The 144179-nt window shown below is 39.9% G+C and overlaps 3 protein-coding genes, 1 long non-coding RNA gene and 2 pseudogenes across 8 annotated transcripts in view; 4 read left to right on the top strand and 2 right to left on the bottom strand.

Annotated features, from left to right (window-relative positions):
* Positions 1–1848: 1848 nt before the first annotated feature.
* LOC117705927 (zinc finger protein 431-like) lies at positions 1849–16597 on the top strand. Of its 2 annotated transcripts, XM_076931976.1 has the most exons (5): positions 1852–1983; positions 2117–2386; positions 12783–12909; positions 13103–13163; positions 14849–16597. In XM_076931976.1, exons 3-5 carry the CDS (start codon positions 12876–12878, stop codon positions 16293–16295), a joined length of 1542 nt encoding a protein of 513 aa, XP_076788091.1. In that variant the 5' UTR covers positions 1852–1983; positions 2117–2386; positions 12783–12875; the 3' UTR covers positions 16296–16597. The 2 variants fall into 2 exon arrangements, with proteins under 2 accessions (XP_076788092.1, XP_076788091.1); XM_076931977.1 differs by lacking the exon at positions 2117–2386 and having other exon boundaries at positions 1849–1983; positions 13103–13181; positions 14849–14978.
* A 20602-nt stretch (positions 16598–37199) lies between these two features.
* LOC117705723 (heterogeneous nuclear ribonucleoproteins C1/C2 pseudogene) lies at positions 37200–50306 on the top strand (annotated as a pseudogene).
* Positions 46572–46695, top strand: LOC117706428 (small nucleolar RNA SNORA17; annotated as a pseudogene).
* Positions 50307–56971: 6665 nt separating the features above from the next.
* On the bottom strand, positions 56972–64585 carry LOC143441843 (uncharacterized). The gene is made up of 2 exons (XR_013109578.1): positions 63961–64585; positions 56972–63857 (listed from the first exon to the last, which is right to left on the bottom strand). It is a non-coding gene; the product is annotated as an uncharacterized LOC143441843 (long non-coding RNA).
* A 56-nt stretch (positions 64586–64641) lies between these two features.
* Tpp2 (tripeptidyl peptidase 2) lies at positions 64642–134700 on the top strand. 3 transcript variants are annotated; one of them, XM_034497907.2, is made up of 30 exons: positions 64645–64910; positions 71441–71569; positions 79141–79236; positions 80871–80975; positions 83276–83400; positions 84569–84732; positions 86424–86578; positions 87388–87464; positions 89888–90015; positions 90665–90764; positions 97544–97692; positions 99127–99242; positions 99991–100159; positions 101419–101576; positions 102275–102351; positions 104254–104360; positions 106160–106314; positions 107581–107697; positions 107902–108002; positions 108910–109006; positions 110331–110468; positions 111801–112045; positions 112268–112346; positions 114190–114228; positions 119350–119501; positions 121776–121872; positions 123026–123156; positions 130401–130608; positions 132902–133021; positions 133805–134700. In XM_034497907.2, the coding sequence occupies exons 1-30, from the start codon at positions 64746–64748 to the stop codon at positions 133892–133894; spliced, it is 3789 nt and encodes a 1262-aa protein (XP_034353798.1). In that variant the 5' UTR covers positions 64645–64745; the 3' UTR covers positions 133895–134700. The 3 variants fall into 3 exon arrangements, with proteins under 3 accessions (XP_034353800.1, XP_034353798.1, XP_034353799.1); XM_034497908.2 differs by lacking the exon at positions 114190–114228; XM_034497909.2 differs by lacking the exons at positions 132902–133021; positions 133805–134700 and having other exon boundaries at positions 64642–64910; positions 123026–123167; positions 130401–130577.
* Positions 134701–139517: 4817 nt separating this feature from the next.
* The window catches only part of Mettl21c (methyltransferase 21C, AARS1 lysine), a 10838-nt gene continuing 6176 nt past the window's right edge, over positions 139518–144179 (bottom strand). For both annotated transcript variants that reach the window (XM_034499121.2, XM_076931968.1), the window contains 2 exons: positions 141539–141656; positions 139518–141074 (listed from right to left, as the gene is read on the bottom strand). In XM_034499121.2, the coding sequence (XP_034355012.1) occupies positions 140680–141074; positions 141539–141656 (513 nt within the window). In that variant the 3' untranslated portion in view covers positions 139518–140679. The remainder of the gene's footprint in view (positions 141075–141538; positions 141657–144179) is intronic.

Here is a 144179-nt window from a genome sequence, read left to right as displayed (position 1 = left end):
GCATTTTTCATTTTGACAACTGTGTCACTGTTTTCCATGGTATCTTCTGCACATGAGATTCTCTCTTCTATTTCTTGTGTCTTGTTGTTGATGCTTGCATCTAGGACTCCTAATCTCTTTCCTAGGTTTTCTATCTCCTGGGTAGTATCCCTTTCTGATTTTTAAAGTTGTTTCTAGTTCCATTTTTAGATCCTGGGTGGTTTTGTTCAATTCCTTCATCTGTTTGTGTTTTTCTGTAATTCTTTAAGGGATTTTTGTGTTTTCTTTTCAAGGGAGTTATGTCTTTCTTAAAGTCCTCTATCGTCATCATGAGATGTGATTTTCAATCAGAATCTTGCTTTTCTGGCGTGTTGGGGTATCCAGGGCTCCTTGTGGTGGGAGAACTGGGTTCTGATGATGTTAAGTAGCCTTTGATTTCTGTTGCTTATGTTTTTGCCCTTGTCTCTTGCCATCAGGATATTTTTGGGGCTAGCTTGTCTTGTTGTCTCTCACTGTGGCTTGTCCCTCCTGCATGTCTTGGTGTCAATACTACAGGGATACCAGTTTTCTCTAGGAGGAATTTGGGTATGGAGGTCTGTGGTATAGGGTCAGCTGCGGGCCTGTGGCCGCTGTATAACATCCTAATAAACTTGCTCAACAGGATCCAACATGTTATGAAGACACGCTGGTGCCAAACTTTCTATTTTTGTCTTCTCATCCCCGGTTCTCACCCTGGCCACCTCCCATTTGGGGGCCAGAATAGTTGGTGTTTGGGTTCGTAGACCAAACTTGTTTAAACTAACTTTCTTTCTTTCTTTCTTTCTTTCTTTCTTTCTTTCTTTCTTTCTTTCTTTCTTTCTTCTTCCTCTTCCTCTTCCTCTTCCTCTTCCTCTTCTTTTTTGAGATAGGATGATTTCTTTGTGTATCCCTCCCTGGCTGTCCTGGAACTCCCTCTTTATACCAGGCTTCAACTGTTGATGTCCTGACTTCACCTCCCAAGTGCTGGCAGGATGAGCCAGTGGGACACTAAAGGCTGGGAATGGGTTAGTGTCTGGGCTACCAATGTTTAGCTGAGAGAAGTGTGAGCAATGCAGATGAGTCTTTTTAAAAATGGATGATGTCTGGTGAACGTCAATCAGGTGGTTTAACTTTGACCTGGATGGCCTGGGCGCCCTGTCAGCTGTGAGGCAGGTGGATCACTCCACTTGAGGTTGTCTAGTGATCTGCGTATGCTACAGACCTTGTGCGTGCCTAGATTAAGGAGCAGTGCCTACTGAGCGCAGTAGAGCAGGGACGACTTTGCAGTCTGGCTGTCAGGAAACATAATGTAGTGAGGGGAAGTAGCTTTGGCAGGGCGAGCCGAAGTGTGTCCCTGAGAAATTACGCCTTGCATCTGGTGTAAAAAAAATCATTACTGGAGCAGGGAGGGGAGGAGTGAGGTGCTGGGGAAGGGATAGAGGCAGACAGACGTGGAGCAGAGCACTGACGGCAGAGAGAGAAAGGGAGCGCACACCGGGAACAGAGGGAAGGCCTGCCGAGTGGGAGTAGGGAGAGAGCTCGGGCTGCTGGCGGTGGATACATTCATCCTCCAAACAGGCCAGGCGCACCTGGTGGCATCAGCAGGCGATGGCAGCCGATGATGACACTGACACAAGCCTCTGCTAGGTCCCTGAGAGTAGGCTTGTGGAACCGCCTGTAGGCTAACAGGCGCAAGTTCTATGGCAATGCCAGTCTCTCCAGGTCTGGGACACTTCTGTGCCTGAGCGGAGGCCAGGGCTGGGAACCACTGTGATGTGACACTTCTCTAGGGAGTTGTCACTCAGGCTTCACTAGCCAATCACAGCCTCCCAACATAGCTGTTAACCAGAATCGGGAGGGTACATCCGGTCCGCAATAGTGAAGTAGGCTGTGTGCCTCAAAGAGGCTTTGCGTGTCCAGAGTGCTGGTCTGTGACCTGCTGCCTGTAGCTGAGGAGATCGGGGCGAGCTCGGGATCCACGCCATGGTGAGCGGGGCCGCCGTCCCCACGCTGGGAGGAGCCGCGGGAGACTGTGTGGGGTTCGTCCCGGGGTGCGGGAACCGGGGGCCAGACCCGCGGCTTGACGTGATTCCGTTTGTTCTCCGTTTGTTCTCCTGAGGTCACTGCACCTCCCAAGCGGAAGCTGATCGACTGACTGATTTAGATCCCTGGCTGCGCCTGCGCAGAGTACGGGGCGCGGGCCCCGGAGTGAAAACATCCTTGTTGCTGACGTCACCATGCTGCGAGCGCCTCAAGCTGCTTTTACTGTCACCAGGGAAGGCAGATGTGCTGACTGGCAGAACCCTAGTTTCTCTAGTGTCTTCTAGACGGTCTGCACTTGGCACTTGACGTTCAGGTGTAGGATCCGTCTGCAGTTACTTCTGTGCAGGTGCAAAGTCTGTGTTATTAACACACTGGCTTGTAGATGCCTTGGTGGTCCAGTCACGTGTGTCCGTGAGGCCAGACTCACTGGGTTTCCTGGCCTCATCCATCAACATTTACTCCATTTTAATTCGTATTTTTTTCTTTCTAAGTTTGCTCTCATGTTCTGTTGATCTGTGTTCTTTCCCAGAAAGTAGTATGCAGGCAGGTTTTTCTGGTTCCCTGAGAGAGCTGGGTGGGGAGGGAAACAAGGGATAATACCATGTATTCAGAGAAAACATACATACTTAAACCTGAGTTTGGAGGCCTCCAATTGTTTAATCTCTTTTTTTTGACAGTGTAGGGAAGGTTACATTAAGGAGTCCTGTTTCCCAGTCAGAGGAGTTAGTATAGAGGAGTACAGCCAAGTATGTAAGAAGAAAGCTCTGTTCTTTTTAATAAAGGCAAACCTACCTTGTTATTAAGAAAAGCCCTGTCTGTCCCGCAGCGAGAATCCTGCAGCTCCCTTTCCCTCTGCGTTCTGCACAAGGCTCACATAGTTTTTTATGTTACCTATAGATTTCAAGTTATTCCACTCTGGATTCTTCTTTTAATCTTGCTTTCTTCTCCTGCTATGATGTCACAATAATGTTCTTACTCTCAATGACTTTCCTCCAAATGCAATGTCTATACTTCTAAGTTCTTCTTGAGTTCAGTTCTGACTAAAAAGTGTTGTGTCTAAAAACTTCTCCTCAGCTCAGTTCCCCAGACCGTTCCCTTTGTCCTCAGCACTTACAGCATCTTTCAGAGTACATGATCGCATGGTAAAAAGCTCATCACAAGCTCACACATAAAATCTAATCATAAATTGAAACAAAAGTTTACAACAGGAAGTGTTTCCATGCATATCCATTAAGTGTAATTATCTGGCTAATCATCCATCACCTGTCACAGCTCCACGGGCTCATGGCCTTGTTTTCTTGCTACTGCTATGAAGTCAGAATGTGCTCTCTTTATTTTCTAGACACATCCAGAACAAGTAATTATAGAAACACAGGATATATATATATATATATTTCAGATTATGCTTAATAGACCTTGTCTCAATCTTGTCAGAAATCTGCTAAATGTTTACTTATGATACACAGAGACTCCCAAAACCTAACAGTCATCCCCACCTCAAAGTCTCAGAGAAGATAATGGGCACAGTGAAAAGAATCTACCTGGATTGTGGTATGAGAACCACTGAGAAACACTGCTCCGTTGCCTTGCCCACTGCCAGGGCTTGGCCTACACTTTGATCAAACTGGATACACAGAGAGCTAAATGTCTCATATTGCCTAAGTCAATGTGGGTCATTTCTCATTTCACATGTGTCTACCCTGCAGCAAAGAGCTTTTTGTCTTCTGGGCCTGAAGGCCACACTGACTCTGCCCAAGTTACTATAGAGACCACAGGGCCCTCAGAACTGTTTAGGTTCCTGGTGGATTATAGACCAACCTCTGTCATTTTAATTAATACATGACTCCCAGATTATAATTTATTCTTCCCAGATTTCTGACTGCATTGACAGCTAAGGTAACTGTAGCTTGACAGCTCGAAAACAGATCTAGATACTTACCCTCAAGTAATCTACCACCTTATTAGCTCATTAGTCAAGTTGTTAACTAGTTAAGACTGCCAGATTTCTTATCAAAGACAGACAGGTTTGCCTTGTTCACAGGCTTCGCAATAAAGGGTACAAAAATTCAGATGTAAGCTTTCACAGATGTATCCTTCTGTTACTTCCTTATCTAAACTCAATTTCCTCCCCTTGCTATGCCACTGTTCTAACATTAATCGGTGTAGTTTATTATAAATTACCATAACTCTCATAAGGCTTTCCACTATACAATCCAACTGTATAATCACAAGTTTAAATTTAAGTTTCCTTTGATTGTCTTCTAACTATAAAGTGCTGCTATAAAGTGTTCTGCTGAGTCTGCACTGTAAGCTAATATGCTCAAATATAAATTTTCTTTTGTTGTGTTTTAACTATAGACTTAAGGTATTTCTTTTGCTAATACTGTATGATCAACTATAATATTCACAAGACCATGGTTTTGAATTTCCTTTGTCTCTCAAATATAACCTTAAAATTATTTCTCATTATGCTAAATTTATTTTCCTGGACAGAAACAACAACAACAACAACAAAAACCCTTTTTGTTCCTTCTGTGTTGCGGATAATAATTAAAATCTGGCACCCAATCTGGCTTGTTCTCATGGGGCTGCCATGTTCCCAACTAGACAAGGCCTGAGGCCAAGAGTGGCAGTCGCTGCTGGGCTCCGACCGAAGCTCAGGCCGGCCAGAAGCACTGTCCCTGGCACCTAAAAGATGCCAGCATGGGAGATGGCTCTGCCAATCTACCATGCTCTCTGCACAATACTTGACTGATTCCAGACCATCAAGCCATCCATATGGTACCTGGTAGCAATGAGATTTTAAAGCTTAATTATCCAAAGGCTTCATATATTTTAGAATGCTCAATTAACAGTTTGCCCACACAATTAGAGTTGTTTCCCAATATCTAACCTTAAGATATAAATCGTTACCAGGACTGTTCTAGATCCATGCGTGGTTCTCCATGGCTGCCACATCTCTCCTGTCCTCCTAGCTCCTCCTCTTCCTTCTCCCTCTTCCTCTTATCTCTCTTTGCTCCTCCCACACTAGCTCCTCCCAAATTACCAAGCTTTATTGTAAAATGTAGCAGGGGAAATATCCTGCTGCACTTCTGCTCCACAAAAGCTTTTGTCTTCAGTAAGCTCATCTTAAAGACTATTTGTCAGGAGCCATCATAGGACAAGCTAATAACTGACAGATGATCCTCCTGAGGTGACCTCATATCCTTTGGATCATATCTATGACAAAGCTCCCACAGGCAAGGCCCAGGAGAAATTAATTTTAGGAAAGATTCCTGCTATTAATGCTTTTCTTGTTATTATTAAACATATATGACAGTCACTAGGCATCAGACCTGAAGATATCCCAGGAAGTAGGGGCGTGGCAGCAAAGACCAGCTCTTTGGGTGTGGATGTTATTAAAATATTCCTACTGGCTTCTGGAGAACAAAATAATTACAGGCAGTCAGGTCTAGACTTGCCAGCTTGTCATGTGGAAGCTAGTGGCTCTGTGGGTCCTGGACCCACAGGAGAATGGTTACCTAAACTTAGGATTTTTCTACAACAGCAAGAGAAAACTGCTTCAGAGAGGGAGGGGGTCATCCAAGAGTCTTAGAATGAGGGTCAGTGAAAAGACCAGTCATAACAACTGAATGTCTCCATCCTCAAGGACAGCACAGGGGGTGGCTTGAAACTCAGTAACCCTCCCTTGGGACCAGGGAATGTTTTTTGCTGACCAGTTTGGGGAGAGAGCTTAACCAGTTCTTCGAAGTTTGGGTGTATAGGTCTATCGAGCAGTGTAGTGGCTGTCCATGTGGCAGCAGGAGATGTGAACCCTTGAGTTTCCAAATCCCGAGTCATTTCTCACCAATGTTGTGTTTTATAAAAAAGAAAAAGAAGCCAGGGATATGTGTGGTAGAGGCACAGTATGGTGTGTGGGGAGGATGTGTCTCTGTGGGCCCATGCTGAGGCATCTCTTCCCCCAGGTACCAGTTTATTTAGGGCATGGGGAGTTGAGGGAATAGAGATAGAGAAAGGTGGGGGTGGGGGGAGGAAAGAGAGAGAGAAAGGAAGGAGTAGAGGCTGGCCATGAGCATGTGGAGAGAGAGGGGGAGGAGGGGTATGGGGAGAGAAAGGACAGAGGGAGAAGAGGGTAAGAGAAGAGAGAAGAGAGTGAGGAGGGGACAAGCAGCCCCTTTTATAGTGAGTCAGGCACACCTGGCTGTTGCCAGGTAACTGCGAGTGAAGCCTAGAAGAAATGCGAACAGTTAGCTCCCCCATATTTGGAGGAAATATTTTTCCTTTTTTTCTTTCTCTCTGTCTCTTTCCCCTTCCTCTCTCTGTTTCCATTAGTGTCTTTCACACTTCTCCTTTAGAGCTGTTTTCTATGTGAGTTTTATTTGTGTCACAGTTTATATCGGCTCAACAGCCTCATGCTCCTGGTTTTTTTTTTTTAATGATTTGTCCCAATAAGAACTAAATTTAAGAGGTATGCTCTTGTCTAATTTGTTAATTTGTTTAAGAGGTTTGTTTAATTTGTTTAGATGTGTCACCATAGGTGGGCTTTGAGGTTTCAAAAAACCAATGCAATGCAAGTGTTTCTGTTTGCCTGCCTGTGTATCAGGATGTAACACTCAGCTCCATGCCTGCCCACCTGAAGATTCCTTTCGAGATGACAGTGAAGTAACCGTCTGTATAATTAATCCCAAAAGTTTTCCATTATTAGAGGTGCCTTGCTCATAGTGATTCTTCATAGCAATAGAACATAGAACTAAGACAGATTGTGTAATATTTTGGCATATTTTCTCTTTATTCTGTTTATGTCCTGTGAAATCAAGTAAGGCTAAATGAATGACTAATGAACTGATCTCTAGAGAAAACATTCAGTCTGTGGAACAGTTATTACTCACGTCTCATGCAGGTCCATAGAGAAGAAGAGAGAAAACAGGGACAGAAATCAGTGAAACCTGTGGGTTTGGAAAGAAAAGGAGGAGTAGGTAAATGCAGATGGCAGTCATGTGCTGAAACACAAGCAGCAATTCTCATGGAGGTTACACATTAAAGAGAACGTACATGCATTACTTTTACATATAGAAAATGTGTTGTGAGGGTACTGCCCCACACATCAAAGTATTAACCTATGGAGGGACCATGATAACCCCTAGTCCTAGAAAGTATACAGAACCTGCTGCCAACTTTGTTCCATCGGGACTGGGTTCACCCAAAGCTAGAACTTCTAATGGTTTTTATCATCTATGTCCTAGTTTTGCTTGAAAGAAGAAAGATGTGGATTTTTTTTATTTTTAATTAGAATTTTGTTGTATAATTATTTTAACTTATTCACATCCTGCTCACTGTCCCCCTCAGTCACTCCCTCCAAGAGTCCTTCTCCCTTTCCCTTCCCCTTCTCTGAGTGGGTAGGAAGCCTCCTGGGTATCCCCTGACCCTGGCACATCAGGTCTCTGTGAGGCTAGGTATATACTCTCCCACTGAAGCCAAACAAAGCAACCCAGCTAGAAGAACATATCCTATGGACAGGTAACAGCTTTGGGACATCCCCTGCTCCAGTTGTTAGGGACTCACATGGAGACCAAGCTGCACATCTGCTACATATGTGTGTAGGGGTCCTAGGTCCAGCCCATGTATGTTCTTTGGTTGGTGGTTCAGTCTCTGACAGCTCCAAGAGTCCTAGTTAGTTGCCTCTGTTGGTCTTTGTGTGGCGTTCCTAACTCCTTTGGGGCCTCAACTCTTCCTCCTATTCTTCCATAAGAGTACTCAAGCTCCATCCACTGTTTGGTTGTGGGTGTCTACAGAAAGATGCAAATTTTAAGGGTCATGCTTTCTTCCTCTGTGCGTTCAGTTCTGGTCCAGCTGTGTGTCTGGCATTCTGATCCTCTGGGAGGAGACTGGGAGAGTTTACTGCATGAATTTATGATGATGAAGCTTAGGTTGCATTTTGAGATCACAAGATGTTGAGATACCCAAGCTTTGAGACACCTGCCATGATTATTTACATGTAGAGAGTGGAAATAGCTAAAGAGAGATGTATGAGAAGTTGCAGAGATAAGTAGCCATAACCCTTTGAAACTGAATTCCCAGATGTCTCACACAGATTTGATTTTTGCTCCACAGTGTTTCAGGGTTGCCTTAGTCCAATCTTTCCTTCTTTGCAAAGGAAATGTGTATTCTGAGCTCTTGCATGTTGAGAAGTTATAATTTGTATTTATTTTTATTTTTTATAACCATATTCACACTTTACATTTAATGTCCATACCTTATTTGATTATCCAAAGTGAAAAACGGGCAGAGTCCTTCCTCGGTTTTATGGATGCCCTCAGGAAAACTCCTTACACTTCAAAAACCTAGTGAAAAGGAAGATGAAGACATAGTAACAAAGCCCAGTGTGACTTCTGTTAAAAGCATTGGCTTCACTACTTCTCCAGTGTAGACAGATGCTGGTCTAGGCCCCTGGCTCAATCCTGCATTTGTAAATTACTCAAGAGTAAGCATTACCTTTTCCCTTAGCCATGTAGTGATTCCTGTCATGAACAAGAGACAGTCAGCAAAAGGTAGAATACACATCGCTACATGGTGATCCTTCTCCTGAAGAACTTTGTCTTGTGTTCAGAGGATCACCCAGAGGATTTATGTAAGTTTTGCTCTTTGTTAGCAGACAGTTACCCACTCAGTACATCCTACACTTTAATTTATTTACGATTAGCTGCCACAATGTGGTCTGTTCACAAAGGAGGGGTTCATTTCTCCATCTCCATTAAGTTCCCAGCATACTTATTTTGGATAATTTCATTTCTTCTTCCAAGAAGAAAGTTGAGTAATTTTCCTTTAAAAGCCATACAGGGTTTTGACATTTCTTTTAGTCACCAATGAGAATGAGAATTTATTACAAGGGTTTTGTTTTGTGCAGAGCCACGTGGGTGGGAGACAGCTCTACCTCAAACCAATATTTCTTTCCCTTTCCTGTTTTTGATTTTAGAAACCCGGGGTTCCCTCCCAAGTCTAGAAGTCATGTGATTTTCATCTGTCTCTGTTGTTCCTATCAGAAGGCTGCACACACAGATATTTCTGCCTAGACTATCCAGCCTGAGGGAGGACTAACATTTTCATCTTCATGTTTAAAACCAACACCTCCAGCTTTCAAATTGTTCCTAGAATCAGGTTCTTTGCTGGCTGAAGGGGGAAAAAAAATCAGAACTTGTTTTTTTTTTAATTATTATTATTATTTTTAGAAAATTGAATTTTTATTCACTTTTCAAGGAAAAAAATGTTATAAATTACCAAGTCTCCAGTAATCATTCATAGCACCAGAAACCAAACGCTACACACATTCCTCTGAAATCATTATGTTTACTTAATACATATATATATCAAGCAGTGTTCTAGGACAATGCATGCAGCTTTAATTCCTTTAAAATGACTGTGTAGTTTTCCACATTATGAATATGCCATAGTGGATTAGTTCCCATAAGGTTACAAGTCTTTGGATGATATATTAAATATCCATGTATATCTTTTTAAAATTATTATAATTGGATTCAATCTATTTATTGTTTTTTATGTCATATCACCAGTGTGCAGATTCATGGTGTTCACATCTTACAACATTGTCATTGTGCATATTATATAGAAAATTGCTAACTCAATGGTCTCCAAAATGTCTTCAAGAAATTACAAGATATTTTAGAATAAAAGAATATGTGGACATTTTAAATCATAAAGTATTTCAATATTTACATTCAGCTATCCAAACAGGTATATAGCCATTGATCTACAAAAAAAAAAAAAAAAAAAAAAAAAAAAAAAAAAAAGCCAATACAGGCTGCTCATGATTTGTGATGGTTCAAGAATCCTTTGCACATTTTATGATGGGAGAATGTAACTAACATTCAGTAGAAGCCTTTCCAAACATTTCACATTTTAACTTAGTCTGGGCAGCAATGCCTGGTTGTCACTGTCTTGGTGTGGGAAGCAGGCACTGTGAAGCACAGGTGAAGCATCTGGTTCACTGCAGTGGACCTGAGGTTAAGATCTGCTCATCGGCTTCCATGGGTGCGTGGCCTTTCTACTGTTTTTGTTGTTATTAAAGACCAGCCTTAGTCTGTGGTTATCTGATAGGATGCATGGGATTATTTCAATCTTCTTGTATCTGTTAAGGCCTATTTTGTGACCAATTATATGGTCTGTTTTGGAGAAGGTACCGTGAGGTGCCAAGAAGAAGGTATATTCTTTTGTTTTAGGATGAAATGTTCTATAGATATCTGTTAAATCAATTTGGTTCATAACTTCTCTTAGTTTCACTGTGTCTTTGTTGGGTTTGTGTTTCCATGATCTGTCAATTGCTGAGAGTGGGGTGTTGAAATCTCCCACTATTATTGTGTGAGGTGCAATGTGTGCTTTGGGTTTTTTTTTTTCTTTTGAATGAGGGTGCACTTGTATTTGGAGCATAGGTGTTCAGAATTGAGAGTTCTTCTTGGTAGGTTTTTTTCCTTTGGTGAGTATGAAGTGACCTTCCTTATCTTTTTTTTGACAACTTTTGGCTCAAAGTTGATTTTATTTGATAGAATGGCTACTCCAGCTTGTTTCTTATGACCATTTGCTTGGAAAATTGTTTTCCAGGCCTTTACTCTGAGGTAGTGTCTAGCTTTGACACTGAAGAGCATTTCCTGTGTGCAGCAAAATGCTGGGTCCTGTTACGTATCCAGTCTGTTAGTCTGTGTCTTTTTATTGGGGAATTGAGTCTATTGATGTTAAGAGATATTAAGTAATAGTGATTGTTGCTTCCTCTTATTTTTTGTTGTTAGAGGTGGAATTATGTCTGTGTGGCTGTCTTCTTTTGGATTTGTTGGAAGAAGATGACTTTCTGCTTTTTCTAGGGTAGTTTTCCTCCTTGAGTCAGCAGTTTCTATCTATCATCCTTTGTAGGGTTGGATTTGTGGAGAGATATTGTGTACATTTGTTTTTGTTCTGGAATACCTTGGTCTCTCCATCTATGATAATTGAGAGTTTTGCTGGGTATAGTAGCCTGGGCTGGCATTTGTGTTCTCTTAGGTTCTATATGACATCTGCCCAGGATCTTCTAGCTTTCATAGTCTCTGGTGAGAAGTCTGGTGTAATTCTGCCTTTATATGTTACTTGACCTTTTCCCCTTACTGCTTTTAATATTTTTTCTTTGTTTTGTGCATTTGATGTTTTGATTATTATGTGGCGGGAGGAATTTCTTTTCTGATCTAGTCTATTTGGAGTTCTGTAGGCTTCTTGTATGTTCATGGGCATCTCTTTCTTTAGGTTAGGAAAGTTTTTTATAATTTTGTTGAAGATATTTACTGGCCCTTTAAGTTGGGAAGCTTTGCTCTCTTGTATACCTGTTATCCTTAGGTTTGGTCTCCTGGATGTTTTGGGTTAGGGGCTTTTTGCATTTTCTTTGACTGTTGTGTCAATGTTTTCCATGGTATCTTCTGCACCTGAGATTCTCTCTTCTAGCTCTTGTATTCTGTTGATGATGCTTGCATCTAGGACTCCTAATCTCTTTCCTAGGTTTTCTATCTCCAGGGTGGTCTCTCTTTGTGATTTTCTTATTGATTGCATTTCCATGTTTAGATCCTGGATGGTTTTGTTCAATTTCTTCACCTGTTTGGTTTTGTTTTCCTGTAATTCTTTAAGGAATTTTTGTGTTTCCTCTTTAAGGCCTTCTAGGTGTTTACATGTATTCTTCTGTATTTCTTTAAGGGAGTTATTTATGTCCTTCTTAAAGTCCTCTATCATCATCATGAGATGTGATTTTAAATCAGAGTCTTGCTTTTCTGGTATGTTGGGTTATCCAGGGCTCACTGTGGTGGGAGAACTGGGTTCTGATGATACCAGGTAGCCTCGGTTTCTGTTGCTTATGTTCTCGCCCTTGCCTCTCACTGTCTGAATATCTCTGGTGTTAGCTGGTCTTGCTGTCTCTGATTGTGGCTTGTCCCTCCTGAAAGCCTGTGTGTCCGCCCTCCTGGGAGACCAGTTCTCTCTGGGAGGAATTTTGGTATTGAGAGCTGTGACACAGGGTCAGCTCCGGGGTGCAGATAGAAACCTCTTCAGGATCCTGTCCCTGGCTGTTGATTGGTTCCTGTGTCCTGATGACTCTGGGCCGGTTTCTCTTGGGCCATGAATTTGAGCAGAAGTGGTGGTGTTACCTGTGCTCACAGGTGTGCCAGCTCTCCTGTATTTGGGAATAGAGAAATGTGGCACAGGATCAGCTCCAGGCGCAGACAAAAACTGGAATCTTCTGTAAAATGATTTTCTCCTGGGTCTTGCCTATCGGAGTTTCATAGTAGAAGTTAATCTAAGGTTTTCTCATGAAGATCACCTGCTAGTTATCAGCTTGTCCTATGATGGCTCCTGACAAGTAATTTTAATATAGTTTTGCTGATATATCCTTAATCATGCTGTTCTGTTTACATGTTTCTTTTTATATGTTAGTAGGCATCTCTTCCTCAGTGCCATATCTTATTCAGTTTGCACAAAAATCAGAGGTGTGATTCCCCTTTTCTGTGTCCTTCTAAAATGAGTTGGTGATTGCATTTGAAATTCTCTGACATGGAATTAATACGCCAAACACACAGAATTATGTAAATATATTTTTAGTGAAGTGTATATTTACAATACCTTCAGTTTCACCACTTCTATTACACATGTATGTATAGTTTATATATATATATATATATATATATATATATATATATATATATATATATATTGTACTTTAGGATGCAGTGACCTATGAGGATGTGCATGTGAACTTCTCCCGAGAAGAGTGGGTTTTGCTGGATCCTTCTCAGAAGAGTCTCTACAAAGATGTGATGCTGGAAACCTACTGGAACCTTACTTGTATAGGTAATTATGAGCATTTTCCTTTACTTTTTAACTTAAGGGGAGACTTTTTTAGACATGGACTCTTCTCTGTGATATTAATTGTGAAAGAGGTAGAATGTGTATAAATCAGCCATTTTTCTAAGGCTCAATGAATATAATAATTTAAATTTTACATAATTTCCAGTAATATATATTTTCTTGTACTGTATTTTAGGCTACAGATGGGAAGACCACAATATTGAAGAATATTGTCAAAGTTCTAGAAGACATGGAAGGTAATTTTCATGTGCAAGGTGATACATTTGCACTTCTGAAGAAATTTTAATGTATCCTGAATTTTTAATGAAAAAAATGTAAACAAGCATAGCTTTGTGAGGAGTATTAAATTGTCACATCACCATATACTTCAATGGCAGGTAGTTAATCAGTATTTGCAAATTCCTTCAAGAAACAAGAAAAGAAAACAAGGCCTTAATAGATGTCTCAAATTTAATCATAGCCATGTGAGAACCATGTTATCAAAGTGTCCATTCACTCAGTTTTACACAGAAGAAGCATACACATTGATTTGGGATTAATGTATGTTTGTCTGTAAATGAATTATTCTTAATGTAAATGTTAGCAGTGAATTAATCTGGCAGCTATATTTCTTTACTTTTTGTTAGTTCCCTGTAATCACACAGATAAACCAGTATTTAAAAATGCACATCAAGGGCCAGAACAAATGGGACTGGAGCAAGTGGGGCTGGAGCAAGAGGGAGAAGGGAAGGGGAAAAAGCAAAACAAATCAAAAATGTTCATCAGTAGCTGACCGATTACTTTTTATGCTAATCTAGTTACCTCTGGACCTATCCCATGATTCTTGTATATTATCTGACACTTTAGACTTCTCTTTCATGGTTCCAAATCCTACTTCTTCCTCCATGATCTGAATCTCCCTCTTTGCCTTTCTCCTTCTGGTTGATGGATGTACCACCCTATTCTCTATTCTGCCCAGCCACTGGGTGATCAGCATTTATTGACAAGATAGAAAATAAATCTAAGAAGTGTTTACAGAAACTTGACACAAGAGATTCTTGGTGTAAGCATTACAATGCTGTGTCTGGATTGTCCAGATTGAAACAAGATATAGGGTAGAAAAGTCAGCATTTGAATAATACAAGGGTAAATTTAACACAGTGTATAAAAACATTTATGCCTACATATGTCTAAGACCTGCTATAAGCAAATTGCCCATAGTGAAGCTAGTATTGCTCATACACGCGCAGTGAGGGGCAGTTTGTGAGCGTCAAGAAGGCGCTACACAGAAGGTGCTGTGTAGCATTACTTGGTTAATCCGTCTTAGTCTCCCTGGTGGTGGTGTGCTTGTTCCTTGTTACCCACCCAATGGTCTGGATTCTTGAATTAAAGACACACACACACACACACACAGTCTTTTATTTTAATTATGTCTTAAACGGCTCATTGGGTGGGCCACTCCCAGACGTCCATGTTTGCTATTGTATCCCTTCCAATACTCCTGAGTCATTACTTATTAAAATCAATATTCCATCTTTGCTACCCTCGACCCAGGTCTACAGTCCTACTGGGTCCCAATCACCAACTCTTACATGTTGGCAGTCTCTCTGTCTCTCTGTCCTACACTTCTCAGGCCTAGATCTTCTTCCCCAGCATGGCATCTGTATCCTAAAGCCTCTGTTTCCCTGCCCAGCCATTAGCCACAGGCAACTTTATACCAACCAAAGCCAACTGGGGGCCAGGGACCCTCAGTGTCCTATATGTAGATGTGCAAATTCCTGTGTAATTTTGGGAACCCAACTAACATAATACAAGCAATAAACCAAATCCCAACAGTGTTGTGGTTGAGAAAGTTGAACCCCTAAACCACATGTCTATGACGAATAAAAGGTTAAAGTGTATGAATATAAACATCTTTTACTTTCTATTCTTCCTTTAATAGGTGTATCAACTGTCCCTCTGGATATGGAAAGAAGCAGTGTACCTACGATGTCTTTCCTAGAACAATTAGAAGAAGATATGTAGTCATTCCCTTTGTGAGACGAGGAGGTGACTGTGATACAAGTTTCCAAGTACTTGGCTTTCCAGCTTCAGTGGGAATACATCAAAATACTGACATTGGAGAAAAGCCCTATGAGCACAAGGAAGGTGAAAAGCCTTCTGTCTGTCCTGGTTCACTTTGCACATGTAGTGTGACTCACACTATAGGAAAACGTTATGAATGCAATCAGTGTGGTAAATCTCTGAGTTCTTCCAGTCCTCTTCAGAGACATGAGCAAACTCGTATGGGAAAAGGAAGTGATAAATGTGAGCCAAGCAGTAAAAGCTTCACCCATCACAGGCATCTTCAGATACAGAAGACTCCCTATAATGAAGAGGACCTCTATGAGTGCAATCAATGTGGTAAATCCTCTTTACAGTTACACCGAAGAACTCATTTGGAAATGAAATGCTGTGAATGTAATCAAGGAGATAAACTGATTACACACCAGAATTGTAATCAAGTAGGTAGAGCTAATACTACAGAAAAAAATTATGAATGTAACCAATGGGGTAAAGCTTTTGCATATCCCAGTTATCTTCAAGTACATGAAAAAATTCATACTAGAAAGAATCCCTATGAATGTAATCAATGTGGGAAAGCCTTTGCATATAAAAGTCATTTTCACAAGCACGAAAGAACTCACACTGGAGAGAAACCTTATGAATGTAATCAATGTGGTAAAGCCTTTTCATCCAACAGTAATCTTCAAAGGCATGAAAGAATTCATACTGGAGAGAAACCCTATGAGTGTAATCAGTGTGGTAAAGCCTTTGCATATCCCAATAGTCTTCACATTCATAAAAGAAATCATACTGGAGAGAAACCTTATAAATGTTACCAGTGTGGTAAAGACTTTGCAAGTAACAGTAATCTTCAAATACACAGAAGAATTCATAGTGGGGAGAAACCCTATGAATGTTATGAATGTGGTAAACATTTTGCATGTAACAGTCATCTTCAAATGCATGAAAGAATTCATACTGGAGAGAAACCCTATAAATGTAATCAGTGTGGGAAAACCTTTGCTTATAGCAGTAGTTTTCACATGCATGAAAGAACTCATACTGGAGAGAAACCTTATGAATGTAGTCAATGTGGTAAAGCCTTTGCATATTACTGTCATCTTCAAAGGCATGAAAGGTGTCATACTGGAGAGAAACCCTATGAATGTAATCAATGTGGTAATGCCTTTGCATATCTCAGTAGTCTTCACAAGCATGAAAGAAATCATACTGGACAGAAACTCTTTGAATGTAATCAATGTGGTAAAGCCTTTGCATGTCTCAGTACTCTTCAAAAGCATGAAAGAATTCATACCGACAAAAAAAATCCCCAAGGAAACTAATAAGTGAGGAATAGTCTTGGATACCACATTCATTTTCCCCATTGAGCTCTGTGACTACAGCCATTCTATCATTAACATATTGTCTCTTTTACATATTGTAGACATATTGTCATATAAAAATACATGAACACAGGTCAATTTGAATAATCTACTTTCAAATCAAAATGATATTTATGCTATCATCCATGATCTTTTGGATTTTATTAGTTTATTCTGAAGCCTAAAACTTGTTCTTAACATTTTCTCAGAAACACAAATGAAAGCCAGAGAATTGTATCAGGGAATAAAGATGGTTGCTGCTATGCTTGGTGTCCTGAGTTCATTCTCTTGGATAACTGCATTACTCATGCAAGTTTTTCTCAGAATACTACAGTTGGCTTGTATGCATACTTACATACCAGTATATAATTGTTGAAACTGAAATAAGAGCCAGTGAGTTCCTCACTAGTTCAGTGCACTTGCTGCCCAGCTTTACTACCTCAGTTTGATATCTAGTAGTTACATAGGGGAACTAGACAATAGATACCTGCCAGTTATCCTCTTACTGGCACATGTACAGCATGACACAGGTACATGCACACAGTTAAATGTTTTAAAGAGATGAAATTAACAAAAAATATCAAGAATACATGATTTACTTGTAATTAATACATTATAAAATTCCTAGTATTATTGTTCAGGACAACAAGGATTCTTGTTTATTATGTTATCCTTTCATTCTGTGATTCAAAGATAGGCCATTTTAAAAAACATCTCAGCTGGGTGGAGTGGTGTACACATGCAATCCCAGTATTGGGAGACAGGCAGGTGGACCTATTTGAGTTGAGGCCAGCCTAGTCTACATAATGAGTTCCAGGGTATCTCTAGCTATGTAGATAGATCCTGTTTCTTACCTCTACCCCAAAAGGGTCTGGTAAGATGTCTCAGAGGTTAAAATCACTGACTTCTCCCAGAGGATTCAGGTTCACTTCCATGCCCCCACATGGAAACTTAGAACTCTCTGCAATTCACTGAGATCTGTAAACACCCATGTGTTTTCTTCCACCAGTACAGATTTACTAACATAGAAACAGCTTTCCTCCTCCAGTATGACACATGTCCCTATCTGTTCAACTGTCAGTAAGTCCAGAGTTCTCACCAACTGTAATACACATTTTCAACTTTCCATCAGCAATGGGAGTTGTGGGTAAGCTCTACCCTATTGGCTATACCACATACCCCATGGCTGACCTACATATCTCCCACCAGCTTGTCTCTGCCTCTACCCATGTCTCTGTTTTTACCCATGTTAACACTCTTAAACAGGAGGATCAAACATCAAGAGGTCCAAACTACCCTCTCCTGACTATAATACATCCAAATACAGCAGACCTCCTTCCCCTAACCACCTGCTCCAACTCCTCTTGATGCTTCTTCTGTGCTTCCCCCTCCCAGCCACTATTGACTGCTGAAACCCTGATAAGTCTGTGCAGTTCCTGTGGAAAGGCTCAAACAAAACCCCTTCCACTTTTAAGGAGGGGGTCTGGTTTCTTCCAAATCATGTTCAAGAGATTGTATTAGTATTGTATTAGTGTTGTAGTAATTATTTAAAAAAGCAGCCACCGGTCAATTGAACTATCTAGGCTGTAGTGGCTCTGGCTAGATCAGATGCTGCTGGGAGCTGACACATAGCAGAAAGCGGCTATCAGCTTTGCAGCCATCTCAAGAGCCATATACCCTGACAAGAATCTTGTTTTTCAACAGCCTACAACAGCTGAGCACACTCTGATAAGTATCTTGTTTATCCCACATATCTTGTTTTTCTGTTTAGTGCCCCCAGCCTCAAGGCGCACGTGGTATCCACGCCTGTAAGGTATGCGGTGCATGTGCTATTCACGTGCTATCCACACCATACATGCCAGTAAGGTGCACGTGGTATCCATGCCTACAAGGCACACAATGCACGTGCTATCCACGTTATTCATGCCTGTAAGGCTTACGTCATATCCACACCTGCAAGGCACGTGGTATCCACATACCTACAAGGCACGTGACAAAGTATATAAATACCCCAGACTTCCCTTCAATGTAGGAGAGACGAGAGACAATAAGAGAATAAGAGAGACAATAAGGGAGACAATAAGAGAGACAATAAATGAGACTTGATCAGAACCTCTGTCTTGTCTCCATTCTTCTCGTCTCTTGCTAGGCCGTGACTCTCGGACTGGAGCAGCAGAGAGCGGGCCACAACATTTTGGCCCCCAAGTATGAGGCAGAACGGTCTGCAACACAGTAGCTCCAAAGTGTGGGTCAGAGCGGGCCACAACATTTTGGCACCCAACGTGGGGCAGCTTGGGCTGGGACAAGACTCCATGTTCAGTGGCTGGAGGCCACGTGGGCACCGCAGCTAGAAATAACCCACCATAAACACCAGGCCTGCCACCTACGAGATGCCAGCATGGGAGATAGCTCTGCCAATCTTCCACACTGTCTCTGCAAGGCTGGGCATTGCCCACACCATCCCGCCACCCACGCAGGTCTGGTAGAAAAATGAGACTCTAATGCTTAAAGATTAATTAAAGGCTTATATATTTGGTAACGATCAATAACAAGATGCCCTTACAATCAGAGGTGTAACCTTTGACTGGCAGAGACACGTGAACATCCACCTCCATGTTTGCCTCTCTCTTTCCTTTCCTCCCTTAACTCCTCTCGCTTGAGGCAGCTCTTAGGCTATGGGCAAATGCCTATTAAAATTCTCCTATCACAAAATTCGTTGTCACCTCCTAGGTGAGGTTCGTGTAGGGTCAATACTCACTCAACCTAGACTGTATCCCCTTAAACACACTTCCTGCAAACACAGCCTTCAAAAAATAACCATAACTAGCACTAGTATCAATCCTGTTTGCTGCTTACCAAGTGCACGGGATACTCTTCTTCATCCATTTTCCGTAGAGTGCTACACAAGACAGCATTTCTCAGTTGATCTTCTGTTCTCAGGTCCCTGTTCAGGCACCATTCTGTAACCACCTACAGCTACAGATAACTGAGTTCACCTGAAAGGAAGGCTGGGAATGAAAAGGGAATGGAAGGCGAGAGAAAACATGGGGCCAAGATAACGTATTCTGATCAAAGTCCGAAGTTTAATATTCCGCTTTCAAATATAAAGGGGATGCCCCCCCACCAGAACTCCTTCTTGCTTCAGGCATGTGGGTGAGCAGATTGCAGCCCAGAGGTATCTCAAGGCAAGCTCAACAGGCAGCCTATTTTTCTTAGCTCCTGTAGCAGACAGCAGGCCTCCTGGGTCCTATTGATTGGTCTACTGGTAAACAACTCCTTCAAGCCTGCTCAAGGCTGGGGGAAGGGCACATCTTAGGATGGGAGGAGTTACCCCTGGTGAGTGTCAATGGAGGGAGATAAGAGGATGTCTGGAGCTTTTGTAACTACTAAATATTTTTAGAATGGCTAGGGTCATTGCTAATTTTATGTTGGGGGTAGGTAGTTTATTGTGTTTTAAGTTGAGTTTTTAGGGTCTGATGTTTTCTTTTTATAATTCCTTGGCTCTGAGGGTTTTAAGGAATGTGTTGGGAGATTTTACATTGTTAACAGAAGGTTTTGAATTAGGAGCTGGTAAAGAAGGACCATTATCAGTTTTTGTCTGTTGAGGAACGCACATAATGGCAAAGGTGGAGAGCATATGGTGAATTAACCTTTTTGACTTTTTTCCCAATTTGGGATCTAGCCCATATAAAATGTGAGTATGTGTCAACAGTGACAAAGACATTTGTGGTGGAGAATTGAGGAATGTGACATCAATTTGCCAGAAGGTGTGTTGGATTTGAGACCTTGGGGGTAAATGCCCATGGTTTGAAAAGCTGAGGGAGCTAGTTATAAGGAATGTATAAGAGGAGCATGTTTTTATTATTCTCTGAAGTTCAGCAAAAGGAATGTGGGTAAGTGGGTGTGAAGCCCCGTGATATTGGTGTATATGTGTGAGTGGAACCAATCTGCTTGCTCAGTGAGGATGCGAATGCTTCTGTAGAGGTGATCCAGTCATTGAGGGCATTTCCCTCACATATTGGACCTGGCATGGGACCGTGAGATCTGGCATTGTGGACACAGAGGAGAATGGCCCTTCCATAAAGTGATATGGAGATGCAGAGAAGCCTGGGAGAGAAATGATTTTCATCTAATTGGATAAAAGATCTAGCTAGTGAATGGAGTAGGTTGACAGTGTAAATGCTATGTGAGAAGAGACTAAAAAGTTTTAAAAGTGCTTTTAAGGCTAAATAAATGACATACATTTCTTTGGGGGGGGGGAGTGATGGGTCAGTTCTTTGAACTGAATAATGAGGGGGCTCATTTCTGAGGGAGTAGTATATTATTGCTTCAATGCCCATCTTCCCTCCATCAGTAAATATTGAGAGGGCTCTGGTGATGGGCTTCTTTGCAAAGAGCCCAGAGGATAGCCATTGCAACAGAGGTAGGACAGAAACCTATCTTTCATTAGGGTAATGATTATCAATTTGTCCTTGGAATCTGGAACAAATGCTATTAGACTAATAGCAAAGTCAGAGTGATTTCTGAATAGCCATTAAATATTAGAGGTAGAAAATGGGATGACAAGGGTATTAGGTTCTTTTCCTAAGGTTTGAAGGGCTCCATCCCTGTCATTTCTGATCTTAAAAGAGAGTGCATTTACTCCATTTAGAATTCTAGGTGCACCAACCACTGGGGCATGTAGCAATTCCAGCACTCCCTGGAGCTGGTAAAGTATTCCCATGAGAGTAGGGGAAGAGTTAAAAATAAGAAGCTATATGGATACTGTTGGACCATACCTAGTGAGTGCCAAGTCATTTAGGGCTGCATTAATAGCAGCTAAAACCTCAACTGCCTCAGAAGACAGAGCTCTCGGGGAGAAGGGGATTTTAGTCCTTTTTTTTAGAAGATTAAAGAGAGGTTGCAGAGTACTGGTGCGGAAGGAAAGCCATGGTGGAAGACACTAAGGTTTCCCAAAAAGCTTCCTGGGGAGGCAAGAGTTATGGTTTATGGAAAGGCAAGGGTAGGTTTAAGGGGGCATATGGAGGGGTGGGAAAATTCAGTTTCCAAAAATCTGGTGGATGGAATAAGCTGTATTTTGTGAGGGGCTATTTTGAATCCTAAGGAAGATAGGGAAGGTATCTATTCATCCTTAAGTTGGGAAGGGGAAGAGGAAGAATCTTCCTACACCAAGATATCATCCATATAATGATAAATATAGATACTTTTGTTTAAGTAAAGTTTTAATGCAGTGGCAACAGCCTTTTGGCAGTTAGTGGGGCTGTTTGCCATTTCCTGAGGAAGAACTCTTCATTCATATGAGGCTGGCCCAGACTTGTTAATAGGGGGCTCTGAAAATGCAAAACATTTAGTCTTGAGGGTGGAGGGGGATAGAAAAAAAAGCAGTCTTTAATGTATATTGCTAATATGGGGCATTGGTGGGAATGGTGGAGATGAAGGGTAGCCCTTTGAGAATGATCCCCAAGTCTGCATAGGTTTATTAATTGTTTTTAAATCTTGTAGCAGTCTCCATATCTGCTGGAGACAGCATAGCATGACATGTCTGGGACACTGAGAAGAAGGTCCCTCCAGGGGACCTGCCATCAAAAATAAGGAACCACCTGCAGCAGGCCTGGATGGAGACATCTCAGAAGCCTGCAGCAGCCAGTTTCTGATTGGGCCAGGAGCTGACTCTGTGCCATAGCTCTTCATACCCAAATTCCTCTGGAGAGCACTGGACTCCCAGGAGTGCTGACACACAGGCTTGCAGGAGGGACAAGCCACCGTCAGAGACAGCAAGACTAGCTAACACCAGAGATAACCAAGTGGCAAGAGGCAAGGGCAAGAACATAAGCAACAGAAACCACCCTGGAGATAGAAAACCTAGGAAAGAGTTCAGGAGTCAGTAGCAGAGTCTAGCAATACAATAGATGCAAATAGTCAAGGAACAACAATACAATAAACCCAGATAGTCGAAGAAAAAGCAAGGCATTAAACCCAATTATGTGAACACTCCTGTGATCACTGTTTCTAAGGGCTTATCAGGATGACCAAAGTATCTGAGCCTACTTCCCTGTCCTAGCCCAAGGTCATTTTCATGTCTGAAGCCTACTTCCTGTTCTAGTCCAAAATTTAGATTCCTGTTTAAAATTACTTCTTTTTTCTAGCCTAATATTTAGGTTTCTGCCTGAGATTACGTCTTTGTTCTAGTCTAAGATTTAGATTCCTACCGGAAATTACTTCTTTGTTTTAGCCTAATGTCAGATTCCTACCTGAAGCCCACTTCCTTGTCCTTGGCCAATGTCATACTCCTGCCAAGCAGCCCAATTCGCCCATGTCAGATTCTTGCCAAGCAGCCCCAAAGGCTCTTCGCCTCTCTCCCTTTTTTATTTCATTAACAAGACTAAGCCTGTCTTAGGTCAATCTGACAAGAATGGCTTCCTTATCTGTCATGGAATATGCATTATCAAAAGCAATGCACTTCTGTCTTAGGTTGGTAAGGCTCTGTGTAGAATCTTACCTGTCCTTGCAATGGATGTGTGGTTTTTTTTTTTTTTGTTTGTTTGTTTGTTTTTTGTTTTTTTTTTTTTTTTTTTTTTTTTTTTTTTTTTATGGAATAGAGTTCATCATTATCTTCCTTTATTTTTTCCAATTGGTGCAGGAATTTATTTTACTCTTTTTTATTTTTAATTGTTCATTAATCTTTTTTTTTAAGACCAGCTGTTATCCCCCTCCTGGTCCACCCTCTGGTTGTTCCTCCTGCCATACAACCTCCCCCATCTCTAAGAGGATGTCCCCAGCACCCAAACAACCCCACCAGACCTCCCCACTCCCTGGGGCCTCAAGTCTCTCAATGGTTAGGTGCTTCTTCTTTCACTGAGGCAAAACGAAGCAGTCCTCTGCTGTATATGTGTCAGGAGCCTCATATCAGCTCATGTATGCTGCCTGGTTAGTGGCTCAGTGTCTAAGATATCCTGGGGTTCAGGTTAGCTAAGACTGCTGGTCTTCCTATGGGGTCGCCCTTCTCCTCAGCTTCTTCTAGCTTTTCCCTAATTCAACCACAGGTGTCCCTGGCTTATGTCCATTGGTTGGGTGTAAGTATCTTCATCTGACTCTTTTAGCTACTTGTTGGGCCTCTCTAAAGGCAGCCATGCTAGGCTCCTAACTGTAAGCACACCATAACATCAGTAATCCTGTTAGACCTTGTAGCTTCCCCTTGAACTGGATCCCAATTTTGGCCTGTCACTGGACCTCCTTTCCCTCAGGCTCTCCTCCATTTTTGTCCCTGTAGTTCTTTTAGGCAGGAACAATTATGGGTTAGAGCTTTTGATTGTGGGAAAGCAACCCCATCCCTCCACTTGGTGTCCTATCTTTCTACTGGAGGTGGACTCTAAATGTTCCTTCTCCGCACTTTAGGGCATTTCATCTAAGGTCCTTTGAGTCCTGAGATTCTCTCACCTCCCATTCTAGAGGGTCTCCCACCTCCTATCTCCCAAGGTTGCCTGTTTCCATTCTTTCTGCTAGTCCTCAGCACTTCAATCCTGTTCCCCCCAGAATACCTGATCATGTTCTCCTTTTACCCTTCCTGTAATCCCTGTCCCACTCAGGTTCCTCCTACCCTCTGCTCCCCATGATTGCTTTCTTCTCACTCTCAAGTGGGATTGAGCATCCTCATTTGGACCCTTTGGCTTGTTAACCTTTTTGAGTTCTGAGGATTGTATCCTGGCAATTCTGTATTTTTGGCTAATATCCACTTACTAGTGAGTACATATTATGCATGTTCCTTTGGGTCTGAGTTACCTCATTTAGGATGATATTTTCTGGTTCCATCCATTTGCCTACAAAACTCATGGTGTCCTCGTTCTTAATAGCTGAGTAGTATTCCATTGTGTAAGTGAACCGCATTTTCTGTATTGATTCTTCCATTGTGGGACATCTGGGTTATTCAACCTTCTGGCTATCATGCTCTGCACATAGTGGAATATGTGCTCCTGTGGCATAGTGGGGCATCTTTAGGGTATATGCCCAAGAGTGGTATAGCTGGGTCCTCAGGTAGATCTATTTCCAATTTCTGAAGAACCTCCAGATTGATTTCCAGAGTGGTTGTACCAGTTTGCAATCCCACCATCAGTGGAAGAGTTGGTGATGTGCCCTGGCAGAAGGATCAGGGCAGAAGGAGAGTAGAATTAGGAGGGCAGAGGGCGTTTGGGGATTATGGGTCCCGAGTCCACTAGGATCCTCAGGTTTCCAGTTGCTGCAGTTGTTTGGGAGGGCCTCTTACCAGTTGTCCTGCTTGCAGCAGAACTCCTGGGAGGCCTTCAGACTGTGGTGTCTTCAGAGGAGCAGCCAAGTTGGTAATCTGTACCAGCACAAAGTACAGGCAAGAAGGGGTCTTGATGTTTTCTTAAAAACACTAGTTTAGCAGATAAAATTACCCATGGCCTGAAGTCAGTATTTCTATTTTGGTCAAGCTTCAAAAATGGCATATACAGCTTGATCATGCTAGCCCTTTTTGTCTGGGAATACTCTTATTCCTGCCCATTGTGTTAAAGCTTTTCTTTAACAACATCAACATGTTGGCAGCCAAGTACATGGCTTGAACCTGAAAATGGACCCCCAGACAGAGTTATTAAATTGATAATGATGATAAAATAATTTATTAATTGATAAAATAATGATGAACACTGTTCCATACATAAAAAGCCACATCCATTGCAGAGAGTACAACATACAGTTTGAAGATATAACAACATAGGGTGTGTTTGAAGAAATGTCCCTGTTTTTTTAAAAACACATGTTTAGAACTGGAGATACTTAAAGCTAACTGTACATGAAAATACTAATCGTGATAATATTGCAGTTTGAAGATGTAACAACACAGGTCATGTTTTGAGAACTCTTATTAAAAACATATGTTAGTAGCAGAGTAGCGCAGCGGAAGCATGCTGGGCCCATAAAAACATATGTTAACTTCTGAAGATACTTAAAGCTAACTGCAATGGGAACACTCAGTGTGACACTATCTTGTGATTGGCACAGAGAGAAACACATAGAGGTTCAAACTGCAGTTTGAAGATACAACACCACAGGTCATGTTTTGACAATAGTTCTTGCATTCTTCTTAAAAACACATGTGAAAAACTGAAGTCACTTAAAGCTAAATGTAAACGGGAACACGCAATGAGACATTACTTTGTCATTAAAAACAGGAAATCACCATAATAATGGTCTCCCTTTATTGCTTCCTCCCTTTCAGCAGCTTCCAAAGGAAGTCTACTGGGTTTTTTTTTTTTTTTTTAATTTAGTCTTTTATTTAACTGCTTCCTCAAAGGCATCCTGATCAGAATCAAAATCAGTTTCCTACTCAAAATCCTCCAGTATTAATTGATCCATAAGAGGAGCAGAGGGCTTCTTGGATTTTATTTTTAATAGAGGAGTTGTTTTTCAGTTATGTTTCTAGAGCTATCCTTTAAAGACTTGAGTCAGAAGAACTAAAATCTGGCAAACCCTCTATAGTTTCAGCTTTAAAGTTTGTTTAATTGTAGTCCATAATGTTGGTATTCTGCCTAAACTCCACCTCCACAGTTACCTGGCAACAGCCAGGCATGCTCCTCCCCAGAGTTACCTGGCAACAGCCAGGTAGGCCTGGCCCACTATAAAAGGGGCTGCTTGCCCCCTCCTCCTCCTCTTGACCTTTTGATCTCTTGCCTCTAGGTTCTCTCTGTCCCCTCACTCCTCCCCCTTCCCTTTCCCCTCTCTCCACGTGGTCATGGCTGGCCTCTACTTTTCTACTCTCCCTCTCTACTCTCTCTCTCCCTCCCCCTGCCTCTACTACCCTCCTGGCTCCCCTCCCCATGCCCTGAATAAACTCTATTCTATGCTATACCAGTGTGTGACTGGCCCCTCACGGGAAGAGATGCCTCTGCATGGGCCTGCTGAGACATCCCCTTCCCCCATACCTCTCCACACACCCACAGAACATACTCTCTTTATCTCTTTATCTTTTTATAAACACATCATTGGTGCCGAGACTCGGATATAGAAATCTGCAGGTTTGCATCAGACCAGCTACCAAAGGATATCCACGCTCACTAGCCTAGAACTGCCTTGCGGGGATGTCTAACACTGGTGCGTTGGGCCGAGACCAAAAACTTCAGGAACTGCGACCCTGGCTGCTGTGACTGTGCAGGACTGATGCCACGTGGCCTGCTGCTACCACTGCCAACCCCGCCGCTGCTACTGCTATATCATGTGGACTCCATCCATGGCTACCTGCCATCACTGACCAAATAAATTTCCACTGCTGCTTCAGACCAACTCCATCTGCTGCTGTGAGGCTCACTGAACTTCTACCATGTGAACTGTGCCACTGCAGCACCCACGTGGTGCTTTGGGCTAGGCGGCCAGACAGGCCTACACAGACCTCATGGTTCCACCTTTCTTGATACCAGACTGCAAAATTCTGCAAACACACACAGGCATATTGATTGGTAAGTAGCTTTCAATTGGTGGGAGGAACCCTAGATGCCCAGATAGCACCCGGCCAGCCTTTCCTAGGCTAAAGGATTGGTGTTTCAATGCCCCAGTCCATATGACTGGCCTCCTGGCTGACCTACAACTTAGGACTTTGGCCTTTGGGTGACTTCCCTCCTTGAAAGCAGTCATAACCCCCCACCCCCAAGCTCTTGTAGCAGCTGGAAAATCGCTGGTACCAGGTTGTGAAGACCCCCAAACTCGGAAGACCCTTCCTCAAGTCTCAGAAAATCACGACCACCCAAAAATCACAAGAAACCATACCTGGATGTAATCAGCAGAGGTTTATTGGGGAAAGTTGGCTAGCCAACGGTCAAAACTGCTTGTCCACACAGGAACAGAATTTTGACAAAAGGCCAACAAGCTGAGGGTTTTTTTTAATAGCACGGGGTGGGGAAAGGAAGGAATTTTCACACGGTTACACATGATTGGTTGTTTTACAAATTTTGAACATAACACTGGGAAGACCAAGGGAGGGAGGGGTAACCAAGAACAGTGGAACATTCCAGAGGAATCCAGCCCAAATGATCCAGAGTCATGTGAAAATCACTCTGCACACTCATTCCTCTCAAGAATGTAGCTTTACCACGTCACTGTGCCCCATCCTGACATTTACCAACTATTTCAGATTAACTATTTTTCTTCCCTGAGGCTTGAGGAATGTTAATCTAGCAAGTGTCCTCTGATTCGGGGATAATGTCCTCCACCCGGAATGTGTCCCGGGGCAGTGAAGGCCTGAAATCTTATTTTCAGTTCCGAGTTCTAGAACCTGCACTTTTTCTGCTCAGGTCTAAGGGCAAAGAAAATGTCTACATATTTTTCACAAAATGATCTTTATAATTTTTCACTCTACAGTTGAACTGCTTTCTGGCGATCTCTGGGAGTTCGCCATAGCCGAGGCCCCTAGATATTCTCATAATGACCTGATATCTAGGCTACCTGCCTGATTTGTTACTGACTTTTCTCTTGGGATGACGATATGAATAGTTTGGTAACATCCCCCTGGCCACCCAATGGGCGCTACATTGTCTTCGACTGTACCTCCAGACACCCCACTGGGTTGTCTCTTGAAAAACCTCAAATCTCTAAAATTAACACCTGATTTGAGGCCTTCCAAACTGATACATCTCTGCAATAAGGTCTGGATTTGGTACCATCTAGATAATCGTTCAAAATGGCCACCTAATGGCATGCGAGACCCAATCATTTTAAAGGGTCTTCATACATACTGCCAGCTGTCTGGTAAATGGAAAGAGGTTTCCTATATCCAAGCATTCATCTACCTTTACTCTAATCCCTCTATGTGTTCTGCCTGTTCCCCACCCCAGGTCCTTTTAGCCATTCCCCACTGCTCAGAGTAACCATCCACATGGTCCCAGGAAAGATTTCTTGAGCTCGGAGCTGACCCTGTCCTGCCCTGACCCTCTCTCTAGGACTCCTCCCCTTGGGTGAGACATTTCCCCTCTCCTTTTGAGACAGCTTCTTTCTTGTGGCTGAGTACTCGAGGCCAGGCCTGGACAGACTGTTCTCTCTGTCTCAGGAGCACCGGCTCCAAGCCCTAGTCCTCAGTGTGTCTCCCCCAGGGGTCAGTCTTTCGAGTGTCACTGGCTAGCATAGGCTTCTCCCCCTCCTCTATCATTTAAGGCCAGCTGTACCCACTTAGTTCAGCCAGTTTTCCTGAAGCAGTGGGTCCGGGACCCTGCTTGTTCCCTTCCCCTCTGTGGTTCTTAGCTCTGCTCTGGGTCTACTCCTTGTACCCTGCCAGGGACCCTCTCTGAGACTTGTTTCCCCACATGCGCAACCATCTGTGCAAAGGGCTTAGCTGCCTGGGTACTCGAGGGAGGCTCTCTCTCTCTCGCTCTCTGCCCAGGACCTGTAAAGTGAGTGCTAGCAGTGCCCTCTGCCACAAGAACAGCTAACATGAACGTTGCTGTGACACACTTTTCCTTGCCCACTGCAGACTCTAGCCACCAGAGGCACTGGGCAGTGACTGCAGGCTGCTAGTAGGAAGTCCTGCCCTGTCACTGCCACCATGGACCTGACCACCAGCACCTGTGGCCCACAGCCCCAACCCACCAGCCATACTATCGTATGCCACTGTTGCCAGCTTTCTTATTCTGGTCCTAGCCAAATGTTTCTTTGCTAATACAAAAATGTGCTTTTCTCTACCTATGTAACTTGCCAAAGTTACTTAAGACTCTTTCCTATCCTGTCTTAATATATTTTTACTACTGCTATTAAATTCTATTCAGTTACAATTAATCCTTATGGTTTTCAATCTTGTCAGAAGTCCGCTAATACTATATTTAAGTTTATGGCCGACAGAATTCCCAAAGCCTCTTAACAGTTGACCCAAAATGATTTCAGAAGACTTGGACACCTAGAAGATACAGCCTGGATTGTATGCGATGATACAGTCACTAACAAACGCAGTGGACTAAACTGGATGCTCTGAGTCGAATGACTTGGCTAAACCAAGGTAAGTCATTTCTCATGTCAAGCATATCCATTCCACAGAGAAAAAGCTCTGCATCTTCTGGGCTTGGAGGCCAAACTGACTTTGTCCAAGAGACTGTGGAGACCACAGGAACTGTTGGCTAGTGGATTCTGTCATCTTTTGAAGTAATATATAACTAGTAGATTATTGTTTACTCTTTCAGACTTCTGACTACATTGACAGCTAAGCTTTCACAGATATTATATTACCTCATTACCTGAACTCAGTTGCCATCAATTAAATGTTTTATATTTCCTCTTCGTATTATTCCATTGTCCTAATATTATCTGAGTTCCTATAAACTTGCCTAACTCTAATAAAACATTCCAATATACGATCCAGCAAAGGCTCATCTTAAAGACTGCTCGTGTTAACTCATGCTGTTATCTCTTTTGTAAACTTACAAGCTACAGAAAACCCACTCAGATCTACCTCTCACAGACCAAATAGACGCCATCCAGATAAATATATCTGCCTAAAGTTCTCACTATTCCAAATGGTGGGGTGGGATCCCTCTGGGTTTCAAATGTGCATCTTAGAAAAAATTTTCTTTCTCCCAAATGTACTTAATCTTATTCCCTACATCTTGTCAAGTCCAGGTGCATCCAAAACAGCTCCAGAGAAGCAAACTCCAGATGCTTCATCTCCTGTCTCACACACAGCTGCTTCTACTGGACCTGTTCCTTCTGACCTATCCTCAGATGGCCCCATAGACCCTGGATAGCAGGAAACAGCCAACTCTCCTAAGACCGGACAAACATCCCCCATACCCATTCTTCCAGGTTCCCCCTAGAGACACGTCGCCCCCAATGCCAGCAGGAAGTAGCCAGATATCACAACAATGACCCTATTCCTGCTTCACCTTCACCTCTTTCTAACACACACACACACACACACACACACACACACATATATATAATTTTAAATAATTTATATAATATACACATATATCCCTCCTTTCCCTTCCCCCTTAGAATTTATGATGGAAGTCATGGAGAAAGGAGAGGAAGGGGGGTACTTGGAGGCTCCTGCCCAGGTGCATCGCTAATAGCCCAAATGGTATACACTGCTACATAGTGCAAAGACCCATCCTTAGTAACTCTAGGCCTGTCCTTTCTCTTGTTCACTTTCCTGGGCCTGGGCATCCCCATAGATCTTCACCTACCTCACCCCTTCTATCCTAAACTCTAGGGGGCTTCTGGGCATTCACTTTCCCAAAGTCAGTGTGTCTGAGTGCTGGCTTGTCCATTTGGCATCTCCTCGAGTGGCCTGGCTAATTTTTTCTTTTTTCTTTTTTCTGTTTTTTTTTTTTTTTTTTTTGTAATTAAACCAAAATGGGGGAATATTAGTATTCTGTCTAAACTCCACCTCCACAGTTAGCTGACAACATCCAGGTAGGCCTGGCCCACTATAAAAGGGGCTGCTAACCCCCTCCTCCTCTTGATCTCTTGATCTTTTGCCTCTAGCTTCTTTCTGTCCCCTCCCCCTCCCCCCTTCCCTTCCCCCTTTCTCCATGTGGTCATGGCTGGCCCCTACTTTTCTACTCTCTCTCCCTCTCTACTCTCTCTTCCTCCCATCTCTCTCCACCCCCCTGCCTCTATTATCCTCCTGGTTCCCCTTCCCATGCCCTGAATAAACTGTATTCTATGCTATATCAGTGTGTGACTGGTCCCTCGGGGGGAAGAGATTCCTCTGCATGGGCTTGCTGAGACATCCCCTTCCTTTATACCTCTCCACACACCCACAGAACATACTCTCTTTATCTCTCTATCTTTTTATAAACACATCACATAAAACAAAGCATATGCAGCTATCCCTTTAGCTTCAAGGGTCTGAACCCACTTCTTCCAGTCTTTCCCCACTCTTTCCCAAATTTCTACACTTAGTGTTCTTTTCTCAGAAAACCAAGGGCTAACTTCTTACATAAAATTCATAAACTCTTGCGGGAATTCAACATGCAAAGAAATTCCCTTCTTTGTCATAGTTTGCTGCAATATTTTATTATACAGAACTCTCTGCTTGTCCCATGATTATTCACTTTTCTTACATGGCTTTATCTCTTACCAGGGAATATGCAACACTCTGAATGCAAGCCTTCCCAAACCTTATCCGTGATATATATATATATATATATATATATACACACACACACACATATATATATACATATATACATATATACATATATACATATATATGTGTATGTATATATACATATATACATATATACATATATACATATATACATATATACATATATACATATATACATATATACATATATACATATATACATATATACATATATACATAATACATATATACATATATACATATATACATATATACATATATACATATATATGTGTATGTATATATACATATATACATATATACATATATACATATATACATATATACATATATACATATATACATATATACATATATATGTGTATGTATATATACATATATACATATATACATATATACATATATATGTGTATGTATATATACATATATACATATATACATATATACATATATACATATATACATATATACATATATACATATATACATACATACATACATACATACATACATATATACATATATACATATATACATATATACATATATACATATATACATATATACATATATACATATATACATATATACATCTTCCCTTACTTCAGGCCTGTCTCTGGGTACCACTTGCAGAGGTCTAGCCTAATGGAGCAATTCAATAATGACTTGGAGTCAGTAGTAGATGCAAGCTGCTAGTTCAGGCACTCTCTTTGTTCTGACATTTCTCAGTATTTGTTTCAACTTCAGCTTAATTGTTCTTCAGCTTAATGACCAGAGAAAGCCTGAATACAATCTTTTATTTACTAAAGGTGCATCATCAAGGCTTTGATCATTGTTAATAATTATCAAGAATTCTTAAATTCCCATAAACTCTATAAGAACTAGATCAATGGTCCCAGCCCTCATTTCCTTAGAACAGAACCAAGCATAGAGCAAAAGCACACTTCCTTATAGGTTTACACAGCCTGTTCTTTACAGGTAGCTCTTCCTACAGCTCTTCCAGTTTCCTGGTTCAGCAGACAGCAGCCTTTAGTCATATAAAAATGAGTCATATGAACTCATGTAAGTAAAATGGTTAGCTTTCTCCAATATCTTTCTAGGCATTGTTATCTCCAATTTTTCAATCAGCTAAAAAAACAGAGTACTAACTTTTTATATGCTTCTACATCATCTTTTAATTCTCTAATCTTCATTTTCTCATCCTAGCAATTTCATAACCTCATGTACTCTCTTTATAATACTATTTATTCCTAAAATATATATAACTTCCTATTTTTCTATTCATACCTTTTCTTTCTAAAAACACTTTAACTCTCTATTCTTTTAAAAAAATTTTATTTTTAATGCATATTAGTTAAATGTATTCACACAGAAAAAAATATATGATATACTTTTCACTGGATTATACATTCTTCCTCCCGCCCCCAAATCTGCTTTTAAACCATTTTTTTTTTTACCTTTTCTCAATCTGCTTTTTTACCATTTTAATTATGTGCAAATATTAAGGTCAGTTCAAGGTTGAGGAACTAGCAATATAATAGATGCAAATAGTCAAGGAACAAGCAAGACAATAAACCCAGATAGTCAGAGAACAAGCAAGGCAATAAACAAAAGTTCCGTGATCACTCCTGTGATTACTATTTCTAAGGGCTTATCAGGATGACCAATATATCTGAGCCCATTTCCCTGTCCTAGCACAAAGCCATTTTCATGCCTAAAGCCTACTTCTTTGTTCTAGCCTAAAATTTAGATTCCTGCATGAAATTACTTCTTTGTTCCAGCTTTATATTTAGATTCCTGTTTTACACAGGAACAATTAGCCAAACAATCTCATTCTTTACATCATCAAAATAGTAATAGCTTGAGACAACAATTTGGTATTTTTAGAGAATGTGCACATAAAATTGTAAAGACTTGTCCTGAATGTCCTTGGTTTCTACCTGCACCTCAAGGACTCACACCTAATCAATTATAGCAAGTGGATGTTACTCATATTTCTGATTTTGGACAAGTACATGTGACTATTGATACCCTCTTAGGCTTTCTAGTTGCAATTGCTTTAACATGAGAAGCAACTGAAAATGTGATTAGTTATTGCCTACATTGTTTTTCTATGCTGGCTGTTCCAAATCAGATTAAAACAGATAATGGAACTGGCTATTGCAGTTGAGCATTTGAGACTTTTTGTTAACAACTTAATATTACCCATATTTCTGGGATTCCTTATAATACTCAAGGACAAGGTATTGTGGAATGGGCCCATGGAACTTTAAAACAATATCTTCATAAAATAAAAAAGGGGGAGGTATATCCCCGTACACCACAAATTTATTTAAATCATATTTTTTCTTTCTATCTATCTATCTATCTATCTATCTATCTATCTATTTTAAGATTTATTCATTTTATGTATGTGAGTGCACTGTTGGTATCCTCAGACATACCAGAAGAGAGCATTAGATCTCATTACAGATGGCTGTGAGTCACCATGTGGTTGCTGGGAATTGAACTCAGGACCTCTGGAAAAGCAGACAGGACTCTTAACCACTGAGCCATCTCTCCAGTCCTTGTTCTTTATATTTTAAACTTTTAAAAATGTGGATGCCAAGGAACTGCCTGCTGAGTTTCTATGACCCCCTACAACTAGGCATACTTATGCCCAGGTGAAAAGGAAGGATCCATTTACTGGTATATGGCATGATCCTGACCAGGTATTTAATATGGAGAAGAGGACATGTTTCTGTTTTTTTTGTGCAGGATGCTGAAAGAGCATGGTGGCTGCCAGAGTGATTGGTGAGATACGCTAATGCTGGGACAAAGAATGATGCTGACCTGTGAGCTTGCTGAGTGCCCTGACAGTGGTGACTGGGAAACTGTATTAGACATATGTTCCTGACCCACCTTTGCTTGCCTATATGCCAGATGGGACAAGCTGCCTTGCCTCAAGATTTTAGACCTTGTGTGACAGAGAATCAAAAAGAGAAGTTATAATGACTCTTGTATTTCTCTTAAATGTAACCAGTTATTCAGACTCAATCATGGACTGGTCTAGAAATCAATCCAATATTGGAAATAACAGTCTTCATTTAGAAGGCTGGTTCTGGACATTTTCAGAGACATATTTGGAAGTTAGCTGCAGTTCTCTATGATGTTAGGATAGTAAGAGATAAAGTTGGGATAGAATCTGGATTTCAAACAAGTGTTAGTGCATGTATTAAGGCTTTTTAAATTCTCAAGTTAAAATTACTTTTGTTTCTTCTACAGTATTTATTGTAAGTTTCATTGATTATACACTTTCTAGTTGTGTTAGTGTGTTGAAACCTGGCATGTCTGTTATGGGTGTCTATCAACCAGCTTTTGTTTTATTGCCCAGAGTATTACAGAACCTTGGTAGTCTGAAAAAAGCTTGCAAGTACTGGAAGAAGTGAGTCAGGCTTTAAGCAGAAGCAAGAGGGTAGTGGGCTTGAGCATTGCTGGCATAACAGCCTTTATTACATTAATTGCTAGCACTGTAGGAACCAAATGTAGGAATTTCAGGTATTAGTTCAAACTTAAAATTCACTGTCCCAGGACACATTCCAGGAGGAGCACATTCCTTAGTCAGAGGACACCTGCCAGATTAACATTCAGAAGAGGAAGTGAGAGGCTGATTAACATTCCTCAGACCACAAGGAAGGGAACCCACCTGCGTGTGGGGAAGGCCCAGAGGACATAGGAAGGGCCTAAGATGAGAGGTAATCAGGAAGCTGGGTCCTTAATGTAATAAACCTGGGCAAACAGAAGCCACTTATAATAATGTGCAAATCTGAGTCATCTAGATACCGGGCCTGGGAATGACTGTTTAGTTCAGCCTTTGTGGTTATTGATTAAGAGATGAAACTGCCCTTGTATAAATACTGCTCTCAGCCTTGGTTTGGGGTTCCTCTTGCCTGTGTGTGAGGGAACCCCAGTGCACCAATTATCAATAAACCTCATGTTATTGCATTGAGTCTGCAGTCCGTGAGTGCTTCTGGGGCAGCGCATCCCCTGGTTTGGATCTTAGAGTCCAACATTTGGAGGTCCCACCGAGATTGCTCTCTCAGACCTCATGGCTCAGGGATCGGAGGTTTGCTCAAGCAGGTCTGTCTGTGTGTTTTCTGTTTTGTGTTTGTGTCTGTGAAGTGTCTGAGACCACGGCAGGGATGATCATCTGTGTACTGGGCAAGCCACGGAGAGCAGTCTGTTTTGGACCCTGGGATAGTATCAGGTTTTGAGGGCCCTGGGATAGGGTCAGGTTTCAAGTTCCAGGAGGGAATTAGTGGGTAGTGGAAGCAGCAGGATAGATGGTTCTGGAGAATGCTCTGGAGTTCAGTTGTCTGGGAGGTAGAGTCAGGAATGACCCTCCTCAGGCTGAAGGTGGTCTTCGGCCACCACCACCTGGGTCAGCGTTTGTTGCACTCTTGTGGCAGTGCATCCGTGTCTAATTTTGTTTGTGTTGTCCTTTGCTTGTGGTGTTGGAGGGGGTTGGGAGTACCCTGCTCCTTTTGGAACCTGGTTTATGTGTCCGTGGCAGGGGTGAGCTGTTTGTGTTGTCTTTTTCTGTTTTCCTGGCAAACTGTCTGTGTGTTGGTTGTCATGCTTTGTGTTCTTGGACTTTGACTGACGTTATTTTGGACTGAATCTATGTTGAGAACCGCACTAGCCCCACGTTGGGCGCCAAAAAACTGTTGGGGTCCACACTAGCCCCACGTTGGGGCAGCCAAAAAATGTCATGGCCCAAGCAAAATGTTGAGGCCCGGGCTGACCCACGTTTGGGTGGCCACTGTATCCCGGCCCAAGCTGCCGCTCTGGTCCGCGGGTCGGGGTTCAGCAAGATCGAGAGTGAGGACAGACTCAAAGAATGCAGACCAGACAGAGTGTAATTCAATCTCGTTTATTCTTCAGTCTAAGTCCTAAGTCTTGAGTTCCTAGTGCCTAGTCCCTAGCTCCTAGTCCCTCCAAGTTCCAAGTTACTTCTTCCAAGTTCTCTTCCAAGTGCCTGCTACCTGTCTTCTTTCTGCTGTGTCTGGTTCTCTCTAGAGCCAAGTGTCTTCTACCTAATGTCAAGTAATCTGTTGCTTTCTCTGTCTGCCTCTAGCCTTTTATATGTCTCACTTCTAAGCCATGCCTCTAAGTTACACCTTTAATCATGCCCTTAGGTCTTGTCTTTAAATCTTATCTCTAAATTACACTCTTAAGTCACACACCTTTAATCTCACGCACCTTTAATCTCAAGGTATCTAAACCAAGATTATCGGAGTGTGCTCAGCTGTTGTAGGCTATTGTAATCCAAGTCTCATGTCAGGGTATATGGCTCAAGATGGCTGCAAAGCTGATAGCCGCTTTCTGCTAAAAGTTGGCCCCCCCAAAAATCTACTGTGCTAAACATCCTAATGAACTATTAGGAGAAAGTTAGAAAAAGGCCCACCCACTGCATTTAGGGTGTTCTTTAGGTGGCACTGCACGGAGAATACTCTTGCCTGGCCCGTGCTTGGTGGGCGACAGCTTATGGCTCCCCTAGCACTGTGCCTTTGAGCCACCTGGTTGGGCAGGTTGGCCACCAAGAGAAGGAAGCTCTGTCCCTTCCTCAGTGCCCAAGCAGAGGTGGCAATAGCGGGTGGCAAAGGCACAGCCCAGGATGATAATTGCGTAGAGCAGCCCGGAGCTGTGGCTGGCCAGATGATGTGTCTGGGCTGGGGACCCCGGGGTCACTGCTGTAGCAGCCTGGCGGCTGGTGCAAGAACATGGCGGTCCAGGTAGCGCTGCGGTTTTTCAAATTATCACTCGTTTCAGGTGGCACACCAATTTTGGGCAAAAATTCACTAAAAATTTAAGATTATTCACCTGAGAGTTATAGTTATTAAAAACGCGAGTGAGTAGTGCTGAGACAAGTCACGTGACATCAGCTTGGGAACTCTGAAACAATGAAAGTGCTTGCAGGCAGGTTACCTGCTGTGAAAAGTTACAGGCTGCCCTGAGTCAGACAGCCAAAAGAATAGGCCTCCGTTTTGGTACAAATACTAATTTATAGTAAAAAAGGGTAAGTTAGTCACTCTCTGCTTAAGATAGCCACCTGTAGAGATCTTCGTACAGGTGATCAAAGCAGTAGAGGAGTCTTTAGGCCAAGATCCCTCGGGCACCCAGACCAAGTGCCTTAGATAGTTACCTGGATGAATCTAGTATAGGAACACCCTCTCCCCCATAAAAAGCCTTTCTTCCCCAAGACCCTTGTAGGTTCTGGCCATCAAGAGTGCACTTCAGGACCAAAGAACAAGAGAGGATACCAGAAAAAAAAATGTTTTCTCAGACATGGGGGCACCAAAAGGTGAGGGGCACCTAAAAGCCTACCGCCAGATACCATTGGCAGGTCTCAAGGGGGTCACATGAGGCCCCATCAATTTTGACCAAGACACATGAGGTTAAGCAGGGATCAGATGATTTGTCCACAGGCTTTCTAGAGTGGCTCGCAGAGGCATTCTGTCAGTACACACTGTGTCCGTTATAGACCAGGCTAGTAGAGATCAGGAAAAATCTTCAAAGGCTAAAGCTGCAGGATAAGTCATAAAAGATTTAGTGTAGGTTGGGAAGGAAGTCTACCATAACAGGGAGACAGAAAGAAAGAGCAGAGAAAGAGAAAGAAGATGAGAAAGAGAGATGAGAAAAAGAAAGGTGACAGGAAAGGAATTTACAGAGAACCTTTGGCTATAGTAGTTAAGGGAAAGCAGAGAAGGGAGACTGCAATCAAAGGGAGATAGAAAACTCCTTGAAAAGGATCAGTGTGCACATTGCAAGTAAAGGAACCAGCTGTTGAGCTGTTGAGTGCCCTAACAAATGGAAGCTTCAGTCAGGAAGTCCCAGGCCTTGGGAAAGACACCCTGAAATAGTGAAAGCATTAGCTCTGAGTGAAGACAGTGATTGAGGTAGATGGGGTTTGCACCCACTCAACTCCTGGTGGACACAGGGGCTCAACACTCGGTCCTCCTCCAAGCCGATGGCCCCATTTCCAAGAAAAGATCTTGGTTTCAATGTATTTATAGACTACCTGAAAAAATGGTGGACCTAGAGATGGGCTGGGTATCCCATTCATTTATGGTCATCCCAGACTGTCCCTACCCTCTGTTGGGGCGAGATTCTCCAGGATGGGAGCCCAGATACACTTCCTCCCCAATGGCCTGCAACTAACTGGCCTAAAAGGAGAACCCATGGGTGGAGGAAAGACTTCTCCTACTGACCCCTGCCAAGAGCCGAGGCAACCTGCTTTACACGATGGGAGCAGTTTTCTCCATGCTGGTCAGAGACAAGCCGGTGCTGCTGTGGTGGACAGCACAAATGTCATCTGGGCAGAACTTCTACTTCCCACTCCTGGGCTTGTTGGCACAGAAAACAGCCTTGGAAGTTGGGGTTGACAAGAAAATTAACATCTACACAGACATGTCACAGCCTTTGCCACAGCCCATGTCCACAGGACTACATACCAAGGGAGAGGACTGCTCACAACAAAAGAAATCTTAGATCTCTTGGATGCCCTGATGAAACCGACAATTGTGAGTACTATTTGTTGCCCAGGACACCAGAAGGGAGGAGACTCAGTGGCCCAAGGCAATAACCAGACAGATCAAGTGGCCCGAGAAGTGGCTATGCAGGAGCCTATCTTAGTTATGGGCCTGCAAGAGACACCCGCTAGGGCATGGGACTAGATTAACAGATGGCCTCACTTGAAGCACACAGAAGAAGAAAGGACTAAGATTGCTAGCCACCCTACCAATTATTACCTAGAGAAAAAAGGCAATGGTGCACACAAGAAGGGAGACCTATGCTCCCCAGAAAGTAAACAAAAGACTTAATAGGCCAAATGCACAGATGGACTCATTCGAGAGCTAAGTGCATCCAAGCAGTCAAGGGATCTAAGATGTATAATGGACCTCAGGTTTTGGGCCAGAGAGATAGTAGGACAGTGTAAGGTATGCCAGCAAGCAAAGGCTTATAAGGCCAAGAGTAAACAGGAAAAAATACCTAGGGGAGAACAGCATAAAATATATTGGGAGGCTAATTTTGCAGAAGTTAAGCCAGGAAAATATAGATACCTTCTAGTATTTGTAGATACTATCTCTAGATGGGTTGGGGCTTTCCCCACCAAGCAGGAAACAGTTACTGTGGTAACCAAGAAGATATTAGAAGAAATATTCCTGAGGCTTTGAATAACCAAGGTAATTGAATCAGATAGCAATCTTGCTTTCATTTCTAAGGTAAGTCAGGGATTGTCAGAGATATTGGGGACTAATTGGAAACTTCATTGTTCGTACTGTCCCCAGAGCTCAGGGCAGGTAAAGAAAATGAACAGAACCCTAAAAAGAGAACTTAACTAAATTGCCCTTGGAAATTGGAAAGGTCCTCAACCTGTCAATCATTTATAGTAAACAATCCATAGCATGTCAATCATCTATAGGAAATACCCACAGCCTCAAATAATCTACAGCAGAAGGCCACAGCTTGTCAATTATCCACAGGAAAAGGATAATGTCTATCAGTCATTCATAATAAACACACTTAGCCTGTCAGTTATCCATAGGATACACCCACAGCCTGTCAATCATTCACAGTAAAAACACAGCTTGTTAGTCATCCAAAAGATATGCACAGAGCATGTCAGTCAAATATAGCGTATGTCCACAGCCTGCTAGTCACCCACAGGAAAGTCGACAGCCTGTCATTCACTCATAGGAAACAACCACAGCAGTCAATCTTCCATAGTAAAGGAACACAGCTGTCAGTCATCCACAGAAAATGCCCACAACCTGTCAATCATGCATAGTACTCGCCCAACTCCTGTCAATAATCAAGAAGACAAGGCCACACCCTGTCAGTCATCCACAGAAGGCCGTATCCTTTTAGTCATCCACAGGACAAGTCCAATGCTTGTCAACTATCCACAGGAAATGCCCACAACCTGTCAATCATCCATAGGAAACATCCCCAGAGTGGCAATCATCCAAAAAACACAACCACAGTCTGTCAATCAACCATAGAAAATGTTCACAGCCTGTTAGTCATCCACAGGAAATAGCCACAGCCTGTCAGTCATTTGAAAGTCATGCACACAATCGATCAATCATTCACACAAATGTTACAATGTATCAATCATGCATAGGAAACCCTCACAGGCTGTCAGTTATTTATTATGCAAGTTCACAGTGTGTCAATCTTCTATAGAAAACACCTACATCTTGTAAATCATCCATAAGAAATGCCAACAATCTGACAATCATGCATGCAATATGCCCACATCATGTCAATAATCTGTATGAAATACTCAGTCTGTCAGTCGTACATATGACATGTCTACTGCCTGTCAATCATCCAAAGGAAATGTCCACAACAACTAAGTAATCCATAAGATAATTCCAGTCTGTTAATCATTCTTAGGACATACACACAGCCTATAATCATACACAGGACATGTCCATAGCCTGTCAATAACCCATAGAAATGCCCACACCCCATCAGCCATCCACTGTACAAGGTCAAATCCTTTCTCATTCATAGTAAATGCCCACAGCCTGTCAAACATCTCTCATAAATTCCCACAGCCTGTCAGTCATCCACAGGAAATGAACACTGTTAGGAGCCGCGGTGAGCTTGACAACATTCGCCATTACAAGATGGTGCGGGCATCCTGTGCTCCCACAAGTAAACAACTAACTGTGCAGGTGCAAAAGGCAAAAGCGCGCCAAAGTCACTGCCCATCCCGGGGCATAATATGGGGTAATGAGTGAACAGCCAATCAGAAGTGAACACACCACTCTAGGGTACATACAGCAGTGCCTTTCCCGGGCTTGGGGTCTTTCCGCTTCTGCTGATACAAGAATAAAGCCTCGCTGTAGTAACCACCTGAACACTGCCTCACGTGTCTCTTTCGCGGGCGAAGGGGACACGGAAGAGGCTCGGAATAGAACACAACCTGTCAATCATCCATACGAAATGTTCACAACCTGTCATTGATCTATAGTAAAGGAACACCGCCTGTCGATCATCCACAGAAACCACCTCAGCTTTTCAATCTGAGTAGGAAATGCCCAGAGCCTGTCAGTCATCCAAAGGAAATGCCCACAGATTGTCAATCATCCATAGGAACCACCTATAGCCTGTCAATGATCCAATGAACATATCCACAGACTGGCAATCATTCATAGGACATGGCCACAATCTGTCAATTATCCACAGGAAGTACCCACAATCTGTCAATCATTCATAGGAAATGCCCACAGCCTGTCAGTTATCTAGAGGAAGCACACAAAACCTGTCAATTATCCATACTAAATGTTTGTAGCTTGTCAATCATCCACTTGAAACAAACACAAGCTCTCAGTCATGCATAGGACTCACAGACTGTCAGTCTTCTCTAACATGCCCACAGCCTACCAATAAATCACAGGACATGACTATAGCCTGCCAATCATGCATATGACACACCCACGGCCTGTCAATCATCCATAGGAAACACACACATACCCTGTCAATTCACTGGACACACCCACTGCTTGTTAATCATTCATTGGACATGCCTACACCCTGTCAGTCATGCATGCAAAATACCCACAGCTTATCAGTCATCAATAGGACACAGCCACAATCTGTTAAGCCTGTCAATCATCCATAGTGAATGCCTATGACCTGCCAATCATTCATAGAAAACCCGCACAGCCTCTCAGCCATCCATAGGACATGCTCACAGTTTGTCAATCATGCACAGAAAACAACCACAGCCTGTCAGTCATCCACAGGACTTGACTACAGCCTGCCAGTCTTTAGTAGTAATGCCCATCACATGTCAATCAGAGGAAATGCACACAGACTGTCAATCATACATAGGAAACATATGCAGCCTGTCAATCATCCTTAGGATACTTCACAGCCTGTCAATAATCCATAGAGTAAAGTGACTCAAAGCTATAAAAATTTTAAAAATTCTTTTTTTTTCAAATGAACTTGCCAAATATTTCATTTAAGAAGTATGCAAATACAAAATAAAATATTTTAAAAGTGTTTAAGGCCTGTTTATTTAATAAAAAGGGTTTTCTTCACTATTCTGGGTGAAAGGCAGGTTAATCCCAATAGTTGAGAAAATAAAATTTTAAGTTACTGTTATTTTTATATATTCATTCATTTAATATGCATATGTGTGTGTGTGTGACCATCAGAGAACAACTTATGGAAATTGTTTTATCCTTCCTCTATATAAGTTATAGGAATTGAACTTAGGTCACCAAGGTTTGTGGCTGGTTCTTCACCAATTTTAGGCCAATTCACAAGTGTCTTTAAAAGAAAAAAATTTTAAAATGTTAATTCCAATACTTCTTTCCCCCATAACATTGGATGTTTAACTCAATTACACCCAGTATAGTACTGTCTTCTCAAGATAATCCCCACATTTTCTTTTTATTTATTCTTCCCTCATACACTTCCTGACCAGTATTCCCCTCCTTCCACTTCCCCTACATGCACCTTTGCTGCGTCTCCCAGAGATATGAACTGAATGTGGCACAACAAGATGCAATAGCACTAGGCCTAAATCCTCCTCTCAAGGCTGGATAAGGCAACCCAGTAGGAAAAAAGTGGTCCCAAGAGAATGCAAGAGACTCAGGGGTACTCTACTCCCACTGTTAGGAGTCTTGTAGAACTTTTAATTCCCAATGTGAAATATCTAATCTGCTTTTGATCATTTAGTTCCAGGATAGAAGACACAAAGCTTTATTATTTACAGTAAGCCTTTAACCTTTAACAGTGGGGCAGAGATCCACCCTCTATGCTGTTGGAATCTACGTTCTCATTTACCATTTACTATGTTTTGTCCGGGTTGCTCTTAACTCCAACTGGAACTCAGGGACGTTTTCATATCTCACCTAACCCAGTGCAGCTTTTCTCCTTCCTACTCATCTTCTCTCCTTCATGGGTCTCCTCTGCCCCCCAGGCCACCACCGCCTATCTCTCTTCTGCCCCCCAGGCCACCACCGCCCATCTCTCTTCTGCCCCCCAGGCCACTACCGCCCATCTCTCTTCTGCCCCCCAGGCCACCACCGCCCATCTCTCTTCTGCCCCCCAGGCCACCACCGCCCATCTTTCTTCTGCCCAGCTATTGGCTGTTGTCATCTTTAATCATCAATCAGAAACAACTCAGGGGCAAGGTTGAATACTGTCACTTGGGTCTATATGTGGACTCTCTTGTTTCTGGGGCAACCAGATCTTGAGGAACCAATATTAGCATTAGAATACAAGCAGCATCAGGCAAATCCACTACAAAGTCCTACAAAAATCAAAGTTAACCAACTAGAACATATACCAACCAGGACCTAGTAGAGACCCGTGGAAGCTCTGTGGTGCTACTTCAGTGTCTGTGAACCCCATGTGCCCTATTTAGTTGAGTCCGTGAGCCTGATGTCATTGTAGCCTCAACACCTCTAGCCCCAGCATTCATTTCTCCCCCTCTTCTGGGGGGCTCTCTGAGCTCTGCCTAATGTTTGGCTGTGGGTCTTTGCATCTGTTCCCATCAGCTGCTAAAAGAATCTTCTCTGATGACAACTGGGCTAGGCACCAATCTATGAGTATAACAGAATATCATTAGGAATCTTTTCATTGGCTTTTTCTTTTAGCCAGTCATGTTTGGTTCTACCCTCAGTCTCTGGGCTATCCAGCTTCTGGTTCCAGTTTCTGGAAATCTAGGTGGTTTTAGCCATGGTTCCAGTTTCTGGAAATCTAGGTGGTTTTAGCCATGGTCTCTCTCTCATGAAGTAGACTCAAGTTAGACCAGTTATTGGTTGGCTATTCCCACAAGTTCTGAGCCACAATTACCTCAGCACATTTTGCAAGCAGGATTGGTTGTGAGTCTTCATGGCTGGGTTGACATCTCAGTCCCACCAATGGAAGTCCTGCCTGGTTACAGAAGATTGCCAGTTCAGGTTCTGTATTTTCCATTACCAGGAGTCCTCACTAGGGTCACCCTCATAATCCCCACATTTTCATGGCTGTCCTCAACAGTCTATGTTAGAGAAGGTTTTTATTTTAAGAAGGTTTTTCAAACTACAATTTCCCTGAGTCTTTCCTCTCAGGGCACTGTTGAAGACTTGAGCGTCTACCTGAAGAGACAAAGGGATTCCTAAGTCCCTTCTCTGGGTATCTGAAAAATAGCATCGTCTCTGCTCCCTCTTTGACTTGGCACACTGTTCTACTTCGTGTAACATTCTGCTCATTTCAATTGCTCCATACATACCCCCATTTCAGTTCCAATTAATATTTGACATGTCTTGATATTTAGGGAACACAGCTGCCCCATGGGGTGTGGGGAATCATGACATCCTATAACCTGTCCAAAATGCAAAAGTGGTATGCAAACCCACATCTCAAATCAAGAAATGTGAATTCAGTTTGCTGTCAAACTCTTAAAATGTATCATGATAGCAAGTGAAGTTGGAAGGCTGCTTGGAGAGCCCTTCCATAGACTCCTATAGGCTGCTTGGGGAGCCCTTCCATAGACTACTACAGGCTGCTTGGGGAGCCCTTCCATAGACTCCTATAGGCTGCTTGGGGAGCCCTTCCATAGACTCCTATAGGCTGCTTGGGGAGCCCTTCCATAGACTACTACAGGCTGCTTGGGGAGCCCTTCCATAGACTCCTATAGGCTGCTTGGGGAGCCCTTCCATAGACTCCTATAGGCTGCTTGGGGAGCCCTTCCATAGACTCCTATAGGCTGCTTGGGGAGCCCTTCCATAGACTCCTATAGGCTGCTTGGGGAGCCCTTCCATAGACTCCTATAGGCTGCTTGGGGAGCCCTTCCATAGACTCCTATAGGCTGCTTGGGGAGCCCTTCCATAGACTCCTATAGGCTGCTTGGGGAGCCCTTCCATAGACTCCTATAGGCTGCTTGGGGAGCCCTTCCATAGACTACTACAGGCTGCTTGGGGAGCCCTTCCATAGACTACTACAGGATGCTTGGGGAGCCCTTCCATGTTGTATCTATTATTCCAACACAGGCATTGCTTTGGAGACGTCCTTTTCTACATTGTATTAAGTTGTGTCTCTGTATTTTAAATTGTTAGGTCTCTACTGTCAGAGAGCTAAGCAGGTGTTGCTGTCATAATTTCTATGATCCATCACCTAGTCTTCTATTTTGTAAATGTTTGTCCTTCCCCAGTTGCCTCAAGGCAATCTAAGATATTTATCAAGTGTTCTCTCACTGCTGATTGGTTCTAACAAAGAGTTGATGGCCAATATCTAGGACAGTGTTGAGGCCTTTACTCTGCCTCAACACTTTGCCTCAACACTTTTGGGGCTAAGTGCTCTGGTCAAGAGAGAGTGTGGCTCTTGGGGCAAGAGACGCGAAGAATGGAGACAAGACAGGGTGTGATCAAGTCTCTTCTATTTTCTCAAGTCTCCCCTATTGAAGGGAATGCTGAGGTATTTATATACACAAGCAGGAGAACACAGGTGAAAACACTTTACCACGTGCACCATACAGCTGAGGTCACTAAACAGCAAAACAAGCTATGTGGGATAAACAAGATATTTATCAGAGTGTGCTTCAGCTGTTATAGGCTTTTGACAACCAAGTCTTTCATCAGGGTATATGGTTCCAGATGGCTGCAAAGTTGATCTAGCCGCTTTCTACTAAAGTCGGCTCCCAACAGGACAGGAAATATGAGGGTAGAACTTCTGGGCAGAGAGCATTCCACAGGAGAGGCAAGCTGAAGGAAGAAATTTGAAAGCAGGGAAGAAAGGTACCCGACACCGAATACAGAGGAGCCAGGAGGTATAGAGCTAGCCATGGGTTGCTGGCTAGAATAGTCAGGATAAGTTTAAACAGTAGCTGGGAGACTGCTTCAGCAAAAGGTCTAAGCTTTAAACTATATTAAAAGTATCCATGTCATGATTTAAACCACTAGTGGGTCCAAGAAAGTCCAGTAGTACATTATTTTAGCCTAGGATAACATTTTTCATATCCACTCTTCTTATCCCATAGTATAAACTCTTATCTAGCATGAACTCCAGCATGGCTAGTGCAAATCCTGATTAGGAGTCATTTCTCACGAAATTATCAAAGTATCACTAGAATGAACATACATACATTTGTTCCATTACAGGTGTGGCTGCCGTGTCACTTGTGTGTCAGTAGGTGGCAGAGAGGAGACATGCTATGTGTACTCTCAGTGTTCTGACTATGGACATCTGCATGATTAGTAGCCTAACATTCCCGGGGGGGGGGGGGGGGGAAGCAAGCCTGAGCTCAAACACCCGTCTAGCACCAGGGTTCTCAGACAGACAGCTAGCCTGAGATCACCACCAGGCTGGCACCATGCAGACCTGGTTGTACAGACCATGCCAGAGATGACTCCTACACAGTAGCACTCCTGAGATGACTCCAAGTGTCATGCAGAACTGGTCCCATCCCTCACCTGAGTATCCTGGAAGAGCTGATCCTGGGGCATGAGAGCAGGAGAGCTGACCTCACCTCTAGCCAGCTGCAGTACTCAGGAGAGTGGGCCCTGAACCTCACCCTGGGCAGTACAGTAGATCTGAACTTGGTAGTGGGAGCACTGGTGAGCCAGCCCCGAGGTCATGATCATGTGAGAGCTGGCCCCATTACTCGTTTGCTATGAGGTGACATGGGCAAGGGAGAGATGCTCCCACCTCTTGCTCCTTGCCACCTATTCCAGGCAGGAGAACTAGCCCTGGTCAACAGAGTGAGAGAGCTGCCCTGCCCCTCACCTGCTGCAGCACTTGGGAGAGCAGGCCTCACATTTCACCTGGTCAGCATGATAGAGATGACCCTGGTCATGGTAGGTTGCTGGTGGGCTGACCCCAAGGGAGTGAGAGCAGGAGAGCTGGCAGTCTGACCAGGTCAAATACTTCTCAAGCTCAGGTCTAGGAATTTGAATTGGTCCACCCTGACATCTACTCCATCCATGTACTGCTAAAGTGCCTGAAGGGACCTGTCCTACAAACCCAAACTACAGGAGCTCCATGACACAGGGCAACAGCAGAATGTCTGAGAGGAGTCCTAGTGAGGATCCAGTACTGATAGAGTAGCAGAAGCCAGAGGTGTCACATCAGACCAACAGCTCATTACAATAAACATTTACAACCCAATAAATGTGGACAAAACAGTATACTGTAGGACACACTATAACACAGTACAGCTTCCAAAAGATTTCTTTTCCTCTGTTGCAGGCTAAGTCTCAAGGGTGGAGAGCAGATGTGAGGGGAAGGAGAGATGAGTAGGATACAAGTGTATGATGCAAAAATCACAAAGAACCAATAAGAAGTTTTAAAAAATGGACTGCTCACATTCCCTTATCACAGGAGTCATACATAGCCTAACTACATAATAATATAAAGAATAAAGATGTTAAGTCATTGCTTGGGTTTTTGTTTTACTTTATTTATTTATTTTTAATTTTGTAATTATATTTATGTACAGAAAACTTAGTGTACATTTAACCCACTTTAGTGGCGAGTTCTTTAGCCTTTGCCTTTGTCATGTTTCCTTCTATCCTATGTCTCTGGACTACCCAACCTCTGGTTGTTGGCTCTCCAGGAAGTTTCAGGGGTGGACACCCACTCATGGCATGGATCTCAAGCTGATCCAGTCATTGGCTGGCCATTGCCACAATTTTTGTGCCACCTTTCCCCCAGCAAATTATAGGTAAAAGGTTTTGGGATTGGGTTGGTGTGTCAGTACCCCCACTGGTAGTCTTGCCTGACTATAGGAGACGGTCATTCCAGGCTCTATGTACCCCATTGCTGGGAGTCTTAGCTAGGAGGATTACCCTCATCAATACCTGGGAGTTTCTATTACCTTGGGTTTCTAGCTCATGTCAGAGATGCTGCCTATTCCAGTTGTCTCTGCCATTAGTCTCTTCCTCCACCCTCCCCACACTTAATCCCTCCTCTTCCCACCCTAGCCCCATACCTTATTCAGTTCCCTTTCCCTATTCACCCACTGTATCTATTTCCCTTTTCCCTTTTCTGTGAAATTCACACGCCACCCCCATCCCTGAGCTTTCCTTAGTACTTAACTTCCTTGGGTCTGTGGACTGTAGCATGGTTATCCTTTATTTTACGGCCAATAATCCATTTATAAGTGAGTACATACCATATTTGTGTTTTGGGGTCTGGGTTCAAGTCCCACCAATTTGCCGGCAAATTTCATGATGTAATTATTTTTAATAGTTGAACAATTCTCTGTTGTGTAAATGTGCCACAATTTATTAGTTTTGAATTGTCATCTTATTGTTATAAACATGAAATTCAACTTTTTGTATAAATGCATTAATATTTGTTGGCTGATGATGAAAAAAGAGTTTTCTCCTAAATCAACATATCCTTCTTTCTATTCCAAGAGTGATGCTTTACACATTTCCACTTATGAATCTTTTCTTGGGCCTGTGAAATGGCTTAGTGGTAAAGACACATGATGACAAACCTAACAACATGACAATCAAACCTAAGTTTGATTGCCTGGCCCCGTATGGTAGAAAGAACTGACCCAACAAGTTGCCTTCTGACCTCTACACAATACCAAGGAACATAACATACACAAAAAGAGAGGGAGGGAGGGAGAGACAGAGACAGTGACAGACAGAAAGAGAGACAGAGATAAATAAACATTTCTAAAAACTTCTTTTGAGAGGAGCTCGGGGGCCATTTTGTAAAGAGACAGAGAGCAAACTGTCTTGTGGTTCCTTGCTGTTGTGGCTCTGGTATCTCAGCGTAGACAGCAGTAGGAGAGGCAGTCTCCTCTCTCTCCTTCCTCTTGTGAAAATTTTTTGGTCTTCAGCTACATTTTCAGCTTTGTGAGAAACGTCATCATTAAAGGAGACGTCTAGCAATGTTACAAACAAGACAGATCCTCGATCCAGGAATTCCCGTATACTCATTGGGAATCTTGACACTCTGGTGGTCAAGAAGTCTGATGTGGTGGAGGCCATCTTTTCAAAGTATGGCAAAATTGTGGGTTGCTCTGTGCATAAGGGCTTTGCCTTTGTCCAGTATGTTAATGAAAGAAACGCCCGAGCTGCAGCTGCAGCTGGAGGAGATGGCAGGATAATCACTGGCCAGGTTTTAGATATTAACTTGGCTGCAGAGCCAAAAGTGAACCGAGGAAAAGCAGGTGTCAAACGATCTGCAGTGGAGATGTTCGGGTCAGTACCAGAACACCGTTCTCCGTCCCCTCTACTCAGTTCCTCATTTGACTTGGACTATGACTTTCAACAGGATTATTATGACAGGATTTACAGTTACCCAGCATGTATTCCTCCTCCTCCTATTGCTCGAGCTGTAGTGCCTTCCAAACGCCAGCGTGTGTCGGGGAACACCTCGTGAAGGGGCCAAAGTGGATTCAATTCAGAGTGGACAACGGGGATCTTCTTCCAAGTCTGGGAGGCTGAAAGGTGATGACCTTCAGGCCATTAAAAAGGAGCTGACTAAAAACAAAAAGTGGACTCTTGGCTGGAAAGCCTGAAAAAAAATTGAAAAAGAACAAAGCAAACAAACAGACTTGTCCTTCTCATCCCCAGTAGAGATGAAGAATGAAAAGTCTGGAGAAGAGCAGAGCAGCACCTCTGTGAAGAAGGATGAGGCTGATGTGAAGATGGAGTCTGAGGCAGGTGCAGATGACTCTGCTGAGGAGGGTGACCTTCTGGATGGTGACGACAATGAAGATGGAGGGGAATGACCAGCTGGAGTTGAAGGATGATGAAAAAGAGCCCGAGGAAGGAGAAGATGACAGAGACCTCACTGTACCCTTCCCCCCACCACGAGCAGGCCTGAGAGACCTTGTTTACCACAACAAGGTCAAGTGATAGGATCTAGGTGGAGTTACCCACCTTGGCTGCCCAGAACACAGAAGCAGAACTGCCCCTGGGCTTGCCTTGAGACATCTCCGGCCGTGACCTGGAACGGACTATGGATTATCCCACCCATCTGAAACCAGGAGGGGTTGTGGGTTGGGTCTTCCCCTTTAAATTGAGAGCTGAACATTAAAGCTTTGAGCCTTGATCAGAGAACTTTGTCTTGGCTTCATCTCTTCTCGCCCTCCGTCCCCTTTCATTCCCAGCCCCCCTTTCAGGTGAACTCAATTGACTTGTGGCCACGGCGGCTACACCTCACCAATGGGGAGGATGACTCTTAATTAAGCACATAGTGGAGCTTAGAAATCTTATCCCATTATTCATTTACCTAGGCGCTTGAGAGATCAAAGTCCCACCAGACCATCTCCCCTAGAATCTTCTGCACGTTCTCGATGTTTTCCCTCCCCATCCTTCCTGTGTTCATTGGTTCATAATTGTCCCGCGCCTAGTTCCATTTTCACTTCCTTTGATGCTCCTTAGTAGTTTTATTAAATCTTACTGTGTAAGTTTTGCTTTAAATTTGATTAAAATAATTTTGATTAACAACAAAAAGTCGTATGGTTTTAAGTAAAAAAAAAAACCTTCTTTCTGGTTATTTTAAGATGAAGATAGTATTTTTAGTTAATGGAGTGCGCTTCACTTTTGCTTTTATGTTGAAAGCAAAGTCCCTTGATTTCAGAAATAGCAATGTAAATGTGAGATACTTTCCCAAGAAACAAAGGTAAGAAACGTTGACTCTGTGTGCGTGCTCATTCAGTGAGTCGGTGCCAGAACGAAGACATTTCAGTTTCAGGGGAGCACAGGGGTCATCTCAGCAGTCATCACATATTTATGCGCAACAGAATTGAGCATAAACAATTTGATAATTACAATCTGGTAGGAGGTGGACAAAGATGTTGTTTTATTGGGTAAATTCATGGCTTGTTTGTTTTCTCTTCATTTCTGTTTTTGTCAGAATGACGGGATCTAAAGATAATTAATATCCATAAAGCAAGCCCAAAGACAAACTTCAGAACTATTAATAGAGTACCCCTTCTATTCAAAACCCTTTACCCTTTGCTATATACAAAGGCATCTTTGTAACACATAGCAGCTAATGGTACAGTCCACAGCTACACCTAAGAGTAAATAACAACCAAAAAATGACATCTGCCGTAGAAGCAGGTGTGTGTCCCAGCAGCATGACTTCATGCCTTAGCCCATAGCTAAGGATATGTCATTCCTAATTCAGTGCAAAGGTCAAAGGTGAGGAAGACAGAGGTTATCATTCAGCAATGAAGTGCCATAAAAGGTGGAGAGGATTCAGAAACTAAACAAGAAATAAGATCATATACAAACGTTACACATGAGAGTTCCATTTCGTGGGCATCAACAATTAAAAGACACCATATGCCAGCTGTGTCTAGTGCTGTTGGATTAAGTGAGGGTCCCACGTTTGCCCCACCCCGGGGCTAGGGCGACTCGGGGAGGCAGGATTCGGGAAGTTTGACTGAGCTTACCCCTGGGTGGGAGTCGTGTTATGTGAAGCTGTGGGGACACCACTCCAGGGTGTGGGGGGTGCAGTCTGAGGTCCCAGGGACAGCTGGAGCTGGCTCAGGGGTCCCTAGGCCTGCAGGATGGCCGGGACCATCTGGTTCTCAGGCTCTTGGGCACCCAGGCACTGCTGGAAGCCGGGAAAGAGCTGAGAATGAAGTGGGGGGGCCTGTGGGGCTGTGAAAGGACAGCTTGATTCCTGGCTGGGCACAGGCCTGGAACCCTGGACCCTAGTGGGACAATGGCAGGTGTTCGGCCATGCCCTCAGACCTCAGGCTCCTGACATGCCATTGACCCACGATTTTCAGTCATGTAGTGCAATACAGCCCCTCCCTAAGAGAGGTTTGTGTCACCCAGCACAGGTAGAGGGTGTGACTACAAGCCCTAGAGAGATTTCCATATTAATGAGTTACCTAAAGGCCAGAGGGCATAGTTAATTAAGTATTGTTTCTCAGACCCTCCTCTTTCCCCCCTCCCTATTTAAGTCAGGTTCACCCTGATGTAAGTGGAGGTGCATCCAGACCATCTATCATCTGCCATGTCAATAAAGCTCTTGGAACCCTGGACTTCCTTGTGTCATTGGGGCCCTGTGTAGTGGAAAGCTTTTCCTCCATGGCCCTCCATTTTCAAACAAGCAATCTTTCAGCCAAGTGAGTATAACAAGGGAGCATTTCCTGCGGGGCCATGGTCAGGGCTTCCATTTCTCTCTCTCTCCCCTCTCCCCTGTCCCCTGTCCCCTGTCCCCTGTCCCCTGTCCCGTCCCCTCTCCCCCTCTCCCCTCTCCCCTCTCTCCCCTCTCCCCCTCTCCTCTCTCCCCTCTCTCCCCTCTCCCCCTCTCCCCCTCTCTCCCCTCTCCCCTCTTCTCCCCTCTCCCCTCTTCTCCCCTCTCCCCTCCTCTCCCCCCTCCCCCCTCCCCCTCCCCTCCCCCTCCTCTCTCTCTCTGTCTCTCTGTCTCTGTCTGTCTGTCTGTCTCTCTCTCTCTCTCTCTCTCTCTCTCTCTCTCTCTCTCTCTCTCTCTCTCTCTCCCCCCCTCTCGTTTCTCTCAGCTACTGTGCCAGTCACAGTTGCAAGATTGTACACTCCTCATCTCCGTTCTGCCGGGCCTCCCAACGGTGTCTGAGAGCCCCTGAATGGATGTCAGTCGGTGCCCGGCCGCCTCCTGGCTCAGGGATCCCCACTCGAGAGCCCTGCACCCTGTGAAACCTCAGACTGAGTGAGAATCCGCGCCCCCCCCCCCCCCCCCCCCCCCCCCGCCAGTGGGTCCTGGCCACTTCTCACAGTGCAGCAGCGTGTGCATAACCTACTCAGTCAAACTTCCCACACCCTTGCTTCTGCTTCTCCCCGTGGGCAGCTCCTCCCTGAGCCGCCCAGAGCAAAAGGACCCACAACACAACAGAGATCCTGCATACCCGCGTATGGGCCCTCATTTTCCCCACAGGGCCCCATGGGCTGAAGTGTCCCAAAGCAGCCAAAAGGGAGAGGGGGAAAGTGCTCTGTCTGGGTCCTGTGGGGATGAGAGTTCATGGCTAAGGCATGGCAGTTTTGCTTGGGTTGGTGGTCGCTGTGGCTGGGAACACAGAGAGGTCTTCTGTGGGAGATTACACATGGCTCTTTAGTTGAAGGCCTGTTCCATTGTCCCCCACTGCAGATCCTGATGAAAAGAAACAGTCCATGGTTTTGAGACTTTTATTGTCATGGTGGAAAGTAAATGAGAAACCATACCCGCTTTTCTTAGGGTGGGCCTGAGGTTAGATACCTTTTGCATGGAGGAGTGTCTGGAAGGGGAAGCTTGATTGGCTAAGCCCCTCTGGTCTTTAGGTACCTCATTAATATGGAGATCTGTCTTGAGGCTATGTAGCCTCTGGTCACCTCCTCTACCTGTGGAGGGTCTAGGGCATTGCTCTTATGTGACTGAAGGACAAAAATCTATGGAGGGTTGCAGCCTCGTGTCGGTAGCCTAGTGTCTGCGGGCATGCTGAAATGCCTGCTGTCCCTTAGGGTCACCTGGGGTCACCAGCTTGTGCTTGACCAGAAACCAGGCTGCCTTTCACAGTCCTACATAGTGGTTGTACTCTGCCCTCTGCTGAGTAACCAGCACATATAGAAGCAGCATTTGGACGGTGGCCATACCAATTGTAGCACTACTCTTACTTTAAAATGAAAATAGTGTTCTAACTTTTGCATTCATTCTCATGCCCAAGAGACAAATGACTCTGCCGCATACAAAGCAGTGAGTCCACCAGAGGTAGAGATGGAAATCCACCAACAAAAGCTGCAGTGTTCTAGAACCCCATGGAGATGCAGCAATGGCTATAGGTGGGATTATTCTGTTTATAATGACAATTTTTAGATGATACAGTTTACACCATCAAATGATGGGAAGTAAAGGTGTCAACACTGGCCCCAATACCCATCTACATACTACAGCCGGCGTATCTCCCAGCAGGTCTGCAGTAACCAAAGACACAGCTCCACTTTCCTTCCAGTATGCTTCCTCACCAGGGCCAGATCAGGGCCTGATACCCGCTCACATGCTACAGCTTGTGTGCCACCCAGGAGGTCCCCAGTAACCAAAGACACAGAGCCCAGCTGACACAGGACCTACCCACCCTGCTGAGGTCCACCTTCCTTCTGATCCACTTCTCCACCAAGGCCAGATCAGCAGACCCAATATCCTCCCATACCCTACTGTCTGTCTGTCTCTCAGGAGGTCTGGAGTAACCAGGGACATAGTCTGACTGACTCCCAGGTGGACTGCAGTAACCAGGGACACAGGGGTCCTGCTCTAACCAGAGACACAAGAGGCCCAACATAACCCCAAACTGCCTGTCTCCAGGGAGGCAGGCTCTAACCCAGGTCACAGAGCTATATTTGCCTTCAAGGAAGCCAGCTCTAGTCAGAGACACTCAGGCCAGTTAACACCAGAGATAACCAGATGGCCAGAGATAAATGAAAGAATGTAATCAAAAGAAGCCAATGCAATTTGGCACCACCAAAATCCAGTTCTCCCACCATAGCAAGCCCAGGATACCCTAACATGCCTGAAAAGCAAGATAATGACCTAAAATCCCATTTCATGAAAATGATAAAGGCCCTTAAGGAGGACATAAATAATACTCTAAAAGACATACAGAAAAACACAGGCAAACAGGTAGAAGCCCTTAAAGAGGAAACAAATAAATCCCTTAAAGAAATACAGGAAGATACAATCAAGCAGGTGAAGGAATTGAATAAAATTGTCCAAGAACTAAAAATGGAAATAGAAACAATAAAGAAAACACAGAGGGAGGCAACCCTGGAGATGGACAGCTCAGGAAGAAGACCAGGAGCTACAGATGCCAGCATCATCAACAGAATACAAGAGAGAATAGAGAGTCTCAGGCATAGAAGATAACATAGAAAATACTGTCACACTGGTCAAAGAAAATACAAAGTGTAAAAAGATCATAACCCAAAATATCCATGAAATGTATGCCCCAATGAAAAGATCAAACCTAAGAATAAAAGGATTAGAAGAAGGTGAAAAATCCCAGCTCAAAGAGCCAGAAAACATCTTCAACAAAATTATAGAAGAAAACTTCCCCAACCTAAAGAAAAAGATGGCCATAAATGTACAAGAAGCCTACAGAACACCAAATAGATTGGGCCAGAAAAGAAAATCCTCTTGTCACATAATAAAAGACTAAATGCACAGAACAAAGGAAGAATATTAAAAGGGAAAAAGGCCAAGTAACATATAAAGGCAGACCTATCAGAATTACAGCAGACTTCTTAACAGAAACTTTAAAAGCCAGAAAATCCTGGACAGATGTCTTGCAGACTCTAAGAGAACACAAATGCTATCCCAGGCTACTATTCCCAGCAAAACTCTCAATCACCATAGATGGAGAAACCAAGAAATTCCATGACAAATAAAAGCCAGAAAATCCTGGACAGATGTCTTGCAGACTCTAAGAGAACACAAATGCCATCCCAGGCTACTATTCCCAGCAAAACTCTCAATCACCATAGATGGAGAAACCAAGAAATTCCATGACAAAACAAAATTTAAACAATATTTTTCTATTAATCCAGCCCTACAGAGGATACTGTAACAAAATCTCCCAACAAAAGGAGGGTAACTACACCCAAGAAAACACAAGTTAAATTAAACATTTCACAACAAACCCAAAAGAAGAGAATTATACACACACAATACCACCTCCAGTAACAAAATAACAGAAACTAACAACCATCTGTCTTTAATATCTCTCAAGATCAATGGACTCGATTCCCCAATATGAAGGCACAGGCTAACAGACTGGATATGTAAACGAGAGCTAAGGTTTAGCTGCATACAAGACCCACACCTCAGTAACGAAGAGAGACTCTACCTCAGAGTAAAAGGCTATAAAATTTTCCAAGCAAATGGTCCCAAGAAACAAGATAGAGTTACCATTCTAATATCCAATAAAATAGACTTTCAACCAAAAGTTATCAAACAAGATGGGAAGGACACTTCATATTCATCAAATGAAAAATCCACCAACAGGAAGTCTCAATTCTGAACATTTATGTCCCAAATGTAAGGGAATCCAAATTTGTAAAAGAAACTTTAATAAAGCTCAAAACATACATTGAACCCACACAATAATAGTGGGAGACTTCAACACCCCACTCTCACCAGTGGGCAGGTCATTGAAACTAAACAGAGACACAGTGAAACTAACAAAAGTTAAGAACCCCATGATTCCACCAGCCTGGGAGCACATAGGGAGGCGCCCATGGCTCCAGCTGTATATGTAGGGGAGGATAGTCTTGTCAGACATAGGGGAGAGAGAAAGTCCTTGGTTCCATGAAGGCTAGACACCCAGTGTGGGGGGAATTTGAGGGTAGGGAGGTGGGAGTTGGGGGGTAGGTGGGGGCACATCCCCATAGAAGCAGGAGGAGGGGAGATGGGATAGGGGGTTCCTGGGTAGGGGGGAAATGGGGTAAAGGGATAACATGTGAAATGTAAATAAAATATCCAATAAAAAAAGAACCAGATGATTTCTAAAGCTGAAAGAAGGGCAAACATTAGAAGCCACTTTTCTTAAATAAAAGAATTCATTGACTTTTTTCTTTTTTTATTGATCATTCCATTAGTTTACATTTCAAATCATATCCCACTTCTAGGTTACCCCCTCCACCACCACCCCCATCCTATGATATCCCACTTCCCGGTTACCCCTCTACCAAACCCCCATCCCACATTTGTCCCGCCTTCCTTTTGCCTGTATGAGAGTGCTCTCCCATCCACCCACATTCTTTCACCACACTGCTCCAGCATTCACCTATGCTGGGGCATCAAACCTCCCAGGACCAAGGCCAGCCTCTGCTACATATGTATCTGGAGCCATGGGTCCTTCCAGGTACACTCCTTGGTTGGTGGTCTAGGCTTTGGGTGAACTGGGCGGTCAGGCCAGCCTATGTTGTTCTTCTGAGGTTGCAATTCTCCTCTGCTCCTTCAGTCCTTCTGCCACCATCCCCATAGGTTCCCTGAGTTCAGTCTGTTGGTTGGCTTCAAGCATCCACCTCTGCATTGGTCAGTTGCTGCCTGGACCTCCCAAAGAGCTGTCACACTTGGTTCCCATGGCAACAATGTTGAGTTTGCTGTCTGCAGACATGGTGTATCTCCAGGTGGTGACATAACCGGCTGGCACTTCCTTCAGTCTCTGTTCCATTTTTTGTCCCTGTTCTTCCTTTGGACAGGAACATTTCTGGGTTAAAAAACTGTGAGTTGAGTGGGTGGCTCCATACTTTGACCAGGGGCCATGCCTATATACTGGAGGTGGTCTCAACAGGTTCTATCTCCTACTTCTCTGTGCATTTTGGCTAAAGTTATCCACACTGGGTCCTGGGAGTCTCATGTTTCCTTTGTGTCTGAGACCCTCCAGTGGCTAACCCCAGTTCCTCATCCCCCTAATACATATTTTTGTTCTATTTCCTGACCCTCTGTACCTCTCTCAAATCTCCTCCAGTTCCTGATACTGCCACCCTTACTTCCTCCTCCTCTTCTCTGCCTCCCAGGTCCCTCTCTCCTTCCACCTCCCACAACTATCCTGTTCCCCGCTCAATGCAGCACACCCTGGTCGTCTTTCCTTCTATGCTGCATATGGTCTGTGGGGTTGTATCCTGGGCATTGTGATCTTTTGGGCTAATATCCACTTATTAGTGAGTACATACCACGTGTGTTCTTTTTTTGTGTGTGTTACTTCACTCAGGATATTTTCTAGTTCCATCCATTTGCCTGTGAATTTCATGAAGTCATTGTTTTTAATAGCTGCAAAATACTTCATTGTGTAAATGTATCATATATTTTTTTTTGTATCCATTCTTCTGTTGAGGGACATCTGGGTTGTTTCCAGCTGCTATGAACATAGTGGAGTATGTGTCCTTGTTATTTATTGGAGCATCTTTTGGATATATGTCCAGGAGTGGTATAGCTGCATCCTCAGGTAAAACTATTTCCAATATTCTCAGGAACCAATAGATTGATTTGCAAAGTGGTTTTACCAGCTTGCAGTCTGACCAGCAATGGAGGCGTGTTCCTCTTTCTCCACATCCTCTCTAACATTGCTGTAACCTGAGTTTTTGATCTTAGCCATTCTGTTTGGTGTGAGGTGGAATCTCAGGGTTGTTTTGATTTGCATTTCCCTGATGACTAAAGATGCTGAACATTTCTTTTTCTTTTCTTTTTAACCATGAAAATAAGCTTTTATTAAAATGCATCAAGAACAGTATAAATGAATGGAAAGGAATGAATGCATATCCAAGGACAGATTATTTCTATATTTTATGTAGAGTGTTTCTCCCTCACATTTATATATTTTTTATTCGATATTTTATTTATTTACATTTCAGATGTTATCCCCTTTCCCCATCCCCTCCATTAACCTCCTATCCCATCCCTCCTCCTCTTTTTATGCTTTTATGCCATTTAAATTACATGCAAGTATTAAGGTCTGTTCTAGGTTGAGGAACTAGCAATACAATAGATGCAAATAGTCAAAGAACAAGCAAATTGATCAATTCTTATCTCCTTGTACAAAACTCAAGTCCAAGTAGATCAAGGACATCCACATAAAACCAGATATGCTGAATCTAATAGAAGACCAAGTGGGGAAGAGCCTCGAATACTTGAGCACAGGGGAAAATTCCCTGAACAGAACACCAATGGCTCAGGCTCTAAGATCAACTACAGACAAATGGAATTTCATAAAATTGAGAAGCTTATGTAAGGCAAAAGACACTGTCAATAGGACAAAATGGCAACCTACAGATTGGCAAAAGATCTTTATCAAACCTACATCCAATAGAGAGCTAATATCCAACATATACAAAGATCTCAATAAATTAGACTCCAAAGAACCAAGTAACCACATTAAAAATGGGGTACAGAGCTAAATAAAGAATTCTCAACTGAGGAATCTCAATGACTGAGAGACACCTAAAGAAATGTTCAGCATCCTTAGCCATCAGGAAACGCAAATCACAACAACCCTAAGATCCTACTTCACACCAGTCAGAATGGCTAAGATTAAAAACACAGGTGACAGCAGATGCTGAGAAGAATGTAAAGAAAGAGGAACACTCCTCCATTGTTGGTGGGATTGCAAGCTGGTACAACCACTCTAGAAATCAGTCTTGCAGTTCCTCAGAAAATTGGACATAGCACTACCCAAGGACCCAGCTATATCACTCCTGGGCATATATACCCAAAAGATGCTTCAACATATCATAAGGACACGTGCTCCACTATGTTCATAGCTGTCTTATTTATAATAGCCAGTAACCTGAAATAACCCTGTCTGTCTCTCAACAGAACAACAGATACAGAAAATGTGGTACATATACACAATGGAGTATGTTGAGAACTGCACTACCCCACGTTGGGAGCCAAAAATGTTGCGGCCCAAGCTACTCCACGTTTGGGGGCCAAAATGTCTTGGACCACTCTGTCAATGTTGGAACCCGCACTGCCAAAAGCCTTGGGGGCTAAACTGTTAGAGTCTGCACTGCCCCAAGCTGTTCCAGTCCTCGGGTTGGGGTTCAGCAAGAGAGAAAGTGAGGACGGACACGAAGAATGGAGACCAGACAGAGTGTGATTCAATCTGTTTATTCTCCAGTCTCTCTTCCTAGTCCAAGTCCCAAGTCTTGAGTTCCTAGTCCCTAGTTCCTAGTCCCTAGTGCCTCCAAGTTCCAAGTTACTTCTTCCAAGTCCTAAGTGCCTAATGTCTAATTCCAAGTTCTTCCTCCAAGTGCCAAGTGCCAAGTGCCTAATACTTAATAATCTCTTCTGTCTGCCTCTCGCCTTTTATATGTCTCACTTCTAAGCCACGCCTCTAAGTCATGCCTTTAAGTCAGGCCCTTAGGCTTTGTCTCTAAATCTGATCTCTAAGTCACGCCCTTAAGTCACACACCTTTAAGTCTCACACACCCAAGAAAAAATCCTGGGTATCTAAAACAAGATGTTATCAGAGTATGCTCAGCTGTTGTAGGCTAATGTAATCAAGTCTTTTGTCAGGGTATATGGCTCAAGATGGCTGCAAGGATGATAGCCGCCTTTGGTTGGCTCCCCACAGGAGCACTACTTAGCTATTAAAAACAATGACTTAATGAAATTCACAGGCAGGTGGATGGGACTGGACAATATCATCCTGAGTGAGGTAACACAGTCACAAAAGAACACACATGGTATGTACTCACTAATAAGTAGATATTAGGAATACCCACAATACAATTCACAGACCTTTTGAAGCTCAAGAAAAAGGAATACTAAAGTGTGGATGCCTCAGTCCTACTTAGAAGAGGAAATAAAAATAATCATGGGAGGTAGACGAAAGGAGAGAAGAGGGGGAGTGAAAAAGAGATCAGGTGTTGGAAGAGACAGGGGAGAAGTACAGAGGATTAGGAAATTGAATGGAGGAATATAGCAGTAGGGTAGCCACTAGAAAGTCCCAGATGCCAGAAAGCAAGAGGCTCCCAGTATACAACAGGGATGACATTAGCTGAAATACCCAGGAAAGAGAGAGAACCTGTAGAGACCATATCCAGAGGTAAGGTGTGGCTCCTGGTTGAGGGATGGGGCCACAGACCCATCTCAAAAATATTAACCCAGAATTGATTCTGTTTAAAGGAAATATGGAGCCAAAAGTGAGACTGAAGGAAAGGCCATCCAGAGACTGCCTCACCTGTAGATCCATCCCACATGTAGACACTAAACCCAGACACTATTGCTGATGCCAAGAAGTACTTGCTCACAGGAGCCTGGTATGGCTGCTCCCTGAGAGGCTCTGCTAGAAATACAGAGGCAGATCCTTGCAGCCAACCATTAGATTGAGCAGGGGGACCCCAATGGAAGAGTTATGGGAAGGACTGCAGGGGTTTGCAACCCCATAGGAAGAACAACAAAAATCAACCAACCAGATCCTTCCCTCGCCCAGAGCTCCCAGGGACTAAACCACCAAGCAGAGTAAACATGGAGGGACTCATGGCTGCATATGTAGCAGAGGATTGCCTTATTTGGCATAAATGGGAGAGAAGACCTTTGGTCCTGTGGAGGCTCCATGCCCCAGTGTAGAGGAATGCTAGGGTGGTGAGGTGGGAGTCAGTGGGTGGTTGGGGGAATTCGCTCATAGAAGCAGGGGGATAGAGGGGATGGCATAAGGGGTTTATAGATGGAAACTGGGCAGGTAGATAACATTTGAAACATACATAAATAAAATAACCAATAAAAATCTTAAATCAAGAATAAGTTAAGTTTTTTGAGATAAAGTCTGGTTGTATACCTGTCTGGCCTCCAATTCAAAATCCTTTTGCTTCTACCTTCTAGGAGCTAGGATCACAGTGCTACAACTAGGGACCATATTAAATACATGTTAGTCTTTCGAACATACCTAGGATCTCTATGTGGAGCAAGTGCAGGAAAGCACAGCAGCATGCAGTGCTTTGTTGTGTTTTGTATTTGTCTCCATCTTTTTAAATCCACCTTGTCTCCAATTTAGGCAGAGATTATAGCAAAAGATGACATTTGTCATGAGTGGTTCAGAGATGGAAGTGTGCTTCCCAGGTGTTGCTCACGTCACCTCTGAGGCAAGTTATACAATACTTGTATATCCCACTTTTGCTCTGATTTTATAAGAAACGTACACATGGCAATCTTATACTTGTAAATATAATAGCCTATTATGAATGGAAAACACGGCTAATACACATCAAACATCTTTGTAAAAGTTGCCTTTTCTCTCCTCCCCTCCCTCCCTGTCCGTTCCCTTTTTTAAATTTAAATCTTAAGATTTACTCATTGTTTTCATCAACTTTGTAATTGTAAGATAACTTAATCCAAAAGAAAAATTAACATTCTAATCCCAAGAAATTCTTTCAAGTTACAATTTAATATAGTTTATGTTTTTATGTAGTAATGAGAGATATTTTATATCATATAAATACAATGAAATGCATTTATAATGGAAGGTCACAGGATCAAAGTCTGAAAGTGGTTATATAATGAAAATATAGTTGCAAGTGAAAATAGAGACTTAGGATGGTTGACTTTCAGTGTTTGCGTGTTTTTTAAGTAAAGGATGACGGCTATTCAAAGGATGAGTACCATTCAACTGGCTACATAGAAATGAGTGATCTAAAGAGTGCAGGTATAGGGCTGGAGAGATGGCTCAACTGTTAAGAACACTGACTGCTCTGCCAGAGGTCCTGAGTTCAATTCCCAGCAACCACATGGTGGCTCACAACCATATGTAATGGGATCTGATGCCCTCTTCTGGTGTGTCTGAAGACAGCTACAGCGTACTCATATAAATAATAATAAATAAATAATATTTAAAAAAAAAGAGTGCAGGTATAGAAGCACATACGAAATGTCCTTTAAATCTCCAAGGCATGAGATAGCATCACCTTAAAATGTAGAAAAGAAACTTAATTATAAACAGTTCTATTCTAGGCACTCACTGAGTACGCATTCATACTCTGACTGGTGGGCATCACACAGTAGGGTGAAAAGTACTGCAGGCAAACCATGAAAAAAGAACTTAGTTTCAGCAGTGACTTATTTTGTAACCCATGGCCATCAGAGTCATTTTCTCTTTGTGAAATAAAGTGGTGGGGCCATGGCTCAGGTGAAGCTGCAAGTCAACTCTGCCACTGCATGTTTAATATGAACATCTCTGGAGAGTTTGCCATTCTTTTTCCTTTACTGTTAAAGTATTCTCTAATTCTGTCCTAAAGGAAATGAAACACAGTTGACAATAAAAAAATCATTAACCTTGTTCCTTTTCCCTCACTACCAAGAATAAAACTCTTCTAACCTTAAAGAATAAAAAATGAAGAGGATGATTAGGAATTACTGCAGACACTGGAGGAGAGTTTGAGGACTCACTGGAAATGCTACAGTTTGAAACAGTGACATACAAGGGCTTCTATGAGCCTGCTTCTTAAACTGCAGACCACAGACATGCCCAAGGCCCATGACTGAATAGGAAAAAATTATTTTCATCCCCCAAATTTTCTTAATTATGAACATTGGCAACCTTTGTTACTGGTTAATCTGTGTAGTTTAGATATATTCACATGTCATTTATGATTTCTTCTCAATTTAAAAATAACGTTAATTTATTAGACTTGACGTGGCTCTGTTAATTTAAAAAAGAGCCTATATGTATATTTACATGTGTGAACCTATTGAAACACAACAAAATTTTTATACCTATTTCAACCATCTGCCTCCTGTATAATCCTATAGATCTTATCTTATGCATTTTAAAACATTTCTATCAGGTCTCTTGAGTTTGTCAATGGGACAACTATGATTACCCTAGGCGCCTTCCGGCTGCGGGACGTGGAGTGGACACAGCAGTCACTGCCATTAAAGAGAATTACCACACTTATGGCTGGGGTTCTGCGCTCAGTATTTCGGAGGCCTCCAGGCACTACAGACTGTGAAAAAAGGTGCAAAAATCTCTCATTGGTATAGCGTGGATTTGTCACAAATAGGAAAATATTATTTTCAACCCCCAAATTTTCTTAATTATGAACGTACGCAATCTTTGTTACTGGATAATCTGTGTAGTTTAAGTTTCAAATATCATTTACGATTGCTGTCACTGTATATCCTAATAAACCCGCAAACTATGGCTCGATAACTGTGTTGAGCCTGAAGCGGCAAACAGGAACTTCACTGGAGAAAAGGTAGGTATTTTTCAGAAATCCCGGATGTCGAGAGTAAGCCACGAAGTCAGAAGGGGGCCCATTTCTGTCAAGTGCTTTGCTTCGGGGACTCTGGCGACAAAACAGCCAACAACCCACTTCCTGTTGACTAAACAGCACCTCACCCTTCCAGAAAGCGCCGGACTGCTCAATCTGAGACTTCCGTCCGTGCTCGACTTTACAGGCTTCCGGTCCGCAGCGGGTTAGGCCAACATCCGTGGCGTCGCGAGGATCCCACGCCTCAGGCACACTGCCTGTTCCTCTCGCGACTTCTCACCGAGAGTGACAGCTCCGAAGGCAAGTCCCGGCTTCTCCGCATCCCAAACAGAGACCCCTTAAGGACCTCCCTCCCGTGTGTTGTCATCTGCATCAGCGCAAACTCCACCCCTGCTCTGCAGCCTGGGTAACATTCCTGTGTCGTGCCTCGTAGCGGCGCCGTTAGCTTACGTTGAAGGATATGATTGGCTAGACATTTCTGACCGCATACGATTGGGTACTGGTGGCCAGGCTCCGCCCCTTCTCCGCCTCCGTCCCGCGGTAGCCGTGTGTCCTCGAGCCGCTGGTCCGCGCGCTGCCTGGCAGTTTGCCTCTTCCTCGTCCGTCCTCCAGCTTGCGTCCATGGCCACCGCCGCGACCGAGGAGCCCTTCCCTTTCCACGGTCTTCTACCAAAGAAGGAGACCGGGGCCTCCTCCTTCCTGTGCCGCTACCCGGAGTATGACGGGCGCGGGGTGCTCATCGCCGTCCTGGACACAGGGGTCGATCCCGGGGCCCCGGGCATGCAGGTGAGGCGGCGCCAAGGGCCGGTGGCCGAGAGGGCCGAGCCTGGACCAAGCCGCGGACCGGACGGGCCTGGCCGAGCCGGACAGCTCTGGGCAACAGCCGGGCCCTGTTCCCTCTGCACACAAAAGCAGCGTGGTCAGCGTGGCTGTTCGGGATTGGGGGCTGCGGGGAAGCTTTGCTGGTCAGCTGGGCGTTCCAGGCCCCACACCTCTTCAGAGTCCGCACCCGTCCTCGGCAAGGGAAAACATTTTCAGTTTTTAATCCTGGGGGGGGGGGCGCGGGAGCATGGGGGCGCCACCAAAAGGGGCAACAGCCTTGAGGAACTCCTTAGTGATGTTTAGAGATAACTGGTTTTGGCAAGACCAGCAAAGTGGATTTCCAGAATATGACCCAGTCCGCTTCCGGAATGGTTTCTTCTGATACTTTTGTTCTATTTTTAAGTTATCTGCTGTGTATTTGTTCAGAGTCCTTGAAATCTCCTGGGTTAGTCTTTTTTTTTTTTACAAAAGGGCCAACTAATTTGTTTCGGGCGAACTTCTCAGACCTTATGAAAATACACGTTTTAAATGCTTCTAAACATAAGAGACCATACTTTGATTATTGGCTTCCCAAAAATGACTTCATTTTCCTTTATGCAGGTAAGAAGTCTTTAAGAGCAGGGACCTTACTGAAAACTGATGTTAAAAAATGTCTGAGTAAAAATATATTGTTTTAAAACTAAACTAGCCTCTTAATAAAATCCACTAATAAATACTCTTTAACCTTTGTTGAAGATCTTCCCTGACTAAAACTAGTGCTTATTTTCGTTCTTTTCTGTCCAGCACCAGTGTATCTATCAAATAGATATATTAGATTACATTGATACCTTATCCTTGTTCCTCACCAAAGAGGGATACTTAATAATTTCTCTCCTCTTAGCCCTTGATTTTTTCCTCCAATCTTTAGTTCTTTCATTGTGCTGCCTGATAATTGATATAAATGGATAGGAAGATAATTGACATAAATGTTAAATATTATTGGAAAGGATAGGAAAGAAGCCTGTGTGGCCATTCTGTGGGACTTTTAGGGAGTCCTGCTTCCAAGTGTTTGTTACTTCTTCCCTTTCTGGTGCACACGTATGCCCTGAAGCACCCAGTAGCACAGTCTCTGATTAGAAGTTCAAGTATGAGTGCCGTCCTGGTGACTACAGTTGTTATTTTATTAACAGTAATTGCTAAGGTTTAAAACTTGGTAACGGCAGTGCCGTATCGAGAATTTATTACACAGTGGAAATGCATCCCAATACACAGGAGTGTGTGTTTACTTTTTGGAGGGTGTGGGAGAACAGCTAGGGTAAGTGGCTCACTGGTTCTTTTGGTTAGAGGATCAGAAAATCTTGAAGATTTTGGAGTAGTACTATTCAGTGGACATTTGTAGAATTTCCAGTTCTGGTTATCTGAGTGCTTTGTTTCTGTAAAATAACAGTTTTTATCCCATATAATTACTTGATAATTGAGTCAACTACACGTGGTTTTACAGTGCTAAAGTGTTAAATACTTTTTTTTTTTTTTTTTTTAAAAGTCCTGAATAAACACTAAATGTTAGCAAGGAGTTCATATTGAGTCATTGTTTGAAGGGACAATATGTTTGATATTTATAGAAACATTAACATTTAGTTAATAAAACATTGAATCAAAAGAAAACATAAGATCATCCAGCATTTATTCTCAGATTAAATGATCTTTTGTTTAAATTCAGCAAGGAACTTAACACGAGTGACTTTAGTTTTTTCTTACCTGAGGAAATTATTTTGTGGCTCTGTGTGTACATCATTAAGGTTTAAAAAAGAAAGAAAGAAAGAAAAAGAAAGTAGAAGAGGAGCCTCCCTGGCTATCTGAGTGGGCAGATGGATCCAAGTAAAGGACTGGAGGTCAAATGCATGTGGAGGGAGCAGCCAGTCGTGGCCTCCACTCACTTCCTTAGCCCAAGTCCTTTTTTGTCACAGCCTCTGGGTATAGACAAAGTAGAGGGCAGAGTCAGATGTCATGGCACACTCCTCTACACAGACAGCATGAGAGAGTAATAATTACATAAACATTTAATATTCTCTCAGCAAGCATTCAAGTACCTGGTAGTACCTACAATCCATTAAATAATGAAATCCTGCAAACTGTGACTGTTACAGAGATACAGAGGTGAGATAACAGGAAAACTGACAAGAAAAAATTTGGTATAATTCTCACTGCCTCCAATCTCACCATTGAGCCATGCTTTGCTTTCCCAAACTTAATATTCATCAGAAGCAAACCAAGTATCAACATCTTTGCTCAAAACAAAGTCAGTTTGCTTTTGAATAAAACTCAAAAAATTTGAATTTTATTATAAGGCCTTTTACCTTCTACCTCTAACCTTTGAGTGTGGCCTCTGCACCGCCCTTCACTCCTGTGCTTCTCTCTTGAAAGCCCAGGCACCCAGATGTCTCAGGTCCTAATACATGTGTTTGCATGTGGTGTTTCATTTGCCCAGCAGTTTTCTGTAATCACTTGTAAACTGCTGCTTCATTCTTTAAAGACATTACTTACTGACTTATTCAGCCATTTACCAGCTCTACTGTTAAGTCTGTGGCTTCAGTTAGTCCCTACTAACAATGATTTCATTTTTTCTCCTTTTTGATTTCCTCTCAAGTTGTAAATGCCCCAAAGTGACTTTTTTTTTTTTTGTTTCATTTCACTTACATTTTTCCTGGTTAAAATTCTTGGAAAGCATATATCAAGTTTATTTGGTGTAAAATCTGTTAGTAATACTCATTTTTGTTGAAAAAGAGGTCTGTTTTCATAACGTGAATGTAATTTTCTCTTGGAGAAAAAGAGTTTGGGGTAAAAGGATGCAAGTAACCCCTTAAAAGTCTATTTTCAAGACACTAATTTAGTAATATATTAGTTACTAAATACTTATGTATATATAATTGGTTATATAGTATAATTAACTATTACTTAGGTTTAGTTTCTGCAAATTGAGCTTTGAGTTCTTAGGGCGTTTCATGACTACCTCTTTACCTCTTGGATCATTGTCTCTACTCATCTGTTATCTCAACTGATAATACACTTTCTAGAAGCAGGATCCTTGTAAATTGATCATGTTCTTGGAATAAAAGTTACGAAGTAGTAATCTTACATGAATTCCCATACTTACTTGAACTTTTCAGTATCTCCCTGGAAATTTCAAGTAACTCTGTATACTCACATTGTTTGCTTTGCTTGGTGGGCTTTTGTTTTTGATGGTTTTGTAACTCACCCCCTCTTGTTCTGGTCTGTTTTAATGAACTGTTTCTACTCATACCAGTTTGCTTCATAATAGGTATATTGGAGAAATAAGTAACTTGGATTCCTGACATTTAGGGTAAATATTTAGGCAATTTCTCGAAGTATCTCCCAGTTTCTCCCTCAGGAACAGAAGGCTTATTGCTGTGGCTTTCCCCATAATTGCATTTTCCAGGTTAGCCAGCCCTCATCCATCAAAGATGGATTTACTTTACCAATTGCGTTTCCTTCTTATTCCAAAGCTCTACTGCAAAATTTTTGGGTGGTTTTTGCCTTTATGTGCTTTTCTGTCCCTCAATTCTGTGGTCTCTTTGAAAAAAATCTCCAGTGGAGTGGACAAGAAATTTAAACTTTCTGCATATGTATTTTGTTTGCTCTGTGTGTGTGTGAAGTGGGGGCACTTCTTATAAGTAAAACTTATGGAAATAATACATGATAAATAAACCATTAATTCCCATTTGGCTTTTTTTCCTCTTATTTTCTTTGCTAACATACCAATAATGAGGATTTATTAGTTTAATATGATTTTGATATTTACTTTTTTTTCCTGAATTGTGATATTGAGCCTTCTGGTTATCCGCCTAATTCTAATATAAATCCCCCCCCCCCCCAAAAAAAAACCCTAAAGAATTGTTGTTCATAAAAAGAATAGCTGAACCTGTCAGGCCCTTTGGAGCTTCATACCATTATGCTCTCGGTTTTTCAGGGTAACATGACAAGAGTTTGATGTGTGATCCACCATTTGTACCTTTTTGCCCTATTAAGACAAAAAAAATCTGCCTTGTTTCCTATAAGAGTCACTTCTTTCTTGAGTGTATGTTAAATACAAAGCTTTGCATATACTGTAGAGGAAATACTTTGTGTTGGAGGAAAACTTAATAGTGGTAAAAAAGATTGAGTTTTCTAGGTCAAAAGTCAAAAGAGTTTGTGGTTGTTAGTTTTTGACATTTGGTATATATTTTTTTCTTTTGTTTCCATGCCTAATTCCAGCTTTTGTGTGTGTGTGTGTGTGTGTGTGTGTGTGTGTGTGTGTGTGTATACACAAATACAGTTTTTAACTAGTATATATATCCATTGTATAAAATGATGTGTTTCTTCATGACAGTTTTATATATGTATATCCCAAAAGACATCAAATAATAAGTGGGAAAATAAATTAGCCCTCAAAAGAACAGGGCTTGTGAGTTGGCTCGGTGAATAAATAAATATGCCTGCTGTCAATCCTGACAACCTGAGTTGAATCTTCATGACCCACATGTGGAAAGAGAGAACCAACTCCAACAAGTTGTCATCTGACTTCTACTAAAACTCTGTGACATGCCTGTACTCACATCATACCCATACATAAAGAATAAATAAAATGTGGTTTTTTTAAAAATGTTTGACTATTAAGTAAATACAGGAAAAACTATTCAGCATCCTTAGCCACCAGAGCAACAAGTGCTATGTTGAGATTTCAGCTTAACGCACTCAGAATGTCTGTCATCAGGAACGTAGCAGATGCTGGAGAATTGAGGACTGCAAAGAAGATACTTAGATACTCTGGGTGGAGCTATATTAGAATAGCCACTGTGGAAATTAGTATTGAGGTTCCTTAAGTATATATTGAATGCAACAACTTGCCTTTCCAAATTAACCCCAAAAGAGCCCATCAATTAATTCCTCCATGAAAATATACTACTACTGTTACCTAGAGCAGTAATAGTGTGTCTCTCATCAAGGTTTATGGCCAATAAAGAAACATACCTTACCAAAATTAGAGCTAATGCTAAGTAATGAATGTTGGATCACTCAGTAATAAAAAAACAAAAGCACTGCTTGTTGTTGAGTGTATGTTGGCAAATTGAGTTGAATGGAGATACCACCTGTGCCCTTAGAACTTTTAACAGGAGAAACTGGTGAGAGAGAGCCACCTAACGCGTATGTCATTACAAGTTGTACTATGTCCTGTGAAGTGAAAAATGTGTGTAGTATGACAATCAAGTTTAGGATACATTAAATGATCATTGGAGAGGTTTTTCTGAAGGAGTGATAAACTTTTTAATTCTGTATCTATATGCTGAGGAATGATGGAAAACATTATAAGCTTTATTGTTTGGAATTGAACCATTAGGTTTCTATAAGAGTAGAAAATTTCATGCAATAAACATATTTCAGTCTGTAGAATACAGTAGTGTCAGATCAGCCTAGGGTGTTTCAAACAAGTATTCAATGAACTTTGTGGTGTAATGGCATGTACAGTACCAAGTATGCATGTTAGATGTTTAAAACCAAGTCTACATTGTTTATACAGTGCAGCTGGCAGTAAGTGTTGCCACAAACAATTTGGATTCATTACACATATAGTTTTGAATTGAGTTTTAGTTGTTGTATATTAGTAACCTTTTACGTTGCCCGGTTTTTGTGACACCACATGAGATTAAGTTATAGGACCCTCACAAAGAGTGAGTTTCAGCTCAGTTTAAGAAGAAGCTTATTCATTACGAAAGGGAGAAATGCTGTTGGTTTGAAAGGAAGAAATGCTGTTGGTTTGGCAAGTTGCCACAATGATGAATAAAAAGTAGAAAAATGGATTTAAATTCTATGTTAGAGGAAGTACTTCCTCGTATAGCCGTGATGCAAAGTGTAAGCTAGATCACCAGAGAAACACTTGTGTTTCTGGCTTGAACAACTAACTGTATGTATGGTGATGCCTAATAAAAACATTTGGAGAAAAACAAATTTGGGAGTGTGCTAGCTTTGAACTTGAAACAAAGTAAATTTCAAGTACTGCTGTGGCAATCAGTAATGAAATACTATTTTCTATCTATCCCAAAGCTCTCCAGATATTTGGTCAGATGTCCCCTCAGCAAGGCCTTCTTTGGCCAACCAACTTATAAATGGCATAGAAAAATCCATATTATTTTTGTCTTCTTGCTTAATTTCTCTCAGTATATTACATCTTTATATATTTGTCTACTTCGTCACTCTGAAATATATAAGGGATTTTTGTGTACTGGCAACTGCTATAGCCCAACACCTAAAAGGCTGTAAATATTAAATAAATAAATGAAACCACTTGAAAAGTTGTATATTGTTTCCATGACTAATTTTTTCATTATTATTTATTTGTTATACTTAATTAAGTTTTTAATGTAAAATTTTTAGAGGCAATTTTATTTATATATATGTACTGGATTTGCATTACTTTCTTTAAAGACAATAACTAATATTTTATTTGCCTCAATTTTTAGGTTACAACGGATGGAAAACCAAAAATCATTGATATCATTGATACAACAGGAAGTGGTGATGTGAATACTGCTACAGAAGTAGAACCAAAAGATGGTGAAATTATTGGTCTTTCTGGAAGAGTGCTTAAGGTTGGAACATTTCTCTTCTTATTGAGTGTGTTTTTTTGTTTGTTTTCCCTCCTCTTTTTGTAATGCTGCCTCAAAACTTTTTTTTTTAAACCTAAGCAACATAGTAGTCTTTACCTGTTACTTGTAAAGGGAATTATTTCCAAACCTCTTGGTTTAAAATAAGGAGATGTTCCATTACTGTGTTCCAGGAACCTAGGTGTGTGCTCTTGATGGATATATGTAGTTACGGATTTCTAATGAAGTTATAAATTGTTGTCAAGACTACGCTTTTATTTAAAGGCTTAGTTAGCTTAGGTGCATTGAGAAGTTAGCTGTTGCATGGATGTTTTGTTTTTTAGTTTTTGAGACAGGGTCTCTCTATATAGTCCTTACCATCCTGAAATTCTAGGTAGACTAGGCTGGCCTCAGACCAGATCTGTCTGCTTTTGCCTCCCAAGTGCTAGGATTAAAGCTGCACCGCTATGTCTTGTTTCTTTGCACATGGTCCTTTCCACACAGCTGTTTTGTAGTGTAGTATGGCAGCTATCTTCTCTCGGGGCACGAACTATGAGAAAGTAACTAGGGGGAAAGTCTTGGTTTTTTTTTTTTTTTTTTTTTTTTTTTTATAAGGTTAGCTTACAAGTGACAGGTCCATCTTTTCATTGTATTCTACTTACTGGAAATTGGTGACTAAATTAGCTGACACTTGGAAGAGGTATCTCATCACTGCATGCATGCACACGTAAGATGTGGATCATGAGGGCCGTCTTAGAAGTTATGTATTCAATAAAGTACTTATGATTGGGATTGCTTTCTTTAATTGAGGTCAACAAATGGTTTTAACTTTTAAATAGAAAAACAGAAAGAACCACCTATATAGTTTTGCTTTCATCATTTTCTTAGTGACACTGACTATGAAGAAATATTTAGACCCTAGTACTGATGAATTTAAATGACTGGCTTTGTTTTTATTCCATCCTTGGTATTCATGAGTTACTGGTTAATAGATTTACAGGATGACAATAAATGATAGATTTAGAAGTGATTTTTAATCTTTTAAAACAAGCAGACTTAGTTTGAAATGTATTAGTTTTTTCTAGGACAGTAAGTCACATTTAGATTTACATAATTATAATTAGTTGCTTATTTTTGGATAGCTGTAAAAACTTAAACATTAAATAAGCCATAAGCACTGTTGTCACTAGTGCTCAAAGGTAGAAATTATGTGTAATATATCATTCCTTACTAAATAAGATAAAACAATTTAGACTGATAATTTTGCCTTTTACCCACATGCAGACTGATGTCCAGTGTGTTTCATTGCTTCATTTGCTATGCACATTCTCCAGGAAGTTGGCATCTAGACCATCTTTTGAGTCCATGGGGTGGGGCGCTGCTGGTTGGTTAAGTATGGATAGCTTGTAGAATGGGATGGTGGGAAACTAATTGCATTTCATAGAGACTTTTCTGCCAGCCTTCCCCTTCTTCATTCATGCATATACATGAGGTATTCAGATGGTTTTCAACAGTCTAGAAGGATCATTATTGGTTCTATGGCTACTTGGATCTCCTAAGCTCTTTAGGATACCTAAAAGAGCTTGCTGAAAGTAGCACAGTAAGTTTCTTTGACTTAGCCATGTGTTACAGTGAAGTAAATATCTTGTCTCTTTTTCTCCTTCTTTCAAATACCCTTAAACAGCCAACAGAACCTCATTCTTGTGGTTTAAAGACCAGGTACAAAGTAATGCTTTGAACACACTGGTAGCCACTGTCTAGAGATGATAACCCTCTGTACAGTCTTGACTCCTCTCTTCCAGACACAGTCTACTTAAACTTAGGTGATAATCATTTCTTTGTTTTCTTCCATTGTATAGTTATGTAAAATACATTATTTAATTTAATAAACTTTTCATGAATGAAGATTTCTTTATCATTTCTTCCTGTTGATGTTTGCAAGATGTGAGATTCTTAAGACTGGCCTTTATCATTGTTGTAACAGTAATTTGTTCAGTTTCACTGCTGAGAAGTGTTATGGTTTCTATACAGCATATTCTATCTGCTCTGCTGTATTAGACTGTGTCTGACAGTTTGGGACTGTTAGCTACAGGCATTTCAGAAGCATTGAGAATGGCACAGTTCCTGTGCCTGTGTACAGATGTTTCGAGGCGTAGACCAGAAATAGACTTGCTGAGTCATGGCGATACAGCTTTACTAGGTCATGTGTAACAGCTTTTTCATTTAGCTGGCCTTGAACTCTTGTGATACATTCCTGCCTCCACTTCCCAAATCCTGGGATTACGGGTATATTCCACCATGTCTGGTCAACTTTTAACTTCTAATACTTGGACTTTTCAGACCTTTTTTTAATTTTTAAAAATAGGATGCTAATACCAGTGTATCATTTTATTGGTTTAATTGGCATTTGTATAATGAAATCAGTCATCTTTCCCCCACAGATTAGGCTGTGGGTCACCTCGTAGTGCTCGTAGTGCTATTAAAGTTCATTTACTTTTTTTTTTCCCTACTAAGTTGTCCATTTCTTTTGACTGGTGAATTGTTTTTATATATCCATTTTCTATTTTGTACTTGAAATTTTCAATTTTTACATATCAATTTTACATATACATACATATTTAATGAATGAAAAGTCTTTAAATTAATTAAACTTATAACTGTATTCCTAGAAAATTGTGGTTTTCTTATTTGTTCTAGAGAATTTGACTAGAAGTGATTTTATGCTTAGTTTGAAGTTGGTGGCCTATTTGTCCCATAAGAATACCCAATGTGCCAACATCACACGTTAACATTCCGTTAGTTCCCAGTACTACTCATGGCTTTCTTTTTACGTTGCAACCTTAAAAGTGTATTAGCAGGTGTGTCTAACCTCACAGGAGGCATTTTAGCCAAGAGAGCTATTGGTGTGGCCCAAGAGAAAGTCAGATTTATATCAGGCTGGGGTAGGGTGGATTGTAGGTTTTGAACTTTGTATATGACAGTGTTGTGTTAGCAATATCAGAAGGTTGGGCACACCTGTATGAAGTGGAAACTTAAGGGCTGTTTGGAAAGTCAGTTGGGTGGTGTTTTGTTGGGGCAAACCTGTGAAAGCAAGTTTGGTTAAAGTGGACACAGGTGTGAAAGACTAAGGGCGACTCGGGAAGGAACAAGTCACTGAAGCAGACACAGGAGAGGATGTTCTATTAAAGCAGACACGTGAAGGATTCTTTGCTAACAACACATGTATTGTGTTGTTATATGTTATACTGCGTAGCTGAGCTCCATTTGTCAGGACTCCTTTGACTCGGGCTGATTGGATGTACATGCTAAGGCAAGACAAGATGTTTGGAGGATATAAATAGGACTTGATGGAGTGACAGACAAGCTTGGCTTGCTGGTACAGCTAGCTGTGCAGTGTGGGTCTCTGGTCTTTTTTGGCACAGCCAAGAACTTCTGGTAGTCCTCTTGGTTCCTCTTGCTGACTCGAGCCGAGGCTGAGGCCTGGCTGTCTTCACTAGGTGATGTTGCTAAGCTGACTGTACTGAACTGGACTGCTGCTGTAACCATGAAGTGTTTGTGAGTGGATCGAGCTGCCGCTGCTAACTTGTAAACTGAACTGTCAATTTCCAGACAACACAGAAGAACCTTTCTAAACATGTCCACCTCCTCCTCTTCTCCCTTCCCCCTTCCTTTCTTTCCCACTACCTCTGGTGGGTAGTGGGCTACAAGGAGGTTAAAGTGTTTAAGAGCCATCATTAAAAGTAAGGTTTGAAAAAAATTAAAGTTACATCTGTAAGTCTTAATGTTTAGTTCTCTTTGTCCTGTGGGTTTCCAGTAGTTTCTCTACTCCATTCTAATTTTAGAAGGGAACACCATGCTGTTCTCACTTTACTACATTTAAGTGAAACATTTTTTTAAAAATCATCTATATTTAGTCTCAAATATTGAAAAATCTTTAAAGCTAATGCAGGCATACAGAATAGTGGGACTAGATATAGTATAGCCAGAGCAGATAGTATCTGAGTTTACAAGGATGTGCTTGCTAGAAAGCTGGCAAGACTGAAATAATATCATGGTCATGATGACACTTGATTCATTGAGAAAATTGTTCCATTTATTAGTGACATCTCTTTTAAGAGTTTCAGAAATGAATTGCAATTTGTAATTAAAAAGATTATGTACTCCAGTCACAGGGATTTTGAGTTCCAAGCAAAGTGTATTTACATATATAACAATATTCTCTCTTTAAAAGAAGAGACAGATGAGGACTTGGGGAGATAGCTCAGTAGATAACATATCTGCCATGTGAGTATAAAGACCTGAGTTCAGATCCCACCACCTATGTAACATTGAGGTGTGGTAATATATGCTTATAATGTCAGCACTTAAAGGTAGAATTAGTAGAATTCCTGGATTTCAGTGGTCAGCTAATCAATCAGTGAGTTTCAGTTTAGTCAGAGACTGTCTCAGAAAACCAAGATGGAGAGCAATAGAGGAATTCTACATCAGCTTTTAGCCTCCATGTGCTCCATGTGTGTAACATGGGTATATAACCACACAGATACATACATTACAAACAGAAGAAAATCACTGAAATTATTGTATGTAGTTTGAACCATTTTAAAGATCTCTTAAAATGGTGAAAATGTAAACTTTAGCTTCTTAAAAATATCACACATAACTTCAAAATATGAACTAAATACATGAAATAACATTCCATAATTGCCTGTTTAGGTAGCATGAGTTTAATTTTCTGAGATTTTTGTATGATTTTTATAACTAGTCTACCTTTAAGGAAAACGTAGTCAAATTTTAAGATGTATGTGATCATGGACCCTGTACAATTTTTTTATTTATAGTTAAATATAAATCGACAACTAGATTATTTTTAGTGTGTTATATATATGCTAGCTAGTGTGATTAAACCTGTCTAATCTCTTGAGAGTTTTTCTTTGTTAGCAGTTTAGGGCCTTTTGAATATTTTGAAGTTGTCCCTAGGTAGAGCTTACAAAGGTACATACATGTACAGTGGGTATTTTGTTGCCTGATAGGGGCAATTGGTGGCAACACTTTTTTGTTATGTTAAGAGCACTGCAAGACTATGAAGAACATGTTTTCTGAAGAAGATGGATGGGGCTCTTTAGACAGCCAATTGATACAGAAAATTTTAGTTAAAATACACACCTCTAATAATTTCCATACATCTAATTGTATGAAATTTTCACCCAAAAGTTTTCTACCTGGGAAAAAATTCCTGTGGAACATGGGAATAAGTTGGGGAACAATACTATACAAGTGAGGATTCTTTTTTATTTATTTTTCTTTTTGGTTTTTAGAAACAGGGTCTCTTGTCTATGTAGCCCTGGCTGTTCTGGAACTTATGTAAACCAGACGGGTCTCAAACTCACAGAGATCCACCTAACTTGGCTTTCAAGTATGGAATTTAAGGTGTAAGCCAGCCAGGTGTGAGTTATTAGTAGTGCAGCCTTGTATTTAGTACATAGATAACACTTGTTTATAATTAGGATGAATAGGAATAGATTTTGAAATTTAAACTGGTTGGTGCTCATTGCTTTTATTCACAGGAATCATGGAGTTGCGACTCCTAGCTTCACTGTTTGGTGGAAGACAGACATGAGTGGTAGAGCTAGAGAGTTAGGGTGGTGGTCTTTGAGCGGCCTGCCTGTCTATTGCAGATCCCAGATTTCATGATAAATTAAGCTTTAAATAACAGGTTATTTTAATCCTGGAGAGGTAGAATATATCAACCAACAGAGAACACGAGAACAGCCATGAACATTTGTGCTAGTCTCAAAGGGAGTTAACAAGAAACTGTGGATGTGTCTTAGCATTCGAATTTTCATAGTGCTCCATTGTGACCAAATGACCTTGAAGCTGCTGATACATGAGCTGTTCCCATTATAGGTTGTTGTCAGTATATCAGAAGCTATGGCTCAAGGGTATTCTCCCATGCATGCACAGATAAGGGCCTGCATCCTCAAAAGACCCTAGCTTCATTATTTCACTTATTTTCTGGTTTTGTGTTTCTATGATTTGGGAAGAGAAGAGGATCTCTTTACCCCATGAATATGCCACCTGCCTCATAAAAATTCATAGAAACTTCTCTAAGGCATATATTTTAGAACAGCAGTGCTGCCAACTCACTTGTTTCAAGTTTGTTAATTATTATTAATCATGTTATTCATTTACAATTTTAAATGATACACCCTTTCCCATTTACACCTCCCCTCCCCCATCACAACCCCCTCCTCCTCCCCTTTGCCTCCATGAGGGTGCTCCCCCACCCACTCATCCACTCCTGGCCTTACTGCTCTAGCATCCCCCTAGGCTGGGGCATCAAGCCTCCACGGGACCAAGGGGCTCCCCTCCCATTGATGGCCAGATAAGGCCATCCTCTGCTACATATGTGTCTGGAGCCATGGATCTCTCCATATATTCTCTTTGATTGGTGGTTTAGTCTCTGAGAGCTCTGGGTGGTCCTGTTACTTGATATTGTTCTTTCTATGGGGTTGCAATCCCCTTCAGCTCCTTCAATCTTTCCCCTAACTCTTCCACTGGGGACCCCAGGCTCAGTCTGATGGTTGTCTGTGAGTATCTTCATCTGTATTGGTCAGGTGCTGGTAGACCCTCTCAGGGGACAGCCATACCAGGCTCCTGTCAGCAAGTGCTTCTTGGCATCAGCAATAGTGTCAGGGTTTGCCACTTCACTTTTGAGACAGCCCAGTCTCCCCTCTTCTTTGGAGTGCTTGCTTGCTTTGCTGCATCAACTTTCTTTAAACTGTCTTGCAGCTGGTGTATTTGCTTCCAAAAACATTAGAGAGACCACATACATGCCCCCCTCCAAATAAATGGTCATAAGCCTTGGATTATGGAATATTTTTCCTTGTACACAGAAGGAAATAATTGTACCCCCCCCGCCCCCGCCCCACTAGTGATGAAGTTTAGAATAGCCACATTTATCTGGTTTAAAATCTCATATCCTTTGAACTGAAATTTTTGGTTTTCATGATGGAACTAGATTCCAATTTTTACCTTCCTGTTTGTATAAGTGGCTTAATTTCATCTTTCTATTAAAAACTATTTTTAAATACTATGAGATAATTTGAGAGTGTGTTACAGATCTTATATGAAATTAACATGATTTTATAGTGCTTTGTCTACAAGGATTCAAAGGGCCTTGTTTTATATCTGTGCATTTTCTGTATGGTGCTGTTATAGAAGAATGCCACTCTTACTCTAAATAGGAAATCAGACTGTGGAGAAAGTCGTGAATATTGATTGCTCTTGCTCCCTGCTACTTAATTTGCACAAGTGTGGTAAAAGGAGAGATGAGATGTCAGCAGTGTAAAGAACTGTTAAATAATCCTAGTGGTTTAATAGCATAATACATTTTCAAAGGATTTTACAAACTATGAAATCACAGTGACACTTAAGTGACCACTTAGAATATTAAAGGTATTTCTCATATACAGAAGCCTGTTTATCCAGAGCCAGTAGATTAGATGTGAGATGGTTTGTTCTCGAAGTGGTGTATCATTGGCGTTGGAAAATGAGTGAACAATTTGTTTTACCTACAGATTCCTGCAAACTGGACAAATCCTTCAGGAAAATATCATATTGGCATTAAAAATGGTTATGACTTCTATCCAAAGGCTCTCAAGGAAAGGATACAGGTAACGACAAACTCAGTATCAGTTGCAAACGTATGTGCTTAGATTGGAGTCCTACTTGAAGAAAAATGATGCTCTCATGAGGTCTTAAATCTTTGAGGGACTTGGACTTTGAAAGACTATTCAGGAGTATGTTTTTTGCTTAAAGTGGCTGTTCTTAGTCTTGGGTACGAGGACTAGTTAGTTTAAGGAAGATTAAAGCAAAACTAAGCTAAAGCTTAAGCCTTTGTCTTTTGAGGTGGGGTGCAGGTGGGGAGATGATATAAACTGAGCTTCAGATTCTTTTAAGGACGTCCTTAAAATGTAGACCTCTATTTGTATTTTCTTATTGTCTGGTCTTTTTGTTCCCTGTTTGTCATCATTTAGTATTATTCTGTTAACCAGATCTAAAGCTATTAAGTATATGTATAAGAACAAGTGTGGGACTGGAGAAATAGTCTAGCAGTTTAGAGGTCTTACCGCCTTTGCATCAAACCGTGGTTAAGTCCCTTCCCAATGTGCACATCAGATGACTCATAACCACCTATAACACCAGTTGCAGGGGATTTGATGCCCTCTTCCGGCTTCTGTGGGTGTCCCCGTGCAGACAGTGCACAACAATAACACAGACACACATACATGCATAGAGATGAGAGAAACCGTATCTGTAGTTAGAGAAGAGCTACGTGTGGTTAGGAGTCAGCTATAAGGAGTTTCTATTCAGGGGAACTTTTCTTTGATGATGCAGATTTTTGAAGTTTTAAATATCTGCCTTATTAAGGGAACTGCTATGGGTTATTGTATTGCATAGCGCCATTTCTGAACACTGTGACACTAATCACTGATGTGAGTTCAGTACATCAACAGTGAAACAGTGTCATTCTTGACTGTAATCCTGATGTGTGAGTATAGTCATCTAATCACAGTCTATTTTTCCTTTGATATTCATGAGCCAGGACTTATTTTAATGCACATAGCTTTGATTGAATAGGAACACACAGACATGATGGCATTTTTTAATTTGGTGTATTAGGCTCTGTTTTGGTAAAGAAAATATCAACATGAATATAGACCATATAGTTGAGGTAGATTCTTCCTAGATAGTCCAGTTTATTGGTTTAATGAAAGGATTCTTTGATCTAGCTGACTTTTGTTAGAAGATACTGTGTGAGGAAGAATGGAGATAATGGTTAAGACCAGTTTCAGAAGCAGGGAGCCCTGTCCAGTGAAAGAGTAGTAGGAAGCATCCTGACAGGAGAACGGAAAGTGTCTGCCCTTCCAGGGAGCTGCAGTCCGTCTTTAGTCGTCACCTTGTACCTGCCTATCTGCAGTTTCCAATTTTGTATGGGTCCAGGATCATTATTTGTACTTTAAAGTGACAGAGAATTCAGTTTGTTTCCTGATATGATACACTACATTTTGGAGAAGGGTGGGTATAAATTGAGGAATAACAATATAAAAATATTTTGCTATGACTTGATAAACTTGTTCTCCTATTTATTGATTCACTACTTTTATGTTCACTAGGAATGATGTTGTAAGCCTTTGTTTAATAACTTTGTGGTATTGGAATTGCTAGCAAGGCATACACATAGCCATGCAGGTTTACCTGAGCATTGTGTCTGCCTGATTGTGGGCTGAATCTTTTGTCTCTGCAGAAAGAACGGAAGGAAAAAATCTGGGATCCAATTCACAGAGTTGCACTCGCAGAAGCTTGTAGAAAACAAGAAGAATTTGATGTTGCCAACAATGGCTCTTCCCAAGTTGGTGCTACTCACTTTTATTTATGTGTTTCACAGAATTACATTAGTATTCTAAAGGATTCATTAGCCTGGATTTTCGTAGGGATCATCCCATGACAATTTTTTTCTCAATGGGTTAAAGTTATCAGTTCTGACATCATTATTTATACCACATCAATTTACATATGTATTTATGAATGTTTTAAAACATGATCATGAAGTCTTTCCTACCAGCTCACATAGAAATTCCTCTGTAGCTCTTCTTAGCCACCATCTCAGGTGTCCTCCTTGAAATAATCATGATTGTTTTTCTAACAGTATAGAATGGTATTCCTCTTTGAATCTGTAAAATGGAATCATACAAAGTTTTATGCAGTTTTCTTTTGCCAAGAATGTTAGGATATTGTCTGTGGCCTGTGTATTATGGTTTATGTTACTTCTATCTTTATAGGTATACTACAGTTTGTGCATCTTGCACATAGGTACAGGCTTTTTTTTTTTTTTTTTTACTGTTTACGAATGATGTTATTTTAGGAGTTAAAGAGATTGCTTAGCAGTCAAGAACACTTGCTGTGGCAGCAATTGGACTGAGCACAGGGTCCTCAATGGAGGAGTTAGAGAAAGGACTGAAGGAGCTGGAGGGGTTTGCAACCCCATAGGAAGAACAACAAAATCAACCAACCAGATCCCCCAGAGCTCCCAGGGACTGAACCACCAACCAAAGAGTACACATGGAGGGACCCATGGCTGCAGCTGCAAATGTAGCAGAGGATGGCCTTGTGGGACATCAATGAGAGGAGAGGCCCTTAGTCGTGTGAAGGCTTGATGCCTCAGTGTAGAGGAATGCCAGGCCAGGGAGGTGGGAGTAGGTGGGTGGATGGGGGCGGGGCTTCCAGGGGTGAGGGATACTGGGAAAGGGGATAATATTTGAAATGTAAATAAAGAAAATACCCAATTTAAAAAAAAAAAAAAAAAAAAAAAAATAAAACTTGCTGTTCTTGAGGATGACCCAAAAATTAGTCTGTAACTCTAGTTCCAGGAGATCCAGTGTATTTTGGCGTCTACAAGTATCAGGCATTCAGGTGGTACACATACATACGTATAAAACACTATACACATAAAATCAAAATAATCTTTTAAAAAAGAAAAATATCATTTTAAATATTGTTGGCTGTAGTTTTTCATAGACCATATTGATTATGCCAGTTTATATTCCCAGCATAGGCATATCATATAAATGTACCCACTAATGTTTTTAAAGATTTTGTTTGTTTTTATTTTATATGTATGAGTGTTTGCCAGCACCGTATGTTCATGGTGCCCTCAGAGGCCTGAAGAGGGTAGTGCATCCCCCGGAAATTAAATTAGTTTTGAGTTACCATGTGGATGCTGGGAAGTAAACCTAGGTCTACTTAACCCCCCAACCCCATTAATTTTTAAAGTAGTTTATAGATGAAAATAAGGTCCTTTTAGATGTTTTTGGTTTTATACTTTGTCTTTAAAAAGAAAAACTAGGGTATGTTTATCTGTCGACAGTGTTATCATTTAGAACTTACAACATTGAAAAAGCAAACAAGCTTCTCAGTGTTTTCAACTTTCTGGGATTTTACTCTGAGAATCGAGGACAATAAGTTATTATTCCCAGTTGTTCTCAGTTTTCAAAGCTATCTTTTAAACAATTCTAGCAGTTGTTATCCTGTAATTTGAATAGCTATAATTCTTATTTAAAGAATAAAATGACCTTATGTTTAGTATGACTTAAAAAGAACTACACCCTTTGGAAATAGTCAATGAAAACATAATTTAAAATTTTGGTCTCTCAGTGAGATAGCAGCTACTCGTGGTATCAAAGGTAGACGCTGCTGATTTAGGGCTCACCTTGCATTGAAGTGTTAGACCTTGAGAATGAATTCAAGGGACTTCCATGAAATATACTATATATGTGAACTCATTAGTAAACATTTTGCCTTTATTATGAAAATAATCTGCAAATTGCAGCAACTTTGGACAATCCAGGCATTAAATAAGTAACAAGTAAAAAGATTTTGAATTTTTCTTTTATTATGAATATACACTTTTCTTAATCAAAAGTGGAATTGTGGACAGAGGCTATAACTTTTAATGGTAGAATACTTTCCTTATATATCCAATACCCTAGATTCAGTCTCCAACACTGCAGAAACATTTTGTTTCCGTGTTATTTTTCCAAAGTGAAGTGATTTTTTTTTTCTATTTGTTTAATACTGTCTTTTGTCATATATTAATACAACTTTCAGGCATACACAATTTTATCTAATATTAATCTGTTTTCTGACTAATAGGCCAATAAACTAATCAAGGAAGAGTTGCAAAGTCAAGTGGAATTACTCAATTCTTTTGAGAAAAAGTATAGCGATCCAGGCCCTGTGTATGACTGCTTGGTGTGGCATGACGGTGAGACTTGGAGGTAATGTCAAGTATTCTGTAGAGCGTCTTTAGTAAAATTGTTTTTATTTACCCAGAAGAACTTTAAAGCCTCAGAGCTGTACAGCCGTATCACTTAGCAACACCATGTGAAAGCCATACCAGTTTTTGTTAGTCGTGGACAAGCCTTTTGAACTTAGTATTTTTCACACTAAACATTATACTTACCTATTTTTTTAAAACCTACTTTATTAGCCACATTTTGGCAGATTGATTACTGAGATATATAGAAATTCTCCTTGTTAAAACTGGACAGTTTGGAAAGTAACCACAAATATTGCAGGACAATTATTAAAAACATGTTGAGAGTGGAAAAAACAGTTGGGCTCAGATGTTTTAAATAGAGATAGACTAGCTAAGTTAACTTGGCAAGATAACACGGTAATTAAACATTCAGTTCTGGGTTAGGCAAAATGATTCATATGTACAACCTTACTACTTGGTAGGCTTGGCAGGAGGATTGCCACAAGTTGCTTAGTGAATGTCAGTCCGTTTGGGACTGTGTAGCAAAACTGTCAGTAATCATCCAAACATGCAAATATACAAAAAAAAGTGTTGATCTTTGCATAACATGCATTTCATCTGTGACTTTTAGATTGTTTAAACAGTCTGATAATATGTTTAAAATATGCATATCTTTTAATTTTTAACAGTAATAAAATGGGTAAAGAGCAGGTAGGAAGAAAACCATAAAATTAGGTGGAAATTTTATTTTGTTTAAACAAATGTTTTCCTAAGACTCTAATGTGACTAAAGTTTAAAGTTTATAGTCATGTGGTGTCAGAAAGCTCCAAAGGCTGCTGGATTCACAATGGCAACAATAAAAATGGTAGCAGGAAGTGCCTACATGTTTGAACCATCCTAAAACTAGTCTACACTCCAACCCAAGCTTTCGTATACATTTTTCACCTGCCCAGATGATTTTCTATACCATCCATGACCATCAGTGTCCTTGTGTGTGGTTTTAGCATTGACTTCTGACCTAAGCCTAACTGCTTACTCTATGATTCAACAAAGGAGCCTAGTGATCCGATTTGAGTGGTGGGAGAAGTGAGCAATGAGAAGATGACTGAGAGACCGACCGTATTGTGTGATCTTTAGAAAGAGGAGTGGAAGGATACGTTTTAATGCCTATTTCTCCTTCCCAACAGAGCCTGTATTGATTCGAATGAAAATGGGGACTTGAGTAAATCTACTGTATTGAGAAACTACAAAGAGGCCCAAGAATACAGTTCTTTTGGCACAGCTGAGATGCTGAATTACTCTGTTAATATTTATGATGATGGAAACCTGCTCTCCATTGTGACCAGTGGAGGTACCTGTCTCAAACTTAATAGTGAGAGAGAGTCATGCAGTGGCTGAAGGATAAATTTCTGCAACACAGAGTGAGGCTCTAGTGAATTCATCATAGAAATTTTTATTGAAGAACCAAACCTAGAGATTCTGTGATTTTTTTTTTTTAAATTATACACTGTGTAGAAGTAGTTCATAAATAAAAACAATACCTCAACATCTGAAAATTCATTAATAAATATGAAATTATTTTACTTGCAAATATTAACCTTTGAGAAATTCACCCCTAACTACAGATACTTATATAAAAAAGAATCTCACTATAATATTCTATGTAAGTTCTAAAAAATTGGCTACTAGATATTTGAACTACTAGGTAATTATCCAAGTCAGATTCTGCATACTTATGATGTAAAACATTACATAATCAAAAATAATATATGCTAGATGCCAAATACATGAGGTTTAGTGAAAATATATCCATCATACAATACTTGTATAAAGTGGAAGAGCATGTTGAATAATATTGTGGGTTGTAGATAGGCTTGGGTGCTTTTATGCTGAGACTGTAAAAACAAGGGGAAATACCATGCTGCTTTTAGGATTGAGCAGGTGAGGAGAGAGGAGAATGTGTTAAGAAGAAAGACCAGAGAGGGGAGTTCAAAAGAAGATAATGAGGATGTGATGTAATTAAAATATGATCAACATATACAAATATCATAATGAAATTTATTATTTTGTGTGCTAACATTAGAAAACCCAATAACCTTAATTTCATTCTCCCAAGGTATCTTGATTTTCATCACTACGTTCTTTCGACCATATGGAGATATTTGTGTTACGTCACAAGTGATAAAATAGTTTCAGTTTCTACATGATTTATCCTTTTCCCAGTTACATAAATGGAATAAACTCAGTTTTTATATGAGACTAACTCAACTTTATGAACTTTATTGCATATTAATTCATATTGATTGTCAGCTCTATGGGTTACATATTAAATAGCCATTTACTTTGAGTGAACCCTGAGTTATCTGGGATTTTGAATTATGTAAATGATGCAGCCATGAGCATTTTTGTGAATGTCTGGGTGAATGTTTCACACATGTAATTCATAAATATGCCTCTGTTCAGATTTCTCTAACAAGAACAGCGTGCGGTGTATTCTAAACTGCTGGCAACCTTCAACATCGTAGTTATGTTGCAAAGTACATAGAGATACTTGATTGTGACAGTAATTTGTAATTTCTAAGATGACTGATGAAGCAAACACGTTTTCATGCTTTGCATGCCTTGTGAACATCCTTTTTGTGAGATGCCTTTTCACGTGTTTTACCCATTTTCCTTGGTGGACAGGGTGTCTCCACTCATTTCTTTCTTTGTTGTGTTTTGAAGATTTTTTTATATACCTTGAATATCATGTTACTTGTGAGTTCTGTGTATTACAAATACTCACTGTCTTCTGTGGCTTACATTTTTTTCCTTACTACAGAGTTGTATCCAGGGTAGAGGAAAAAATAAACATGTACTTGAAATTTATTTTGTTTGACTTAAACATGAATATATTTGAGGTAATATTAGATATATAATTGAGTTATATTTTTATTAAATTATTTTATCATAATACACATGTTAAAATGGCTAACATTTTCACATGTGATGACATTTTTTTTTGTCATCTTATACACAAACACCCTATTTCTTTCTATATAGGAGCTCATGGAACCCATGTAGCGAGTATAGCTGCTGGGCATTTTCCAGAAGAGCCTGACCGGAATGGAGTTGCTCCTGGTGCTCAAATTCTATCCATTAAGATTGGTGACACAAGGCTAAGCACCATGGAAACAGGCACAGGCCTCATCAGAGCTGTGAGTGTCTAGGGGTTCTTGATGTAGATTAATAATTTAGGGGATTAGAAACTTAAGTTTATAAAATATTGCTTGTTTATCAAGAGTATATTTAACATTTTTTTGATGTACAGAGCAGTGTTTTTAGAAGCAAACCAATGCTGGTTAATTCATCTTAAATTTTTTAAAGCTGCTAGGTGGTGGTGGTGCTTGCTTTTAATCCCAGTACTGGGGAGGCAAAAACAGGCAGAACTCCAAGTTTGAAGCTAGTCAGATCTGTAGTGAGTTTCAAGACAGCCAGGGCTACACAAGGAAACACTCTCAAAACAACAACAACAACAACAACAACAAAAACCAGCAAAAGTTAAAAATTGCCAGGAAAAAGTGTATTGACTTAAAGCCTTTATAGAAAAAAAATACTTTATATTCATTGTAGTATATCTCTTAGCAAGCTTTTTAAGATAATTTTTAAAAATATATAATTCGATCCAATACTCTATAAGAAAATTAAAGCCCTTAGTAAATTTAATATTCTATATATTTGTTTGTCATATAACTTAAGTACCTTTAAAATCTAATCAGAGTCATTGTGTTGCCTCTACTCACTTTCATCTATGGTTCTTATGTTCTAAAAAGAATAGTTGCACTTTAACTGCCAGTTTACTGAATTTGTTCCCCTGCTGCCTTTGGGCTTTAATTACTGTATGTCTAGAAATACCTTATAAATTAGGATATGATGAGTCTAGACACTGTAGGATTATAAACTTTATTTTCTGGTTAATCTGTTTCTAAAAATGACTTCCTAAACCAGATTCTTAATGTTTTAATAGATGATAGAAGTTATAAATCATAAGTGTGATCTTGTCAACTACAGTTATGGAGAAGCAACTCATTGGCCTAATTCTGGGTAAGGTTTTGTTTTTTTGTTTTTTTGTTTTTTTGTTTTTTTTTTTTTGCCAGTTGTTACATCATAGAACTTACCTAATGAAGATAAAGATGATCAAATGTTTTAAGTAGGTGAATTGAAATTACAATAAAATATAACCAATGATCAGCAAAATTGTGTTTTGTAAGTCAGCCTCTCACTCCTATGTCATGTCTTTGATGCCAGGTCTCATCACTGCACCTTGCCAGACCATTCCAAGCATGGTCACTCCTCCATAGCGGTGGTTCTAAGGCTCAAAACCTTCCAAGCCCTCTGGCATTGGCCATTGCTTCTGCATTTTCCTTCCCTTCCAGACAGTTCGGACAGCTTATTCACAGAGGTCCTGGGATTCCTCAGTGGTACTTACCTGACAAATGCCCAGATGTGCTCCTTGCTCTTCCCTTAGTCTCTTGACCAGATCTACAGACCTTTCTGTGGTTACACATACTGGCTCCACTTGTTGAGCTGCCCTCTCTCAGTCTTTGCCACTTTCTGTCCTACATCCCCTTCTTTCTTGTAATTTTGTTCTCTGACAAAGCATTTCCTAGAGAGACCAAAATTTAGATGCCATCAAAGTGATTTTAATTGGGGTTATTTACAGGAATGTGGGTGAGAGGGTATTTACAGGAGCAGAAGTGCTCAGGAGACACGAGCTGCATTAGCAGAGCCCACTCTAGCACGGGCGACAACTCACAGAGCTGGGAACTCGGAGCATACTGCACAGCCTGCAGGCAGCTCAGCAGGCTGGAAAGGGTCCTTTCCAGGTGCTTTGGCTGGTATAACCCTCTTCCGTGCACACTGGCTCGTTCGTGCTTATCCGTAGCAGGTGTTGTGCACTCAGGGTGTACTTGCAGTCTAGCTTCTCTGAGCATCTTCATAGCAGTGTAGGTCCACTCCTGAGAGCCACTCCCAGCTTTCTTTGCTTTCTCTAGCAGGGAGGGGCATAGTAAATCTAATGAGGTTTAGGGGCTTCCTGGAGGAAGTCTTTTTGAGTTGTTTACCTTCCTGCTTAAGGAGAAGCTTCACTTCAGGATGAAACATTTCAGCCTCAGAGGAAAATGTTGCATATGTCATTCATATCCTTTCTCCCAAGTACAGTGTTGGCCTTAACTTGATATACCATAGCTCCTTTCCTTTCTATTTCTATGTATTTGAAATATTTAGAGCATTTACTTAGTGTTCAGTGTGTCTATAACTCAGAGCACCAAAGCATATGAAGCTGTATTTAAGGTCCTATCAAGAGGGAAGCTTTAACAACCTAGAGGCTGTTGACTGTTACCAAACGGTTCACTTGTTTTGCAGGTCATTGGGTTTCTTCATTGCCCTTGTAATATGTACCCTGCCAGTTTTCACCATTTCTTTCTATAGTGCACTTTTACCCCTTGTCATCTCATTATCCTTTTTCAGCTGAGTGATCTTTTCTCCTTTGTCAGTTACTTATATTCCCACCCCCCTTCTGTGTTTGTGTGTGTTTCACTTGTGCATGGCCTTTATGAGGTCGGAAGAGGGCAGTAGATCCCCTGGAGCTGGAGTCACAGGCAGTTGTTAGCCACAGTGTTGTGTGTGTTGGTAACTGAACTTGGATTTCTTGTTAGATATCACACATTGGATTTTGCAAAACCCTCTGGAGCCGGATGATTTATAATCTCCAATTTCTTCATTAATCTAATATCATCTCCCTTAACTAATGCCAGTAAACTTTCTTGTTTGTTGTCCATCTTTAACTAGATTTCTTTGATTTAAAATTTCTTAGGTTTTCTCCTAGTCTTTTTCTATCCCACTCCTCATGTAACTTTGTCACTAAAAATACTAGCTAGCTTTTTTAGTCAAATAATCCCTAGTCAGAATGCATGCAGGAGTCACTTCATTGTTTTGTTTTCTTCTGTTTGGTTTTCATTTTTCTCTCAATGTTACCACTTCAAAACCCCTGTTAATATTTTAATACTATTTTTATTTATTTGGGGTGTTTTGTTTGTTTTCCACATTAGGTTTTGTTTGTTTGCTTGTTTCCTTTTGAGACAGGGTCCCACTATTTCCCCTTGGCTGGTCGGGATGTGTCTATGTAATCCATGTTGAACTTGAATTCATAAAGCTCCTTTTCTTACTGCCTCTAGAGGGCTGCAACTAAAAGTGTGCACCATTACAGACTATATATGTTATTCTTGCTTTTAATCTGATTTTCCACTTCAATGAAACTCAACTAGGGTATACCAGTTGTAATAGCATTGTGTCCTACTGAAAGCCTACCTGTCTATGTATAGGTAACCACATAACTGAATGTACCTGATGGACATCTTCTCATTTAAAGCTGCTGTCAGGTACACAACTTGGAACCAGTATGATTTGTTTGGTCATAAATTAAATATGGAAGTTGTATTTGCTCAAAGTAATTCTTTCTTTTTCAGGAGAATCTGTGAAGTAATTAATGAAGCAGTATGGAAACATAATACAATTTATGTTTCAAGTGCTGGAAATAATGGTCCATGCCTTTCTACAGTGGGTTGTCCAGGAGGAACTACATCCAGTGTGATAGGTTAGTAAGTTTTACAGTTTCAGAAATAGGTTTGTTTAAATACAAGCAAAACAAGAGACTAAAGGAGGAAAAGCACAAGTTTGAGGTTAGCCCATGATACTAGAGAGACCCTGTATCCAAAAATATATAAATTAAACAGTAAACCACTGTTTAATCATGTATTATATTCTGTCCTGTGTATAAAACACTGGAAGCCCAAGTATTTTCAGTCATTTTACATTGTGACAGGAGGTTTTCATAGAGTCAACATAAACAAACCTTCATAATGTTTTAAGTAAACTTACAGTTTTGTGGGTGCATGTGTCCTGTGAGCTGTGGGTTGGACATACCTTCACATAGACCTTAAATGTGTTCCTAGGAAAGTCTAAGGAACTGTGTTACCGACAATTTATTGTAATTTAGGAAATTATGATTTAATCAGAAGTATGTGCACACATTTTGGCAGTGTTTCTAATGCACATAATAATCTTGGAAGTTGTTTTTATGTGTATAAATGCAGTGTACATAGTATACAATAAACTCCCGTTGTTTCTGCATTTACAAGAGAGTGTGAATGTACATATTAAGCATAGTGTATTCCACTGGGAAAAATTAGGATATATGAGATGAATTGTGTCCCCTTTGTTAATGGCAAAATCTATTCTTATAGGTGTTGGAGCTTATGTTTCTCCTGATATGATGGTTGCAGAGTATTCTCTGAGAGAGAAACTGCCTGCAAATCAATATACATGGTCTTCTAGAGGCCCAAGGTGAGTACAAGTAATTATTGAAAGTAATACTCGTATTTGATTAAACTTTGTACTGTTGGAAGTAGGGCTTGTAGATAATAAATATTGATAGCCTTGTTTTGAGCAAATTTGATATTTAAACTTTGGTGAAACAAATGTGCTTTTATAATGGATCATAGTAACAGGTCCTATGTTGATTTTCAAGTTATAAACTACTTTGAGCATATGTGTGAGATGTGTAAGAAAGCAAATTCTGACTGACAATTTTTGGTTCTCTAACATCATCTGTACTATGTGTCTGATTCTAGTAACCTTTTTTTTTTTTTATTAAGAGATTATGTAAGTCTTAATTTTTAGTAAATACCTCATTAGGATATCAGTGGGTACTAGAACCTGATAAAAAATAAAGTCCACTTTAATTTATCCCTTTATTTCTTTGGAGGTGATTTAGAAGCATTTTGATTTTGATTCAGCAACTGACAATGTCAGATGGTGGGACAATAGGAGTAAGATCAGTTGGTTAAACCCATTCTAGAGGAGGTAGTCATAGTCTTGAAGGATTGATTGAATATTAAGATGTAGGAAGAAGTTCTATATGGATGAGTGCATGGAGTCAAAGATAAGCAGGTTTTGGTGTAGAACTAATTTATTATACTAAACTTATTTCTTATGGATCAGAAAAGTTTGTCTTGTATCATCACCATAGGCTGCCCTCCTCCATCCATCTTATATCAGTAATATTAGCTATAGACAAGAATTCAAAGTATGAGCTGCAGCTCAGTATTCTATGAATTCTAAAGAATACAGAGTAAGAGCTCTCACAGAAGACCTGAGTACACTGTCCCACACCCATGTTGGCTAGCTCTCAACTGGCTGCAACTCACCAGAGAGCCTAATGCCTCTGCCCGACAAACAGACAGACAGACAGACAGTTACACACACACACACACACACACACACACACACACACACACAATCTTTAAATTTTTCAAAAAAAATCCTAAGTTCACAGAGGTTGTATGTTCAGTTAATATAAAAGGTTTATGTTCAGTCAATACAAAAGTTATTAAATTACTTCTAAATCTGATTTCTAAATTACAAGTTTTATGTTGAAATTTAAAATGAAATTATATTTAAAATAAAAACAAAAGTATTAAGGACTTATTTTAGGCAGCCTTTGCAAATGTCACTTGCTGTAGAAAATTTAAGTAGTTTCTTCAGATGATTGGGGTATAGTGCAGTGATAGAATGTAAGCTTAACATCTGTAAGGACTTCGATTTGATCTCCAGCACCAGAACCAAAACTAATGCACAAAGAATTGTTTTAGTAAAATCTACGATGAACTAATTGATACCTTACTGTGAAAAACATACTTGAAAAACTTTCCTACCTCTCCCTCAGCATTGAACGTCATATATATAGATCTGCTTTTGATTTCTTGTGTTCTCTATTGCAACTGAAACTTCAGACAGTGACATGCGGGAGCCTGTTTGCAGGAGTTGCACCCCTACCACACTGTCTGGTGTCAGCTGTTCTCCATGACTTCCTCATTCTTGCCATTTTTAAAATTGTCTTTAAAACTAGTACTACATGGAACATATTTATGACACTGCCATGTTCTGCTGTACTCTAGAGAGGTGACCCAAGCCTTGGGCCACAACTATATCAGCCTCCGTGTGCTAACTCTAGAGAAACGTTTCTCATGCAGTGGCTCTGTTGTTGTTGGTTTTGATGATGATGATTATTTGCATCCCATATGTCGACCCCTCCCAGTCCCACAACAATCTCTCCTCCCCTTTGCCTCTGAGAGAGTGCCCAGTGCCAAGCACCCCCTCCCTCCCTGATGCATCAAGATTCTACAGGATTAGGCAAATTCTCTCCCACTAATGTCAGACAAGGCAGTCCTCAGGCCATGTATATTCTTTGGTTGGTGGCTTAGTCTCTAGGAGCTCCCAAGGGTCCAGGTTAGTTGGCACTGTCTTTCTATGGGGTCTTTCTCTGGGGTTGCCATTCCATTCAGTTTGTTCAGTATTTCCCCTAACTCTTCCATAGGGGTTCCTGACTTCAATCCAATGCTTGGCTGTGAGTTTCTACATCTGTCTCACTAGCTGCTGGTAGAGCCTCTCAGAGGACAGAGGCTCCTGTCTGCAAGCACACAGCATAGCATCAGGAATAGTGTCAGGATTTGGTGCTCTCCCATGGAATGGATCCCAAGTTGAAGAGGTTACTGGTTAGCCATTCCTTCAAGCTCTGCTGCATTTTTTGCCCCTGCATTTCTGTTTAGACAGGAACAGTTTTTGAGGCAAAGAGCCAGCAGGTTCAGGCAAGAGGAGAGATGTTCTGGTCCCTCAAGGGTCTCGCAGGAGCTGAGCAGGATAGTGAGTCTCGATAGCCCAAAAGAAACACACCAGGCTGGGAGTCTTGTCGAAGCAGGAACTCAACTTTAATGTATCAGCCTCTTGCTTATATAAGTTCTGAGCATATGGAGGAGGGGTTTTGGTGGGGTGGGATGACGTAGGAGGCAGGGAAGGGTGACAGAGTATGGGGCGACTGACAGGGCCAATGGCAAAGCTCTACATTAGCAATGCTGGGGCAGAGGCAGGGCCAGACAGGTCTTATTGAGTTACCCAGAATGGAAGTGACAGAGATAGGTCTCAAAACTCAAGCCAGGCTTGAGTTTGTCCTCAAGGTCCAACCAGGGCCAAAATGGGGCCCAACAAATTTTCAGTTGAAAATTTTGAGGGTAGTTTTGGTATTCCCATTTCTCCACTGGGGGCACTGATTGTCTACTATAGATAGTCTCTTCAGGTTCCATCTCCCCACTGTTGGGCATTTTGGCTAAGGTCACCCACATTGATTCCTGGAAAAATCCCCCATCCCAGGTCTCTGGGACTTTTTAGGGGTTCACCCCACCCTTGGCAGCTGCATTCATTCATTCACTTGGCCCTCTGGGCTTATCGCCTGCCTCGCCTGCACCCCACCTCTCCCTCCCAGCTGCCTTCCTCCCTATGCTTTCCCTCATCTTTTTGTTCCTTTTTGTAAATGGGATTGAAGCATCCTCATGTATGTCCTATTGGGTCTTGGTCACCTCACTCAGGATGATACTTTCTAGTTCTACCCATTTGCCTGCAAAATTCATGATGTCCTTGTTTTTTTTTTTTAATAACTGACTAGTACTCCATTGTGTAGATGTACCACATTTTCTTTATCAATTTCTGATTTTATTAAACCGGATACTGTCTCTCTGCCTTTTAGTTAGTTTAGCTAAGGGTTTATCTATCTTGTTGAATTTCTCAAAGAACCAGCTCTCGGTTTTGTTGATTCTTTTTTTTATTATTGAATATTCTCTTTATTTACATTTCAGATGCCATCCCCTTTCCCCATTTCCCCTCCCTAGAAAACCCCTATTCCATCCCCCCTTTATCTTTTTGCTTTTATACCATTTTAATTACATGCAAGTATTAAGGTCATTTCTAGGTTGAGGAACTAGCAATTCAATAGATACAAATGGTCAAAGAACAAGCAAGGCAATAAAGTTCTGTGAACACTCCCGTGATCACCATTTCTAAGGAATTATCAGGATGACCAAAATATCTGAGCCTATTTCCCTGTCGTAGCCGAAACTCATTTTCATGTCTGAAGCCTACTTCCTTGTTTTAACCTAAAATTTAGATTCCTGTCTGAAATTATTTCTTTGTTCTAGCCTAATGTCAAATTCCTGCCTGAAGCCTACTTCCTTGTCCTTGGCTAATGTCAGATTCTTTGCACTAGGAACTTTTTACACTTGTCTTTTTTTTTTTTTTTTTTTTTTTTGACTGCTGTGTTGATATCTTCTGTGGTATCTTCTATGCCTTTGATTCTCTCTTCCATCTCTTGTATTCTGTTAGTGATGCTTTTGTCCGTAATTCCTATTGCCTTTCCTAGGTTTTCCAGCTCCAGGGTTGTCTCCGTTTGTGATTCCTTTGTTGTTTCTACTTCCATTTTTAGGTCTTGTACCTTTTTGTTCATTTCCTTCACTTGTTTGATTGTATTTTCCTGTTTCATTAAGGGATTTGTTTCTCTTTAAGGACTTCTACATGTTTTCCTGTCTATCTTGTATTTCTTTAAAGAAATTATTTATATCATCTTTAAAGGCCTCTATCATCTATCTTTATGAGATGGGGTTTAAGATCAGAATCTTGCTCTTATGTGTGTTAGCGTACCCAGGGCTTGCTGTGGTACAAGAGCTAGGTTCGGTGCGCCAATTGCATTGCTTCTGTTGATTACATTCTTGAGCTTGCTTTGCACATCTGTTGCTAACTGGCATGGGTGTCTCAGATTGGAGCAGGCCTTTTTAGAGGCAAGTAGAGCCGTGTGTCTCTGATTAGAGCAGTCCTCTTGGGAGATAGGCAGGTCTGTGGGGTCTGGGAACAAGAGTACAGGTAGATGTGCAGACCAGAAGGTCTCTGGATCATGCAATGATTTTTTTTAAGGAACGTCCAACTTCATGTCATCTTAGGCTTAATTTATAACACTATATAATGGAGCCTTTGAGGGGTATGATGTCCCCCTCAGAACATCCTCTCTTTTGTCCCAGTATAACATGTTTTACTTTAAAGATGCTAATCTCTATGAATTACAGTTGCTGCTTTAGCACCAGTCTGAATATTATTCTGCCTTGAAATTTCCTATGCTATCAAAGTAGGCTTTGAACTTACCCAGACATGCTTACAAAACAAATGTTCCAGTATTGTTCTTGGTCAAATATCTTAAAAATGGCCTCATCCTAGTTCTTGGTACAGTATTCCCCTCTGAGCCAGAACTCTGCAGTCTATACTTTCTCAGTACTTTTATCTTTCAAATTTCCACAAGAAAAATTCCACTAAGCTTTTTCCATAGTATTCAGTCATTTTCTATCCTAAATTTTGAAAAATCCTACATATTACTCAATTCTAAAGGCTTAAAAGCATGTGATGAGGCTTACCACAGTGTTGTCACCATTTCTCAGTACTAATTTTTTTGTTTTCTTTTCTGTTGATGGATAAAAGATCCTGACAAAAGCCACTTTGGAGAGAAAGGGTTTATTTTAGCTCACAGTTCCAAGTAAGGTCCATCAGACCAGGGAAGTTCCAGGTTCAGAAGCTTGGGAGAACAGAGAGGAATGCATGCTTCCTTGTAGTGCTTAGTTCACTGTTTTCATTCTTAAGGCTCTGCCACAGGAAATGATGCCACCCACGTTTAGGCTGGGTCTTCTATTAGTCACCTACAAACATTCTCACAGTCCAACCCAATCTAGACAGTTACTCATTATATTCTAGTCAAATGATTCTAGACTGTCAAGTTGACAATTAAAAGTAACCACAAAATAATGTTTCCAAATTTTAAATGTTAGTTGGTTCTTTATTAAACTCATTTTTTAGACTAGCAATTTAAACAATGAAAGGTACTTTATGATTAGTTAATTTACAGGATAGTGAGAAATTACTTTTAAAAAAGTAGAAAATCATTACATTTTTGACTCTTTGTAATCACTTTCTTCTAGTTGCTAAATACCTAGTGCTCTTTGTGACTGTCGGTAAATACCACAGATAGTGTGAGCAGGAATGTGAACATTGGCCTTAAATCTTCTCATCTTTTATATAAATTTATGGATGACATTATGAAGAACGTAGAGTTAATTTTTGATGATATTATACAAGCACTGTTGTCTTTCAATAAGTGAATGATTTTTACAGACTAACTGCACCTAGCCTAATCATATTTTAAATAGGTTCTGAAATCACTGCTACCAACTCATTTGTGCATTGGTGAAGTGAATTCCACTTTCTGGGGAACTGAAATCAAATCACCCTAGTGTTCTTAGCTAGGAGTAAAAGAACCAGTCATCACCTACTTTGGGAAAGAATCATGACAGGAACTCCAACAGTCTCTGTGGGGAAATAGTATGTCCCTTACGTCTTTCCTTGGGACACACAATAGAGCTGTGCTGGGCACTATTGTGAGCTTACAGCTGGTAAGAAAACTGATTAAAGTTGCTCACTGCCAAGACATACCCTGCACTTTAATCCCCAGGCCCCACATAGTAGAGAAAGCCAAATCCTCTAAGTTGTCTTCTGACCTACACAGGTATACCATGACACCAGCTTATGGCCCACTCTCAACAGCATATCTTTCCATTTCTCTGTCTCTCTGTCGCTCTTCTCTCTCTCCCTCCATCCCTACCCCCTTTCTTCCCTCTGTGTGAGCATGCACAAACACACACACACACAAAATATGATTTTAAAATTCTTTAATGTGTTAGGTGGTGGTGGTGGTGTTGTTACATGCCTTTAATCCCAATACACAGGAGACAGAGACGGTCAGATCTCTGTGATGTCAAGGCAAGTCTGGTCTATAGAGCGAGTTCCATGATAGCCAGGGCTACACAGAGAAACCCTCTCTCAAACTTTAAACTTTAGAAAATTTAAAATTACGTATTTGGCAATGTTATGTTTCTATTTGACAAAGTGAACATTTTCTGGTATAGGTAAAAGAAATATGCTCATTAAGGGGTTAGAGCATTCAAATATCTGACCTCCATGCCTTTCTCACATGAACAGAGATACCTACGCATAGACATTTCACTTAAAGGAAAAAAATAAGTGTGTTGAGAAATTAGCAATGTTTGGTCATTTTCTTTTCATTATTGCCTCTTAATAATATCTTTGTCTTCTGTCTTTTTTCTTTTATAATAACTGCAATTATGATATCATTTAGGACTACAATTGAGACATTTTAAAGATTGTCCATGCCCAGCTATCCTCACCTTTTTTCTGTTTAGTGCTGATGGGGCCCTTGGTGTGAGCATCAGTGCACCAGGAGGTGCTATTGCTTCTGTGCCTAACTGGACATTGAGGGGAACTCAGCTAATGAATGGGACATCAATGTCTTCCCCCAATGCCTGTGGTGGCATTGCCCTGATCATTTCAGGTAAGGATATTACATACTACTCTCTTCTTTGTTTATTGTAGGCTATGCTTTCTGAAGTTCTCATGGTGAGAGTGGATAGAATAGAAATGTCCTGGACACAGAATAAGATGTAAAGTAGAAAATGATTCATGGCATAATAATCTTTTGAGTGTGTATTCCATCCTTCAGGAAATAAAATATATTGACTACTATTGATTATCAAATAATATTTTAGTTCTGGATCTAAATCAGTGGATAGAACATCAAAAGTACTTTGATGATACGGAATTTATTGCAAAAGGCAAACTGTAAACAAATTGAAAATGTTTATGCTACATTACCAGGTGTTGAATGCTGTACAATATTAAATAGAGTCACCGAGTCACTTAGAACTCAGACGTCTGCCACAAACCTGTTCTCTTCAAGTCTTACCTCCCACCTGCCTCTTCTAGTTTTCTCATTTTCTGTCTCCTGTAACTTTCTCCTCTGCCCAGTATGGATGAGCCACAATGGGGAGAGTAGTCTGTCTCCAGTCCCCAGTCAGTAATCACCTGAGGGTGAGTCAGACCTCCCTCAGGACAAATCCTTGTCTCTACTTATTTCTGCTCCTTCAAACTCACCAGATATTTCAAGGTCATATGTCTGTCTTTGAAGATTCAGCTCTCTTGCCTGCAAATCCTTTCTGCCGTGTTTCAGATTTGAAAACTCATACATTCTATAAGAATCAGCTCATCTACCAGTTGTTCCTAATGGACTTTCATCTTTTCTGGATTCTTATGGATGTAATTATAGCTTCCTTAGTTTGCATCATGGAGTACTTATTTGGTTTTTTGGTTTTTTTTTTTTTTTTTTTTTTTTTTTTTTTTTTTTTTTTTTTTTTTGCATATTACAATATCTTACTGGTAACATATTTGGAGGATTTGAGGACAAAAATAGTATGTAGTATTCATTCATTAACAGTGAGTAATATGTTGGCAATAGCTTTCTGTGTTTGAAATCTGGCTATTCACTGTAATCACATGGTATCTAGTCATTGAAGATTCTGATCTGCTGTGGAACATGTCAGGTGGTTTTGATTTGTTTAAGTTCCACTGGTGATTATAAAATATAATTGAGTTGAAAATTGCTGTCACTAACCGTAGTGCTGAATCTATGATATTTTAAAGAAAATGCCATTAGAATTCTCCTAAAATGCCTGCTTGGTACATCCATGTCATATCTACATAGCCTGCAGTGATGTGATTGCAGGTTGGCATGAAGTGAATTTTTTGCTTAAAGTATTTGTGTGATGCAAGCAGTTTAAATCAACTTTAATTTTTAAGGAAACATTTAGAAGTGAATGATAAAAGAAGACAGCAGAAGAGCGTATGTGTTAACATCTTGGTGAAGGGGCAGTGTTTCAACTAATGAGTTCATTAACATTCGTTTCTTAGGTATTTGTTTGTTTGTTTTTAGGGCTGAAAGCAAATAATGTTGACTATACTGTTCACTCAGTCAGAAGAGCTCTAGAAAATACTGCAATAAAAGCTGACAATATAGAAGTATTTGCCCAAGGACATGGAATTATTCAGGTACTGTTGTTTGTGTACAAAAATAACTAAAAAACATTTTGATAATGTTGTAAATACTGCTTTATAATGGTGATTCAGCATGTCTAAACTCTAAATGTAGCCATTATAAAACTATAATCAAAAAGGGCACAAAGACTCTTGGTAGGTAAAAGAGATTAACTACATTTAAGTAAAAAAAAAACATTGAGGGTGTATAGAGATTAGAAATTCACAGTGGTAAAAGTAAGCATTGGTTTGGTCAGGCATAAGTCACTAAGTGACCTTAGATCACGTGAGAATAACTAATGCAGATTGAAGTGGAAGATCATCAGAATGGTATTTTCTTTAAAAGCATAAATTTACTTCTTTTCTTTCCCTCCCTCCCTCCCTCCCTCCCTCCCTTCCTTCCTTCCTTCGTTGTTTTTTTTGGGGGGGGGTTGTTTGTTTGTTTTTTTGTTTGGTTTTTTGTTTTTTTGTTTTGTTTTGTTTTCAGATAGGGTTTCTTGTAGCTATGGCTGTCCCGGAACTAGCTTTGTAGACCAGGCTGGATTCAGAACAGATATCTCTTTGTCTCTCTCCCATGTGATGGGATTAAAGGCATGGGCTACCATGCCCAGCTGGTTTACCATCTTAACTGTGGTATTGATTTAGTTTAGAGAAGTGAATATAGGAATTAGTTCAATATAGCTGAAATTTAATTGATTCATAATTTGTAATAAAATATTTTCTTTACCTAGCCATTTACATGTTACCATTTATATTCTTTTAGGTTGACAAAGCTTATGACTACCTCATTCAGAATACATCATTTGCTAACAGATTAGGTTTTACAGTTACAGTTGGAAATAACCGTGGCATCTACCTCCGAGATCCTGTTCAGGTGGCTGCTCCTTCAGATCATGGTGTCGGCATTGAGCCTGTATTTCCAGAGAACACAGGTAAGTACTAGAGTGGCAATAAGCAGAAGCATTTGTATTTGTGGCTTAAATGAATGGTAAATAAAAGAAGAACGCTGCTTTGCTTGTCTAATGTTCTAAAGTGATGGTTATCCACCTTCCTAATACTGTTACCCTGTAATACAGTTCCTCATGTTGTGGTGACTCCCAACTATAAAATTATAGCTAACTTTGTTAGTTCTGAACTGTAATATAAACATCTGTGTTTTTCTGACGGTCTTAGGCAGCCACTGTGAAAGATCTGTCATGGCCCAAACCACTCAGTGTTCTTAGGAGAAGATAGAAATTAACACGTGATTATTTTAAAACTTAATAAATTTGGAGGAAAATATTTTTTTTAATTTTATTTTTTATTGGGTATTTTATTTACATTTTCGATGTTATCCCTTTATCCCATTCTCCCTCCCCCCACCCAGGAACCCCCCTATCCTAGACCCCCTCCTCCTGCTTTTATGAGGATGTCCCCCCCACCCACTCCCCACTCCCACCTCCCCATCCTTGAATTCCACCCCACTCAGTGTTCAGCCTTCATGGGACCAAGGATCTCCTCTCCCACCTATGTCCGACAAGGCCATCCTCCCCTACATATACATCTGGGGCCATGGGTCCCTCCCTATGTGCTCTCAGGCTGGTGATTTATTTAGACCCTGGGAGCTCTAGTTGGTTGGTATTGTTGCGCTCCCCATGGGGCCTCAAACCCTTCCAGCTCCTTCAGTCTTCTCTCTGATTCTTCCATTGGAAAAATATTAATTAGGGGACCCCAGTACCATGGCAGTTCAATCAGTGTCTTGACAGTGAAGGGAAAGAGTGGGCCCAGGCCTTCAGTGGCCCATAATTTTCTTAAGCTTGTAATAAAATTACAGATTAACTTTCTGTCCATATCGCATTCCTTGGATAGACGACAGAGCTTTAGGTGAGTCGTGGAAGTAAGCACAAGTGTGGGGAGGTGAGAACTGTCGTTTTGTATCTGGCAGTTTATTTTAGTCAGCTGCTTGATCTCTGTGTGCAGTGATACAAAAGATCCACTAAACTCTTTATAAGGCTTAGCAGTATTGGCTCAGCAGTGTTGTGTGAATCACAAGAAGATTCTGTATTTTTTGTTTAAGTTATAATTTGGGTGTCCTGTCTAATGTATTATACAGTTGACTGAAGTAAGTTTTCTTGCTAGAACAGAGGACTTCCCAGGAAGACGAGGAAATGCTGAGTTTAATTTTTGATTTTTTTTTTTTTTTTAATGCCAGAAAACTCTGAAAAAATCTCCTTTCAGCTTCATTTAGCTTTAACTTCAAATTCATCTTGGGTGCAGTGTCCCAGCCATTTGGAGCTCATGAATCAGTGTCGGCACATAAACATACGTGTGGACCCCAGGGGCTTAAGAGAAGGGTTACATTACACAGAGGTATTGTCACGTTGGGTTTTTTCTTTTCTCTTTGAAATGTTTTAAGAGGTAAAAGTAAACAATCCCTGATGTGTTGTGGTTTTTTTCTCTCACTATAAGCCTTTTCCCTGGGTTTTCTAGCTTTTCTGTACCTATATAAGCAGCCAGTTACATGGTGCTGCATCCTGCTGTGAGGAAGGCTGGGGAGCCAGGTAGCTGCATCCTGCTGTGAGGAAGGCTGGGGAGAGCCAGGTAGCTGCATCCTGCTGTGAGGAAGGCTGGGGAGAGCCAGGTAGCAGGGCCTTTTGGATAAGGCCTCTGTACTTGTTATGCGGCTCAGCTGTGCTGTGGTTAGCTTTACTACTTAGAGGAAAGATTTGTTAGACCTAGCAGTGGTGAATAAACAAAGAGTAGTATCATATAACTAATCTTTCTACAAAAGTATTTGTAATACTAAGTTTTAGTTTGAGGTAGAGAGTAATTAAGATGCTTCTTTTTTTAACTTGCTACCTCATTACCTGTTCATCTCAGTCATGACTTGGTATGTGATTGTTGGGACTTTGGGTTATTATGTGAATTAATGTCAGTAATCTAGTATTAACTTAGCTGTTAGACCTTTACATTTTAAGATTAGATGATTCTATGCTTACATTACACCTTTTACTTTCTGTTTTGCAACTTTTTTCATGGATGTTGAAACTTTTTTTTCTTTCTTCAAGGTGTGTGGCTATGATATAGCATCCCCCAATGCAGGTCCTCTATTCAGAGTTCCAATCACTGCAGTTATAGCAGCAAAGTAAGTAGGATGTTTAGCTTATTATTGTGTATAAATTGTTAATGCCTGTATGTGATTCAGTATTGATTTTTGGTGGATTGCCCAGAAGCAAGTTAACTAGCAAGATTAGGACAGAAGCAGGTAACTAGGTTCTGCTCCTAATGCTGTTTCTATTAATTATTAGTTGAGGGCACCCAGCATCTGCCCACCTTCTATTGAAATGTCTCCCAACTGAGAGGCTCCTTCTGCCTTCATTTTACCTCTTTTCTCACTTGCTCAGTAGTGACTCTTCATCGTCTTCCTTTGCACCCTGCCTTACCTTCCTGTGTCTGTGACTACGCTCTCCTGATGCTTTTAGTTACTTTCTATCTTCAGCCTTATCCTTTCCATCTTAAGCATCCTGGAATCGGGAGTTTAACTTTGATAATATTACTTCCTGCTTCAAACACACCAGGAGCATTTCTTACGAATCAGGTTTACATTCCTTAAAAAGCGCCCACAAGAGTAACTTACAGTCCCAGATGGCTTCCTGTCGCTGAGTATGCCGGAGTACACATCTTTAGCCATCTTCCTCTCCTGACACCCATGCTTTGCTCAGCACTTACGCATCTGTGCTATTGGTTCCTTTACCTCATTTGCCTGTCTGCTAAATAGCCAGACTTATTTCTGGTTATTCTAGGTGAGGGGAGTTCCTTCCTTCTACACTTTCACACTTTTTACAAGCTTTTGGACATTCTTCAGCTAATGTGTTCCAATTTGTTTTTTAATTTAATATGTACCATTTGATTGCAAGTCCTCTGAGGATGTAAGTTGTATTTATACATTCTAAATTAATACCTTTGGGGGGGTTAATTAATTTAACTCAAATTAATATTTGAGTTAAATATTAATTATGTAATAGGCCTCAGCCAATGAGGTTTACAGGATAAAATTGATAAGATTAAAATATGGCATGCATGTGGGAAAAATTACATCACAGTTAAATTCTCCGTTACATGTTTTGTGTAAGTTCAGTGGGAATTTAGATAAGACTTTCAACAATCTGCAGGCTCACTCTTAGGATCTAACCATTCTTCTGTTTTTCTCTAACAATTCCTTTTTGGAGCTTGCTATATTAAATGTTTTTTTTATCTCACTGTCAGTTGTTATAGAGCAAAGGGTTATATCTTACTCCTTGGAATATTTCTAGGTACAAATAACAGTACCTCATACATAGTAGGTACTCATTTCTTTTTTGTAAAATTAGAGACAATGTAAGAATGCAACCTGCATTTCCTTTTCATAACACATAGTTAGCCATTTGACATTTACATTTCTTTGATTGCTTGTGGAAGTAGTTTGTCTTTGGAGCATTTTGAAACTCCATGTGGGTACTTAATTTATTATGTTTTGCTCATCTGTAAGACTATTACTGACACAAAATATAATTCTATTTTAACATTCAAAAATCATAGCTGGATGTGGTGGTGCACACCTTTAATCCCAGCACTTGGGAGGCAGAGGTAGGCAGATCTCCTATGAGTTTGAGGCCAGCCTGGTCTACAAATGGAGTCCCATGTTATCCAGGAGGTACACAGAGAAACCCTGTCTCAGCAAATTTTTATTGTTTAGAAACCAGGGTTGAGAATCTGTGAATTTTGTAAAATTCCTTTAAACAGGAGACAGCATAATGTTTTTACTGTTTGTGTTACAAGGTATACAGTAGGTGAGTAGGTCATCGGTGTGCTGCTGTGAGAGGTGATATCTACTGCTGTGTTACAGAATGAGGTGGTATTGTGTGTACAGTTACCGGTAGCAAGTTCCAGGGTTTATTTCTAGCAAACTGTTCTCCTGCATCTGTTGGATAACATCTAGAGTATTGATGAGTTTATTGTTTATACATAGTTTTTAGAGTATCATGTTTAATTTTTTTTTAATTTTCAGAGTAAATGAGTCATCACATTATGATCTAGCCTTTACAGATGTACATTTTAAACCTGGTCAGATTCGAAGGCATTTTGTTGAGGTTCCTGAGGGGGCAACCTGGGCTGGTAAGTAAAATTTGTCTGTGATCTTTTTATTTTTTAAATCTATTAGAGAATTTGTAAACTGGTGGTGATGTGCTATTGCTGTGTTGATTTCTTGCTTAGAGTTCTCAGGAGTTGTTCTTTGTATACTCTATATCTACGCTAGGCTCTTAGGAGGGCTGCTTCTAGAGGGCTTCTCTATAGAGTACCTTACAGAACTCTGACTGACTTGTTGAGAAAGAGGTAGAATGAAGTTGTGGGAAGACCCCGCTTTGGGGAATGAGTCTGGGCTTAGGTGTAGGCTATTATTTAACTTGGAACACCTTTTTTTTACATAGCTGAACTTCTATCTTAACTGATACTACTTACCCTCTTCTGTAAGAATAGACAATTATAAAGTGTTTCATTTATGCTAAGGAAATCTCATACTCTTTAACAGTTTGGTGTACTCACCTTTTAAGTGTTCAGTGTATTCGGTGACAGAAAGCTATTTACAGTTATAATTTTGAGTTGTCATTGTAGGCTATTTTACAGTCACGTTGTGGAATTCCCTGTATTGCAGTATTTATATAGGGCCTCTTGGGGTTGTATAGCCCAGGGCTCTGATAAAAATTCATTAATAGTAATACTAAACAGTAGAACTCTTACTTATTTCTGCCCCACCCTTGCAGTTTACTCAGAGTCTGTTTTCTTTAATTAAAAAAAAAAAAAAGAAAAACACTTCGTTGATAAGTCAGTAAATATAATTTTCTTATGATATACAGTTGTGGAAAACATGTAGAGTTTAGGACGGTGATTATTGTTATAAAGCATTGAATGGTATAGAATGAATATGTTGCCATGTCATTTCACAGTGTTAGATTACAAATGTTCTGATGTCTTTGATTTCAAACCATTCAAAGTATTATCAAAACATTATATATGTACTTGTAGCAATTAGTTAATTTCTCCTCTGTCCCCTGGTCTGTAAGAACCAAAATGAACTGAACCTTATTTTGGTGCCCTTAAATTAGCGCAAATGTTCCTTAGTGATCTTGTCTCTTCATGGTTTTGGTTTACCTCTGGCCACGCAGTACAGTAAAGCTAAGCAGGTGTGCTGCTAATGGTGATACTGTGGGGAAAGAAATAGAAATACAACAAGAGTAAGCTAGGATGAAAACTTAGCCGTGATAAATAGGAGTTTCTAAAATTGTAATCATTTTATTGGGAATTAATTTGCTTTCCAATTAAAACAAGAGAAAGGAGAGCTGTTTTCAACATCCTGATTATAATTGTGTATAGATTTAGAAACAGTTTTGTTCTTTCCTAATGTCTGTAGTAAGGATTGTTACTTAAAAATGATTTTATTTCTTACAGAATATCATCTATACACATACTTTGTTCTTAGTTTCACAAAGCTTACAGCTTTCCTTTGAAAATACCAGTTTAGGGATTGGAGAGAAGAGTGGTGAAGAGCACGTGCTGCTCTTCCAGAGAGATGTGGTTCGCAGCACACACACGGGCTCCCAACCGTTTATAACTCCAGTTCCAGAGTATCCAGTGAGCTCTTCATCAGGCACCAGATGTGCACGTGTTGTAGACACACATGTGCACGTGTTGTAGACACACATGTGCACGTGTTGTAGACACACATGTGCACGTGTTGTAGACACACATGAGTACAAACACTCATGTATAAAGTAGAAATAATCTAAAACATAACAAAATATTATTATATTTTTATTACCTAAACAGATGAAATTTTAATAATTTAATAATAATAATTAACCATTTTATGAGCATTTTAATTCTTGTCATTTTAAAATTTAACTTTTTTATTTTAGAAGTTACCGTGTGTTCATGTTCTTCTGAGGTATCAGCAAAATTTGTTCTTCATGCAGTACAGCTTGTGAAGCAAAGAGCATATCGAAGTCACGAATTTTATAAGTTTTGTTCCCTTCCAGAAAAAGGAACACTGATTGAAGCCTTTCCTGTTCTGGTAAGTCTATCTAACAGGAAAATCCAGAACACTCCCAAGACGTTATAGGTTGTACCTAGCCCATATTAAGAGATTCAGATTCTGTTCACGCCTGTCAGATAAGGTAGGATGATTGGTCATTTAATGAAGAGTACTGAAATCCAGGGCTGGAGAGAAGTCTCGGGCTAAGATTACTTGTTGCCCTTGTAGAAGAGTCTGCTTCAGCTCACAGTACCCACTGGGCAGCTTACAACTATCTGTAACTCCAGTTCCAAGGGATCCTATGCCCTCTCTGATCTTCTCATGCACTGGGAAAGCACCAAATGCAAGCAAAACATTTATATTGTAAAATAAAAATAAATCAATCTTTTAAAAAAAAAATACTGAAAACCAAACCAGCTATCATAGTTTTAACTTTAATCCTAGCATTGGGGAGGCAGGAGAAGTAGGAAGATCTCCAAGACCAGCTTGATTTACATAGTGGGAATCTATGCTAATAAATAAAATTTAAGCTGTGTTTCAGAAGTGAATTTTCCTCCTCTATTCTCCCTTTCTTAAAGTGCTATGGTGGAACTCAGGGTCTGTGCATCTAAGGCAAGTACATGAACTGTACCCCAACCAATATTCCTATCTCTTTAATTCTGATACTTGAGTCAAAGAAAAGTTGTAGTCTTGGATCTTCATTGATATTGGCACTTGCTATCTTACTTAAAGTCCCACTGTGAAGAATCTCTAGAAAGTAGTTTATTTTGCAGACAGAATTGTTGTCAGGGCTCTATTTTTACCCATGTTTAGAATGATTAGTCTTTCCTTCATGGAAGGTGAATGTGCTACTGTGCTTGCCATGCTTGATCCTTGGGGTTTTCATTTCCTTCAGTAACATCCTTATGTCTCTTATGTCTTTGTTACTTTGAAATGGGGTGATGTTAGCTTTATTTATCTCCTTAAATGTACTGGTACATTAGGGCTTAGTTTATTCTTTTAAAATTGATACTTAAGTTGCCTGGTGGCTCTGAAACCAAAATACATTCATGCCTATTGAGTATGCCTTATATAAATTTTGTAATACTTCTTCTCATTATGAATCTTAATTATGTTTAAATTGGTCCCAGGGTTTTTTATTATTAATGTACTATGTGCATAAATAAATAAAGTAGATAATGAATGATAAAATATTTTGTTTCATGTTACAAATAAAAATTTTGTTTTGAAACAGGTAATATTTGGTGATATGAGGAAGAATTAGAAAACAGATTTATTCTTTAACATTTTTATTTTTATTTCCAGGGCGGAAAAGCAATTGAATTTTGTATTGCTCGTTGGTGGGCAAGTCTCAGTGATGTCAATATTGATTATACCATATCATTCCATGGGATAGTGTGTACTGCACCACAGTTAAACATTGTAAGTACTATAACATTCTCAGTGTTTTCAGTGTTATTTTTGTTATGAAAAATAACTTTTGTGGTAGATTTAAAACTTAATTAGAAACTAATCTATAAATCTGAATATATTTATTCATGGGTATTAAAACTTGCATTAATGAATGTATCTATAAAATATTGTCTATTAATGTCTGAGAAATTAACTTTAAAATATGTTTTGTAGCATGCATCTGAAGGAATCAATCGTTTTGATGTTCAGTCCTCTTTAAAGTATGAAGATCTGGCTCCTTGCATAACTTTGAAGAGCTGGGTGCAAACACTACGGTATCTCATTGTTTTAAGAGCTACAAAAATTGAATGTTAATGGAAGAATTTTTTTATTGCTTTTTGTTCATTTTTCTAATTTTCATCTATGTGATGCTAGCATTGAAAAAAAAAAACTTGCTGTCTAGGAATCCTCTTGAATTTCCAAAACGTGGCTTAGCCTTGCTTTCTGCCCTCACTGATCCATCGTCAGTAGTGTCCCTGTGTGTTGACCATTTCATTTCTTGACAAAACAAATTAGCAGTTGAGACTGAGACAGGAGAAAAGCAAGTTCAAGGCTACCTGGATAGTGTTTGCTTTCCATGTGTAAGACCCTCAGTTTAATCTCATGTATTACAACAAAGCAAATTAACAGTGTCAAATTTTTATTTTGTGAATGCATTGTTCATTGTTTGAAAAGTTCAGCACTAGAAAATCTCATTGACAGTAAAAGAAATTTGTCTTCTGAGTGTATGTCATAAACTCACTGTGGAAGCAGGATTTTCCAATGTTGGTGTTCTGCTGCTGATACGTTGGCAGTGTCATTTCCTTAGGACAAGGACTAGCTATACTCTTGGCATACGATGTGGCCCAGCCATGCCTGTGCTCAGCGCCAGCACGTGTGACTGAGTGAGCGCACACATCTGAAATGTCTTTTAATTCTTACTGGTAATCATCACCCAGGTGTTGGGATTTGCCTCTCCCAAGAGCTCTTTGGTAACATTTTTAAGTGCTTTTGATCATGAACTTATGCTCATGTCTTTGTAGTATTGCAGTAATTTAGTCAATATTGACTATATATATTAATAATTAAAAGATTGTACAGTTTACTATAAAAGTTTAAGGAGTGGTCTTCACCTGCCATGTTTAACTGCTTTCTTTAAATAAATACTTGATTTAATTAAGTGATGCAGTTGCCTTGTTACAGGCCAGTAAATGCAAAAACCAGACCTTTAGGATCAAGGGATGTTTTGCCAAATAATCGCCAGCTTTATGAGATGGTCCTGACATACAGCTTTCATCAGGTATGTGTTTCCTAGTAAAAAATACCTGGGTAGTAAAACCCCATTTTATGTATTATGAAGTCACAGATGGAAAGATGGGGCTTGTCTTTGAGACCTAGTTTTGATTCATAATTTATTGAGATTTTTTGTTGTTGTTGTTGTTGTTGATAGGACAGGTAACAGATAGAAGGAAGGAGTTGTTACTCTGTTGCCACACTATTTCAGAGGGTACTCTCTGGGCTTGTAGTCTGACAGTACACTGTACCAGAGCCCACCAGCATAAGTTGAACAATCTCTGAGGAGGAAGCAGGGATTAAAGGTAGGAAAGGCAGAAAGAAGACACAGAGACGAGAGATGGAATTGGGAGGACTACTGGTCAGTACCACAGATGCAGCAGTAAGGCATCTGTTCTCATCCAGATGTCTTCCTGTTCCTTCCACTAAGGTCAATAGAATCTTCAGCCCCTCACCTTGAGCCTCAAGTGTACTTCCTCTTACCATTCTATGCCTCAATAGGCCAGCAAATGTGCCAACAAATGCTGACCCATCTTGACTCTGCCTGGCAGGCAGACTCTTAATCTTTTTTTTTTTCTTTTTGCTTCAGAGAAACAGGCAAACTTTTACTCTGCTTTTAAAAGTAGGCAAATGGCTCTAGACAGTACACAGTGACAGTATGAACATTTAGCAGAGGCTGCTCAGCTGACAAAGGACAGAAAGCAGAGAGAAGGGGACCAAGAAAAAAAAATTTAGAGCGTGGCCCCTGCTACCCAGCTTCTTCCAAAGAAGCCCTGCCTCCTAGAATTTCAGTGATCTCCAAAACAACACAACATCACCAGCTGGATGCCAAGTGTTCAGCATATGTGAGAGATACTGCACCTCTTGACCATATAACACAATTCACCATTTTTTTTTTAACACCTAGCCTGATTATGCTCTGCAAAGAGTCAGTAGTCAAAGTAATTGAGATCATTGTAAATGCTGGAACCAGGGGGTTTTTAGAGGCAATGAGATTTCAGTTCATTTTATGCTTGCTTTATTGAAGCATAATATGAATTTAGTTTTAATGTTACATATGGGTAGATTTTCAATAAATTGTTAGATTCTAGTTTTATAAAGAAATAAGAGACTGTTAGAGCTATACATATATATATATATATATATATATATATATATTTGTTAGAAATATGTGTGTGTGTAGGAAGAGCACTAGGTTTATAGATTTTAAAGTTTACAAAAGTGCATCTATTTAATGCCAAGATAGTAACTATTGGATACTTTTTTGAAACAGTGTTATTGGTATTATATATTATATATAAATCATATCAATAATTGTTTTTTTTTAATAGCCCAAGAGCGGAGAAGTAACACCTAGTTGTCCACTCCTTTGCGAATTGTTATATGAGTCAGAATTTGACAGTCAGTTGTGGATTATTTTTGACCAGAACAAAAGACAGATGGGCTCAGGTGACGCCTATCCACATCAGGTATAAATTAAATTATACAAAGTAATAAGTCCCAAATTTCTTGTTAAGGTATAACACTTAAAGGTTTTTTTTTATATACCATAAAAAGTTACATTCAATTTTCTGACACCTATAGAAATGTCGTTTGCTTATTGCAGTTATTAAGCAACTTGACAGCTTTTCTGCCACATACTAGAGGATGTTGCTTACAGCAGTGGCAGCAGAGCAGTGTTAGGTGAGTAGGGACTACAGCCAGGACTTTGCACATGCTCAGCATGTGCTCGTCCACTAGATTAGACCTCTAGTCCTAGTATGTCTGTTTGTTGCAGTATTTCTCCCTCCTACGCACTGCTTCTACTTACTTAAAAGATAGACAGTGAATGGGAGACTGTAAAGTGACCCCATGTCTGAGTGGAACTCTGGGGTTAATAAGACCTGGTGATTTTAGTTTATTAGTTCCTTCAGATCTGGAATTGTACTGAGCATTGAATTTTAGGCTATGCACTTTTTTTCCCACTGACACTAAAGGAAAAGAAAATCACTTGACATATAACTACTTTGAAATTTTGTCTGTGGTTGAAATTGTATTAGAAGAAAGAGATATTTTTCCTGAAATGCTCATGATTTTTTGCTGAATAATAAAATAAGTAATAAAAATTTCTTATGGAACCTTTTGTATTTAAGGAATGATCCTAGTTTTCCCCTGTCAAGCAGGCAGCAGTCATTTCTACAGTCAGGAAGGTTACTTGAATTACATCTCACGTTGCCTCAGAAGACATTGCCTCTGCAGAATACTGACAGCGTCTGCTCCATGAGCATGTTAGCAAAGTGGGAAAAGTAGTAGCTTTTCATCGCTTACTCTCTATGGCTCCTTGTTCTTCCTGCTTGTCATAAAGGGATGCAACACTTCACAGTTAAAATGTCAAGTTTAACAGAAGCCGCACGTGCATACACATGAATGTTTGTTTTAGATAATATACAAATCTAATTTTGACTTTTTGACTACCACTTCATGTTTTTTATGACCCATAAACAAAAATATACTTGCTTCTTAGTTATATATAAACATTGATTGTGTGAATATGTAGATGATTATGTGAATATGTAGATGATTGTGTGAATATGTAGACATGCTGTGGTGCAAAGAATGAGGACCTTGGGTCAGCCCTTACTTGAGTTCATGTATGATGCTGACAGGCTAGCCACTTGATACTTCACATTCTGCCTGTTCACTAGCACCCTAGACACTGTGTATAGATGTCTCATACCTTGTACATTCTGTAAATGGAATCTTTTATCCTTTTACTCTCATTTTACTGAACTAAACTTTTTTCCAAATGTTTTCTTTTTTAGTATTCTTTGAAACTGGAGAAAGGAGATTATACAATTCGATTACAAATTCGTCATGAGCAAATCAGTGATTTGGATCGTCTCAAAGATCTTCCGTTTATTGTTTCGCATAGGTTGTCTAATACCTTGAGCTTAGATATTCATGAAAATCATAGCCTTGCACTTCTAGGGAAGAAGAAATCAAGCAGTTTAACATTACCACCCAAATATAATCAGCCATTCTTTGTTACTTCCTTACCTGATGATAAGTAAGTGTTAATGTTGATGATACTGAATGACATTATAGTTCATTTGTTAATCTAGATTTATAGTTTGCTATCATTTTAGTCTGAAGTTATTTCTCAGTTTGATTTTTGAAAAGTTGGACATGGGAAATATTTCAGTTTGGAATTATTTTGATGGTTTTCCTCTAAGTGTTTTTGTGAAACTTTTTCTTTTGTTACTTTTTCCCTTTTTAATTCTCTCATTAGAATACCTAAGGGGGCAGGACCTGGATGCTACCTTGCAGGCTCCTTGACATTGTCAAAGACTGAGCTTGGAAAGAAAGCTGTAAGTACTAGTGTTTTACACTGAAAGTACATGTTTAAAATTTCCTATCCCTTTGAAGATGGGCTTTAGGTCCATGGTTCAGAAGGAGTGAAAGAATACTTGCAGGGAGGGAACAGTAATTGTTTTTCTTTTTCTTGAGCTGTTAGTGAAGGTGGATTAATATTTGGTGCCTTTTTAAATGTGTCATTTAAAAGTATTTTATGTTCTTTTCCACAAGCCTCATATCCTAAACCTATCCCACCTCAGTTCCTACAGTTCTTGACATCCAGGTCATAATTGGTTGAAGCAGATGGGCTATGTAAAATTATAGCATGTTCTAGAATTTCAACCAACATATTGTAGATATTGGAATAAGTCAGATTCTCTTCATTTGTTTATTAAAACCAATCTGAAGAATTTTTTATTAATGGATAATGGCTCTCACACTTGTGAAGGCTTGTTGAGGTCTTGTATAATTATGTGGATAAATGTATGGTGCTTCTTGTGGTATTGCTTTTTATAGTTTCAAAATGATGCTTTTTGTTTCTAGTTTAAAGATAACTGCTATTAGAAACTTAAAGGTATTTATTTCAGGTTTTTCCATCTTGTTTTTATTACAGATTTGTTGCAGAAATGTTTTTATGTGGGTCTGTCACCCTTAATCGTAGTTCATTTTGGTGTAATACAAGTCTTACATCTGTGCATTTCTCATTTAGCATTAGTTCATACAAAACTATTTAAGTCTGCTTAACCTAATCCTGGGATCTCTAAGTGCTTTTGTCAGAGTGAACTCATCTCATTTATCTTGAAATGTATTTTCTTGTCACTGTTCAACCAAGTTCATATATTCATAGCCACTGAGGACTAGTTTGGGGATTTTGTGCTTAGACGGTGTTCCCCTTGACGTCTCTCAGGGTGCATTTCAGTGTGTGCTCTTGCTCATGCGCACCTCAGTGTCATTTGAAGTAACTCAGCACTTGATACTGGACTTTGTTCTTGAACTGATGTAAGAAATCCTCATAGATCTTTTTGCAGATTTACCTAGATAGCTGCTTCTGTGGGACTTCAACTGAGTTTTCCACCCAGATGATAGATAACTCATCTCAGAAGTCCACTTCTCATGGAAAGTATAGCAGAAAAGAATTATTGGCAGAAGTATTCTTATAAAGATTCAGAAATAGTACTTCCTGACAATACTATCAGAGGCAAGATTGAAATTATAAGTGCTTGGAATTGACTGTTGCTAGCTGACTATAGATAGAAAGGTTGTTTATAAGAAAATAGCAATAATCTAAAATTATTGAGTATAATTGCCATTGGGTCTTTATTTAGACTTTCCTCAGCAGTTTTATTCTTCCTACATTTTGGTAGTTGGAAAGGAAATGCCATTTTACTTCACTTTGCCTTTCATTGTAGCCCTGAATGTTACTTTGGTTTTTTATTTTTTGTTTGCTTTTTGTTTGGTGTTGATTTTTTTTTTTTTTTTAAGAGTGACTTAGGCTTGTGTAATGGTCGTGATCTCCTATATACAATCAGACTCTGCAGACTGTCAGCTAAATTTAAATGTTTTTTTTTTAATGTTTTAATGATAATGGAATTTAATCACTAAATATTTTAAATAAAACGCTAGAAAGAATTTTGCCTTAAAATGGCATATTTGATTGCATTTTTATTTTTAAAAATTGGCATGGCAGTGCTGCTGCTTTCTTTAAAAGCATGCCATTTTGGTCACAGATCTGACCCTTCTGAGTACTGTGACACATACAGATGGAATGTTAAATTGGAAGAAAGTTAGGCAGAGGTGGTATCTCCATCCTGTGTAGATTATGCATGTTTTCTTACAGAATGTCGTTCTAACTCCCAGGGGCAGTCTGCAGCAAAACGACAAGGAAAATTTAAAAAGGTACTGATTGTCAGTTCTTAAAAACGATGTCTTAAAGCCTTATTTACATAGTTATTAAACTTTTTTCTCTCACTATTATAAATCTTTATTTTTAAAGCATCTCTCCCTTAGTTTCCTTTCTTTACGTTCTGCAGTATAGTTCTCTTAGTTAATACCTACAAGCAGTAGTGACGTATTGCCATATGTGGCTTTTTAAACCATAACGCTATGGTTTATTTTCTGTATTTATAGAATATGGAAACCATATTTATTAAACCATATTTTCCTATGGTATGGGTGATTTTTATTGCTTCTCATTTATTGGTATAGATAAATGTCAAGTTGAAAAGTTTGAAATTTTGCACATCCAAAGTCATAAAAGAGATGAATGCAATGGAGAGCAAAGTCATTATTTTTAAAATCTGGGACTGGCAAGATGAGTCAGTAGGTAAAGGGACCTGCTGACAAGTCTAACAGCCTGAGTCTGATCTCCAGGACTCATATGATGGAAAGAGAGTTGTAGTCTGACCTCTGTATGTGTACCATGGCACTCACCTACACACACACACACACACACACACACACACACACACTAAATACAAATTTAAAATGTGAGAAAAATGTAGAAAAAGCTATTATAATCTGAAAGCCATTTTAAATAAAATGATTTTGTTGATAAGCTAGTCTCTGCTCATACATGTATCCTAGTTATGGGAGGACCGATACAAAAGATAGTGAATAAGAACTTCTAATTAGCCTTTAATCCCAGCACTTGGGAGGCAGAGGCAGGCGGATTTCTGAGTTCGAGGCCAGCCTGGTCTACAGAGTGAGTTCCAGGACAGCCAAGGCTATACAGAAAAACCCTGTCTTGAAAAACCAAAAAAAAAAAAAAAAAAAAAAAAAAGAACTTCTAATTAAATGTTGAGTCTGTGATAGAAATATAGACAGATTTGATGCTATGAGTAGTTGATTCTACTTGGTTTCTGTTAGCATATGAGAATCTGTATTGACTGCTTGACTCACATTTAACTTAAAGATCTCTACTCTGAGAACAGAGAAATGGATACATTTGAGGAAGTTCCTCAAATTCCGTGGTCTATTTATCCAAGAGGTGCTGTAATGGAAGAAACAGTTATGTTTTATAGTATTCAGATGTCGTCCAGAATGTTCTTGTTCTGTGTTGATAAGATCTGTTACACCACGGAGAATCTTCTAGTTAAGAAACTGAAGACCAGTATTTCTCAGATGGTTGATTTGACCCATTTGGGCACAATCTTAATCCATTTAATAGATCATAACTGAGCAGTTAAAAAAATCTTATTTATGCATTGCCAAGAGGATGTTCTGAGTTGCCAGGAGGATGGTTTGAAAAGGTTTGCCAGGAACTCAGCTATAAAAGGAAGCATATTTCAATAAGGGTTTAGGCATTGCTTTTCTTCCACTTGTAGTTTTTAGTTGACCTACAAAGTTTTGTTGGGCTAAGGTTGTACAAGGTATAATAGATAGTACTGAAATGTGAGATTATTATTACTAGAAGCTGAATAAAGCTTGTGTAACAAACTTGGGAACTAGAAGTAATTCTGTTCATCCCTTCCTGTCAGTACAAGTACATGGCATAGTACAGCTCTTTTATAAAAAACAAATATGAAGTTACAAAAGAGAATTACTTACACATATAATATAAAATAGTTTAGATACTTTTAATAACCATAAATGGCACCAATGATATTAATCTTTAAAATAGTTGAGCTTTTATAAAGCTTTTACTTTGATAACTAAATTAATAATTGAAGCACTAAACAACTAAGCCTTTTGAACCAGATCTAAGTAATGTTGTGTTATACACTGTCCACTGGGCAGTTACTGGTTTTACAGGTAACATTGTTTCTGAAAAATATTCTTCAGTTTGAACACTACTGAAATACTTTATGGACAGCTAACAAATATTTTTTTTTTAATTTTAATGCTAAGTTTCTTTCATTGAGAACTCTTCAGCTTTTCTACTATGAATATTCTTGATATCTTTTTTTAAAACATCATTCATGATTTAAGGTCCAAAATCATTACTATTAAATTAACTATATATTTGTCCCTTGAGTTGAAAAAAAAATGTTTATTAAAGAAAGTGTGATTATGGTGACACAATCTAAAACAACTTTAATTTTCCTTTTGATTAGGGTTTATAAATACTGCATTTATAATTTTAGTAATAGAAAATTCTTGAAGTATTTTTAAAAGGTTTTATTAATATTTTAATTGTACTGGTTATTGATTTTTTTCTAAGATAAACTTTTATACTCATTTTTAATGGTAGTTCAAGCTTGCTATAATAGGATTTTATATTTTCATAGGTGTTACCTTTTTATCATATACATTAACATATTATTCATATTAAATTCTATTTTATGTTTTCTATACTGAAACAGTAATATAACATGCCTTATCTTTGAAATTCAGAGGAGAAATTGCCTTCCAAAACATAGGTTTCTCTATGTGGAACTGTTTTCCATTTTGTAGCCTGATAAATGAATAGGGACTGTCAGGCAAATGGTGATTTAGAGTCTGTGTACATGCTATGTGAAGAAACTTGATTCCAACGGTGGTAAAATCATATTTGCAGGAAATATTGGAGACTCCTTATATTCTTTCTTCTTAGACAGTTGTGTGTAAGCACATGACAATGAAGCTGCTTTTTTGAGAATTTGATACTATAGGGTCAGGTTTTTCAAATACCTTTTTGCTTTGTCTGGAGCAATACCCAGAAAGTAATCTGCAAACAGCAGTGAAGAAGAAAAAAAGCTGAGCATGGTGGAGCATGTCCATAGTTCCAGCACTGTTAGAGTTTGGGAGGAAAGACTCTGAGACAAAATCATGAATTTAGAGCCAACATGGCTTCTATTGCAAGAGCCAGTCTCAAGGATAAAAACAGTGGTGGTGTTGAGGAAAGAAGGATGCACAGGTGGCAGGGTCCTAAAGAAGCAAGCCCAACAGTTCACCTGTTGTTTTTCTAGTCTTGGACCTTGTGTGAGCCTTTGTTCTTGGGCTCTGGCTCCCTTACCTCAGAGAATATAACAGTGGGCTACAGAAAAGTTTCTTGAGCTTTCTCATTTCTGTTTTCTGCTTTCTGAATGGGTCATGAAGACATGGTGGTGGTGATTTTTTAGTGAGGTGATAGTAGAGCTATACAGTAGTCATTCCTCATATTCTCTTGCATCACTTTATACCCCAGAATTGAGTATCAGATATTGTTAAAATAGATGTGTTGTTTACACATAAAAGTCCTATTTGGGGGTCTCATGTTTTTTGTTTTTTGTTTTTTGTTTTTTTGAAATAATATCAAAAGGGTAGTATATGTCCCTTTGATAATAAAAGTTTATTTTAATGTTAGAAACTTCATTATATAAACCTGAAAATAGAATTTGAAAAGCTGACTTAAATAATTACTTAATTAAGGACACTCAGTTTGTTGCCAAAAATTAAGTCTAAGCATTGGTTAATCTTTCCCAAGCAATGTATGTCTATAGGAAAGATTTATACACCATAGACAAAGTAATCAGCTACCCTTTTCTGCCATCTTCAAAGCAGAACTTTCTCAAAGAGTTGTAGGCTTATTTCCCTGTTCTCTGTATCCTTGATTTTTGTCTCAGGACAGTACTTTTGCCAAGGTGATTAGCAGGCTCCTTGCGGCCAAGTCTCTTCTCCATTATTTTCCATCTTGCATCTGGTTTAGCAGTTGATCACTTCATTCTTTGGTTTGTTTGAAACTCATTTATTCTTGTGAGGAGTGGAGGAGATGAAGAGAGGGAAGGAAGGAAGGACAGACAGATGGACAGATATCTAACAGCAGTCAGTTTTCTCCTTGTATTAGGTAAGATCAGGAATCAAATTCAGTTTATCGTGCTCAGCGGCAGGCACTGTCACTGCCTTGGCCATCTTACCATCCCTATTCCTTTTGGTTTGTCCCTGTCTTAGAGTGTCTTTGGGCCAAGCAGTAATACTAGATCTACTCTCCCCTGTTCTCTTATCTCTGTTAGTCTTATTCGTGTCATGACTTTAAGTACTATTGGTAAACATTCTTAGCTCTGCCTTCAAAGAATATCTATTCATTTTCTTTTGTTTCTACAAGGTATTATTTAGTTCCACACAATGTAGAGATCACTAGGCTTGTTTGCTGGTTTGTTTTCCTACCTCTACTACTTTTCTCTTCTATAGTCTGTTCTCAAGACTTATATCATCAGGAGCTATAAAACATAAACCCAATTTTATATATATATATATATATATATATATATATATATGGTCAAGTCATTAAAAAGCAAAGTCTTTAATCATTGCCTTGCATAAAATATTTGATAGACTTCTTTATATATTTAAAATAGGGTCTACATTTTTAAGCATGTCTCAGCAAACTCTCCATGGTAGTGGGCTGTAGCCCATTTTCTTGGTTTATATAACTTCATATACTGGGTTCAGGTTTTTGTACTTGTTCCATTTCCACTCCTAGCTAGCTCTTGGCGGAAGGACTTTTCCTGTCTTCAGTTAGGTTATTCAGATTTATTCATGTTTTCACTTAGCTTCACTGACCTTTCCATGACCACTTTGTTTGCTTGGTTGTCCTATCTTACCCAGCAGTCACTGTGTGTCCTTTATTGATTCATTTTTTTGTGTGTGTCATATGTCACTATCAGAAATTATTTACTTGTGTGTTTATTGTCTGAATAACTCTAGATAGAACACATATTTATAAGTGCTGGAACAGTACTTGTCTACTCTGTCCTCTTACTAAGAGACCAAAAAAAAATCTTTTTTTAGTTTTAACTTGTTTTCTTCTGTTCAGCTTTAATTGTGAAAGTATAAGGTACACTGTCCTTAAGGTGTCAAGTGCAACTAAGAATGCAAAAGACACTCATAGAGAAAAAGTCTTACCTCTTTTATTTTAATAGAATGGATAAAAACTTCAGTGGAAAACTCCAATAATTGCAGATTGGTATTTTTTATGTTTTTGACCCTTCAGATGTGGAATACACTATAATACAACTCAGGCAGGCACAACCCATATTACAAGACTCTCAGCTTTTGACAATGATTTGAAAGTGTGTGAAATTAAGTGTATTAACCTAAGGCTTTCCTTAACCTTCCTAGGATGTGATCCCTGTTCATTACTACCTCATACCTCCACCAACAAAGACTAAGAATGGCAGCAAAGATAAAGAAAAGGATTCAGAAAAAGAGAAAGATTTGAAAGAAGAGTTTACTGAAGCATTACGAGATCTTAAAATTCAGTGGATGACCAAGTAGGTCATTTTAGTGGATTCCAATTCTCTGAGTTTTTTTCAACTAATACATTGTTTGTATGTATGTATGTATGTATGTATGTATGTATAGATTTTTAAAACTTCTCCTGTTTATACTTTGTATAAACAGACACAATTTTGACAATAAAATATGTGAAATTTTTATTTTAATTTGCTTCAGAGGAGAATTTTATTGAAGGGTATAAAAAAGAAAACAAATAACCTTTTTTTCCTTTAAAAAAATTACCATTGCTTTTACTATTAGAGTAGTTATGTACCCTACTTTTCCAGTTAATTTTTGTGTTAGGTACTTCCTGTGTCATTTAATAATTTAAAATTCTATTTTTAGTGACTATATACTTTATTTTATGAGTACAGTATAATCTATTTAGATTAGAATACACATATATATATATATAATATATATATATATATATATAGCTTTTCTCTGTAATTTTGTAGTGACTTTTTTTATACATACAGTTTTAACTTTGTTTTCTTATTTGTTTGGTTTTAGTTGTTTGAGACTGTTTCATTTATCCCAGGCTGTCCTCAGTTCTCTGGTTGTACAAGAATGACCTTGAATTCCTGGTCATCCAGTCTCCCAAAGGCTGAAATAACAGTCATATACAAGCATGCCTGGCCTAATGGACGTATTTTTAAATTTTCTATCAGATAGTATAATCTAATTGTTAGTTTAGATATCTTTACCTTGATATGTTTCTTCGGTTTGTTTTTGGAATGATGAGTGTGTACCCATGATGGAAAGGCTGCTGTTGCTGACAGTTGGGCTGTTTAGATCACTGCTTTCCTTCAGTTTATTCTTTGGCTTTTAGCTTAGCTTTTAACACAAAACTTCATTCTGTGAGGTTGAATCAGTTGTTTTTTTCCATTGTTTTCTCTTACTGATAGTTTTCTGGGGGAGTCCTCTTTTGCAGACTTTGTCTATACATGTTTATGGATATGTGGCCTGAGAGGGAACAGAAGCTTTTATACTGGGAACAGAATTCCCAGGGATTAAACCAGTATTGTGTCAGTCTGTATTCATATTTGCTAGCCTATTTAAAACTAAAGGTATCTCACCAGATTTCAAAGAACCATGTCTACCTTTGGCTGCTGCGTATCAATAGCAGACAATATAACTTAAATTTCTTCAGAGTTGCAAAGATTTGCTTCTCTTAGGAGAGCCTGAGAAGTCTCTTGATTCTACCATCCAGTGAAACTGGTGGGGACAAAGAAATATATGACTATATAAAGAAAAAGAACTCAAAATTTGTGGAAATGGTTCTAAAGGCAAACTGTAAATGGAGAAGCTTCTAATCAGGAAATACACACACACACACACACACACACACAACTATGGTAGGTGGTAAAGATAGCTCAGTAAAATAGTTACTCACAAGCATGAGAATTCAATCTTCAGAACTCACATTAAAAAGGCAGGAATGGTGGCACTTGCTTATAACCCTACCACTAAGGTGGAGTCAGATGTGTTCATGGGGCTCAGCCTAATGAGCGAGTTCCAAATCCAGTGAGACTTTGTCTCAAAATAAGGGCCAGGGGCCTGAGAAATGATCCCAAGATTGAATCATGGCTCTTCTCACACAAGTACCCAGTTTTGTAAGAAAATGAAAGTATTAACTACAGACTGCAGCCTCCTCCTGCCAAATCTTGATTTAGACTGGCTTAGACTGGCACTACCAAGACATTATCTTCCTTCTGCCTTAGCTTTGTTGTACCATTCCTTACCCTGCACATAGTCTCCTTGTTTGTTGGGGGCTTAGGTCCAGCCTAAAGACCTTATATGTTCTACCTTCATCAAAAGTGCTCAGCTCACAAACTGGAGAAAGAGCTCAGGAGTTAGTGCGTGCACTGATCTTCCAGAGGACCAAAGTTTGGATCCCAACACCCATATTAGGCAGTTCAAAACTACCTGGAACTCCAACTCCATGGATTTTTTTTTTGGGGGGGGTGGACCTCTGTGGACACCCAAATACATGTGATAGATATCCACACAACCATAAGAGCATTCTGAGTTCTTAACCACTGAGCCATATCTCCAGCCCACCATGTTGATGCCTACTTTTATCTAAATGTTTTATTAGGACTCTTAACTGAAGTAATTTTCAGATAGATATATTATGTGTAGCTGGTCCCTCAAATAACTATATTAAAAAATATTTTAATGACTACAGCTGTAAAGCAATGTTTACATTTATTTTTAACCAAAATTTGCTTTTAATTGAAATTTTCTAATATGTCTCTTTTCTATAGGCTGGATTCTACTGACATTTACAATGAATTGAAAGAAACATATCCTGCTTATCTTCCTCTGTATGTTGCACGTCTTCATCAATTGGATGCTGAAAAGGTTTGATATAGTAATTATTTATACTAATTTTAACTCTTTGTATAATAGTAGCTAAAGTTTGTATTTTTGAGTAAAGGTGCATCTCTTTCTGCCTTCTTTTCTTGCCTGAAAATGAATCTCTTCCAATTAAGATAATTATATGTCATTAAGATAGTTATAAGAGCTGGGCAGTGGTAGCGCACGCCTTTAATCCCAGCACTTGGGAGGCAGAGGCAGGTGGATTTCTGAGTTCGAGGCCAGCTTGGTCTACAGAGTGAGTTCCAGGACAGCCAGGGCTACACAGAGAAAACTTGTCTTGAAAAACCAAAAAAAAAAAAAAAAAAAAAAAAAAAAAAAAGATAATTATAAGAACTAGCCACTCCTGAGTCCAGTATTGGTAATGAAGTGCAGCATGCATGTGTAGTAGTTATGTGAGGATGGTACTTGAATGGTTAGTGAGATCTTAAAGCAGGAACAAGTATATGGTCTGGTTTTTGGCCTTAAAGAGTGAGTTGTCCCGGGCAGCTGGAAATCTAAACACTTTCAGAAACTACTTTGTTACCAAAGTTTTTATAATTCCAGATTGTCTAATATAGAACATAGACAAGCTGTTGTTACTGTTAATGGGAGTAGGAACATACCAGAATCATGAAGGTTTAGACTGAACTAGAATAGACTATTTAAAGGAGGCCTCTTAAAAGCAGCTTGACAAAAGAGAAAATAACTAAGTAAACTGTTCGAGATAGTCGTAGTTAAGAGTCTTGGTTATAATCTTTGTTTACTCTTATTTTAATGATTGTTTAGAAAAAATGCTTGGGAATGAGGATTTAGGGGATTTTTAATTTCTGCTTTTTCATGTGACGTGGCATAAAATAGAGATTGTTATCTCTAAAATCTTAATGGTATGCTAGAAAGGAATTTTCCTTGTTTAAAAAGAAGTCATTTTGGTAAACTTTATATATTTGTTTTATTTTCAGTTCTGAACTTAAGTTAGATAGTGTCACACCTGAGGTTGTTTTTTAGGAATACTGGAAATGGTAGAAGTCACATTAGTAGATAGCACAGAGTCCTAGGCCTACAAGGAAGTACATAGTACCCATAGAATTTCATGGCTGCGACAGTAGACATAGAATTTTAATGTACTATCTTATACATTCCTTTATTTCCTACCCAGGAACGAATGAAAAGACTTAATGAAATCGTTGATGCTGCCAATGCTGTTATTTCTCACATCGATCAAACCGCTCTTGCAGTTTACATTGCAATGAAGACTGACCCCAGGCCTGATGCAGCTACTATAAAAAAGTACCTAACCAGTAAATAATCTTTCTTGCATCTCATTTCTTAGTTATTTGTTTAATAATTAGGGATTAGTGTTGAAGATTTATTTTTTTAAAGCATACAGTTAGGATTGACTTTTTTTTTCAATTCCTCAGAAATTTTATAATTTTCTTCAGCTTTTTAAAACACAGCCCAAGAAAATAACCCATGCCCACTCTTTGGTTGGTGGTTTAGTCTCTGTGAGCCCCAGTGACTCCAGGTTTGTTGACTTTGTAGGACTTCTTGTGGTGTCCTTGACCCCTCCAACTCGCTCAGTCCTATTCTCCACTCTTGCACACAACTTCCCGAGCTCCTCCGGATGCTTAGATATCTCCTTCTCTTTGCATTGGCTTCTGGATGAACCCTCTCAGGAGACTCTGCAAGCATAGCAGAGTATCATTAATAATGTCAGAGCTTGGCTTTTTCCCATGGGATGGGTCTCAATTTGGGGCAGCCATTGGTTAGCCATTCCCTTAAATTCTGCTGCATCTGTATCCTTATATATCTTGTAGGCAGGATAAATTTTGGGTTGAAGATTTGTAGGTAGATTGGTATCCCCTTCCTTCACTGCAAGTCTTGCCCTGGGTACAGTCTCCATGTCCCCAGCTGATAGAGCCTTAGACAGAGTTACTACCGCAATAGACTCCTGGAAGCCTCCCCATCCAGATCTCCAGCTCGTCCCAGAGATGTCCCTCACTCACTGATTTACATTCTCTTCTCCATTCCCCAAACCTCCACAATGCTCCAGACACCTGATCCCCAGCCCCACCCCCTCCTACCCAGTTTCCTTGCTGCTTCCTCCTCCATGGTCTATTTTCTTTCCTCTTGTGAGTGAGATTCCGCCATCCTTCCTGTTACTTAGTCTCTTTGGGTCTATGGATTGTAACATGGTTATCCTGTACTTTACAGCTAATGTCCACTTATAAGTAGGGACATATTCTGTTTGTCTTTCTGGGTCTGGGTCACTCAGGATGATATTTTCTAGTTCGGTCCATTTGCTTGCAGATTTAATGATGTAGTTGTTTTTCATAGGTGAGTTGTATTCTGTTGTATAAATGTACCACTTTTTTTATCCATTCTTCATTTGAGAGACATCTAAGTTGTTTCCGGTTTCTTGCTATTGCAAATCCAGCTGCTGTGAACAAAGTTGAGCAATTGTCCTTGTCATGGTGGGGAGCATCTTTGGGACATTGCTGAGGGGTAGTATAACTGGCTCTAGAGTTAGAACTATTCCCAATTTTCTGAGAAACTGCCAAATTGATTTCCAAAGCAGTTGTACAAGTTTGCACTCCCAACAGCAGTGGGGACTGTTCCCCTTGCTTCACACCCTCACCAGCATGTGCTGTCATGTCACTTGAATTTTTAATCATAGCCATTCTGACATGTGTAAAATGACTTTATAGTCATTTTGATTTCCATTCTCCTCATGATTAAGGACATTGAACATTTCTTTATGTGCTTTTCTTTGTGGAGAATTCTGTGTTTAGTTTTGCACTTTATTTTTAAATTGGGCTATTTGTATTGTTGCTGTCTAATTTCTTTGAGTTTTTTGTGTATTTTAGGATTAGTCCTCTGTCAGATCTTTTCCCATTCTGTAGGCTGCCATTTTGTCTTATTGATGGTGTCCTTTAGCCTTGCAAACCCTTTTCAGTTTCATGGGGTTAATTCAGTTAATTCAGTTAATTCAGTCTTTCTTGGAATCTGAGCCATTGGTTTAGGAAATTGTCTCCTGTGCCAATGAGTTCAAGGCAGTTCCCCACTTTCTCTTCTATTAGATTTAGTGTATGCAGTTTTGGACTTGAGTTTTGTGCAGGGAAATAAGTATGGTTCTATTTTCATTCTTCTACATGCAGACATCCAGTTATACCAGCAGCATTTGTTGAAGATGCTTTCTTTTTTTTATATTGTATGGTTTTGGCTTCTTTCTCAAATATTAAGTGTCCTTTGGTGTGTGGGTTTATGTCTGGGTCTTCAGTTCTCTTCCATTGATCAACCTGTTTGTTACTATGCCACATGGTTTTTATTACTATTGCTGTATAATACAGCTTTAAATCAGGGATGTTGATACCTCCAGAAATTCTTTAGTTGTACAGTATTGTGTTATATATCCTGCGCTTTTTGTTTTTTCTATATGAAGTTGAGATTGCTTTTTCAAGGTCTCTAAAGAATTGAATTGGAATTTTAATGGGAATTGAATCTGTAGACTGCTTTTGGTAAGGTGACCATTTTTATTCCATTAGTCCTGCAAATTCATAAGCATGAGAGATCTTTCCGTCTTCTGATATTTTCTTCAGTTTCTTTCTTCAGAGACTTGAATTCTTCTTATACAGGTCTCTCACTTGCTTGGCTGGAGTTTACATCGAGATATTTTATATTATTTTTGGCTATTGTGTAGGATGTTGTTTCCATAATTTTTCTTGGTCTGTTGATCATTTGTAGGAGGGAGGGCTACTGATATTTTGTGTGTGTGTGTGTGTGTGTGTGTGTGTGTGTGTGTGTGTGAGAGAGAGAGAGAGAGAGAGAGAGAGAGAGAGAGAGAGAGAGAGAGAGAGAATATGAATGAGAGAGAGACCCTGCGGGTCAGTCAAAAGGGTTTTCAAGAGAGAGAGTGGGAATGGAGGAGCAAGAGACGTGAAGAATGAAGCCAAGACAGTTTTCAAAGCCCGTTTATTGAAAAAAAAAATCATGGGTATATAAGCACAAGCAGGGGAATGCAGCTGAAGACACTTAACCACAAGTGCCTTCCATCTGGGGACACTAAACAACAAGTTCAAGATATGAGTTTTTACAAGATGTTTATCAGAGTGTGCTCAGCTGTTGTAGGCTGTTTGCAAAAACATCATGCTAGAAAAACAAGTCTCTTGTCAGAGTAGAAAAGTATCAACCTTCAAATATATGGCCCGAGATGGCTGCAAAGATGATAGCCGCTTTCTGCTAAGAGTTGGCTCCCAATGTGTGTGTGTTGATTTTATATCAGGCCACTTTACTGAAGGTATTTATTGGCTGGGAGTTCTCTGCTAGAATTTTTGAGGTCATATATATATATATATATATATATATATATATATATATATATATATACACACACACTATCTTATCCTATAGGAATATTGAATATTGATACTTTGACTTCCTTTCCAATTTGTATCCCCTTGATGTCTTTTAGCTGTATCATTACTCTAGCTAGAACAGCAAGTGCTATATCGAATAGATAGGGACAGAGTGGGTAACTTGTCTTGTTCCTGATTTTAGTAGAAATGATTTTAAGTTTCTCTCAAGTGAATTTGATGTTGGCTGTTGGCTTGCTGCATCTTGCCTTTATTGTGTTTAGTTGTGTATCTTGTACCCTTGATCTCTTCAAACCTTCTAACATGAAGGGGTGTTGGATTTTGTCAGAGCAGTCTGATAAGGTCATGTGGTTTTAATCTTTCAGTTTATATGGTGTATAACATAGATGGATTTTTATATATTGAACCACCCCTGAATCCCTGGGATCAAATATAATTGTGATGAGTGATATTTTAGATGTGATCTTAGATTCAGTTTGCAAGGATTCAGTTTATTATTTTTGCATTCATGTCCATAAGCAAAATTGGTCTGAATTTCTCTTTCTTTGTTGGGTCTTGTGTGGTTTAGGTATCAAGAGAAACTGTGGCCTCATAGATTGAATTTGGTAGTGTTCCTTTTGTTTTATTTTGTGCAGTAGTTTGAGGAGTATTACTGTTAGCTCTTCTTTGAAGGTCTGGTAGAATTCTGCACTAGAACCATCTGTCCCTAGCCTTTTTTTTTTTTTTTTTTTTTTTTGTTGGGAGGTTTTTAATGACTGCTTCTATTTCCTTAGGGGTTATGGGACTGTTTAGATAAGTTTCCCTGATCTTGATTTAACTTTGGTACATGATGAAAATCATCCATTTCATCCAGATTTTCCAGTTTTGTTGAGTATAGGCCTTTGTAGTAGGATCTGATAATTTTTTAAGTTTTTTTCAGTTTTTGTTGTTATATCTCTATTTTCATTTCTGATTTTGTTAATTTGGATACTGGTTTCTTTGCCCTCTGGTTAGTGTGGCTAAGGATCTATCTATCTTGTTGAATTTCTCAAGGAACCAGCTCTTGTTTTTGTTGATTCTTTATATTGTTTTCTTTGTTTCTAATTGGCTGATTTTAGCCCCGAGTTTGGCTATTTACTGCCCTCTACTCTTCTTCGGTGTGTTTGCTTCTTTTTGTTCTAGTGCTTTCAGGTTAAGTTGTTGTATGGGATCTAATTTCTTTATGAAGGCACTGAGTGGTATGATTTTTTTTTCCTCTTAAGAATGCTTTCAATGGCCGGGCAGTGGTGGTGCACACCTGTCAAATCCCAGCACTTGGGAGGCAGAGGCAGGCGGATTTCTGAGTTCGAGGCCAGCCTGGTCTACAGAGTGAGTTCCAGGACAGCCAAGGCTATACAGAGAAACCCTGTCTTAAAAAATAATTTAAAAAAAAAAAAAAAAAAAAAATGCTTTCAATGTAACCAGTAAGTTGGGTATGTTGTACCTTCATTTTCACTGAATTCTAGAAAGTCTTTTTTTTTTTTTTTTGTTTTTTTTTTTTTTTTTTGGTTTTTCGAGACAGGCTTTCTCTATGTAGTCCTGGCTGTCCTGGAACTCACTTTGTAGACCAGGCTAGCCTCGAACTCAGAAATCCGCCTGTCTCTGCCTCCCAAGTGCTAGGATTAAAGGCGTGCGCCACCACCGACCGGCGAAAGTCTTTAATTTCTTTATTTCTTCCCTGGTCAAGTTTTCATTGACTAGAGAGTTTGTGGGCTTTTTGTTGCTTTTGTTTTTATTGAAGTCCAGACTTAGTCCATGGTGATCTGATAGGATTCAAGAGATTATTTCAGTCTTCTTGTATCTGTTGAGATTTGTTTTGTCCAATTATATGGTCAGTTTTGGAGAAGGTTCAGCAAGGTGCTGAGGTATATAGTCTTTTGTTTGTGGTCAAATGTTCTGTAGATATCTGTTAAGTCCATTTGGTTCATAACATCTGTTAGTTTCATTGTGTCTCTGTTTAGTTTCTGTTTCGATGACCTGTCCATTGGTGAGAGTCAGGTGTTGAAGTCTCCCACTATTATTGTGTGGGGTTCAATGTGTGTTTTGAGCTTTAGTAAAGTTTCTTTTGTGAAAGTTGATGCCCTTACATTTGGGTTATAGATGTTCAGGATTGAGACTTGATCTTGGTGGATTTTTCCTTGAGTATGAAGTGTCCTTCCCCATCTCTTTTGATGACTTTTGGTTGAAAGTCTATCTTATTGGATATTAGAATGACTACTCCAGCTTGTTTTGGGGACTGTTTGCTTGGAAAACTTTTGTCCAACCCTTTACTCTGAGGTAGTGACTATCTTTGTTGCTGAGGTGTGTTTCTTGTAGGCTGCAGATGGATCCTGTTCACATACCTAATCTGTTAACCTGTGTCATTTTATTGGGGCATTGAGTCCATTGGTCTTGAGAGATATTAATGATCAATGATTCTTAGTTCCTATTATTTTGTTTTTGGAGGTGGTAATTTGTGTGTGTATGTATGTGTTTCTATTCTTTTGGGTTTGTGGTGAGATGATTAATTTTGTGTGTTTTCGTAGGTATAATTACTTTTCTTGTGGTGGAGTTTTTCTTCTAGTATTCTCTGTAGGGCTGGATTTATAAAAAGACATTGTTTAAATTTGGTATTGTTGTGAGATTTCTTAGTTTCGCCATCTATGGTGATTGAGAGTTTTGCTGGGCATAGTGTCCTGTGGTCTCTTAGGGTCTGCAAGACATCTGTCCAGAATTTTCTGGGTTTTAGCGTCTCTGTTGAGAAGTCATGTATAATTCTGATAGGTCTGCCTTTATATGTTACTTGGCCTTTCTCTCTTACAGCTTTTGATATTCTTTCTTTGTTCTGTACATTTAATGTTTTGATTATTATATGGTGGGAAGATTTTCTTTTCTGGTCCAATCTATTTGGTGTTCTGTTGGTTTCTTGTACAGTTTATGGCCATCTGTTTTGTTTTGTTTTTTTTTTTAGGTTAGGGAAGTTTTCTTCTATGATTTGTTGAAGATGTTTTCTGGACCTTTGAAGTAGGAATTCCTTCCCTTTTCTATTCCTGTTATTCTTAGGTTTGGTCTTTTCATAGTCCCAAATTTCCTGGATGTTTTTGCACTAGGAACTTTTTACACTTGGCTTTTTTTTTTTTTTTTTTTTTACTGCTATGTCGATATCTTCTGTGGTATCTTCTATGCCTTCGATTCTCCCTTCCATCTCTTGTATTCTGTTAGTGATGCTTTTGTCCGTAGTTCCTGTTGCCTTTCCTAGGTTTTCCAGCTCCAGGGTTGTCTCCGTTTGTGATTCCTTTGTTGTTTCTACTTCCATTTTTAGGTCTTGTACCTTTTTGTTCATTTCCTTCACTTGTTTGATTGTATTTTCCTGTTTCGTTAAGGGATTTGTTTCTCTTTAAGGACGTCTACATGTTTTCCTGTCTATCTTGTATTTCTTTAAAGAAATTATTTATATCATCTTTAAAGGCCTCTATTATCTTTATAAGTCTTGATTTAAGGTCATCTTTTGTGCTTCCACTGTGTTGGTGCCATATTACCCTGGCTCTTCTTAGTTGTGTTCTTTCTTCACTTAGCCATCTGGTTGTCCTAGTGTTGGTCGATTGTTCCTGATGCCAGCAAGACTCTTTATGGAGGTAGGGAGAGCCATGGACCTGTATTTTTCTGGGTCCGTGCAGGCCTCTTCAGGAACGTAGTCAGGGTCTTAGGCCAGACATTGGAGATCAGGTTACTGAGTGCAGCTCAAGTTTGTTGACTGTACCCCAGGTAAACCAGGCAGTCAGGGAATTGTTGGAGGGCTCTTCACTTTTTTTTTCAATGTAAAGACTTAACTGCCCTTCTTAAAATTTGTATAGCTGGTATAACAACTGGGTAATCCTTCAACTCTGTTGCTATGGCATTCTGCTTTAACCAAGTACAGTTGTCCTGACTGATGTCATCTATATATATGATGAGCCGTATGATACTTACTAATAACAATGTCTTTTGATGTGTAATACAATTTTATTATCACATTATGGATGTTAATTTTGTTATACAGTATATGGATGTACAAAATTTATGCATGGTAAGTTAGAGGAAAGAATATATATACTTCACATGAAATCATCCCTTAGAAAACATTTAACTGACATGTGAAAAAAAATATTTTTATTTGCTCTCCAGTGATATGGACAAGCAGAAGTCCACGCTGGTAGATGCTCTCTGCAGGAAAGGATGTGCTCTGGCAGACCACCTTCTTCATACACAGCCTCATGATGGGGCAGCAGCTGGAGATGCAGAAGCAAAGGAAGAGGAAGGAGAAAGTACCATGGAATCTCTATCGGAAACCTATTGGGAAACTACAAAGTGGACAGATCTTTTTGACACTAAGGTACCTTACCCTTTCACTATTGGTCTTGGTACAGAGAGAGATAGTGATCTCTCAGGCCTTCTATTCTCTGTCTGGCAAAGAGGATGAAGATGAGGCTCCTCCCTCAAGAAGATGCATTTTAACCCAAGTACCTTGCATTTGTCTGAACTGTCTTCAAGTGTTCACCAATGATTTTGAAAACAATTTTAAGGATATTCATAGTAGCCTTTTAAGACATTCATATGATCTTTCAGAAAATTGTCCTGTTTCTTCCCTGAATTTTTTTGTGTTATTTTTAGAGTGAAATATGCTCCTTAGTTTAGACATTATTATTATTATTTTCCTCAAAATTCTGTAACTTCTACACATCTCAGTTTTTAGCTACCAGTTTTAAACAAATGTTTGGAAAAGCAAAGTTGAAACTTTTTGGATTTGGATTTTTAAAAAAAAATACATTAAATCTCTTTTGTCTATTCTTACAGCAGTGATTATGTAACTATTTTTATTAATCTTCCTTGAGAAGGAAAGAAAAGTATATGAGTTCTTGTCACACAGAAAAGATCATTGTTGTTGTCAGTCACAGGTTCTCAGGATTAACTATAGTGTTGAAGTAATTATTTAAAAAGCGGCCACTGGTCAAGCGGACTATCTAAGCTCTGGCTAGTTCAGCCGCCATGTTCAGTGGTCAGATGCCACGTGGGCGCTGCAGCTAGAAATGGCCAGCCAGAGGTATCAGCCCTGCCACCCACAAGACGCCAGCGTGGGCGGTGGCTCTGCCAATCTTCCACGCTGTCTCTGCAAGGCTGGGTAGTGCCTGGACCATCCCGGCAACCACATGGGCTTAGTACAGATGAGATTCTAATGTTTAAATTATCCAAAGGCTTATATATTTAGTAATGATCAGTAACAAGATACCCTTACAATCAGAGGTGTAAACCAATACCCAACCTAGATATACCAACTACCTGTGACTGCTACCGACAAGCGAACATCAGCCTCCATGTCCCCCTCCCGCGCTCTCGCTTGTGCGCGCTCTCTCTCTCTCTCTCCTCTCTCTCCTCTCTCCTCTTAGCTCCTCCTCTTCCTCCCTTACTCATCTTCCTCTTTACTCCTCCCACCTTAGCTCCTCCTACAGTATAGTAATTTTTAATTGAAAAAAACAAAACCATTAAAACTAGTAAAAGTTATTTCTGTATGGTTCCAATTCCCCCACAGACCAGTAGTATATTTGTAGTGCTCATGAAAGTAAAACAGGCAGAATTGTGTAGGGGTTAGAGATTAGGACCCGAAATTGAGTTTGATTTCTGCCTTTGCCATTTTTGTCACAAGTTACTGAACATTGATGCCTGTTTCTTACCTGAAAGTTATGAGTAAATACTAAGTTAATGGAAAGCCCTTGGTGGTATTGCTGTTAATTGTTAAGTTATTGAAGGTCTACTGTTTGCTAAATACTACTACTTCCTGGAAGCAGAGATAGCTAGTCTGTGTCTTTGAGAACTGTAACAAGGTGGTGAGCCCTTATAATCACCACGGTGAGATTGTCACAGTGGCACTGCTGACCGTGGGCAGTACACTACAACACTGACCTGTTACTCTGCTAATTGAACATTTTTTTAATACATATCTTGGCTCTTAAAGAACAAATTGGTGTAACAGGATTTCTTTCTTTGAAAATGGTTACCAGACTCCACAGTTCAGGCAAAACATAGCATGACAGAAAGAATATGTTTATGTAAAACATGCTCTTTACAAATTTAATGATTGATGTTGGCCATTTTTATCTCTACTCTTTGTTGTTTGTAATTATGTCAACTAATGTTTATTTTTCACAAATTAATGGTTTAATGTGGATTTTAGTAGCTTATGACTTATCTTTTTTTATGTCCTATACTCTTTTATGTAATTATTTGCCCTTTTAAATTTTCCTGATACAACATACTTAACTTAAAAGCTATACTTTCAGAGGCTGGTGAGATGGCTCATTCAGTAAATTGTCTGCCACAGAAGTATGAGGACCTGAGTTCAATCCCTTGCACCAATGTAGAAAGAAGCCAAGCAGTATGACATGCACCCATAATTCCAGGGCTGAGGCAGCAGTATTGGGATAATCTCTGGGCCCACCACACTAGCTAAATCAACCTTAGTAACGTGGAAAGCAGTTAAGAAAGATACCCTATACAGATTTCTGGCCTCTACACAAACGTGTGCCTACACACAAGAAAAGCTATAGTTCTGTGAAAACCTTATTTCATTGTTAAAGCTATATGCCTTAAAATATTTGTATGCCATAAGTAATGCTTATTTTATTCTATAGGTTTTGACATTTGCATACAAGCATGCACTAGTAAATAAGATGTATGGGAGAGGCCTTAAGTTTGCAACCAAACTTGTAGAAGAAAAACCAACAAAAGAAAACTGGAAAAATTGTATTCAGGTAAGTAATTATACTCTATGTTACTTCTATACTGTGTAGTGACAAGATCACTGGGGAAAAAAATCTGTGTTCATTATAAAACATTACATATTCTATTGTGGCCAGTTGTTACCATTACTAAAGCAGTATGAACTACATAATAAATGCATTATTTATTTGTTGCCATTCAACTTTCTAAAACATTTTCACTGTTATCCAGAGACCCCTATTAGCCTTGAATGTTTTCAGCCAGGGCAAAATGAATTAATTTCTTTCTGTAGTTAGAAGACAATGTTTCCTTTTTTGAAGAAAGAAGCATTCCTTATTAATGTGTATTACATTGGTTTTAAAATGGTTGAATTTGTAGAGTTTATATTTTTCTTTTTTGTCTGAGATGGTTTTTACCTTTAATTTACCATATATTGCATATACAAAGGAAAACTAGTTGGATCTTTCTCCATGAGTTAGCTTGAGATATGAAGGAAATTATTTTAATGCCATCTTGTTTTCTGTCTATGTTCATCACTCCATACAAACTGTAAGACAGTTTAAGTCCTTTGGGCCTTGATTAGGTTAAAAGAACTCTTTCTGTCATTGTTTATTGTTTCTATATACATGTGCTCCTGTGAAAAAGATGGTGTTTAGTTAGGAAGGGTCTTGGTGGCCTTAATGGGTGGATGGATTAATGAATGATAGACTGATAGAAGGAAGGTTTTGTGTATTTGTGACTATTATTATTAAACTGTTCTGAATTTTGGGCTTGGGACCTGTCACTTCCTTTACTAATGCTTTCTTTTATTACAGCTGATGAAATTACTTGGATGGACCCATTGTGCATCTTTTACTGAAAACTGGCTCCCCATCATGTATCCTCCTGATTATTGTGTATTCTAAAATAAGAACCAAAACTTTAAATTTCAAAACAGAAAATTTTATAGTGAACGGATATATGAACAAATGTGTGGCATTTTTAGTCTAATGCATGTTTTCATCCACTATCCAATACTGATCATTAAAACTATATGTATTTATCAGAGAACTCAATGGCGTGTGGCTTAATACATGTAATATAGACCTCTGACATCATGCTGCTTTCCTACTGCCTCCCACACTTGGAAAGGGGAGGGCATATGCTGCCTGCCAACCCCAGCACTGAGTTGGATGCAGCTGCTTACTGCATGAGAGGTTTTCATCTTTTAATTTTAACTGTAAAATGTCATCCTATTTTTTATTTTATAAATCAATCAAAAAGGTTAAAATATGCTAAATTTTTTTCAATTATATAGAGGCCTTAAAATGCTACATTAGGTGTAGCTAAATTATTTATCTGACTAAAAATTACGAGAACATAATTTCCAGACTTTTTTCTAAAAATAAATTCAGTTAATGGAAATTATGGGGGGCATAAACACATGGCAACTGGGGAAAGAAACATGTTAAATCTTCACTAAGGAGTCATAACAAACAAGTTGTTTTTACAGCATCCTCAAGTGCACAGCATCAGAATGAGTTACAATTTCATGTGTTGGTGCCAGACAACTGAATCTATCTGGTTTTGTAAAGATATACACAGTATGTTTATAACATTGAAATCATGTAAAATACATGAATAAATGTGCAAAACCACAGGCACAGTACACCATATGCACTCTGATACCTTACTTTTTTTTTTTTATAAATAAAAGAAAATATTGAAGCTATTCAAGATTGGTCTTAATTTTTCATAAAGTTTGGGGTTAGAACACAGACTAGTTTATTAAATTTATAGGCCAAAAAGTGAGGTGACTTATTTTATAATGTTTCCTATGAGTTTGCAGTTGTTTGAATATATTTCTAGTGCTTATCATGTGTTTAAGTCTTATATATGTTTTTTAACTTTTTTATTGGATATTTTATTTACATTTCAGATGTTATCCCCTTATCCCATTCCCCCCACACACACCCAGGAATCCCCTATCCCCCTCCTCCTGCTTCCATGAGGATGTGCCCTCACCTACCCCCCACTTCCACCTACCCACCCTCAAATTATCTCACACTGGGTGTCCAGCCTTCATGGGACCAAGGATCTCCTCTCCCACCTGTGCCTGACAAGGCCATCCTCCCCTACATATACAGCTGGAACCATGGGTCCCTCTCTATGTGCTCCCAGACTGGTGGTTTAGACCCTGGGAGCTCTGGTTGGTTGGTATTGTTGCTCTCCTCATGGGACTGCAAACCCTTTCAGCTCCTTCAGTCTTCTCTCTAGCATCCACCTCTGAATGTGTCAGACTGGCAGACCTCTTAGGAGACGGCTAGATCAGGCTCCTGTCAGCATGCACTTTCTGACACCCACATCAATGTCTACCTTTGGTGGCTGAACATGGGATGGATACCCAGGTGGGATGGTCTCCAGAATTTTCTTCAAATTTGTAACAATGATAAAGTAACTAGAAGTTTAGGAGGGGAAAAAAGACTTTTAGTGAGTTGAAATCCTGTGAGGATGGAGGCCAGGAGGCCGGTGAATGTCTAGTGTTTTGGTGAGCTGTGGTGTCTCTGTGAAGAACTGTGTGCGAGAGACCAGGCAGTAGCTTTTCAACATACTCTTAACTATAGTCAGTCCAGCCTTTCTAAAAATATTCTGTCCATTTACAGAATAGCATGGAATTTGAGTCCTTCCCTGGAAATACAAATAAAAGACACATCTGTAAGTCCAAGGTGTTTAGAAGACAGGATCCATTTGCTGTGATTTTATTTCTCTACATTATATGCTCCAAAGGTAGTGCATCTAAACAGAAATTGGGCTCTATTTGAGAGACTTTTTGTTTTCTTTTTTAACATTTTTTAATGTTTGTTTTTTTGTTTCATTACATTTGTTTGTGTGGCATGCGTACCCATACACGGTGGTCAAAGAACAAGTATTGGGAGTTGATGTTTACCCCACCTAAGGATTCTGAAGATTGACCTGATGTCGTCAGGCTTGTTTACCCCCTGAACCATGTCACAGGCCACTAGCACAACCTGTTTTTGTTGTTTTAAACAAGTCCTTTGTTCATTTGTAGTCCGTTTCCATTCCTACCCTGTCCCTAAAGAAGCCATGGCCTGCTTCTGATCACTACAGTTTTGAGTTTTCTTCCAGTTTTGGACTGACAAAATGCAAAATCTCTTCAGTCTTCCTTAATGCAGTATTCTTGAGTTTACTGCACACTGTAGGCTGGCCTGTGGTGAGTGATACACTGTTAACACTAATACATAATTAATGACATAATACATATGTACTCATTCTATCTGCTTACCCGTTGATGAGTCTTTATATTTGTGGTAAATATTTTGGAACAAAATTGCTGTTTATTGAGGGTTTTTTTTTTTTGTTTTTTTTTGTTTTGTTTTGTTTTGTTTTGTTTTGTTTTTTATTGTAAGAAACTTTCAAATTGTCTTCCAACATGGCTATGCTGATTTAAATGTCCTACTGGCCAGGTGAGAGTCATGGGTTTCTGAGGGTTTTTTGTTGTGGCGGTGCTTCTGGTTTTCATCCTTCTCAGTACTTAATGATGTTATTTTTAGAACTAGGTAGTGGTTGTGTCATCTCTTTGTGGTTTTAATGTGCATTCCCACAATAAATGATGTGTTTACTATACATGTATTGCTTCTTTGGTGAAGGCTCTTCCAAATTTTGTCCACTTTTTTTTTGTGTGTGTGTGTTGTTTCAGTTCTTTACATATTTTGATGCATAAAGTGCTTTATTATGTAGGTATAAAATTTTTAAATCTTCTGCTAGTAGATTTTAAAAGGCAAAGATTTTTGAGGTTGGTATAGTCCAATTGCATGATTTTATTTCATTTTAGGCACAGTCCCACTATTTAATCCTGACTGGCCTGGAACTCACTATGTAGGCCAGGCTGACTAGAGACTCCCCATCTCTGCTAATACTAAAGGTGTGTGCCACAGAATAGCATTGTTTTTTATAAGTTGTACTTTACATATCATTTCTAATACATCTTTGTTTAGTCAAAAGTTACAAAGATTTTACCTTATATTTTACAATTTAATTATTAGTACTTATATTTTAGTGTATATTGTTGTTTGTTTAGCCTATGAAATTGACCAAGATTCAAGGGTGTGTTATATAGGTGTGTACAGGGTATTTATTCTTATATCTGTGATTTATTGGTTTCCCATTGAATGACCAGGACTTTGTCAGAATTGGTTGACTATGGGGCTTTCTGAACTTTATTCTGTGTCATTGACCTCATCATCGCCACCATGACTATGCCGTGGCTCTTTCATACTAGTTCCTAGAATTCACCTGAGGAACCAATGATGTCCAGATTGATTTCTCCCACCCATATTCAACAGGGAAGCAACAGCAAGTAAAACTGGAATTTTGTTGTAGAGTTCTCAAGTAACCCTGTGTTTGCCATATATTGATTGTGTAGTTACAAAAAACACTCTGTCCATTTCTGTTTTCTTCTGTGAAGCCTGATCCTGTAATTTCTGTATCTTAAAGAAGAGGATGACAAAAAGCCTTCCTTTTGCTCAAAATAGAGAAAGTACACCTTCTGCATTGGCAAAGATGGTTTGTTTTTATTTATTTGATGAAAGTAGAGAATACATAATTTGTGTGTGTGTGTTGGGTGTGTGTTTATGTGTTTATGGGGTTCTGGGGTAATAGAACCCCCAGGAGGTTTTTGTTTGTGCATGTTTTAAGAATTTCAGAATTTTGCGTGTGTGTGTTTTCCTGCATGTATGCATGTATGCATGTGTACTGTGTGGGCCTTTGGCCCATGAAGACTAGAAGAGTGTGTTAAATCCTCTGCAACTGCAACTGCAGTTGTGAACGACCATGTGGGTTCTGGGAGCCAAAAAAGAACCAGTCCTCTGCATAAGCAACAAGTTCTCTCAACCACTGACTTGTCTTCCTAGCCCCGACAAGTTTCATTTTTATTATTATTATTTTTATTATTTTAGAATATCATACAATGTATTTTGATCATATTATTTCTCTTCCCTGAACTCCTACATCCTACCTTCTTACCCAGCTTCGTAGTCTTTCTCACCTTAAACCCACTTGTGCACACGTGTATACACACACACACACACAATCCAGCTATGGAGTCTGGTGTGTGTTGGTGAGCTGTTAAACCCAGTGTGACTTCATTGAAGAATAGTGAGTTTTCCTCTCCCAGTAGCTATCAGTTGTAAATAGCTTCTTGGCTAGGGAATAGGACTCCATTTGTTAAGTTTTTATAAAGCAAGCCTTCCCCCCATATTCTTAAGGAGTATTCTGACACCTCTCGGCCTTTTCATTTTAGTGTGGTCAGAATCTACAGAGCAAATTCATCTCACAGTAACATAGGTTGGGAATTTGACAGTGACTTCACATTATCTATGGATAAAGCTTGGAGAAAATCTTTGGAATGCCTTCTAGTCTAGGAACTTGCTTTGTCATCCCATTTACTTACTGTCTTTACTTTTTCTCAGTAATTCTGTAAAATTGGGTAGGAGTCTACCGTATCTGTTAATACATCATCCTAAGTATTTGGTGCTGCTGTTGTAAGGGGAGTTGTAGTTCCTGAGATCTGTGGCTAGAATTTATAATGAACCTTGCATTCTGACATTTATCTTTTTGGCTAAACTATTAGAAATCCTAAAAGTCCTACTACACATGACTTAACACATCCATGGGCTGTCAGGGTGCCCTGAAAGCCACATCCAGCACACTCTGCTCTTATAAGCAAATGATGCTAAAGCAAAAAAAAAAAAAAAAATGTAGGTGGTATTATTCTACAGTAGTAGTATGTAGCATGCTAAACCAAACGTATTATCTGATCCTGATCCAACACCATCATATCAGGCATGTATATTGTGTTTTTTTTAATTTGTATTTAAAGTTCTCCTTGCCACAGAAACTAAAATCTATACAGACACTGTGTGTGTGTGTGTGTATGTATGTATACACACACATACATGATTACATGAAATAATGGTAGTCAGAATTGTGTTTCTCTTTCTCAAGCTTTGCTTTACAATTGTGATAATGCATGGGAGTAGTGTACATGTTTATGTATATACATGTGTGTGGAGCTAGAGGTCCACACTGAGTGTCTTCCTTAATCACTATCTACCTACCTTTTTGAGACAGACAAGTGTCTGAACTTGACGCTTACCAATTAAAATAGGACTGGCTGTCACCAAGCACCAGGAATTCTCCTGTCTCTGCCTTCCCAGCACTGGGATTTCATGAGTGTGCTGCTGTGCTCAGCTGTGTGTGTGTGTGTGTGTGTGTGTGTGTGTGTGTGTGTGTGTACGTGCACACACACAGACACACACACACGTATGGTACTCAGAATACAGAAGAGACCATTAGATCTCTCAGAGCTGTAAAGAGTTGTTTGCTATGCCAGGCGGTGGTGGCGCACGCCTTTAATCCCGGCACTTGGGAGGCAGAGACAGGCGGATTTCTGAGTTCCAGGACAGCCAGGGCTACACAGAGAAACCCTGTCTCGTAAAAAAAAAAAACAAACAAAAAAAACCCCACAAGAGTTGTTTGCTGCATACCAAGTTGTTATGTGGGTATTGAGATCTGAACTCTAGTCACCATGATTGCATACCAGTTGATCTTAACTGCTAAACCATTTTGTGGACACCTCAAGGGAGGTTCTTATGACATCTGTTTTCTTATTCCATCAATTCCCATGTTTTCCACCTTTAGTCAGAATTACCCTCTCCCTGCTACAGTCTATATAAATGTTCTAGCTACAGTAAGCAATTACTGTGGTGCAGGGCTGTAATCAGGCAGGTATGTAGCAGGACATTTATTATTCTACATTGTATTCGAAGTAGAGCACAGTGATTGGGCAGTAAAAGAGGAGGTGGAGCTGGGAGAAGGAAAGAGGAAGGAGAGGGGAGAGAGGAAAGAAAGGTGAAGAAGGAGGCTATTGACCATAAAGGAAGATGGATGGGTCCAAAGCAGTCCTGGGTAGCAACTTACATCCAAAGCTTAGATATTGGGTAACAATTCTAATTGTGTGGGCATCTTGTTATTTGAGCAGTTCCAAATATATAAATCTATTGGATAATTTTTAAGCATTAAGACTCTTCATTCTACCGGGTACTGCAAGCATGGCAGATATTGTCTGGGGTTTAGCCGAGCTTTGTGGATGCAGCGTGGTGGATTGGCAGAGCCATCCCCCACACTGACATCTCGTGGTCTGGTTGTGGCACACATGGTTTCTGGCCACTTCTACTGTGGAACATGGCAGCCAGAGCTAAGCAGAGCTGCCTTGCCAATTAGATAGCCAGCCCGTGCCGTGGCATTTTCTAAATATAACCCCTAACACAGGTGCATATCTCAAAGCTGCAGTGGGCTACACAGTGAGACCCTGTCAAGCTCAGTGTTAGTAATTATGACAAGCATATTGGCACATATAAAATCCAGGTACTAGAACAGAAACAAGGAGGAACCCACTTGTTCATTTACTTCTTTGTATAGGCTCTTAAATAAGAGCTTAATACATTGAGAAGTCAGCAAGGCTACTTTCGTGTATCTGTTTACTTTCTGTAGATACTCAGACTGGCACCACATAATCTTATCATTTTAGAAAGTTGTATATTGAATTGCATTTATTCTAGCCATACTGGTATGGTATAGTGTTCCTTCTAATAGCTTCACAAGACACTGATTGTTTCAAAGGCTCTATATTTCAGTCCCATTTTCGAATTCCTTTAAACAGCTTGACTGATGACTCTGAATGTTCAGCCAAGAGAGTGGTATCAAAAGCTTGTTTGAACTTACCTAGAAATTCATAATCAGCACTAAATCTGAATTTGTTTGCCCAAAGCACCACAGTGCCTGGCTGGGAAAGGTACACCATGGTAGCGAGCAGCTTATCTAGGAAGTAGTGGTGGTAAACAACATCAGAAGCCAGGACATAATCATAATAAAAGGTTGACTTGGGGAATCTCTGCTCCAGGTCTTCCCCCCATACCAGTTCTTTCACTTCAGGTAGATGAGCTGTGCATTCTAGTGTGTTTTTAAAAATATTGTATTGAAGATTTCCTAGAACATCGGGCAGGTCTGTTGCTGTGACTTGAGCACCTATAAGAAAAAGAAATGGTTATGCTGCCTCGAGATATGGGTGGCCACAATTTCCTTTACTAAGAGATAGACAAGAGACATCCACATGTCTGACCCTGCCTCTGTTGGTATATATGCTGAGAAAGCTGATGAAATTTAAACTAGAAAGCTTCCTCGTATAGTCCTGATGATTGTAGACATAGGATGATTGGCACCACATTTGATGTCAGTAGCACCCCAACTTAAACCTCCACCCCCACTCATGTCAGAGGGATTCAGTTTCATACCTTTGGACTCTCAACTTCCATGCTTGAAAACTAGGTAAATTAACTACTTGAAGACTATTTGAATAACCAGTGATGCTTGTCAAGTGACATTTAAAATCAATTCAATAAAATTGTGGCCAAGCCACACCCTGTCAGTACTAAGAAATCAGAATTGTCACAGAAGAATTTTTTTTTAAGTGAGAACAAGAAAAAACAAACCTAAAAGACTGGACACAATGGAAACAAGGCCTGGTCCAGCACCAATTTCAAGTATTTTAGCATCTTGGAGATTTAATTCCTCAGTATGGTCTTCTAAATATTGACACAGAGCTGTAGCCTAAAAGACATTAACAACAGTTTTTCTCTTTAAAATTGGATTGTTAGAAACCAGGAGCAAACCATTGTTGCTTGTAGTTGAACATTGAAGCATAATCCTAAATATTTTAAGTTTAACAAGTGTTCTATAGAAACCAGTATAGCCAGATACAGTGGCTCAGACCTGTATGAACTTGAGCGAGCCTGAGCTACTATGTGATTCTTCCCCCTGGTCCAAAAACAAACAAAATAGAAAGAAAAACTTAATGTAATGCCCATCTCTGCCATGAAGGTTATAATTCTACCTAAAGACCTGGAGAATCAGTTCCAGTCTGAAGTCAGGAATATGTAATGAACAATAGCAAATCCTGCCAGCTTTTTCATGTTGAGCCTCTAAGTGCTTCATGTAAGTTATATAAATTTGAACACTTTTCTCCCATCTCTTTTATGAAACTATAGATTAATTAGGTTTGTTACATTGGACAGCTGACCAGGTTGGGTTCCTCCCCCACTTCCTCTCCCTCTCCCCTTCATCCTCTTGTGTGACAAACATTGTCAAAATAGTACTTGTCAAAGTGTTGAGAGTAGTTTGTTAAAGATCCAGACCCTTAGCTTCTGTAGGTCTACGTGTCTAGATCAGCCCTGATGATATCAGTCTGGACTACAATATGAATGAGCAAGTTAGTTTTTATTCATGATACTAAATGTTCTTTTTATTCTTTGTTTCTACCTTCCATAACTTTTCTATAATGAGATATAACATTTCATTGATTCATAAAAATGTTATTTATGTCAGCTGGGCATGGTGGCACACACCTTTATTCCCAGCACTTGGGAGGGAAAGGGAGGAGGATCCCTGAGTTCAAGGCCAACTTCAGCTACATAGTGAGCCCCAGGACAGCCAGGACCTTGCTGCCAAAGCAGTGTTTGGTGTTGGGGGTGGGGGGTGGGGGTGCACACATATATACATGTGCAAATGAAATATGAGCAATGCCCTGGGAAAGACTAAAAGGATAAGTATTCGCAAGAGTAACAAACCCATGTATACACAGACCAGGGTTTCACTGAGGAAATGGAGATGAAAATCAGTCTGCACTCCACTTTTTATTTGGGCTAGGCAGGAAGTTGCTGGCCAGGGAATTCCTGAACCCCTGCTCTCACCATTGCAGGGTGTAGGGTGAATGAATAGCACAGTAACCCTACCCCACTGCAGCCTGTGTTCTTGTTGAACAGATATCTTCAAGGGTAATAGCAGCTATCTATGCTGTCAAGGTACTTTAGTGTGAACCAACCAGTTACAGATTACTGCGCTGTGTTTAGTAGCATAAATGAGGCATCCAGGTGGGACTGGGTAGGATAGAGGTCACTTGGAAGTCAGTACTGCCTTCCTGGTGCAGAGAGAGGTGAACCAGCTGAGGGAAGATGCATGTGGCATGCCGGGTGAGAATAGCAGATGTCAGACAGCACCAAAGCAAGGGAGTGGGGATTGGTTGGCCAGGAGAAAGTTCTTGTGTGGACCTTCAATATTGAGTGTCGCCTGCAGTGTTTCAGAGAACATAGTGAGCAATCTTGTGAAGATGACTGAAGCCAGCCTCCCTCTGAGCTCTGAGAACACCCTGCCCTCCAATAAGTGCCATCTGGAATGTCATTTTGACATTTCAGTTCCCCTACTCTATCCCTCAAAGCAAACTCTGAAGTAATTCTCTCCATGGACAGATGTACCAGAAATCATACATTGACTTTGTGCAGCTGTCTGAAACAAATCCCAAGGCAGGCCCATTTGGTACAGGACAGGCTGAGGCCTTAATTTTTCTAATGTCTTACCAGCACTATAGTTACGTGTTTGCCTGGTGTAATAGGCTTGGTGTTTTCAAACTTCTGGTTAGGCAAAAGACCATTGCTGGACGGAAACCACACTTATGTATAAATTACTAAAAGAGCACCCAGACCTGAAGCCCTGGCTTTTCTCCCACCTACTAACAGTTTCCAAGACCACCTGGAGAGTCCAATGGGACCCTCTTCATGACTGTTCAGTGTTCCACGGTGCCACCATCATGGCTTTCTAGTTTAGAGTCCCTTTACCATGTATATGTATCATTAATTTTAAGAAACAGTCACCTCCTTTCCCTACCCAGTCATCAATCAAAATATTTGAAGATCTCATAACTCCCAAACATCTGCAGATTTTTGCCCTATCCTTTCTAATGTGGACAGCCTTGCGTTGGAGAAATTGGTAGTACTGGGCCTCAGACCATTCAAGAGTTGGGGTTTACCAAACCTATGAACCTTTACTGAGTTCTGCTATTCTCAGCTGTGAGGTAGGGACAGTGTTGCACCAATCACTACAGCTCATGTGGGCCTAGGAGTAATGCCTCATTAATCTTCACAATCATGTCAGCAACCAATTGTTACCAGTAGTTCACATTTTAAATATGGATACAAGATAAATGAACAGTGACTGCCCATGATCACACAACCTGAAAATACAGAATTTTGTCTGTTTCAGTACCATCCTTACAAGCATGGGAAGGCAAAAGGTAGAGAA

This window comes from Arvicanthis niloticus, chromosome 3 (genome assembly GCF_011762505.2).
Source record: "Arvicanthis niloticus isolate mArvNil1 chromosome 3, mArvNil1.pat.X, whole genome shotgun sequence".
Taxonomy (NCBI): Eukaryota; Metazoa; Chordata; class Mammalia; order Rodentia; family Muridae; genus Arvicanthis; species Arvicanthis niloticus.
Note: the sequence above shows the minus strand (reverse complement) of the source record. Positions and strands in the feature narration are given on the sequence as shown.

Coding starts and splice junctions, on each gene's coding strand:
- LOC117705927 (XM_076931976.1), top strand. CDS start 12,876: ATGCTGGAAACCTACTGGAACCTTACTTGTATAG. Junction 12,910..13,102: donor CTGGAACCTTACTTGTATAG/GTAATTATGAGC, acceptor ACTGTATTTTAG/GCTACAGATGGGAAGACCAC. Junction 13,164..14,848: donor AGTTCTAGAAGACATGGAAG/GTAATTTTCATG, acceptor TTCCTTTAATAG/GTGTATCAACTGTCCCTCTG.
- Tpp2 (XM_034497907.2), top strand. CDS start 64,746: ATGGCCACCGCCGCGACCGAGGAGCCCTTCCCTTTCCACGGTCTTCTA. Junction 104,361..106,159: donor TGAGGGGGCAACCTGGGCTG/GTAAGTAAAATT, acceptor TTTTTATTTTAG/AAGTTACCGTGTGTTCATGT. Junction 133,022..133,804: donor ACTGGAAAAATTGTATTCAG/GTAAGTAATTAT, acceptor CTTTTATTACAG/CTGATGAAATTACTTGGATG.